This window comes from Schistocerca piceifrons, chromosome 2 (assembly GCF_021461385.2).
Source record: "Schistocerca piceifrons isolate TAMUIC-IGC-003096 chromosome 2, iqSchPice1.1, whole genome shotgun sequence".
Lineage (NCBI taxonomy): Eukaryota > Metazoa > Arthropoda > Insecta > Orthoptera > Acrididae > Schistocerca > Schistocerca piceifrons.
Genome location: NC_060139.1, coordinates 1,115,471,066 through 1,115,603,856, shown reverse-complemented (window position 1 = coordinate 1,115,603,856; position 132,791 = coordinate 1,115,471,066). Strand labels below are relative to the sequence as shown.

The following is a 132,791-nucleotide window of genomic DNA, read 5'->3' as shown; positions in this document are numbered from 1 at the left end:
AAATTTGTGCAGATTTTTTTCAGGCAATAATTCATTATAGACAACTCTATCATCCAGGAAAAGTATGAGGCTCCTTATAATATCGTCTTCCAGAACATTAAGGTACAACATTAATGTAATGGTATAAATTACTATAAATGTATAAATAAGTTTATAAGTGTGTAAAATACATTGAACTATTTGTTACAACAAAACATTGTACTGGTATACTCAGCAAGATGTTAAATCAGCAGATAGCTACATTTTATGTTCAACATTTTGTGTACAGCATATATGCTGGAAAGGATTTATACCCAAATTAAATAAATCTGAAGAAATGGTAGGGTGTCTCTGGAAAAAAAATCCATAAAAACTCATACAGTCCAATTTGCTATTATGTCACTGTTACTGAAATATAATACAAAGTAACTGAATTTGATGAACATTCTCAGAGTGCAATATGCCTGAGAGTGAAATGCACAGTAATGTCAACATTATTTTTCAAGGCTATGTTTGTGAAAATGGATGAAAGCAAACCACACATTTTGTTCTCAATCTGCGGAAGCATTATGCACTGTGAAACACTGTACTGCTGTTCTACATAAAAGCTGTCTCATTGCCAACATCTTTCCCCTGGTGGCTGTTCTACACTTCTCATCACTGATTCAACATGTTGTAAGATATTTTATGCTGTATGACACCACAGTCCAATCTGGTTAGGATAGCATAAAAATAATATATGAATTTCAGTATTGAAACTGGAACAGCAGAACAGCTCTCATCACACTGGATATCAAATCGAGGTTGGATTACAGCCATGGGTACATCATTTCATGCTACTCAACTGTATGTCATATGTCAGAGTTCATCAACTGTAGTGGCTGGCGACTGGTGGCTGGCGACTGGTGGCATAGCCATCTCTTGGCATCCAGTGAACAGACGTTCTACACAGGTGACAGATTTGAAGAAAATGCTGGATACGGCAACAGTGGAACACTCTCTGTATCGAGGTAGCTCAGTACAGCTCAGGTGATGTGTAGTCTTGCATTATCTTGTTAAAAGATAACATCACGGAGCCCTTGAGAATAGGGCACAGCGATAGGCCTTAACAAAACACAAGTGCAATGGCTGCTGTCCAAATTACTGGCTATGTGAACCAGAGGTTGTGACATGTATCCAGTTGCACCCCATACCATAACATCACATGCTGGACCCGCATGTGAATGACAGGTACAATCTGGCCAGGTCTGTTGGCATCAGAGCCTCCACACACAAGTACATCATTTGTGACGATGTTGCAGAACCGAGACTCATCTGATACGATGACACAGTGCCATTCCTGTGTCTGGCATTGTTGTCAGTTGCACCGCTGTCAGTTCACCTCTCTCTAGAGCTGCATTAAGGGCTTGACAGTCTGTGCTGCTCCAGATGCCATCACATTGTCTGTGTGGATACTTGTCTCACTGTATACAAGCCCACTTCCTACCTAAATGTACACAACTTCACTGCAGGATCACGTATGCATGAGTGAACACTTGTCTGCCCTCTCAGGTGCTAGTTTGGTGGCACTACTGAGGCCCTGCAAGGCATTTAGCATGGCCCTCCTGAACCTACCAATTCTATGTTCGCGCAAAATGAGATTCTGAGCAATGCAAGCAGCAATATAATGAAACAATAAACCAGAGCCTCAGCAGACCATGAGCCTGCCACTGCCAAATCTGGAATGCTGATAAACATTTCTCCTTCTTCCATTATGCTTAACACGGACTTCGTGTAAACAACCAACACTGAAATAGAATTTCTGAATGAGAAATCTGCTCCATAAGCTTTTTCTTGCATACAGAATATGCATGGGAGTGCTGAAAAGTAATGCCTCTGAATTATTTATTCTGTTCTCAATATCAGTCGAGGTATGACACGTCACGCATATTACTTGGTCAACTTTCCCACTTCACTGACTCATGGCACACCCCCCTCCCGCAAACAGATGGAGTCGCAATAGGCAGCCAACTCTGACCAGAGATTGTGAATATGTTTACGGTGCACTTCGAGGAAGAGGCACTGATGTCATCCAAATGGAAATCCATCTTCTTCTTCTTCTTCTTCTTCTTCTTCTGTTATGTGGATAACACACTTGTCATCTGGCCTCATGGAAGAGACAAACTTCTTGACTTCTTTGTACATCTGAACTCCACACGCCACAAAATCAAATTCACTATGGAGACCAAAGAAGAAGGAAGACTACCATTCCTGGACATCATAGTCAGGAGAATAATGGACAGCACCCTGTGCCACAGCATGTATCTGACTCTATAAAACACATAAACTCAGTTCTCCCTATGGCACTGTGAATAATTTCAATAACAAAAAGTGAGATGAATGTTGCAGCGTACATTTAATTTCCACTTTGGCTTTGCATTCAAGATCAGTCTTACCTGAGAGTGCAACATTACATCTTTGGTTAGTTTAATTATATGTTCATTAGATTTTGGTTATAAGGCATGTTTTGCTGCCTAATGTTTCATCTCCAAATGCTGGAAACAATCCATGGAGGAAGAGGAGTATGTAAGACATTGGTGGACCAGGTTGGAAGAATCTGTGAATTTCAATACTCTGTAGAAGAGCTCAATCATTTGAAAATAACTTTCAGACCTTGTGGCTATTCTAACAGATATACATAGGGCACTACATTCTAAAATATTTGCATCTTTCACTGAAAAACAAGCAACTAGAGGAAAAGTTCTCTTGCCATTTGTAAAAACAGTCGCAGATCGCGACCTCCGAGTGCTATGAAGAGAAGGTATTGACGCAGTGCTTAAACCAAACTGAAGACCACAACAACAGCCATACTCAAGCAAATTGTTATGCAGTAGTTTCAGTGAATTTGACAATGATGTGGCTGCTTTCATGGTGGCCCAGTCATATTGTGGGGTAGGGAATGCCAGTGACAGGGCTGGAATTGTAGGTGACAGATGGATTTTTGGCAAAGCCTTGTGTCAATACCTCTTTAATTATTGAGCTGAAAAACTGTAAAAAACATTCATACAGCTAAATCACACAAAAAAATTTCCTATTTCTGCAGGTATTGTGCCTTCTGTTTCTTTTTCATTACAAAAACATATTGATTCAAGTTTATAAAGTCACAACTATGTCACTGTGATTTGTGTAACACACATTCTGGAACATGTTCCAGGAATGTCATGAAACAGACAGCTTTAAATACTTACTCTAGCTCATCTTTCAAGACTTGCATGCCAACAAAAACACCATCTATCCAATCTGTTTTTATTTCACTTTCATGTAAAGATTTCTCCACAAAGGATATCATCTGCCATGTAGGCAATGCAAGAGGAATTCCACACTCATATTTGGGTAATCAAGTGGATTCTGTGTCTTGTCAGAACCAAGCACAATCAACCCAATTTCATCTTTACCACTGGTAAATATCTGGAAACATATTAAATGGTAAAAATAAGTTTTGTTTATAACAAGTTGTATACCAATAAAAACATCACACACAGATACTCTTTATAAAATTATTTAATTGGATAGATAAAAAATCAACTCACCAAGCAGTGGCAGAACACACACATAAAAGACTGTTGTGATAGGCAAGCGTTTGGAGCCAGTGACTCCTTCTTCAGGCTGAAGGGTTGCAGGGGAAGCAAGAAGGGTGAAGGAAAAGGACTGGAGAGATCTAAGAAAAGGAGTAGATTTTGGGAAAGTTACCCAGAACCGTGGGTCATGGGTGACTTACCGTACAGGATAAGGAAAGACTAATTGTTGGGGACTGCATTGGGCAAGATTCAGAAACCTGAGAGCTTAAAGGTGGAAGACAGGGTAATATGCAAGACAGATATTACTACTAAAACTGTACATGAGTTAATAAGAGTGAGAAGCTAAGTGTATTGTATGCAACAGCTGTGGGAGGGGGCAGTGAAAATAGACGGGAAAGACAATGAAAGATGTAGAAAGCTAAAACGGAGTGAAGCAAAGAGTAATTACAGTGAAGAAATGCTGAGACAGGAGAAATTAACGTAAATTAAGGCGAGGTGGGTGGTGAGAACCAAGGACACGTTGTAGTGCTAGTTCCCACCTGCGGAGTTCTGAGAAACTGGTGTCTGGCGGAAGAATCCAGGTGGCATGTGTGGTGAAACAAGTGCCGAGGTCATGTATGCCATGTTGTAGAGCAAATAACAGAAAAGAAGACAAAAAAGCTCTACAAACTCTTTATCAAATCTCAGTCAAAATGGGACTACAAATCTCACATGAAAAAAACTTATACATTGACACAATGTAAAGAGACAGACACCCACTGGTAACAAAGTATGGAAAGATATCACATGTCGGAAGTTTCCAGTGCCTGGAAGAGATTACGCAGAAAATGGGACTGAACTCAACATCCAATGAAAAAAGAATCACAAAACTACATAAGGTATTCAGACTTATATCGAACAATTATAACAAAAGAAGTTTTTCCATCAATGCCAAATTAAGACACTGTAGTACAGTAGTTACCACAGGCCTTGTACACCTCAGAACAACAGCAATGAAGGGAATAACAAAAATCAAAGAGATGGAAAAACAGAAGGAAAGATCTACAGGCCAGTTCAGAGAGAGAGGATCTGAATAAACATATTGACAAAAGAACTGTACAAATACAAACAGAGGATTAAAAACAACACCAGGTAAAGAAGGACAAGGTTCTAGAGACACATACAAATTATGCACAAAAACAGACTTACCAAGAATATTTTTTATATCCTTATGACTAATAAAGGGAAAACCAACTGGGTATACGAAACCATGGAGGACCTCAAGAAACTAAACATCTCCACAGAAGACATCACAGACAGGAAAAAATACAGAGTAAAAAACTGGAAAACAGAAATTTCAGCAGATATTGAAAGAGAAGAAAATGGGGAAGAACGGTACAGAAGAGAGGAAGAAGAATCACAATGAATATATGAGAAGTTTTTGAAAGACAAAATTGATGGTGCTTTACTGCTCTCCTTAAGGGGGTATTAATTAACAATAATTCAATATAATAATAATAATAATAATAACAATAACAATAATAATAATGACACTATCTCTGTCTCAAGAAACTGATCTTCAAAGATCAGCTGAAGTTATCTCCCATGTCTTACTCTGCCTCTGTCCATGTGAATAACAGTAAAATTTAGGCTTATTTGGGAAAACAGCATCAAAGAAATTGTTTATTACAAATGGAACAACAGTATTATAGATTGCACATGACAAAGATTTATTGTCACAAATTGATGTTATCACCACTCTTGATAAATCCTGTTAATACAGTAGAATAAAAAATAATAACACCCGATAAATCTCTGTACACACGCCACATTACCACAAGTGAAAACTACATGGAGTGGAAACAGAGGGAGATACTACAACGCAAAATTGTTTCCATCTTATGACCTTTTTGTTGTTGCTGTGGTAGTCTGAAGATTGGTTTGCTGCAGCTCTCAATACTAATCTATCCTGTGCAAGCCTCATCACCTCCGCCTCCACATATCTATTACAACACCCACCCATTTAAACCTGCTAGTTGTCGTGAAGTCTTGATCTATTTCTACAGTTTTTATACCCCTTCCCTTCCACACACACACACACACACACACACACACACACACACACACACACACACACACACACTAGCCACCAAGGAAGAGCCTACAGCTTTGATTCAACCCCCCCCCCCCCCCTCCCCAGTCATACCCTCATACCTCCCTAACTATGCTTTGTTCAATACTCCATCTTCCACAATCGCAACGAATTCCTCCATCCTCCATGAGATATATACATCCTAAACACCAATCCTGTAAAACTGTTGTCAACCTTTCTGCCACAACTCTTAGCCCTGCAGAAGTCTTGGTACTTTCTAAAGGCCTCACCTTTAGCCCAAAACCTAAATTCAAGTGTGCTGGACTTGTAAAGGACCTTCTTTCCTTACCTAATCTCTGCAGTGGAAATTTCTTCAATGTGCATTAGGGAGGTATGAGGGTATGACTGAAAGGGGGGGAGGGGGTGTTGAATCAAAGCTGTAGGCCCTTCCTTGGTGGCTAATGTGTGTGTGTGTTGGAAGGGAAGGGGTATAAAAACTGTAGAAATAGATCAAGACTACGCTCCAGGCTGAACGCTGAAAGGCATAATCAGTCTTAAATGATGATGATGATGCATCCCACTAATAACAGCCAACAAAAACCTCACATAGAACCTTGCTTAAAACAGTTCCAGCCTCCCTCCCACCCTGAACCTCCCCTTCCAGCCAGTCATCTCTTGGTTATCTTTCAGGAATTCGTCACTTCTAACCCGACCTTACTTTCCTTTCCTAAATCCTCCCTAATGAGACCAACATCACTCCTATGTAACACACAGCTACCCATATCCTGTAAATTAATCCGTGCCTTATCATCTTTCCACAGATAAAAGCTTCATCACAGTGTTCATGAATCATAGTGACTATGTGGCTGAGAGTCTTCACCAACTTTCTAACACCTCTGCATACAAACCTTACAACCATGATCACATCCTAGAATTCCAAGACTCCAGCAGCTCTCCAAGACCTTAAGTCCATCCCATAAAAACTACACAAACCCAACTACACAGGTCTCTCCACTTGTCCAACTGTGGCTGGGTACAATCCTCCCACTGAACATCACATGCAAACCATTGTCTGTAACCTCCCATCCTACAGTGAAGACAATGCTCACTTCCTTCACCGCCTTTCTGCAGTTCCTGTTTTGCTACCACATGACTCCTTGCTGGTTACTATGGATGCAACATCCCCCATGCCCATGGCCTCACTTTCCAAACATCCTCCTGATACCAAACCCATCACCTCTTTCCTAATCCCCTTACCCAATCACATCCTGACCCACAATTATTTCACTTTTGAAGACCAAGTCACAGGGTGAAATGCCTAAAGCTCGCACCACAAGTATGAAGTGCTATTGATTTGCGGCTTTGACAGAATGGATTGGTAGTCAGGGACTCATTATTGTTACCCAATCATCAGATTGTAAAAATCCTTTCATGTGCAGATGTACACTTTTTAAATGAAACTGTGCTTACTGACATTAACAAACTAAAAATATGGTAAATCAGAATGTCAGTGGGGTTTGTTGCAGGATTCTAGTACAAGTTGTCAATGAGATACAGTATTTTTAAAAGTTTCCACACCAATACTAGTTTGTGCCACTCAATCTGGGTAGTTACTAGGTATGATGTTGTTTGCTTACAGTGTGTTTGTGTGTGTGGGTAGTTGCTAGGTATGATGTTGTTTGCTTACAGTGTGTTTGTGTGTGTGGGTAGTTGCTAGGTATGATGTTGTTTCCTTGCAGTGTGTTTGCGTGTGTGTTCCTCGAGTTCATTGTGACTTGCAAGTCAGTAAGTGCGTGACAGTCCAATCAGTAGGTCGTGAGTGGACGATGGGATTTACCAACGCAGAAAAAGGTGACATGCTCATGGTGTATGGAGAGTGTACGAAGAATGCAGTTCATTCTTCTACAGTATATGCGGCAATAAATACCAATAAATGTCAAGCATCTCGGCAATCATTTATCAACCTCTTCAACCAGTTATATGGAAGTCATAGCCTAAATCTTAGCAACATAACAGATGAAACAAGTAGTTGATCCACATGTTACCTCTTGCACAATCGCATGTGGAAATGGCATTAATCGGGCAAGTGTCCTATGCATTCTCCATTGACATAGGTTTATCCCTTTCTATAAAGAGCTGCATGGAATTGATCAAGAGAATTGTGTTAAATTCCATACATGGGCATTAAGACAGGATACTCCAGATGTATCATGTATCTTGTTTAGTGGTGAAGGAAATTTTAACAATCGTGGCCTGGTAAAGTGCTGAAATAAGCACAATTGGTCTGTTAACAATTCTCTTTGGCTGTGGCAGGTGGAATGTCAGCATCCTTGGAGTGTAAACGTGTGGTGTGGGGCAGTGAACCATCAGCTCATAGGCCCATTTTTCTTAGAAAGAACACTGAATGTGCACAAGTATCACAGCCTCCTAACAAATCATCTTCCACGGATGCTAGAAGAGATTCCTCTGCAGACTAGGAGCAACTTGTGGTACCAATACGATGGCTGTACAACCCACAGTGCACGGAGTACAACATGGCTTCACAAACTGTTTACAAATCATTAGATTGGATGCAGAGGACCCATTCACCAAATTTCATGCCTGCAGACTTTTTTTCTATGGGGAAAGCTGAAATACTGTCTACAAGGGCATACCAACTACATCTGATGATATGCAATGATGTATTACTGCAGCCTGTCGGATTGTCCCTGCTGAAATACTGGTATGTGTGCAGCAGTCTTTCCATACCAGAATGGGAGCATATACTGTTGCTGCCAGTGGTCATTTTGAACACAGCCTGTGATGGTCAATTGTCTCATTACTGGTCACAATCCACATAACTAGTGTATGGACTTGGACTGTTCTTTGGTGTGTGCTACCTCAGCTAATGTACAAGTGTTGGCGTGGGAACTTTTCAAAATATGATATCTCGTGAATGGCTCACACTAGACTCCTGCAACAAACACCCCTGATAGACTAATTTACCCTACTTTTAGTTAATACCAATAGGCATAGTTTCATTTAAAAAAGTGTATGTTTGCACAAAAAATGCACTTTCTAATATCACTACAATCTGTTGGTTGGTTACTAGCATAAGCCCCCAACTACCAATCCATCGTGTGAAAACCACACATCAATAGCACTTTCCATTTCTGCAATGTTTGTGGTGCAGGTTTTAAGCAATTATCCCTGTACAAACAAATCTGTAGTACTGCCATGGGTACTTGCATGGTGCCATCCTATACCAACTTTTTTATCGGCCATCAGAAGTCCTTCCTATCCAGTCAACACCTAAAACCCCTTGTCTGATTCAGAGCAATTGAGACATTTTCATGATCTGGACTCATGGTATAGACTGCTTCTTCCATAACCTAAAAACCTACTCCCAAATCATCTTAACCCGATTATTCTCAACTCAATGCGCCATATCACTAGACGTCGATATCCATAAACACATGTCAAGTGGACCAACCACCAACAGTACCTCCCTCCACTTTGACAGCTGTCACCCATTCCATGTCAAAAAGTCTCTTCCATACAGCTTTGTCGCACGTGGACTCACTATCCCCAGTGGAAAGCAGGAGTTGTCTAAATATGGCAATAGCACTACCAGAGCCACAGTATCCTATCCGTCTCATTCATAAATAGATCTCCCGTGCCATCTCCTCATCTCACACCTGTAACCCTGTTAACCAGACAATGGTCAGCACTCATCTAATCACCCAGGCCTTGAAAAGCTCAACCACATTCTTCACTGGGGCTTTGACTATCTCAGATGGGGTATACTGTACTCAAGATACTACCCACTTCCTGCAAAGTAGTGTTCCACTGCCCGCACAATCTAGAGAACATCCTTGTCCGCCCCTAATCCTGTGAGTGACCCAGGTGCAAGACCTGTCCCACAAATCCACCCACCACCTCCTACAGCAGTCCAGTTGCAGGCATCTCCCACCATATAAAAGGCACGATCATGTGCAAAAGCAACCTGTTAAAAATCAGCTATGCTGCAATTACCTTACAATTTTCCATGTAGGGATGACAAGTAACCAACTGTTCACTCACAGTAATGTCTAGCACCAAACTGTGGCAAACCACAGACTTGACATTCCAGTTGCCAAGAGGCTGTACACCACTTCAACAACTGCTTCACTAGACATACCATTTGGATATTCCCTTCCAGTGCAAGTTTCTCTGAACTACACAGGTGGAAATTGTCTCTCCAGCACATCTAGTGCCATCCACCTGACCTAAACCTCTGCTAATTTGTTTCCCACTGTATCACTTTACCTTTTCTCTTCTGTACACACCAATCTTTTCCCATTCAGACCATGTACTGTCTTCTCCAATCACTCTGCCCCCCCCCCCCCCCCCTGCAGCTAGTGCGGGTGTGTACATTTGGGTGTTTGTGTGGTTTCCGAACTAAACCATGTGCATTTTAGATATGTTAGATCCATATGCTTTACCTGAAACTAATTCTCTGAGGTACTGAGACTACTGCTTCCTGGCTCAGGGTTTCTATTTTCAGCTAACACAGAAGTATTGTCTACAAACAAAAGTGTATGGGACAGGATATTTACCAGTGAATCATTCATACTGGACACCAAAAAGACTGTTGTGTGGCATGTAGACAACCCCCGAGATGGTGCACCAAGGCAGTGTGACTGCAGGAGCAGCCAGCAAAAACTCTACACAAAAGATGGTCCAGCACTTCTCAGAGCTTACAGTCAAAAATTATCAGGCAAGGTGTCCATATTATGCAAATTAACGTAGGATTAACAAGTGACAAATGCAGTTACCAAAGCAAATTAGATGATGAGCATGCCATCAGTATTATAGCTCTATAGGAAATGCATTTAGGTGATAATTCCGCAGCTACATGCAAGATTATGCAATATAAAGCAATATCAATACTCCTCTCAATTGTTAGATGCATCCACAATAAATGAAAAAAGAAACAGCTCTTGGATTATGCTGGCTTAAGCTGTCAGAAAATTAGTGATGTAGAAGTTATTAGGATAAAACTCAAAGGCCTGGTTATTACATCAGTCCACAAATCACCTAACGGAAAGTGTCTGACACTAGTCTTACACACAGCAACTAGACAGCACGTATATGTTTAAGATTTTAATTCCAAAACACAACCCGGAGATACATAAATAGAGACAAAAATAGAGAACCATTGTTCGAATGGATCAACACACAAGAAATTATCTAAGTTTGATGCCAAGGAATTTAAAACGTTTTGGGCAGGCAGATGGAAACTGATACAAAACCTGACCCATCCATCTTTTCCACTGATGAGAACAAATTACCACTGAATCACTCAATAGTAGTACTGAAACATTTTTCAAGGAGTGTACATTGGCTCACAAAAGTTATCATTGGTGCTGAAATATCAGTTACAAAATACATTGATAAACCCACATGGATATTTGAAAAAACTAACTCGATACAATACACCCAGGAAGTGGAGAGCAACCCGCACTGGACACCTCAAAAGGCAGAACATTGGGAATTATTGTAGATGTAGCTAAATGGAATATCTGAATGGAAGTAACAAAATAATGTGTACTAGGATGGGACAAACCTGCCCAAGTCCTCTACAAAGGATACCAAGGGTCTAAATAATGTTTTGATAACATTTTGTATTTAAAAATATTTGTGTGTATAAATTGTTCATGTTGATGTAAATTTGACAATTTAAGAAATGGTCATGCTTAGGACCAATGTAAGAAATAGGTGTTATGTAAAAGCCAGTGTGCTTTTGTTTGAAACGAAAATGGTTGTGGGGAGTGGAAAAGGTGCGAAAGGTGAATTGGCGTGCTACCTTGAGCAAGTGCGGGAAGTAAGTCACACAGTTTGTAGGCAGCAGTGATTGATGTAACTCCTTTGTGGAGCAGAAGCTTTGCCTGTAAATTTCCATAAAAATGCCTCGGTTGAAGACTGCAAACAGCTTACAGCATAGCTGTGAGTTGTTGAGCTACTGTATGTAAAACTGAATGAAGCCAAGAAGAGAAATTGAGCCCATACAGCAAGAAACTTGCAGGCCGTAGTGTGGGTAGTGTAGCCGTCATAGCTGTTCGCCACACCCAAGCCTACAGCCACCAGATAAGATTTTTTTCTATTTTTACCTTTGTACAGCATGAACCATTAATTTAAACTGTGTTTTAATAATCATTCTTGAACTTTACGGAAACTAGCTCACCCTGTTATTTCATCCTAATCATACATCTGTATAGGGTTCCTTCCTGGTGTTTGATTAATCCGAGTGTCCTGTTTTACAGACTTTTGAAGTGCCAAGTTAATATAAAGAGGCACCATTTAAATTGCTTTAGTGTAAATATTAAAAATTTTTTCATAACTATTGCAAAGTGTTATAGTTTGCTTACATAAAATGTAATCAGAGTGAAGCCAAGTTACTAGAACCTGTTAGATGGCTATACAGAATTAGTTCAAAGAATAATAGCTTTTGAAAGTAAATTCCACCAAGAAAGAGGTTTTCTTTAAGTGAAATGTTCAGTTAAAAAGTGTGTGCTTTAGTGTCTAAGTATTTAAGTTTCTTGATTATGGAAAGTGCTTTTCTAAGGGTTGTCCCCCCCACCCCGGCTAATTTTTTTTACCTTCCTTGAAGTTATCTACTGGGCTTTTTCTTTTTTAAAAACATAATGTATAAAGATGTAGCCCAAAATTGTTTAAGTGGTGTAATTTATTTGAAGAGCCAAACCAAACAGTAGCAAGAAAGTAGGCAAAATTCAAATTTCTGCTTCTCCAATACTTCACTATTTCATTGCCAGGATAGGTTGGTGACCATTAAGTACATGTTTTAAACCACTAAATGAACTTGGAAATGAGTTGTCCTAGCTTCAGTATATATTCAGTATATATTCATACTGTGTTTCTATCTAGCCACTGGGTAAGATCTTAGGAAAAGGAGTGAATAGTCCAATTTACTTATCCATTAGACGCAACACACGGTAAATCCTGTAAGAAGGATAACTCTATTGATTATCTTTTCCTATAAACAGGACTATGCTTCCATAGTGTATTTTATTTGGAAACTAAACTAAATTTTAGTAAGAGGGTTATATGTGGCAACATAGAGACAGGGTTTCTGTTATTTACGTAAAAGCATACTAATATCATAATGGTAGTGTTATAAGGTCCTATTAATGTGTGGTCATGACATTTGTTAAATGTCTCACCACATTCCTATTGAAACTATTTACTCTTCTTGTAAATAACACCTATGACAATTTTATACAAATGTCCACTAAGACTTTGCTCGTCAATCAGTACTGTTAAGAAATACTGACTAGCTTTATTTTCAAGAATCTCAAGTTTAAGTTATACGTATTGTTATCCTCCAATAAGAATCATTGGCCGATTCTTCATCTTTGACAGGTTCATTATGCCTGCAATGCAAAAAATTATCTTTTGTATTAACATATGAAATCCAACTTCTTAAATTTAATAAATGCTTATACAAACATAAATGATTAATGGAAAATCTCATATAAGATGTGAAACAAATACTAACAAAGAGATAGAGGGGCTGGCCAGTACTTACCTCAGCTCAGTACAGCCGATAGATACACATAAAACAGAACTGAAAATTTACATTCCTAGCTTTCAGAACTTTGTTCCTTCATCAGGGAGGAGAGAGGGGAAAAAAGGGAAGAAGGGAAAGTGGATTCAGTTACTCACAACCCAGGTTATGAAGCAACAGGGAAAGGGCTAAAGAACAGACTCGCGAAATTACAGACCAATTCCCGTAACATCAGTTTGCTGCAGAATTCATGAACATATTCTGGGTTTGAATCTAATCAGTTTCATAGAGACCAATAAGTTTATGTCCACAAATCAGTACAAAGCATCGCTCATGGGCAACTCAGCATGCCCTTTTGTCATATGACGTCTGTTCAAAAAATTCCAGAACTTAGTCCACAAAATTTTCTATGCTTATCTTTTAGTTACTGTGGATTGTCTCCTTTGAAATACTCTCCTCCACAATTGATACACTGCTCCCAATATCATTTCCACTTCCAGGAGCAGTCTTGACACACCTCTTGCTGGGTTGCATAAACTGCCGTCTGCGAATTTTCTTTTATCTCATCTACCATTGCAAAACTTCATCCTTTTAAACTTTGGAAATAAAAAGAAGTCTGCAGGGGTCATACTATTCTCGCAAGGAACATCTCATTCTCATTTGTGAGATCCAAAAAGTTTTTTTGGTCTTGACTCATGAGCCGTGGAATGAACTTGGCGGCAACACAATGCATTCCAAGATGCTGTGTCATTTCATAACATGATCCAATTGAAATGTTACATTCTTCTACAATCTCTCGGACAGTGAATCTTTGACTGGAACACACAATTTCTTTGACGTTCCTGACACAAGCGTCATCAGGGGACATCTAAGAGCGTCCTGAACAAGGATCATTTTTGACTTTTGTAAAGCCATTTTTAAAACGTGTGAATAATATGTAACACCAAGTATGGCTTAAGCACTCATCGCTATAGGGTCCCTGCATCATTTGGTGTGTCTCTGTAAAGGTTTTCTTGAGTTTCACGCAAAATTTAATGCAGATGCATTGCTCCTCTAACTTTGCCATCACAAAATTCACAAACCCAGATTCCATATTTCTTGATTTCCGAGAAGCATTTGACATAGTGCCTCACTGCAGACTCTTAACAAAGGTACAAGCACATGGAATAGGTTCCCAGACATGTGAGTGGCTCAAAGACTTCTGAAGTAATAGAACCCACTACATTATCCTGACGGTGAGTGTCCATCAGTGACTAGGGTATCATTAGGATCATTCCAGAGATGTGTGATAGGAGCGCTATTACTCATATTTTCTATGTGCATAACTGATCTGATGGACAAAGTGGACAGTAATCTGTGGTTGTTTGCTGATGATGTTGTGGTGTATGGAAGGTGTCATTGTTGAGTGATTTAGGAGGATAAAAGATGATTTGGACAAAGTTCCCAGTTGGTGTGATAAATGACAGCTAACCCTAAATGTTGAAAAATATAAGTTACTGCAGATGAGTTGGAAAAACTAATCCATAATGCCAGAATCCAGCATTAGTAGTGTCATGAATGAAGAAGTCATATTGTTTCAATATCTGGACATAACGTTGCAATGTGATATGAAATGGAACAAACTTGTGAGGGTCATGGTAGGGAAGGCGAATAATCATCTTTCGTTTGTTGGGTGGATTTTACTGCAGTGTGGCTCAGCTGTGATGGACATCACATATAGGATGCTAGTGTGATCTCTTCTTGAGTACAGTTTGAGTGTCTGGGATCCGCAAGGGGTCGAATTAAAGCAGACATTGAGGTAATTCAGAGGCAGGATACTAGATTTGTTAACAGTAGGTTGAAACAACAACATACAAGTATTATGGAGATGTTTCTGGAACTCAAATGGGAATCCCTGGAGGGATTTTGAGGAACACTGTGCTGACTGCAGAACAATTCTGCTTGCACCAACATACATTATGCATAAGGACCACGAAGATAAGAGACAACAAATTAGGACTCATAGAGAGGCATATAGACATTCACTTTTTCCTCACTCGATTGGCAGATGGAACGGGAAAGGAACTGACTACAGTCGAATTAAAATTACTTGATAGTTGGCACTTCAAACGCCAATAAGAGTAGTCAGCGTCACACTTGAACTGTCTGCTGTTGCCAAACTCCACCAAAATTGGCCAGTCACTTCCAATTCCTGGTTCAGCATTCTTTCTTGATGTATTTGTATCCCGAATTATGAGCCCGACACTTTTATTATGTATTTCATGACACGCGATAACTACACCAAAAACAACACACATTAACAATGCTAATGAAAACACACATTTCATTCATAGGTACAGAAAGCTGGCTTAAGCCAGAGATAAATTCTGCCGAAATTTTTACAAAGGTACAGACGGTGTTTAGAAAGGATAGATTGCATGCAACCGGTGGTGGAGTGTTCGTCACTGTTAGTAGTAGTTTATCCTGTAGTGAAGTAGAAGTGGATAGTTCCTGTGAATTATTATGGGTGGAGGTTACACTAAACAACCGAACTAGGTTAATAATTGGCTCCTTTTACCGACCTCCCGACTCAGCAGCATTAGTGGCAGAACAACTGAGAGAAAATTTGGAATACATTTCACATAAATTTTCTCAGCATGTTATAGTCTTAGGTGGAGATTTCAATTTACCAGATATAGACTGGGACACTCAGATGTTTAGGACGGGTGGTAGGGACAGAGCATCGAGTGACATTATACTGAGTGCACTATCCGAAAATTACCTCGAGCAATTAAACAGAGAACCGACTCGTGGAGATAACATCTTGGACCTACTGATAACAAACAGACCCGAACTTTTCGACTCTGTATGTACAGAACAGGGAATCAGTGATCATAAGGCCGTTGCAGCATCCCTGAATATGGAAGTTAATAGGAATATAAAAAAAGGGAGGAAGGTTTATCTGTTTAGCAAGAGTAATAGAAGGCAGATTTCAGACTACCTAACAGATCAAAACGAAAATTTCTGTTCCGACACTGACAATCTTGAGTGTTTATGGAAAAAGTTCAAGGCAATCGTAAAATGCGTTTTAGACAGGTACGTGCCAAGTAAAACTGTGAGGGACGGGAAAAACCCACCGTGGTACAACAACAAAGTTAGGAAACTACTGCGAAAGCAAAGAGAGCTTCACTGCAAGTTTAAACGCAGCCAAAACCTCTCGGACAAACAGAAGCTAAACGATGTCAAAGTTAGCGTAAGGAGGGCTATGCGTGAAGCGTTCAGTGAATTCGAAAGTAAAATTCTATGTACCGACTTGACAGAAAATCGTAGGAAGTTCTGGTCTTATGTTAAATCAGTAAGTGGCTCGAAACAGCATATCCAGACACTCTGGGATGATGATGGCATTGAAACAGAGGATGACACGCGTAAAGCTGAAATACTAAACACCTTTTTCCAAAGCTGTTTCACAGAGGAAGACCGCACTGCAGTTCCTTCTCTAAATCCTCGCACAAACGAAAAAATGGCTGACATCGAAATAAGTGTCCAAGGAATAGAAAAGCAACTGGAATCACTCAATAGAGGAAAGTCCACTGGACCTGACGGGATACCAATTCGATTCTACACAGAGTACGCGAAAGAACTTGCCCCCCTTCTAACAGCCGTGTACCGCAAGTCTCTAGAGGAACGGAAGGTTCCAAATGATTGGAAAAGAGCACAGATAGTCCCAGTCTTCAAGAAGGGTCGTCGAGCAGATGCGCAAAACTATAGACCTATATCTCTTACGTCGATCTCTTGTAGAATTTTAGAACATGTTTTTTGCTCGCGTATCATGTCATTTCTGGAAACCCAGAATCTACTATGTAGGAATCAACATGGATTCCGGAAACAGCGATCGTGTGAGACCCAACTCGCCTTATTTGTTCATGAGACCCAGAAAATATTAGATACAGGCTCCCAGGTAGATGCTATTTTTCTTGACTTCCGGAAGGCGTTCGATACAGTTCCGCACTGTCGCCTGATAAACAAAGTAAGAGCCTACGGAATATCAGACCAGCTGTGTGGCTGGATTGAAGAGTTTTTAGCAAACAGAACACAGCATGTTGTTATCAATGGAGAGACGTCTACAGACGTTAAAGTAACCTCTGGCGTGCCACAGGGGAGTGTTATGGGACCATTGCTTTTCACAATATATATAAATGACTTAGTAGATAGTGTCGGAAGTTCCATGCGGCTTTTCGCGGATGATGCTGTAGTATACAGAGAAGTTGCTGCATTAGAAAATTGTAGCGAAATACAGGAAGATCTGCAGCGGATAGGCACTTGGTGCAGGGAGTGGCAACTGACCCTTAACATAGACAAATGTAATGTATTGCGAATACATAGAAAGAAGGATCCTTTATTGTATGATTATATGATAGCGGAACAAACACTGGTAGCAGTTACTTCTGTAAAATATCTGGGAGTATGCGTACGGAACGATTTGAAGTGGAATGATCATATAAAATTAATTGTTGGTAAGGCGGGTACCAGGTTGAGATTCATTGGGAGAGTGCTTAGAAAATGTAGTCCATCAACAAGGGAGGTGGCTTACAAAACGCTCGTTCGACCTATACTTGAGTATTGCTCATCGGTGTGGGATCCGTACCAGGTCGGGTTGACGGAGGAGATAGAAAAGATCCAAAGAAGAGCGGCGCGTTTCGTCACCGGGTTATTTGGTAACCGTGATAGCGTTACGGAGATGTTTAATAAACTCAAGTGGCAGACTCTGCAAGAGAGGCGCTCTGCATCGCGGTGTAGCTTGCTGTCCAGGTTTCGAGAGGGTGCGTTTCTGGATGAGGTATCGAATATATTGCTTCCCCCTACTTATACCTCCCGAGGAGATCACGAATGTAAAATTAGAGAGATTAGAGCGCGCACGGAGGCTTTCAGACAGTCGTTCTTCCCGCGAACCATACGCGACTGGAACAGGAAAGGGAGGTAATGACAGTGGCACGTAAAGTGCCCTCCGCCACACACCGTTGGGTGGCTTGCGGAGTATCAATGTAGATGTAGATGTAGATGTAGCACTAACCAAACACTACCGAATAACTCAGCACAAGGTGTAATTCAGTATCATACATATAGTTATCATATTCACAGAGATCGTCTTACATTAGATAAGCTTTTCACTACACTGCGTGAAACTGAAATTTTTAAGGTTGCAATTCATAGTTGCAACTGGGTCACTACATTCACATATATAAATACTTCATGCAGTGCTGTGGCATAGCACAATGGTTGGCAGATTAATCTAATGTGTAGCATGTCATAGGTTTGAATCTCATCAATGTAGCAAAATTTTTATTTCTAAATCTAACCAAAAGAAAGTGATTATTATTTTCATTCAATTAATTGGTTTAAATGTATTTTTTTTTATTTTTAATACTTTGCTGCATCATTTTTCATCATTGTTTTGACTGTTCTATTTGGTCTTATTTTTCTTCCTGTCATTATTTCTTCATTTGGAATCTGCCTCAGTCATCTATAATCCACGAACAAGTGCCCACACGGGCTGTTCACTGGTTTCTAACATGTCAGCATGTGCAGCTAGTGTAAGGATAGTTACAGGTAACAAATGACATGGAGAAATTTCAATTTGCTTTCAGCCCTGAAATTGAGTTTTTGTTGTCTTGAGTTTACCCTTAAGGGTTAGCTTTAATTGCCATGAACAAAGCGATCATGATATTAGTACTGCTGCAGACTGTTGACCACAATTTTCTCGGCTGGGTTAGGACACAAGTTTACAGTCAGGGATACAAAACGGGTCGTCTGCCCCAGTTCAGTCACTGGTCACTTTAAATCAATAGTCGACAGAGTATCCAACATTTCTGACATACCTTGCACCATCCACTAGAAAAATTGCTCTGTGTTAAACATTTAACATAATTTGTGAAGTGAGCCGCTTGTTTGTTGTCACCTGTAACCAAACGGTAGCTGGTAGCCAATGTGGCAACATTGTTGCAGCAAGTGATTGATGTCAACTATCAAGTAATTTTATTCAGACTATTGTAGTGAGACAGGGTACCTTCTGCCATGCACCATATGGTGGCTAGTGGAGTATGTATGTAGATGTGGAATCAGTCTTTCCTTCTCATCCCATCTGGAAAGCCTCCCCTGATCTGCAGTTCTGGGTAACTTTCTCAAAATCTACCCTTTTTCCTAGACCTATCCTTCACCCCTCTTCCTTCCACTTCAACCCTTCTGCCTCAAGAATGAGCTACTGGCTCTGAAAGCTCGCCTAATTATAATCTTCTTTTATGTGTGTGTTCTGCCACCACTTAGCGAGTATATTGTTTATCTATCCAATTCAATTATCATGTAATCAAAAGCTGCATTTAACACACCAAGTCTCTTTTACCAATCATTTTTCATATGTCCTACAGAATGTACTGTCTATCCTGTCCTTTTTTGAGATTACTGTTTTGTTGTACTTTTCTACAGGCATCATCTTACTTATTAGGAGTCAGTTCCTTCATGTTGTTGTTGTTGTAGTCTTCAGTCCTGAGACTGGTTTGATGCAGCTCTCCATGCTACTCTATCCTGTGCAAGCTTCTTCATCTCCCAGTACCTACTGCAACCTACATCCTTCTGAATCTGCTTAGTGTATTCATCTCTTGGTCTCCCTCTACGATTTTTACCCTCCACGCTGCCCTCCAATGCTAAATTTGTGATCCCTTGAAGCCTCAAAACATGTCCTACCAACCGATCTCTTCTTCTAGTCAAGTTGTGGAGCTGCATGTACTCGGGAAAAATTATGGCTGTAGTTTCCCCTTGCTTTCAGCCGTTCGCAGTACCAGCACAGCAAGGCCATTTTGGTTAATGTTACAAGGCCAGATCAGTCAATCATCCAGACTGTTGCCCCTGCAACTACTGAAAAGGCTGCTGCCCCTCTTCAGGAAAAACTTGTTTGTCTGGCCTCTCAACAGATACCCCTCCGTTGTGGTTGCACCTACGGTACGGCCATCTGTATCGCTGAGGCACGCAAGCCTCCCCACCAACGGCAAGGTCCATGGTTCGTGGGGGGAGTTCCTTCATAGTCAACAGTTAAGGAATGGGTGGCTGAATTCATATGTGGCATAAGTCTCTGTAAGATGACTCATGAACAACTTCCTAGAATTACAATCAAATATGAAAATGCTGAGAAAGAACACAGTGTGATATTGCAAGATCAGTAATTAAAAAGATGTGCAAAACAGTTGATGCCGTGGCCGTACCAGAAAGTGAGTGGCATGTCTGTTGAAGCCTGACTACAACCTAATGTGAAAAACAATTTGGGACAATCTGACACACAACTGATTCTATGCACCAATCTGTTCCCGTGGATGAGAGATGACTGAAATGAAACAGCAGTTGCACAAAAATAGCCAAGGTGACTTCATCGGAGAGAAAGAGTGGTCATTGTTTTCTAGGATGCAAAAGGGATTTGTATTTTAGATTAGCTTGCAAGACTGAAACAATACCTCACAAATACTATGCAAGTATTCTGACACAACTGGATGAAAAAATATGGAGCCAAGACCCAGGGGGGGAAAAAAAGGTTTATCGTCAGTGAAATGCATATGGTCACAAAGGCACTTTCACAATAGGAAAACTGGGAGTTTCAAGTGTGAAGTCTTCAAATATCTATTCCATTCTCCAATTTTTTCACATTCTGACTTTAGCTTCTTCTTCTTTTCTTTTTGTATGAATGATTCACTTAAGACTACATGCGTCACACCTCAAAACCGTTTTGTGAGTCAACAACTGGATATGTTTTCACTGCTCTGTCTCTTGTAACTCCGTTGGACATGGAGGTAGCAAATGAGGATGTAGGATGTCCATGACATTCTGCTGTGCTGTCAGAGTGACCTGAAGTCATATCCGATGCTGCCCCACACGCCCTCTCCCTATGTCGTTGTCATACTCACTGACAACTGTCATCGTGGGTCTTGCAGAATGTGACTCACTGCTGATCACATGACAGGTGCAGGTGTCAAAGGGTTACAATGTGCTTGGCGTACATTACAGCAATTCTCCCATGGGCTCGTCAGACACGGTCAACCGGAAGCTTGCTGACAAGCACGCTGCCCTTACGTTCCCAAGCAGTCCAACATGGGGCCACTACCACATCTGAATGTCTCACAAATCTGCATATTGCATAATTCAATCAGCCTGGCAAATGGAGACACACAATTAGGCCCCTTCAAATTTTGTTACGTGCTGATAATGCTGACTCACAGAAGTACAGGGCATCTGTGCCCTTCACAGGGATCACTCAACATCTTACACTCTTCACATCTCTTATAGCTCCTACCATTCATGGTAACAATCTGAGACACAAACAAAGCTAATGCAATCTGGTGGCCTTTGTATCCATTTCAGAGAGTTGCGACTCTCATAATTTACCACTGGTATGCACACTCGTGAAACTATGTTGCTTCAGGGAGCTTCCCTTTTTTTTTCTTCAAGCAGTTTAGTTCTTTGAATCCATTTTTCTTGTAGCTCAGAATAATTATTTTATTGTGTAGCAAACTTACAGACTAGCATTCTGGTCTGAGCTGTCAGAGTTGGCGGTCATGTGTGTGTGAGGTGTGCTTGCTTGTGTGAATGAATGGTGTGTATTTCTATTTCTTTTTCTGATGAAGGTTGTGGCCAAAAGCTTATGTGTAAGTGTCTTAACTGTGCCTGTCTGCATTTTAACGTGCCATCTTTATGGTAATTAGCTTCTTCTTCTTTTCCTACACTGCTGATATTCCAACCTGGAGTTTCCATTGTTTGAACTTACGGTCTACTGTTTTACGTTGCAGTGCACTTCTACAAGTGTAATACACAAATGTTGCCTTAGGAAAGAGTCACAACAACATCCATGTCTACCGTTTGCTATTTTTTATGAAATAGCATGTCACACTCGAAATTTAACTTAGCCAATGAAATAAGTTTGAAGATTTATTGTGTGTAAAAGACACGAGGGCCCACTGTGTGGGAAATGTGTGAAGTTCTGTGCAGAGACGGAGTTATCCACAGACGCGGTAAGTCTGGGGAGCTATACGGGTGTTAAAACATCGCCACCTGCTGGGATGAGGGGCCACTTACTCTGTGGTGGCACTGTGCCAGCAACGAACTCAACCCATTGATTAGCACCACAGATGACAATGAGCAACCAGCTGCTTGTCTGTGCAGAGATATAAAATTTATCGATTTTGGACGTCGGGTGACAATCTGTCACATGGAGAACAATGTTTACTCTGGCAATTTTAACACTAATCTAGTGTTCTGCAACATATTAATGTGAAATGTTGTCTATGATGTTGAAGAGTGTAAGTTAAACTGATATCTGAGAATTTGTTGTTTTTGTGGCATTATCTGGAAAATGGCCTCTCTTGCAGCTCCAAGCATAAATGTCAAGTGAAGAAGAATAATTAGCACAGCACACTGGAACCAAGTAGGGATCCGGTTTACTGCTCGGCCACTAAATTAGCATATTGTGTGTACACCAGAAGAGACGCTGTACACACTTGCATATACTACACACACAAGTACAAGCATCGATCAAGCTACTGTGAAACTGCACTCTGTGTGACTCATCACTACATCAGAATACTGTAAATGTGGTGATTCCAATTTCTTAAGGTCTCTTCCTGTTTGTTTTCATCAGTTGGATCTTATTTTTCAAGTATGTGGGAATCCAATGAGCTGCCTGTTTGGATACATTCTTTCTGTATGTCCCACAAGTTGGATTCTTTGGAGACACATTGTAACAAGAGTTTTTAGGATTTTGCCTGGAGATTTCACACTGGGTTCTGTGTGATGTATTCCATCTTTTATTCTTGGACCTAAGATTTTTACTACAATTTTACATTCTTGCTGTTTTCATGTCTTGTGTTGGACAAAGAGTCTCTCTCATGCATAAAGAAATTCTAATTTGATCACTGTTGTACAATGTTAGATTTTAGAGTTCCAGGAAAAATACTTTTAGTTAAGTGAGAGACAGTTTGTATTTTCTGAAGTCTGGATTCTATGGCCTTCTTTTCATTATGATGTTCAGTGGTCTTTTTCACCTAACTATTTAAACTCTTTAACACCGAATACTATGTCATTGCCTATATAAGTTCACCCAGTGCCATTTTGGTATCAGCCAAGAATTTTTTCTCCATATGAAATTAGTAGTCTAATTTTCCTAGCTTGCTCCCTTAATATTTCAAATTGCTTTAGCACATCAGTGATGTTTTTGTCAATTAGTATTATGTCATCGGTGTAGGTTACACAATATAATTCTATCTTTAAGTTTACGTTCTAGTCAGTGTAATAGTGCACCTGCTCTTCTCCATTATCATACAATTTTCTTAGGGGTATAGTTGAATAGCAATGTGATATGCCATCCCATTTTCATATTCTTATGTCTGTCTTAAATTACACTGCTTGAAAAAAAGTGAGACACTCAGAAGGTGGGGAGAAAACAAATTGAAACATAGCGAATTTAGAGCGTATGTAATGTTATTTCAGTCATAACAGAACAGAGTCAAATTTACACAGAACTTATCAGTTTGAGCCCACTTATCAATACAGCAATGCACCCTGTCTGGTCTGGACAGTGCGGGAGGATGTCGTAAAGCTGCTGCATACCCTCCTCAGAAAGGTGATCCACAACTGTTGTAACTGGACATTGCAATCGTGGATACAGGCAGTGGGATGGAGTTGACGTCCATGTTGGTCCCATAATGTTCTATCGGGGACAGATATGGGGATTTTGCTGGCCACAGGAGTATATCAACATCACGCAGACAATTTAAAGAGACACATACTACATGTGGACAAGCACTGGCCTGTTGAAAAATAGCACCACAATACTATTACACACTGCTGTACCATCAGAGTTCCCTCGGCCATTACAAGCCGTGACCTGAAGTCATACCCAATGGCTCCCCACACCATGGGACTGCTTTCTGACCCCCCCCCCCCCCCCCCCCCAAAATGACGATAGTCATTTGGAGCAGTGCAGGACTGGGAGACTCATTAGTGAACATAATGTGACGCCATTCATTAGCAGTCCGTACTTCTCGATCGTGGCACCACTTCACATGCAGTCATTTGCTTGGGTGTTAATGGCAGCCTATGCACAGGACGGCAATTCCATAGTCTGGCTGCTCCTAGCTGTATGACACAGCATGTTGCAAGGAGTCTATTACAGTGAACTCCTGTTTATCCGAAATTATCGGGACGGTGGCCGGTTCCAATAACGAAAATTTCAGATAAATCAAAGTCCCCCTTTTTTCACATGTGAACACTCCAAATTGCATCAATATTGCGAAATACAATCGTAAAACGTGCGTAGGGTATGTAAAACGTTACTGATACGGTTGCAAATAACCCTGCACTTTTTTACTGAAAAAATTGTGTTGACATGTTAAAAAGGCACCAAACTATGATTGAAAACTCAAAGTTTTTAAATGTTGTATAACAAAGCTCGTTTATTTTGCATTCTTACAGAAAAAATCTCCCTTATTTGGCAGTAGGAAAAACAGGAGTTTTAATTTTATTACCTACTCTTTTGAATAAAAAATAAACTACTGAACAAAATTATGAAACAAATCTAGAGATAACTCAAAGGAACGAAAAGTCTGTTTAGAGGAACTTTCAAGAAAAGTAAAAAAAAAAAACATTTTAAGTTATGGACATAGAAGTTCTAGGATGCTTCATTAGAGTTTATTTTTTGGTAACGAAGTCACAAATGTCTTTTTTTTTTGTTTTTTTGCTTGAGAAACTATTTTTGCAACAATACATCTCCAACGTTGAAATCAAACTATTTCAGGATAAATCGTCTCCTCCTATTGGCTGATGTACTCCAGGGCAGTTTGGATCACTTCGTAACAGAATGTGTGAGGAATATTTTTCTCTGATTCATCATCAGAAACATAGTCTTCTGACACTTTATGATCGGTCACAATTTGGACGATTTCATCCTCAGGCACATGAAAAAATGCCATTTTCCATCCACTCTTCAATGTCTTCGAAGTGTGTGTCTTTACAACCAGCTTCTCCAGTAAATTCACCAAAATTATGTCAGCTTGAGTTTCGGTGTTGCCTCCTCCTTCCCACCACTTAGGTTGCCTTACGATCTAAGAGTTCTTTCCAAGACCTAACAAGAGGAAGTGGAGGAATTAGACTCCAAGCTTCAGCAATCAATGAATGACACTTAAAACATCGATTTTTTAAGAACTTCCACAAAATCATCTGCAGCATCAATCACACCTATTAAGTATTCCAGCATCTTGCGTCTGTAATGTTTTTCCATCGCCTCAAGAATACCTTGGTCCATCGGTTGACATAGAGATGTGACATTTTGTGGGAGAAATACAACTTTGATATCCCCATCTTGCAGATCACCTGGGTGATAAGGAGCATTGTCCACAAGAAGTAGCGCTTTTCAAGGCAGTCCATTTCCTGCCATGTAATTTACTACAGCTGGAACAAACTCTGCCTGGAACCACTCTCTGATGATGGCACTGTTCATACGTGCCTTAAGACTGATTCGTGTACCTCAGTGGCAAAGCTGGTTGGTTGGTGTCTAAATGCTCTTGGTGTTTTGGATTTGCCAATTAAAGTAAGACACAGTTTATGATTGCCAGTGGCATTACTGCAAGCGAGGACAGTATATCTTTCTTTGATATTTTTGTATCCGGAAGCCATTTCTTCTTCTTTAGAGGCAAGGGTTTTCGTAGGCAGCATTTTGTAATTCAACCCAGTTGCATCACATTTGTAAAGTTGATTGCCAGTATAACATCCTTTGTCAATGATTGCGTGCAGTTTCTTCTTAAAATCAGCATAGCAGCTTCATCCCCAGATAATGATTTGGCACTGATGGCAATTTCATGAATGCCATGCCGCTTCTTGAAACGATCCTGCCGGCCATTATTTCCAAGGAATTCTTGCTTCTTTCCTTCAATCAGCTCATCAGCTCATTTTGACAAAGTAGAGGACCTGAAACTGACACACCTTTGGCTCTTATTTATTCGTGCCACAAAAATAATGCCTCTTCTAACTGAGGATGTGCACCTTTTCTCACTGTTTTTCAAGATTTCACTGCACTGCCCAATGCTTGGATGGAACAAAATTTTTCAATTCCTGATCGATTTGTCTCCCGATCAGTAATTGTACTCCTACTCTGCAGCAGCTTTTGTGGGTGGCTCACCAGCATCAATTCTCTGCAAAGTGTGAAGCTCTTTTTCCAACAAGATCACATTCGTTTTATGTTTCGTGCCCGTAGTCACGTTCAGTGTTCTTTTTACAGACACTCGACTGAGTCCTTTATGGTTTTTGGCCCCTTTTATCTCTGGACACTTTAAGGCACATAGTGGGAGCACAAAACCTCAAATCAGAAACACACAGATGCACAACTTGACAACACTCGAGATGCACTAGACAAACTTTTGACTTTTGAAACCAGGCTGTGGCAGCCATCAAATGAAAGCATTCGATACATCTATGCCATTTCCTCTGTTCTACTCAAGCCCACGTGGCAACACAACAGGGTGTTGTACGTTCACTGTTAAACACTCAGCTTTGATGTACTGACAACAAGTGGAAAGTGTTAGGCGGCGCACTCTAATTGTCAGTTTCGACAGGACTACGTTGCGCTGCATAGAACAATACTGTATGTACTGTACTTACAAGGAGTTCCAATAGATGGCAGTGGCATGAAACCATGCAATACGAATAAGAAACACACTAGAGCTTCAACCAACACACGCACGAATTGACAATACTTGGACTTTTGACACGCACCAGTGCACTGATTAGCAGTAGATTGCCAAAAAAACACCAGCAAATGCTTGGCTCCAGGTGCACGCAAATTGAAACTTGTCAAGTGTCAATCTAGCTAGCCAAAAGTGTAGCTGCACGAGAGTTTACTGTACTTGTTCTCAGATGGCAGTCACAGACGTGAACAGGTTACAATGTACTCAGTACACTACACAGTGATGCTCCCTTGTAGTGGTCTGATGTAGTCAACTGGAACACTGATTATGAGTATGCCCTTACTTTCCAACATCAGGCCACTGTCATATCCAAATACTCAAAAAATACAAATGTTGCAAGGTTTAACCAGGCGGCCAAATGGACATCCACAATGAGGTTTCTTTCAAACTCTCATCAGATAATGCTGTCTACACCAATATGCAGCACCTTCATATCCTCCAGAGTGATATTCAACATCTGACGCTATTCACATCCCTTATATACCACACGATGCTTGCTAAACAGCAATAAAAACAAAGAACACTAATGAATAATGAAGGAAAAGACAGCCTGTTACTTACCATAAAGAAGATACCTTAGGCTGCAGATGGGCAGAATTAAAAGACACTTACATAAAGCTTTCAGCCACAGCCTTCATCAGTAAGTAGTAATCTGTCTTTTCCAACATTGTTGATATTCCTACTGGAGTTTCCATTGTTTCAAGGACACTGATGCTTTTCTGTGAGTGTTTCCTTTATGATGTTTTCTGCATTTTAGCTTTTTTTAAAAAAAGAAAAAAAAAGAAAGAAAGAAAGAAAAAAAAAAGATTTGTTGCTGGAAAACTTCTGAAGTCCAATAAAGGAGTTACAACAGCCATATATGGTTATCTGGTGGACCTTGCAGAACCAAATTCTAGGGCTGAAATGTACTGTTGACCAATGGGCATTAATCAGAATGAATACTAAATAAAAAATTAAATCCAATTTTACACAAAAAACACAGGTTCTATCACTGTTGTTTTTCATTCTATTTCGCTCTTATGTTTGCTATGACTTGTTAAGCAGAAATTTTCTTTCTATCTATAGAGTTACATTTGCTGTAATGTATCTTACCTGCATGTTGTTTCTTCTTTCTTCTCACTGCTGCCCCAATCATGGCAAGCAAGTCATCCTCACTGCATTTGCTTCGTATTGCATCTCTGAAACAACAGTTAAAACACCCGTTAAACAGTACCAGGCAATTACCACACAGTGAAATGTTGGTACACTAAAAAGGAAGAAAAACTTTGCAGAAATCTTCAACAGTAATCCTGTAGTTTGCAGTAGGCAACAGCAGGATAACAAACCCACTGGACAAGAATGGGAAAGTCATGATAGAAGTTACTTTTATTTTTATAAATAAACAGGTATCTTACACAAATGCTCAAGAGTATACATAGGATCTCGGGCTGAAGAGGTGGAGCAGAAACTGACATTAGTTTTGTTGAAGAGGGAGTAGTGGAACATAGCACAATTTCTTGCAAAATGACGCCAAATTTATTGATAAACTGTTAATTAATTGCCAAGCTCACTAATGTGACCATTTTACAACAGGTACTTACTGCTTGGAGTATATGTGAATTTTCAGGCTTGCCTGATAGATCTGTTGCAAAAACACTTTGGGTTCCCCACCAGATAACATTATGCAAGTCCCTCCCTCAATATTTCAGTGACACAACATTTTGGCATCTTCTGGTGGTGGTGATTTCCACTATCACTGCTGCAAGATGCAACTGGCAATTTCCACGTGACAGCTTTGAAATTTATCATGTGGATGACTATGACCATCATATTTAGAATTCAGAGGATTTCATAGAATACCTGAAGATGCTTAAACTAGAACTTTCAGATCTTTTAGTTAGCTCAAATGTTATATCATTACTTACAAAAGTGCCCCTGCAGCCCTCATTAGAGATTATTAGCAGCAAGTTTGAGAAAGAAATTGTGGTGCTGTTTAAACATGTGCATACCTCATCCTATTTCTTATGTAACACCAACTACTTTGATCAAGTGGACAGTGCTCCCATGGGAGATCCTCTATTTCCCTTAGTAAATATCCAACATTCCTCCTTCTGGCAGAATGCTGAAGAGACATTTGTGGTGTGGCCCACATAATACAGACACTACCTATGTTCCTGCAGCATTTGCACTCGCTCCATCTGAATATTCAGTTCACTGTGGAAGTACAATAAGATAGCAGCTTACCATTCCTGGATGTCACGGTTAGAAGAAAAGCTGACAGAACACTGGGGCATAGTCTCTACTGCAAACTGATACACGCAGAGTTATATTTGCGGTCCAAAAGTTGCCGTCACCCTGCACAATGTGGTAGTGTCTTACACTCCCTGGCACATAGAGCACACGTGATCTCAGATACCGACAGTCTGCCTGGTGAACAGTAACACCTAAGAACAGTGTTCCAGCAGAATGTTTATTCTTGTAAACAGATTTGCAATGTGTTCTGAGCAAAGCAAGTTCAGTGTAGGGATGTAAATGAAGATACTTAGACAAGCACTGCAAATGGCTTTTTTGCCATATTTCAGTGGCATGTTTTCAAAAATAGAAAGAATCGCTAAGAGAAACAGAATCAAGTGTGTTTTTCGTCTACCAGCAAAACTAAGGAATTGTTTGGGTTCAGTTAAAGACAATCTTGACCTTAGAAAACACAGATCATATATAAGATCTGATGCCATTATGGGAAATCTTATATAGGGCAGACACCTCACATTGTGCAAGAACACTGTGTTCAACAGCGCTGACAAAAATGCCACCCAGTAAATTAGTGGTAGCAGAGCACTGCCTGAATACAGGGCACCACACGTTTCCCAAGAGGACTGAAATTTTATCCTCAGCATCATCACTCTAGGATTGTGTTTTTAAGAATGAGGCATGTATCCATACGGTGGGCAATCTTACCAACAGGAATATGGAATTTTGACTAAGGACTGCCCAGAATCCAGCACTGACTGCTATGAAATTAACACAGTAGAAACCAGATCCTCCGATGTATGACCTGATGCAGCACCTTGCAGAGAGTTAATTCAGCTTTTAACCACACGAGTGTCCAGAAGCGCAGTCATTGCCCACAACACATAAGCAGAAGGCTACTATGAATGGCATTTCCATCCAACTGGGAGTGCCTGTCCACACATTCGTACTCCTGCTTCTAGCCTGACAAATTTCAATTCTGCTGTGCGAATAACACCAGTCACATCTTGCAGCAGTGATGACAGGACCCACCACTACCTGAAGATGACGAACAGTTGTGTTGGTGAAATATTGTGAGGCTTGCACAAAGTTATTCAGTGGCAAATCTGAGAAGATTTGTATACATTATTTTTCTGTGACACAGGTAATGTGCAGCAAAATGTGATAACTTTCTGCATTTGCCTTTTTGTACATTTCAAAATACCCCAAAAATTGGTGAGAAACACTGAACATATGACGTAACCAGATGACATACCCCACAGCATGTGCAGCAGTTGGGGCTGAGTGTAAAGGAATGATTCAGCAGTGCAATACTTTCATTTGAGCAAACAGAGCAAATTTCGAAAACATTTTGTAAATATGATCTGTTGTAAATGTAGATGTTACAAAATTATTGTCCCTGCTGTAATCAAGCAAAAGCAGTTCTGATTTTGTGTTTTTTGTTTCTGTCCCTTCTCTTTTTGTTTACAGACATTAGTTAGTAAAGAAAACATAGGTCATTTAATGGCAATGATGCTATTCTGAAGTTTATACTCATCTACTTGTTATGCAATATGGTAGGTTTTCATTGTACTGTACTTTGCAAGAAATCAAGGAAACTGCAAGGCCGGTAAATAAAATAATAAACTTCAATATAAATACATAATTGTTTAACACAATGAAAGAATACTGCCTGCTAGATGCAAGACTCAAATCCTGAATGCCATCACTAAAGTCGCACACGTGTGTCCGTAGCCACAATGATATGAATACTTGACTTGGGTTGGGATGATCAAGTGTGACAGGCCGAGAGGCTCAACCACTGCAAGCATGGCAAGGTACATCATCTGGTGACATTTGTCATTCGCTTTTGACACATTTCCCAACATTTGTATCGTATCCAACATTTGTGATCCCATGTGTCTTGTATTAAATTACTTGTCTCAGGGTCATCTACAGTGCTTTGGAGGTTTTTAAATGATAATACGCATCACCCTATCTGTGTGTGTGTGTGTGTGTGTGTGTGTGTGTGTGTGTGTGTGTGTGTGTGTGTGTGTGTGTGTTTATATATATGAAACAAATACTAACAAAGAGATAGAGGGCCTGGCCAGTACTTACCTCAGCTCAGTACAGCCGATAGATACACAAAACAGAACAGAAAATTGACGTATCCTAGCTTTCGGAACTTCGTTCCTTCATCAGGGAGGAGAGAGGGGAAAAAAGGGGAAGAAGGGAAAGTGGATTCAGTTATTCACAATCCAGGTTATGAAGCAACAGGTGAAAGGTAAACAGGGAGGGTAGCAAAGATGGAGGCATGGATGTCAGAGGGAAGCCAAAGATATTCTACTGTAATTACTGTGCCATCTTCAAACCAAGGAGGATGAATACAGAAGTAAAGAGGTACATAGTATAAAGATAAACGCAACTATGTTGGATGAAAAGATGCATGAATGGCTAAAGAGGAAAGGGAAAGAGGAGAAGACTAAAGAGCAAAATGGGAGTGAGGTTGGTTAACGTAGGTTCAGTCTAGGGGGACGGCGGGATGAAAGGATGTGTTGGAGTGCAAGTTCCCATCTCCGCAGTTCCGAGGTACTGGTGTTGGGTGGGAGAAGCCAAATGGCACATATGGTGTAGCAGGTTCCTAGGTCCCTAGAATTATGCTGGAGGGCATGCTCCGCTACTGGGTATTGGACATCTCCTAGGCGGACAGTTCGTCTGTGCCCATTCATGCGCTCAGCCAGTTTAGTTGTCGTCATACCAATGTAAAAGGCTGTGCAGTGCAGGCATGTCAGCTGATAAATGACGTGTTGTCTCACATGTGGGCCTGCCTTGAGTTGTGTATGTTTTACCAGTAGCGGGGCTGGAGTAGTTGGTTGTGGGGTGATGCAAGGGGCAGGTTTTGCATCGGGGTCGGTTACAGGGGTAGGAACCGCTGGGTAGAGAAGGTGGTCTGGGAATATTGTAGGGTTTGACAAGGAAGTTACAGAGGTTAGGGGGTCGGCAAAAGGCAACTCTGTGTGGAGTGGGGAGAATATTGTCAAGGGATGATCTCATTTCAGGGCTTGACTTGAAAATTCATATCCGTGGCGGAGTAATTAGTTGATGTATTTGGGCCAGGATAATATTGGGTGACAAGGGGGATGCTTCTGTGTGGTCTGGGGGTAGTAACATTGTTGTTGGGTGGGGAGGAATGTATTGCTTGGGAGATCTGTTTGTGGACAAGGTCTGCAGGATAGTTGTGGGAGAGGAAAGCACTGATATATAATATAATATAGGGAAGCATTCCAAATGGGAAAAACATATCTAAAAACAAAGATGATGTAACATACACAACGAAAGCATTGGTATGTTGATAGACACACAAACAAACACACACACAAAATTCAAGCTTTCGCAACCCACAGTTGCGTCATCAGGAAAGAGGGAAGGAGAGGGAAAGACGAAAGGATGTGGGTTTTAAGAGAGAGGTTAAGGAGTCATTCCAAACCTGGGGGTGGAAAGACTTACCTTAGGGGGGGGGGGGGGGGGGGGGGGGGGAAGGACAGGTATACACTCGCACACACACAAACACACACACACACACACACACACACACACACACACACACACACACACACACATATATCCATCCATCCGCACATATACAGACACAAGCAGGGTATATGTGCGGATGGATATGTGTGTGTGTGTGTGTGTGTGTGTGTGTGTGTGTGTGTGTGTGTGTGTGTGTGTGTGTGTGTGTGTGTGGCATACTGATCTGAACTAAGCAGCCTTCAAATGGAAGTTTTTTGATCACTCCTTATTTTGCACCCTGCCACCTTGGCAATATGTACCGCAAATCATCAGACAGACGACCTTCCTGCATGCTTCGAGCATCCCCTGGTGCTGTTCCGAACCAATGCTAATCTATGTAACTGGGACGAGCAGTGTGCAGATTGCATCTTTGTATCCCACAAAGAGGTGACAGTTCCCAGTGGCATGAATGGTTACTGTTTATTGACTGTCACTGAGTTGGTGAGTCATTTGCTACATTGTGGCCCACCTGTTCACTGCTAAAGCCATGCTAGTCAGTGGTAACCCCTGTCAATGATATCCTGTTGCCCATAGCAGTTCACTCTGCTGACTGTGGTAGTATTTTCCTTGAATAAATCTGCTTACAGTACACCTTTGACACTGTGGTACAAGAAAGCCCAATGACTACACACCCTTATAGAATAAGTGTCTCGAGCCATGGGTACCCACGATATGGCAGTGATAAAATCACCCTGTGATCAACTGTCACACTGCAGCTGTAAGCTGCACCTCCTTTTTCAGAATATTCAGGTTTATTAACTTGAAGTAAATCAGATCTTTTGAAGGAAGATTTAACAAAAAGGGCACATCCAGGAAAGGATGAAACCATGTCTAATTAACTGGCACACAAAATTAATAATTAGTGGTGACAAAGATCCTCTGCAATAAAAAGTAATGTCCACTGACTTCATGTATTAGTCTTCAAGTGACAGAATATATGTAACTGTGTCCTTCTTATTTACACTGATTAAACAATGGAAATTCCAGGTAGGAATATCAACAGTGCAGGGAAAGATAGATCACTCTTTACCGTAAAGAAAACAAAGTTGCACACAGGCACAACACACAAGCAAGCACACCGCGTGTGCACGCATGCACGCACACACACACAGAGAAAAAAAAACTGCCAAGTCCAGCAGCTAGGGGCAAGCTGCTGGAGTTGGCAGTCATATGTGTGTGACATGTGCTTGCCTGTGTGTATGAATGTGTGTGTTTCTCTGTATCTCTTTTGCTGATAAAGGCTGTGGCCGAAACCTTTGTGTAAGTGCCTTTTTAATTGTGCCTGTCTACAATGTAACATGTCTCCTCTACAGTAAGCAGCACTCTACCTTTTCCTATATTTTTCATTTACACAGATGTAATTAACAAATCAGAGTCTATTTATTCCAGAGAAGTGACAGTTTGTTCATGACAGTTCAGCACAAATCTGATTTTTTATATACAGCAAGGCTACCTATAAATTATTCTGTGTGCCAGTGTTCATGCTGACTATAGGGATTCACACTGATCATGTGTAATTTGACATCTGGTCCTGTAAACTTACTTCTGCTCAACGTGAAAAATTCTCCACTCCACATTTTGTAATTAACCTTAACATATCAAATAATGCACCCTTCGATATAACTGCTTATTGTCCACTTCCCATCACTCTATTCCCAATGTCAACCCAGCTGACCTCTACTTCTAATCCAAAAACCATGGTTGACTCAATGTTTGCTATTGCAAGCTATTGCAACACAAAAGTGCCAGAGGCACCAGTAATGATATATAATTAAAAATACTAGAAAGTAAGGCTCACCGGTTAGTTCATGCTAAGACAAACACTACAAGTGTCTAAGACACTGCGCTCTCACACAAGTACGAGGTCTGAATACATTCCAGTTACGATACACTAAACTATTTCATTCACGGTGGCAATATACATACTCTCTCCCCAATAAACAGAATAGTTATAACTCAATTGTTCACAAGTGTATATTATGACTCTTGCCACAGCTATGCAGTCAGTATGCCACAGGCGTGCCATAGAAAGGGATCAGGTTCAATTCCTTGTAGAGCCGGGAAATTCTGCTCGGTGGACAGACTGGAATAGGGTACACTCTGCTTGTAGTTCCAGCTGAGGAGCTACTCAAGTGAGAAGTAGTGTCTTCAACTTCTGGAAGTTGATAACAGCCTGGAGAGTTGTATACTGACCCCTAAACTCTCCATAGATATATAGTAGAGAACATCTCTCGAAGAGCATTGCGTGGTCTTCTGGGCCCAATGCAGAGTTCCTTTATCAATGTATATTGTATATCACCACTTGTACACACTCATCAGCACAGTACCATATTGTCTCTTCACGTGGCAAATTTTTATTCCCTTGTTTCCAGATCAACATTTTTCCTCTTCTTCTTCTTCTTCTTCTTCTTCTTTTTTTCTTACTATCATTACTTGTACCACACATATTCCACACAGTTTTTGCTCACTCCTTCAATGATACTGCCCATCCTTCTCTAGTGTGCGAGTTGTCCCTGCTTTCCTGCGTGTTTGTTGGTTTAAACACCCTTGTTTCAGAAGAGAGTGACAGCTTAGATACAGTCTTGTCAACATTTTGTATTTTTATTTAGCAATTATTGTTTGAGCCTTATAGGCGAATGTCACAAGATATTGTCAACCACTGCATTCACTAGATTGGAATGGGGTTCATGGTAACTTATCAATTCATTTTTTAAGTTGCTGTTATCTTTTTCATCCTATCTTGGACTAGCTTTTCCATACTCCCACTCTATTTTACGTAGTCAAACAGTTATCTGCCCTTGCAAACTTGCTCCTTTACTACCAAGTTAACTAATACTGGGCAGCCTAACAGAAGTTCCAATATCCAGTCTTTCACCACAATTCACCTACACACACTTTTCACTCACTGATTTTCTTTTTTCAATGTCATAAATATTTTGCTTTCACAGACTGCTCTGCTTTGAACATAAAATTGTAGGAACATCTGCCTCACATGTCAGTTTTTTTTTTTTTTTATTTATTAAAGAATATGTTCCTTGCTTATTCCTATCTGCTTCTGATACATTTCCATTCTCACTTTTATTTTGTTTTGATCCATTTCTTTTTTCTTTGATAGACAAGTCAAACAACAATGGCAATATGTTGCAGCCCCCTGTGTTTCACCCTACTTACTACGAACTTACTTTTCTTAGCTTTCAATTTTATTAGTCATTTGGTTTTTAAGATACTTAATTGTTTGACCCTGTATTTTTATATCTTATTTTACCTTGGGTTGATAAAGGATTTCTGTTATGCTCACAAAGAGAGAGCTGATTCTTCTCACCCCCCCACCCCTCGTACCTTGTCCTGAAACAAACTTATCGCCAAAGTATCTTGCAGTTTTTTTCCTATTATTAATCTCTTAGTCTAGTCATCAATTTAAAAGTGTCAGTTGTTGGTCCCATTGTCTAATAATTTGTACATTTATACACAGGAAGTTCCAATTTTTATTTGGAACGTATAGACTCTGATAATCATGAATCACAGTTCAAATGGCTCTGGGCACTATGGGACTTAACATCTGAGCCAAGGCAGGATTCAAACCTGCGACCGTAGCAGTCGCGCGGTTCTGGACTGAAGCGCCTAGAACCGCTTGGCAACGGTGGCTAGCGAATCATAGTTACCATCACATGGACAGAAATACTGTGTTAACTTTATTACAACCTAGGGACATAGCTAAAAATGTCTTTACATAATTTCCAGTTCTGATTACTTTCCTTTAATTTAATCTCACAAATAGGTTAGTGTAACATGATGTTGACAGAGGCAAATTATATATACTCACAAATTATTTAGCTAGAGGTATCTGGTTTGTATGTCTGGGAGGGAGGAGGGTGCAAGCTGAAAACTTCAAGAAAAGATTACTCATTTCATACCTGCTGGATTTAACTGCAGTTTATCTCTTCCATATACCAACCACATACCTAATGTGCATGGCAAACAGTTTAAAAGTATTATTCTATACTCAGCATTTGGAACTATCAGTTTCTTCATGAGAGAGGAAAGAGGGATAAGTTTCTGAAGGTCTGAAAGGTCACTCGGACTCCACGACTAATGTGAGGACAAGAGGAACGAATGTGTCTATAAGAAGTTTTGGAATTTCACCTCCTGAAGGTAAAATACTGATCAGTCTGTCAGTCTTCTAGAAATTTTATGGTTTCCTCACATGAATTTTCACTTGGACACGATTATTCTATCTTTCATCACTCACCTGAGAGATATCTCTGAATTCCCAAAGAGACACACCTCCAAATTGCCATCAGCTGTTATCCGTAAACGGTTGCACGTGCCACAGAAGTGTTCACTCATTGAGGTAATAAATCCCACACATCCCTTGAAGCCCGGGACATGGTATGCCGGCAAAAAGAAATTGTAAGAAAATAGCTACTGCTGTTGTGAAAATACTATAAATGTGTCGCTCACCAAGTGGAGGAAGGAGAAAACGTGCATTAAGGGGAGTTTGAACGCCCTATCCTGACAATGTTAAATTTAGTGACTTAACTTCCCGTATTTCAGGAACAACTGTAGCCATTGACAAGAAACTTTTACAGCACATTAAACTATATGTTCTGAGTCTTACAATAATTGCATTTCTGCCACTGCTTTTGGAAATACAATTTTTTAATTACACAGTTAAAATTTTGTGTACTTTTTTGTATGTTATTCTAAATCATTTTATTTATACATAACATTATGTTTTTCTTTTAGTTAAGAAGACTCAGGATACGTATGTTATTACTCCCTGAAAATTTGAATTCGCTACTCGAAGTAGTTTCTGAGATTTAGGGAAAAATGCAAGAGAAAATGTAAATTTTCAGGAAGAGTTTTTAAAGTTTTAATAGACTGTAACTCAATATATGCTTAACATTTTATTTTTAGTCACTCAGAAGCACCCTGCACCATACTGTATATCATCCTCTTGATCTTTTTTAAGTTTTTTCTTGTTTTCTTCTTTCTGGACTCCGTAGTGGCCAACTGTGCTGCATACTTTGCTTTACCAATGCAAACCTTGTCCATCCATTCAAATTCTCTGATGCAGTTTGCTCCAGAATTAATTCCCATATGTTGTAGCACTTTCACGCTACCAATGTTGCCATCATTAAAAGCAATAACAGCATAACTGACCCCCACTTTAGTGTCTTCATTACGAGAAAAACATTTTTTGGTCTACATCTACATCTACATCCATACTCCTCAAGCCACCTGACGGTGTAGGGTACCTTGAGTACCTCTATTGGTTCTCCCTTCTATTCCAGTCTCGTATTGTTCGTGGAAAGAAGGATTGTCGGTATGCCTCTGTGCAGGCTCTAATCTCTCTCATTTTATCCTCATGGTCTCTTCGTGAGATATACGTAGGAGGGAGCAATATACTGCTTGACTCCTCGGTGAAGGTATGTTTTCGAAACTTCAACAAAAACCCGTACCGAGCTACTGAGTGTCTCTCCTGCAGAGTCTTCCACTGGAGTTTACCTAACATCTCCGTAACACTTTCACGATTACTAAATGATCCTATAACGAAGCATGCTGCTCTCTGTTGGATCTTCTCTACCTCTTCTATCAACCCTATCTGGTATGGATCCCACACTGCTGAGCAGTATTCAAACAGTGGGCGAACAAGTGTACTGTAACCTAATTCCTTTGTTTTCGGATTGCATTTCCTTAGGATTCTTCCACTGAATCTCAGTCTGGCATCTGATTTACCGACGATCAACTTTATATGATCATTCCATTTTAAATCACTCCTAATGCATACTCCCAGATAATTTATGGAATTAACTGCTTCCAATTGCTGACCTGCTATATTGTAGCTAAACAATATGGGATCTTTCTTTCTATGTATTCGCAGCACATTACACTTGTCTACATTGAGATTCAATTGCCATTCCCTGCACCATTCATCAATTCGCTGCAGATCATCCTGCATTTCAGTACAATTTTTCACTGTTGCAACATCTCAATATACCACAGCATCATCCGCAAAAAGCCTCAGTGAACTTCCGATGTCATTCATAAGGTCATTTATGTATATTGTGAATAGCAACGGTCCTACGACAATCCCCCGCAGCACACCTGAAATCACTCTTACTTCGGAAGACTTCTCTCCCTTGAGAATGACATGATGCGTTCTGTTATCTAGCAACTCTTCAATCCAATCACATAATTGGTCTGATAGTCCATATGCTCTTACTTTGTTCATTAAACGATTGCGGGGAACTGTATCGAACGCCTTGTGGAAGTCAAGAAACACAGCATCTACCTGGGAACCCGTGTCTATGGCCCTCTGAGTCGCGTGGACGAATAGCACGAGCTGGGTTTCACCCGATCGTCTTTTTCGAAACCCTTGCTGATTCCTACATAGTAGATTTCTAGTTTACAGAAAAGTCATAATACTCGAACATAATACATGTTCTAAAATTCTACAACTGATCGACGTTAGAGATATAGGTCTATAGTTCTGCACATCTGTTCGACGTCCCTTCTTGAAAACGGGGATGACCTGTGCCCTTTTCCAATTCTTTGGAACGCTACACTCTTGTAGAGACCTACGGTACAGCTGCAAGAAGAGGGGCAAGTTCCTTCGCATACTCTGTGTAAAATTGAACTGGTATCCCATCAGGTCCAGCGGCCTTTCCTCTTTTGAGTGATTTTCATTGTTTCTCTATCCCTCTGTCATCTATTTCAATATCTACCATTTTGTCATCTGTGCGACAATCTAGAGAAGGAACTACAGTGCAGTCTTCCTCTGTGAAACAGCTTTGGAAAAAGACATTTAGTATTTCGGCCTTTAGTCCATCATCCTCTGTTTCAGTACCTTTTTGGTCACAGAGTGTCTGGACATTTTGTTTTGATCCACCTACCGCTTTGACATAAGAGCAAAATTTCTTAGGATTTTCTGCCAAGTCAGTACATAGAACTTTACTTTCGAATTCATTTAACACCTCTCGCATGGCCCTCCTCACATTACATTTCGCTTCGCGTAATTTTTGTTTGTCTGCAAGGTGTTGGCTATGTTTATGTTTGCTGTGAAGTTCCCTTTGCTTCCGCAGCAGTTTTCTAACTCGGTTGTTGTACCACGCTGGCTCTTTTCCATCTCTTACGATCTTGCTTGGCACATACTCATCTAACGCATATTGTACGATGATTTTGAACTTTGTCCACTGATCCTCAACACCATCTGTACTTAAAACAAAACTTTTGTGTTGAGCCATCAGGTTTGCTAACCAGAAAAATCTTCGTACCTTTTTTAATATTTCTATTTACGGCTGAAATCATCGATGCAGTAACTGCTTTATGATCGCTGATTCCCTGTTCTGCATTAACTGTTTCAAATAGTTCAGGTCTGTTTGTCACTAGAAGGTCTAATATGTTATCGCCACGAGTCGGTTCTCTGTTTAACTGCTCAAGGTAGTTTTCAGATAAAGCTCTTAAAAAATTTCACTGGATTCTTTGCCCCTGCCACCCGTTATGAAAGTTTGAGTCTCCCAGTCTATATCCGGCAAATTAAAATCTCCACCCAGAACTATAACATAATGGGCAAATCTACTCGAAATATTTTCCAAATTATCCTTCAGGTGCTCAGCCACATCAGCTGCTGAGCCAGGGGGCCTATAGAGACATCCAATTACCATGTCTGAGCCTGCTTTAACCGTGACCTTCACCCAAATTATTTCACATTTCGGATCTCCGTCAATTTCCTTCGATACTATTGCATTTCTTATCGCTTTAAACATGCCTCCCCCTTCACTGTCCAGCCTGTCTCTGCGGTATACATTCCAATCTGAGTTTAGAATTTCATTACTGTTTACATTTGGTTTCAGCCAACTTTCTGTCCCTAGTACTATGTGGGCATTGTGACCGTTTATTAATCAGAGCAGTTCTGGGACCTTTCTATAGACGCTCCTGCAGTTTACTATTAGCACATTAATATTGTTATTCCCTGTTGCATTTTGTCTACTTCTACCTTTCCGCATCTCAGGAGGTGTCTTTTCGGGCCTAGGGAGGGAATTCTCTAACCTAAAAAACCCACATGTGCACTCCACACATACTCCGCTACACTTGTAGCTGCTTCCTGCATGTAGTGCACACGTGACCTATTCAGGGGGACCCTACATTTCTCCACCCGATAGCGGAGGTCGAGAAATTTGCACCCCAGATCTCCGCAGAGTGGTCTGAGCCCTTGGTTTAAGCCTTCCACTTGGCTCCAAACCAGAGGACCACTATCGTTTCTGGGAACGATACTACAAATAGTTAGCTCAGATTCCACCCCGCGAGGCTTTCCGCCTTCACCAACTCTGCTAACTGCCTGTACGAACTGAGGATGACCTCTGAATCCAGACGGCAGGAGTCATTGGTGCCGACATGAGCAACAATTTGCAGTCGGGTGCACCCAGTGTTCTCTATCACTGCCGGCACGGCCTCCTCCACATCTCGGATGAGACCCCCAGCAAGCAGACAGAGTGAACACCGACCTTCTTCCCCGACCTTTCCGCTATTTCCCTAAGGGGCTCCATCACCCGCCTAACGTTGGAGCTCCCAATAACTAATAAACCCCTCCCCCCATGTGCCTGCTCGGACCTTGCTGAAGGAGTGGCCACATGTCCACTCACAGGCAGAACGGACGATGCCACACGGCCAGCCTCCACACTGACCCTCCGCCTCGTGCGCCGCAAACGCCGCTGAACCCGCCACGCCCCTTGCGAACAGAGTGGCCCAACCGCGCCCGGTACCCGCAAAGATGTGTCAACAGAAGGGTCAGCAAGTGAAGCATGTAACACCTGGGGTGTACCATGCAACGCACCAGACTCCCCACTGCCACTACACTCCGAGGCAGCAGCCAGAAGACGGCTAACCACGGCCATCAACACGTTCAGCTGTTCGCGAACAGTGGCCAGCTCCTCCTGTGTCCGTACACAGCAGTCTCACATCCTATCCATCCTAAGAAATCAATTTACTGTAGAGAGTTAATCAACTTATAACTAGTCTGCTAATTCACTAAAGGCGGCTGATAGTTGACTAAATTGTAGTTACTAGATACTTCCTGTAGAAAACAATGAAAATAGCACTACCTGTCTCTGGACTGTATTCAAAACAAACACTAGCACTACTGGCACTATGGCTGACTAAACGGACTCTCTCTGACTGTATTCAAAACAAACACAAAATCTATGGAACACTATTACTAGCACTCGACAATTAAAGCTTCCTAAAAGCAAAAACACACAGAAGAAGAAGTGACAAGTAAGAAAAATAGAGTTAATACTTAAACTAGCGTAGCTCGCTGCACAGCAGACGTGACGCAGATGGCAGTTACGATGACACTGACACTATAAGATTATTGAACGACTCATTGGGATTTTGAGTCTGACAATGCAGACACTTCTTCAATAATTCAGGATTGGCAGGTCTCTGTAAACAGGTTTTGTGATATCCACAACTGCTGCTGGGATAGAATGTTTATGGCTGTATGACCTGTTTGAGTACTGGGCATTGCGGTAATTGCACCATGAATGAGATCCAGGAGGGCAAAGATGGTGTACTGGTTTATCATCAGCTGACAGTCTCTGGAAGAAGGTAGTCCATACTGCCTGCTTCATTTTCAACAAATCCTCAGTATTATTTCTAATGGCAATCTCATAATACTGTTGTAGTTCATCAATCATGTTGTCTGTCAGCCTGCTTCTTATGGTCTTACCACCTGAAAGTTTCTTGTCTCTCAAACTTTGTTTCAATTTCCTCAATCTGGTACCCATCCTCTTCTGGACATGACCAACACATTCCATTTCTGTGATAAGCTTCTCACCATAAGGCTGAGTGGCTACTACACTGTTATATTTATTTGAGTCTGTCTAACCTAAGAACTTAGTGTAACACACTCCCCTTTAGTTTACAGATCGATTATAAATTTCAACAGCTGCACAGGCCTCCATACGACTAGTTGTCCTTCATAATTTCTGTCACAGATATGCCCTTCTTCATTCCCTGGTTTATACTTATAACAATATTTGGTTAAAATTTGGAAATCTATTAGCTTTCCAGTATCCACACTGGTCACTGTAGCAACAGAATTCTTAGAACTGCAGCTGCACTTCTACCAAGTGCCCCAAAAGCTACTGATATGTCAATCATACCATCGTTTATTTCAGCAGCTTCATTTGCAGCACCCTTAATTGACTCACATGCAGCTGATTTCACAGCAGCTCCAATAAATCCTGCATACTTGTCCATTTTACAAAGTGGGCGTGGCATATACATCACGACACACATTGTTTCTGCTGCAGTGTGTCCTTTGCCAATAGCTCTCAATCCATAAGACCACCTAATATTTATTTTAAAATAATTATCTTTACACTTATCAGAACTCCAAAATGAATGAGTATATTTACAACTGGCAGAATTAATGATAAGTTTCCTGGCTAGTCCATTTGATACCTCAATGTCTTCATGTAAACTAACTGGCCCTCCACATACATACAGCACACACATTCACATAACATCCCTATTAGGATGTGTAAATGTATCAGAATATAACCTAACCTACTGTTTACATGAGGTTTGTTTTGAGATAACTGTGTTATCACTATGTTTTATTTTAATCTTCGAAGCACTAATGGGTGTTTCTCTAGATACTCATGAGTTTGCCAGTATTTCATTGTCTGTAACTTCACACACCACATGCTGAATACAATGTTTCTCTTTATTCAAAATTTTATTACCATGAAACCCACATTTCTTAAAAACACTTCATTTTGGAGTCATACTTTTTGAGAGATTTACCAGTCTATTCGTCACTTTTCCTCGGAAAAACGTTAGCACTTCGATATACAAAGCATGTTTATACTATGAAAAGATACGATACTATTTTTGACAGTGTTACCAATACAAACACATAATTTAACTTTTATAACACAGCAATCCACAGCTTTCTACAGGGTGGTCCATTGATAGTGACCGGGCCAAATATCTCACGAAATAAGCATCAAATGAAAAAACTACAAAGAACAAAATTCGTCTAGCTTGAAGGGAGAAACCAGATGGCGCTATGGTTGGCCTGCTAGATGGCGCTGCCATAGGTCAAACTCATATCAACTGCATTTTTTAAAAATAGGAATCCCCATTTTTTATTACATATTCATGTAGTACGTAAAGAAATATGAATGTTTTAGCTGGACCACTTTTTTCGCTTTGTGATAGATGGGGCTGTAATAGTCAAAAATGGTTCAAATGGCTCTGAGCACTATGGGACTTAACTTCTGAGGTCATCAGTCCCCTAGAACTTAGAAATACTTAAACCTAACTAACCTAAGGACATCACACACATCCATGCCCGAGGCAGGATTCGAACCTGCGACCGTAGCGGTCGCGCGTTTCCAGACTGTAGTGCCTAGCACTGCTCGGCCACTCTGGCCAGCTGCTGTAATAGTCACAAACATATAAGTATGTGGTATCACATAACATTCCGCCAGTGCGGACAGTATTTGCTTCGTGATACATTACCCGTGTTAAAATGGACCGTTTACCAATTGCGGAAAAGGTCGATATCGTGTTGATGTATGGTTATTGTGATCAAAATCCCAAGGGGCGTGTGCTATGTATGCTGCTCGGTATCCTGGACGACATCATCAAAGTGTCCGGACCATTCGCCGGATAGTTACATTATTTAAGGAAACAGGAAGTGTCCAGCCACATGTGAAACATCAACCACGACCTGCAACAAAAGATGATGATGCCCTAGTAGGTGTTTTAGCTGCTGGGGCAGCTAATCCACACATCAGTAGCAGACAAATTGCGCGAGAATTGGGAATCTCAAAAACGTCGGTGTTGAGAATGCTACATCAACATCGATTGCACCCGTACCATATTTCTATGCACCAGGAATTGCATGGCGATGACATTGAACGTCATGTACAGTTCTGCCACAGGGCACAAGAGAAATTACAGGATGATGAAAGATTTTTTGCATGCGTTCTATTTAGCAATGAAGCATCATTCACCAACAGCGGTAACCTAAACTGCCATAATATGCACTATTGGCCAACGGAAAATCTACGATGGCAGTGACAAGTGGAACAGCAGCGACCTTGGCAGGTTAATGTATGGTGTGGCATTAAGGGAGGAAGGATAATTGGCCCCCATTTTATCGATGGCAATCTAAATGGTGCAATGTATGCTGATTGCCTGCGTAATGTTCTACCAATGTTACTACAAGATGTTTCACTGCATGACAGTATGGCGATGTACTTCCAACATGATGGATGTCCGGCACATAGATTGCGTCCGGTTGAAGCAGTATTGATAGCATATTTCATGACAGGTGGATTGGTCATCAAAGCACCATACCATGGCCCGCATGTTCACCGGATCTGACGTCCCCAGATTTCTTTCTGTGGGGAAAGTTGAAGGATATTTGCTATTGTGATCCACCGACAATGCCTGACAACATGCGTCAGTGCATTGTCAATGCATGTGCGAACATTACGGAAGGCGAACTACTCACTGTTGAGAGGAATGTCATTACTCGTATTGCCAAAGGCATTGAGGTTGACAGACATCATTTTGAGCATTGATTGCATTAATGTGGTATTCACAGGTAATCACGCCGTAACAGCATGCGTTCTTAGAAATGATAAGTTCACAAAGGTACATGTATCACATTGGAACAACCGAAATAAAATGTTCAAATGTACCTACGTTCTGTATTTTAATTTAAAAAACCTACCTGTTACCAACTGTTCGTCTAAAATTATGAGCCATATGTTTCTGACTATTACAGCGCCATCTATCACAAAGCGAAAAAAGTGGTCCAACTAAAACATTCCTATTTCTTTACGTATTACACGAATATATAATAAAAAATGGGGTTCCTATTTTAAAAAACACAGTTGATATCAGTTTGAGCTATGGCAGTGCCTTAGAGCAGGCCAACCATCGCGCCAGCTGGTTTCTCCCTTCCAGCTAGACAAATTTCGTTCTTTGTAGTTTTTTCGTTTGACACTTATTTCGTGAGATATTTGGCCCGGTCATGATCAATGGACTACCCTGTATATAAAAAATTACCGATTTTATTAGGTCTTGAAATAATGCATGTAAAAATTTTAACATTTTCAACTGGTGTAGATTATATTTTAGAAAATAAAATAAAATACTTCCCACGCAAGTTTATAAGTAATATACATATCATTTTATTTGGAAAATTGCAAATTTTATAATCAGATAAAAACCCGAAAAAGTGAAAAAGAATGTTTTCCCCTTCTAACTCCCCTTAAAGTTACGGAAATGTGCAAGCTTTCGGAGCCAGTGGCTTCTTCTTCTGGCAGAAACAATGAAGGGGAAGGAAAAGGGAAGAAAGAAAAGGTTTGTCAAGGTTTAGGAAATGGGGAGAGTTGCAGAAAAGCTACAGAGAAACCCAGGCCAGGACAGACTTACTGAATGATATGAGAAATATATAACTAAACCAGTCCATCTCTCATACCACCAGCAGATATGAAGTATTCTTGTGATTGGTAGTAAGTCATAAACATTAAATTATTTTCAGTGTATGTTCATATGTAATACTTCACGTACCTTTGAGGTATCATTGGGCCCATTGGGAAGAGGATCGAAATTAGGCCACTGCTTTCTAATTATTTGGAGCATTTCACTAAATGAGACCATCTTCCCATCATTCCATTTGTTGCCGCTGAAAGGCATGTACTCGATAAATCTTACGTCAACGTTACTCTCTTTTGTTAACTACACAAAACTGCACACTTCATCTTCATTAAAACCTTGCATTACAACACAATTTATCTGTGGAAGAAAGACACCATTAAAAACTTGGTATCAGATAAAGACTCTATAGATGAATATCTTAACAGTGGCTGTTAGGCCAGCTTAAATAAGAATGTCTGTTAGATTTCAGTTCTGAGAGCACTTTGTCATAACAGTCAAAATTATGTACTTTTTGTTTGATAAATTTATTAATAGTGCATAACAATGTTTGAGTCTGACAGCGTATCAATTCTGAAAATATTAGCTGTTCCAGTTTGTATAGTATTCACCTAGTTTGACAATCTCCTGACAAACGATCAGGGTATTCAAATGTTTTATATTTTTTATGTTATACTTTCTGGCATGTTACTCACCCATGAGAATCATCTCATGTTTTGGGTCTTGGAACAAAAGCTGAATCTAATCTAATCTAACCTACAAAATAATGGTTCTACAAGTCTGTTGTTATATTTGTATACCTCACTGATTCTGTTAAATTAATCTTTTTCTCTTTTTTTAGAGAATGTCTGAATTTATCTTAGCATGCCAAGCTGTTAACCTTCTTAACAATTTACAAAAATTAAACTGCATACATCTCCAATCTTTTTCCCCACTCCAACGCACACATCTTTTGCTGAAGGTATTATTTTAACTATTACATTAAATTAAGAAGCTTTCTTGAAACTGTGCTGCCATTTGTGAAACAAAGTTAAAAGTGTTCTCAAGATAAAAGGTCTTCACAAAAGGAGCATTTAGTATCTGTGCAGGTGGTTAACGCTGACAGCCTTCATATAAACAAGCCCAAATGGTAGAACATCCTGCTTTACACATACATGCAATGGCAGGAAAAAGGAAAAGAGCACACCTTTCATTCAAGCATTGAATATATAAACTGATGAGACAAAACACTATGACCTCCTGTTTGATAATGTGTTTGACCACTGTTGGAACACAATACAGCAGTGATTTTGTGTGGGACAAGACTCTATAGATGAATATCTTAACAGTGGCTGTTAGGCCAGCTTAAATAAGAATGTCTGTTAGATTTCAGTTCTGAGAGCACTTTGTCATAACAGTCAAAATTATGTACTTTTTGTTTGATAAATTTATTAATAGTGCATAACAATGTTTGAGTCTGACAGCGTATCAATTCTGAAAATATTAGCTGTTCCAGTTTGTATAGTATTCACCTAGTTTGACAATCTCCTGACAAACGATCAGGGTATTCAAATGTTTTATATTTTTTATGTTATACTTTCTGGCATGTTACTCACCCATGAGAATCATCTCATGTTTTGGGTCTTGGAACAAAAGCTGAATCTAATCTAATCTAACCTACAAAATAATGGTTCTACAAGTCTGTTGTTATATTTGTATACCTCACTGATTCTGTTAAATTAATCTTTTTCTCTTTTTTTAGAGAATGTCTGAATTTATCTTAGCATGCCAAGCTGTTAACCTTCTTAACAATTTACAAAAATTAAACTGCATACATCTCCAATCTTTTTCCCCACTCCAACGCACACATCTTTTGCTGAAGGTATTATTTTAACTATTACATTAAATTAAGAAGCTTTCTTGAAACTGTGCTGCCATTTGTGAAACAAAGTTAAAAGTGTTCTCAAGATAAAAGGTCTTCACAAAAGGAGCATTTAGTATCTGTGCAGGTGGTTAACGCTGACAGCCTTCATATAAACAAGCCCAAATGGTAGAACATCCTGCTTTACACATACATGCAATGGCAGGAAAAAGGAAAAGAGCACACCTTTCATTCAAGCATTGAATATATAAACTGATGAGACAAAACACTATGACCTCCTGTTTGATAATGTGTTTGACCACTGTTGGAACACAATACAGCAGTGATTTTGTGTGGGACAAGTTCAACAAATTTCAGGTATGTTCCCAGCATTATGTGAGGTATGTTCCCAGCATTATGCAGCACCGCATGTCTAAGCACAGGTCATGTAATTCCCATAAATTGGAGATCAGTGGTTTCTGGGTGCAGAACTGGTATCTGATAGCATCGCAGATGTATTCCATCAGATTCAGAAGGGGTGAATTTGATTCTGGCCTCGTAACACTGAAAGTCATATTGTTGAAACATGTCACCTTCATTAGGGACAGGGTGCGGACAGTGCACAATAATGTTCACACAGAACAAAGCTGTTATGGAGCCTTCAGTTACTACCACAGGACCCACAGAAGACCAGGTGAATGTCCTCCATAGCATAATATTGCTCCCACTGGCCTACGTCTGTAGCAAAGTGCACCTTTCAAGCACCAATTCACTCTGTTGACAGTGTATGTGCACAAAACCGCCAAGCAGGTGTAATGCGAAACATGAATGATTCAACCAGATGACACATTTCTATTGATTCACTGCCCAATCTCAATGCTCCTGAGCCACAGAAATTGTAATTCAACAGTGTTGTCAACATGGGAACATACAGGGGTTGTCTGCAGCAGAGCCCTATGTTTAACAATGTGCAATGAATGGTGTGCTCTGAAATACTCGTGCTTCCACCAGCACTGTGTCATCAGACGTGCCACAGAAATTAGCTTTCTCAGCCAAATGTCATCTTTTTTAAAGGAACCATCCCAGAATTTGTCTTAAATCATTTAGGGAAATCGAGGAAAAGCCAAATTTTGGTGGCCCGATGGGACTCGGGTCCGTTGTCCTCTCGAAGGCAAGTCCACTGTCTGACCACTGTGGTGGCATGACCTAGTCTTAATTAAGCCAGAAAATCCTGGGAAATGCTGACATACTTATTGATTTAAGATATAACAATTTAAAACAATCCTTTCATGAATTTCACTACAATTTTCTGCTCTTTTGAAAAAAAATTTCTTTTGACTGTTTTGATATTGTTTAGTATGTTTGAATAATGATGGCAGTCTCTATAAAAGGGCAGTTTGACTTTTAAGTTTAGTTATACTGTTTTAAACTACATCCTTCATCTATTTGTCCACACAGAAGTGCTATAGGATATAACTTGAAGACTATGGTGAGGTGGTGGGGGACAGTCATGTGTTGAGAAGGTGGTGCTGCCAGAAATGAAGTGTGACACTGCATACAGGGAGAATAAAAATACTCTATTCCATATTCATTTACAATCTAATTCTGGCTCCCATATGGTTTTACTTTTCTCCAATAAGAAAAAAGAAATTGTCAGTAACTGTCTTTATAAGGTCTTAAAAGGAAACAAACAATAGAAAATCTAGGCTGGAATAATGACCATATTATAAAAAAGATACATTGCTATTCACAGTATACAGGAGATGTTAGGTCACAGACAAGCACAACAAAAAGACTACTAAACACGTAAGCTTTCGATCAGAAAGTCTTCTTCCAAAGTGGACAAAACACACACACACACACACACACACACATGACCGTTGTTTCTCCCATGATGCGCAGTTGCTCCCAGTCTGGCCCTAGCAGCCAGAGACAGTGGTCATGTATGTGTGATTTGCATTTGCGCGCATGTGTGTGTGTGTGTGTGTGTGTGTGTGTGTGTATGTGTGTATGTGCATTACTTCTGCAAACCTTTCAGAAAGGACACGGTATGCATTTCATTCAGCAAGATGAGTAATAAACAATGTTAGCAATACTGCATCAAACTTGTTCACTTTCATCTTGGGATTAAACATTCGATTTCAGAGAGTACAGAATTTGGCAGAATCAAATTTTGGGGATATGTGGAACTGGGACAGTGGCCTATTTTTCACCCATTCAACAAACTAAGCACTGCTGATTGCTACTTTTATTGTGTCTGCTGCTGCAATGCATATATGAAACTGTAAGTGCAGCATCTATGATGGAATAAAATGTTATACAAATGAAACAAACTCTCGTTCAGAACATTTTCTCTCATACACAGTCTATTATTTGGTTCTTGTTGATCATTATCAAAGAAAGCAGCAGTGTAAGTAACAAGAAATAGTAGTCTCTTGCCATTGTTTCGCTAATGAGACGATTTCTCTCTCTTTTCTTCTTTCACAAAGAAAAAGGAGCCACAATTGCACTTTGTGTGCCAGTTACTTTCCAATACATTGGCACCAGCTGACCTTATTTAAGAATACTCAACTTTCGTAGCCATACAGCACATCCTTTGCTTCCTGGCCTAAATCCAAGTTAACTCCCAGCCCCCCTGCCTCCCCCCCCCCCCCCACACACACACGCCACTCCCCCCCCTCTCCCCCCCCCCCAAATCAGCTAGTTGTGTGCTGTTATCTCACGTCACACCCTAGTCTATGAGTGCCCAGCTGTCTGTCGCCTGACCCCTCTGCCTGCACCCCTAGCTAGCCCACAGATGGCTCCCCACTCTCCCACGAGCCACTAAATGCTTCCCTCCAAACCCCTCCCATCTCTCTCCATCTCTCACATTGCCTCAACCCACCCCATCCTACCCCACTCTAAAGCCCCACCTCACTCCAGAACACTCACCGTGGGCCAGTAAAGAGCTGGCAGTTGAGCGACCACAGCATAAGGAGACATGCATGCGCATGTGAGAATTTGTGTGTGTGTGTGTGTGTGTGTGTGTGTGTGTGTGTGTGTGTGTGTGTGTGAGTGAGCGCGCACGCGTGCGCGCGCGCGCATGTTTTCCCTACAGCTAGAAAAAGAAAGTGCATTCTGGAAGCTCGCCAAGCAACGTACCTTTGTTTGGAAGGTAGAAGGCGAGGTACTGGTGGAAGTAAAGCTGTGAGGACGGGTCGTGAGTCGTGCATGGATAGCTCAGATGGTAGAGCACTTGCCCACGAACGGCAAAGGTCCCAAGTTCGACTCTTGGTCCGGCACACGGTGTTTATCTGCCAGGAAGTTTCATATCAGTGCACACTCCACTGCACAGTGAAAATCTCATTCTACATACCTTTTGTTCGTGTGGCTATCGATGAGACAGTGCTTCTGCCTTTTGGTGAGCCATCTCCTTTATTCCTAAATAATTTGTAATTTTCAACAGAAACCTTCCATACGTTATTATTGCATCCTACATTACAGTATGCAATTTCCACAATATGTGGTCATCTCTGAATATAATGGGGGTAACAACTGTAGGAGACCAAAAACTGACTGCAGTAAGCAAGTTCAAGTTACTGTACGCTGCAGTAGTTATGCAGAGGTGAAGAGGGTCACACAGGATAGGCTAGCATGGGCAACTCCATGAAACCAATCTTCAGATGGAAGATCACAACAATAAAAACATTTGATTCAGCATACACTAGACTCCAAACAGCGTACACAACCTGTATGCTCAGAAACACAGAAAATCATATTGGTTCCATCAGCAGGAAACTTCAGCCAGTAATTGATACGGAACACTGTGTCGATTTTGTTCATTAATAAAACCCAAAACTGGGGAGTAATAAGAGAGTATTGTTGTAACTTCTTATCAACCTGGTTACCAAAATACATATTAAGAAGACTGGTAAAGTGTTATTTTAAAGGGGTCACTCCAAAGCACCACGAAAGTATTTGAGCAATGTATAACATTAGAGAATCAGTGCGCAATATTGAAAGCCTATCTACATTATCTATATCTGCATGACTAGTCTGTAATTCACAATTAAATGCTGGCAGAGGGTTCAGAGAACCACCCTCAACCTATTTATCTACCATTCCACTCCCCTACAGCATTTGAGGAAAACCAAACACTTCAATATTTCCGTACAAGCTCTGATTTCTCTTATTTTATTACAAGATCATTTCTCTCTATATAAGAGGGCTCTAACAAAATATTTTCACATTCGGAGGAGAAAGTTGATGATTGAAATTTTAAGAACATGCTCCAGCAAAATGCTTTTGCTTTAATGACTGCTTTATGACACTGAGGAGAGCTACTACTAAGTTACTCACAGTTGCAGTTGTTCTTGATTTGAATACTGCAATATTTACTTTGTTGTCTTTGGTGAAGAAATTTCAGAAATCCGTGTTTAGTAACCCTGCTTTAGTAGCACTGTCATCAGTAACATTACCACAGCTATTGCGCAGTGAAGGTATTGGTTGCGTCTTGCCATTGGTGTACTACACATGCAACCAGAACCTCTTTGGATTTTCTTCCAGATTTCAAAACGAAGTTTCACTATGGGAACTATTAAACAAATCTTGCACTGAAACCCACCCTAAGTTTCGAGCTTCAGTAAAACATCGCTAATCTTGGAGATTTTGCATTCTTTTAAACTTTTACATGCTTTTTTTCATTGCTTCTGCAGCTGAGTTTTGACATATTTTGTGCACCATCCTTTTAATTTATTTGGTATCCTTTCAATTTATTTGGTATATATCTCTTAATTGATGTCGATACTATTTCTCTGAATTTAAACCATGTCTGGTCTACTCTTACATAGTCAGACTTGAAGGAGTAGAGACTTAGTAGAGACCGTCTCCTTGGAAGGCATCAAGTTAATTTTTATCTGCTTTCTCATTAAATGCCCTATTGTGTAGGGCTGAAAATTAATAGAGATAAGGCAAACAGAATGTGCAAAGTAAGTGGAAATTACTCATCTCTTCCCGGATTACAGTGCAATAGAAGATACTACAAGATGTTGACAGATTTCCATATCTCGGTAGCTTTATATGTAATAATGAGGTCACAGATGCAGAAATCACCAGCAGAACTGGAAAATCAGTCCATATGGCAATTAGGTCTGTAATATGTCAACAAATCTTTGACTGTACTCCTTTATCGTTTATATGTGTGAGACTTGGAAAATGTCAGTAAAATCAGCACACAGTCTCCATATTTTTCACCAACAATGCTAGAGATGAATTCTGAAGATGTTAACCCAACCAAGTTACAAACGATGAAGTGCTGAGAATACAACGTCTAGACAGCCTGCACAAAATTATTGTTGAAAGAAGACTGAAGATTGCAGGTTATGTTCTACGCATGTAAGGTGGAAGACTCCCAAAATCAACACTGTTGTGGAAATCAATGGACAGATACAGATGTACAGGAAGTCCTTCTAACACCTGGAACTTTTGCAATGAATCTTCAATGCATGGACTTGGAGGAAGGTGAGAACTTGGCAGCTGATCGAGTGAACTAGTGGAAACCAGTTCCTTGTATGGTACACAGCAAATCTGAGTAGGTTAGTAAGTAAGTAATTAAGTAAAGTAAGTACAACTGGGGATTTTGCAAAATTGTTGGATGATCGATATTATTGTCTAGATTTGACACTGTTGGACTTCTACCTTTTCCTTGATGTGTATTCTTCAAATTGTGAGTTTTATGAGAAAGCTGATAGGTACTTACCAATCAACATTCCCTCACACGAACTGACATTGTCTCTTTGTAAATTCTACTGTGCTAACAATTATCTACTGAGAATCCTCGACTAGGTCTCCGCAGCTCAAATGAGCCAGTTTCTTTTAAATTTCTGTCTTTGGCTATAATTGTCTTCCAAGTATGGTGACACAACATCCTGTCATGAAACTTTTGCCTTTACACTTGTTTACTTTTCTGGAAACTGCCTTTTTCTACACTGTGCACTAAATACATTATGTGAGTAATGCCCAATCTCCAACAACCAATCGTGAACTGTAAACAGTTGTAAACTCTATCAGGGCACATAACAAACAATTAACATTTGTGTTTTAGTGTTCTAAGCTGTGAGGTCATCAGCGGACAAATAATTTTAGTACCTATTCCTGGACAGCCGGAGTGGCCGTGCGGTTCTAGGTGCTACAGTCTGGAACCGAGTGACCGCTACGTTCACAGGTTCAAATCCTGCCTCCGGCATGGATGTGTGTGATGTCCTTAGGTTAGTTAGGTTTAATTAGTTCTAAGTTCTAGGCGACTGATGACCTCAGAAGTTAAGTCGCATAGTGCTCAGAGCCATTTGAACCTATTCCTGACGTGCTGTTGTTTGGAACAACAACTGACATGATCCAAAATATTACTTTCTTTTATTATAGCTTCACTTTTATTTTGTCTAATGATTACTACTTTCAGTATCAAATTCCATCATCAAGCCACTATATGATCAGAAAGCATAGTGTTTCGTTAAAATATTGTTTAATAAACAGATTACCATTATATCATCATTCCTTAAAGTAATGTCCAAAGTGGAAGGACAGATGATTAATTTTGAGTGTATACAAAAGTCAGAGTGCTGAACTGGATATGAAAGAAGGAAAACCAGAAGGGCAGTGAGAGACGGGTGCCTTCTATCACCTTACTTCCATAATATATTCATCAAGGAAGTAATAACAACAACAAAGAAAAGATGACAAGAATCAAAAGGTAATTTCTGGAATACTCCAAGGAAATGTGATAAGACCATTACACTTACAATGTATATAAATGATCCAGTAGAAATTGTCAGAGGCTCCTTAATATTGTTCACAGATACTACACTTGTCCATCAGAAAGTAGCAACAACAGAACACAGTATCAATTTGCACAATGACCTGCAGAGGATTGGTGAATGATGCAGGCTCTGGCAGTTGACCCTGCACATAAATAAATGTAACATATCACACACACACAGACAGGAAAAGAAATCCAATACTGTACAACTACACTATTAATGACAAATTGCTGGAAACAGAATCTACCATAAAATATCTAGAAGTAACTATCCAGAGCAACCTTAAAGTGGAATGACCACATAAAACAGCAATAGAAAAGCAGATGCCAGACTAAGATTCACAGGAAGAATCTTAAGTGAATGTAAATTACCCCTGTGTCCTTACCCAGTAGGACTGACAGAAGAGAGAAAGAAGATCCAACGAAGTCTGGAGTGTTTTGTCACAGGATCATTTAGTCACTGTGAGATCATTACAGAGATGCTCAGCAACTCCAGTGGTAGATGCCATAAGAGAGCAGTTGTGCATCACGGAAAGATTTACTACCCAAATTTCGAGAGAGTAGTTTCCGAGAAGAGTCTGACAACATAATAGTTTCTCTCATATACAATTCACGAAATGATCACGAAAAGAAAATTTGAGAAGTTAAGAGATAATACAGAAGTGGAACAAGGCAGAGGGGATCAGTTGGTGGCATGAGACGTACCCCCTGCCGCACACAGTTAGGTGGTTTTTGGAGCATGATGTCGATATGGAAACTTAATTGCATGCATATACACTGCAGATTGACAACATCGCAATAGTAAATCAGAGTAGGAACTAAATAAAATGTTTCAGGCCTTAAATCAAGAAGTGGTAAAACTAAAGCTAAAAATGAATACAAAGAAGACAAAAGTTATGGCTACAGACAAGAAAGGAGGTGGAGGTAGGACTGACACAAGAACAGACAATGAGCAACTCAAGAAAGGAACTGAAATTCACTATCTCAGTAGCATTTTGCAAGAAAACAATCAATATTTCAAGGCATTCAAGAAAAGAAAAGCACAGGTGAAGAGTTCCTTCCAAAATAAGAAGAAGCTGCAACTGAATAAACATATCAGCTTCCACATTAAGAAAATATTTGTAAAGACCTTTGTGTGGAGTGTTCTGACACACAGATGCAAAATCTGTACATTAGAAAAGCCAAAGAAAGCTCGCCTCAAACCTGCTGAAATGTGGTTCTGGAGGAGAAGTACAAGAACTAGCTGCATTGACAGAAAAGTTAAAGGAAATAGGAGACAAGAAAGAACCACTGAAAGTTATAGGCCAGGGCAAAGCAAAATACACTGGACACTTAACTGGAGACAATAATCTTTTAAAAAACATTTCTGAAGGCAAGATCGTAGGTAAGAAAACAAGGGGATGACTGAGAACATCCTACTTAAACAATATGATCAATGAATGGGATTTTCTTCACACATGGAGATGAAGACAACTGCTGAAGAGAGAAAGCTGTGGCTGCAGAGACAAGGTTTAACCTTTTGGAAGAGTAAGGACAAACTAATACAAAATATGAGTCTGCATGGTAGCTACATATGGAATAAATGACAACTTCTTGTGTGCAGTCATCAAGTCACTTACCCCTGTAGGTGTCTTATCTACTAAAAGTAAAGGTCACTGTTGTGCTTTCAATAGATGTGAACTGCACCCTGAAAATGGTATGTCTAGTTTGCAGTTGTACAGAAGCTTTTTATTTTGCAAAATGGTTCAAATGGCTCTACGCAGTATGGGACTTAACGTCTGAGGTCATCAGTCCCCCAGACTTAGAACTACTTAAACCTAACTAACCTAAGGACATCCCTGCCTGAGACAGGATTCGAACCCGCGACCGTAGCAGCAGCACGGTTCCGGACTGAAGTGCCTAGAACCGCTTGGCCACAGTGGTCAGCTTTTATTCTGCAAAGAAATTTTTGATAATAAGATGAACTGATGCTGGTACTTGCTACTGAAACCAGTAGTACTTAGACACAACAAAAGTGTGACTACAGAATTAAGAATAATTTTTCCAAACAATCGAGTATTTTTTCAAAACAACACCACAATAGAGGAAACTTATTTTAAACTAAAGACACAAAAGAAAAAAAGAGAAACTGTAAAGATCTTGAGTCTCATAAGACTCTCTTGGGAGGAAAATATAAGATATTTAATTGGTAAACTTGCAAGGCATACTTTTTTATGTTGTATAAACTATGAAACTGTTAGCATCGTCAGCTAAAATTTACTTCTTCTATCTTAATATACCTTCCTTCACTTACAGCTGCAGTGTGGAGACAGGGGTGAGGGTGGGAGCGGTGATGGGGGCGAGGGTGAGGGCGTACTGCTTTAAAATGGTGATTCTTGTATTGATATTCTTAACAACAGATTTATATCTTTTGCTTATGAAAGTCTGCATGCGATGACAGCTGCACTAGTAATACCTTCACAGGGTCGTATTCAAGTTGCAAGGCTAGATCTATGCCAGCCATGACACGCTCCCAGCCTTTCCTCCTCGTGATCTGGTTGTAGCGTTGGGACTGCAGGGTGTCTAAGCTGATGTTCAGACCGTCAAGCCATGCCCTCTGCAAGGCAACCAGCTGTCTTGTCAACATGAGGCCATCGGTTGTCATTAAGACACTTTTGAGATCTTTTATTTTCTTCAAGGCACCTGTGAAACAGCAAATTATTCTAAAGAAACTGAAACAAATAATTTGTAACATTGCTGCTGCATATGAAACAAACCTCCAGTTGATAAATTGAAAATACAAATTCCTTAAAAGTTAACTGTACATTTGCCCTAATACAAAGAGATAAGAAGGGTTAATAAACTGAATTGAAGAATGCAAGTTAAGATAGCAATGAAAAAATAATTAGAGGCATGAGATCACCTACTGCAACAGGGAAATGGGAATCAATATGAACCATTACCCAGCTACTGTCAACTGATTCCATGTCTCCATGCACACTGTATAAACCACTGTGGGTTGTACGACAAAGTACATTGTTGTACCACACATTATGGTTTTTCCCCATTCAATGTCCATGTGGAGTGTGGGAAGAATGATGCTTTAAATGGTTCTGTGCATGCTGTAATTAATCTTGCCTTCATGGTCCCTATAGGAGTGATACATATGCGGTTATTGTATAATCCCTAAATACCTCACTTAATACAGGTTCCTGAAATTTCATAAGTTGGGTTTTGTCATATATTTGGCGTCTATCTTCACTTGTCTGGCATTTCCAATTTTTAGTAGCTTCTTGATGCTCTCCCATGCATCAAATAAATCTATGATCAATCATGCTACACTATTCTGTATACATTCAATGTCTGCCATTAGCCTTATTTGTTATGGGTCATACTTAAGCAATATTCTAGAATGGGCCACACAAGTATTTTGTAAGCAATGTCCTCTATAGACTGATTACATTTTCCAGTATCTTACCAATGAATTGAAGTCTGCATTCTGCTTTGCCTACAAGTGAGTCTATGTCACCATTTCATTTCATCCAGATATTTGTATGAGTTGACCAATTAAAACTGTGATTATTTGATAATGTAGTCATACAATACTGTCTTTTATTTGTTTTGTGATGTGCTCCAATTTACATTTCTGAAAACTTAAACTCAGTTGCCTATCTTTGGACCAATTTGGAATGTTATGATCTGACTCAAATTTGTGCAGATTTTTTTCAGGCAATAATTCATTATAGACAACTCTATCATCCAGGAAAAGTATGAGGCTCCTTATAATATCGTCTTCCAGAACATTAAGGTACAACATTAATGTAATGGTATAAATTACTATAAATGTATAAATAAGTTTATAAGTGTGTAAAATACATTGAACTATTTGTTACAACAAAACATTGTACTGGTATACTCAGCAAGATGTTAAATCAGCAGATAGCTACATTTTATGTTCAACATTTTGTGTACAGCATATATGCTGGAAAGGATTTATACCCAAATTAAATAAATCTGAAGAAATGGTAGGGTGTCTCTGGAAAAAAAATCCATAAAAACTCATACAGTCCAATTTGCTATTATGTCACTGTTACTGAAATATAATACAAAGTAACTGAATTCGATGAACATTCTCAGAGTGCAATATGCCTCAGAGTGAATGCACAGTAATGTCAACATTATTTTTCAAGGCTATGTTTGTGAAAATGGATGAAAGCAAACCACACATTTTGTTCTCAATCTGCGGAAGCATTATGCACTGTGAAACACTGTACTGCTGTTCTACATAAAAGCTGTCTCATTGCCAACATCTTTCCCCTGCTGGCTGTTCTACACTTCTCATCACTGATTCAACATGTTGTAAGATATTTTATGCTGTATGACACCACAGTCCAATCTGGTTAGGATAGCATAAAAATAATATATGAATTTCAGTATTGAAACTGGAACAGCAGAACAGCTCTCACCACACTGGATATCAAATCGAGGTTGGATTACAGCCATGGGTACATCATTTCATGCTACTCAACTGTATGTCATATGTCAGAGTTCATCAACTGTAGTGGCTGGTGACTGGTGGCTGGCGACTGGTGGCATAGCCATCTCTTGGCATCCAGTGAACAGACGTTCTACACAGGTGACAGATTTGAAGAAAATGCTGGATACGGCAACAGTGGAACACTCTCTGTATCGAGGTAGCTCAGTACAGCTCAGGTGATGTGTAGTCTTGCATTATCTTGTTAAAAGATAACATCACGGAGCCCTTGAGAATAGGGCACAGCGATAGGCCTTAACAAAACACAAATGCAATGGCTGCTGTCCAAATTACTGGCTATGTGAACCAGAGGTTGTGACATGTATCCAGTTGCACCCCATACCATAACATCACATGCTGGACCCGCATGTGAATGACAGGTACAATCTGGCCAGGTCTGTTGGCATCAATTGTGACAATGTTGCAGAACCGAGACTCATCTGATACGATGACACAGTGCCATTCCTGTGTCTGGCATTGTTGTCAGTTGCACCGCTGTCAGTTCACCTCTCTCTAGAGCTGCATTAAGGGCTAGACAGTCTGTGCTGCTCCAGATGCCATCACATTGTCTGTGTGGATACTTGTCTCACTGTATACAAGCCCACTTCCTGACTAAATGTACACAACTTCACTGCAGGATCACGTATGCATGAGTGAACACTTGTCTGCCCTCTCAGGTGCTAGTTTGGTGGCACTACTGAGGCCCTGCAAGGCATTTAGCATGGCCCTCCTGAACCTACCAATTCTATGTTCGCACAAAATGAGATTCTGAGCAATGCAAGCAGCAATATAGTGAAACAATAAACCAGAGCCTCAGCAGACCATGAGCCTGCCACTGCCAAATCTGGAATGCTGATAAACATTTCTCCTTCTTCCATTATGCTTAACACGGACTTCGAGTAAACAACCAACACTGAAATAGAATTTCTGAATGAGAAACCTGCTCCATAAGCTTTTTCTTGCATACAGAATATGCATGGGAGTGCTGAAAAGTAATGCCTCTGAATTTTTTATTCTGTTCTCAATATCGGTCGAGGTATGACACGTCACGCATATTACTTGGTCAACTTTCCCACTTCACTGACTCGTGGCACACCCCCCTCCTGCAAACAGATGGAGTCGCAATAGGCAGCCCACTCTGACCAGAGATTGTGAATATGTTTACGGTGCACTTCGAGGAAGAGGCCCTGATGTCATCCAAATGGAAATCCATCTTCTTCTTCTTCTTCTTCTTCTTCTTCTTCTTCTTCTTCTTCTGTTATGTGGATAACACACTTGTCATCTGGCCTCATGGAAGAGACAAACTTCTTGACTTCTTTGTACATCTGAACTCCACACGCCACAAAATCAAATTCACTATGGAGACCAAAGAAGAAGGAAGACTACCATTCCTGCACATCATAGTCAGGAGAATAATGGACAGCACCCTGTGCCACAGTGTGTATCTGACTCTATAAAACACATAAACTCAGTTCTCCCTATGGCACTGTGAATAATTTCAATAACAAAAAGTGAGATGAATGTTGCAGCGTACATTTAATTTCCACTTTGGCTTTGCATTCAAGATCAGTCTTACCTGAGAGTGCAACATTACATCTTTGGTTAATTTAATTATATGTTCATTAGATTTTGGTTATAAGGCACGTTTTGCTGCCTAATGTTTCATCTCCAAATACTGGAAACAATCCATGGAGGAAGAGGAGTATGTAAGACATTGGTGGACCAGGTTGGAAGAATCTGTGAATTTCAATACTCTGTAGAAGACCTCAATCATTTGAAAATAACTTTCAGACCTTGTGGCTATTCTAACAGATATACATAAGGCACTACATTCTAAAATATTTGCATCTTTCACTGAAAAACAAGCAACTAGAGGAAAAGTTCTCTTGCCATTTGTAAAAACAGTCGCAGATCGCGACCTCCGAGTGCTATGAAGAGAAGGTATTGACGCAGTGCTTAAACCAAACTCAAGACCACAACAGCAGCCATACTCAAGTAAATTGCTATGCAGTAGTTTCAGTGAATTTGACAATGATGTGGCTGCTTTCATGGTGGCCCAGTCATATTGTGGGGTAGGGAATGCCAGTGACAGGGCTGGAATTGTAGGTGACAGATGGATTTTTGGCAAAGCCTTGTATCAATACCTCCTTAATTATTGAGCTGAAAAACTGTAAAAAACATTCATACAGCAAAATCACACAAAGAAATTTCCTATTTCTGCAGGTATTGTGCCTTCTGTTTCTTTTTCATTACAAAAACATATTGATTCAAGTTTATAAAGTCACAACTATGTCACTGTGATTTGTGTAACACACATTCTGGAACATGTTCCAGGAATGTCATGAAACAGACAGCTTTAAATACTTACTCCTGCTCATCTTTCAAGACTTGCATGCCAACAACAACACCATCTATCCAATCTGTTTTTATTTCACTTTCATGTAAAGATTTCTCCACAAAGGATATCATCTGCCATGTAGGCAGTGCAAGAGGAAATTCCACACTCACATTTGGGTAATCAAGTGGATTCTGTGTCTTGTCAGAACCAAGTACAATCAACCCAATTTCATCTTTACCACTGGTAAATATCTGGAAACATATTAAATGGTAAAAATAAGTTTTGTTTATAACAAGTTGTATACCAATAAAAACATCACACACAGATACTCTTTATAAAATTATTTAATTGGATAGATAAAAAATCTACTCACCAAGCAGTGGCAGAACACACACATAAAAGACTGTTGTGATAGGCAAGCGTTTGGAGCCAGTGACTCCTTCTTCAGGCTGAAGGGTTGCAGGGGAAGCAAGAAGGGTGAAGGAAAAGGACTGGAGAGGTCTAAGAAAAGGGGTAGATTTTGAGAAAGTTACCCACAACCGTGGGTCATGGGTGACTTACCGTACAGGATGAGAAGGAAAGACTAATTGTTGGGGACTGCATCGGGCAAGATTCGGAAACCTGAGAGCTTAAAGGTGGAAGACAGGGTAATATGCAAGACAGAGATTACTACTAAAACTGTACATGAGTTAATAAGAGTGAGAAGCTAAGTGTATTGTATGCAACAGCTGTGGGAGGGGGCAGTGAAAATAGACGGGAAAGACAATGAAAGATGTAGAAAGCTAAAACGGAGTGAAGCAAAGAGTAATTACAGTGAAGGAAAGCTGAGACAGGAGAAATTAACGTAAATTAAGGCAAGGTGGGTGGTGAGAACCAAGGACACGTTGTAGTGCTAGTTCCCACCTGCGGAGTTCTGAGAAACTGGTGTCTGGCGGAAGAATCCAGGTGGCATGTGTGGTGAAACAAGTGCCGAGGTCACGTATGCCATGTTGTAGAGCATGCTCTGCAACAGGATATTGCGAGTTTCCAGTATATACACTATGCCTATGCCCATTTATCCTAACTGATAATTTGGTGGTAGTCATGCAGATGTAGAAAGCTGAACAGTGTTTACATAATAGCTGGTATATGACATGTGTCGTTTCTATTTTTCACCTGATCCGCAGTTCTGGGTGACTTTCCCAAAATCTACACCTTTTCCTGGAACTCTCCAGGCCTTTTCCTTTACCCTTCTTCCTTCCCCTTCAACGCTTCTGTCTGGAGGAGCCACAGGCTCCGAAAGCTTGCCAATCACAACAGTCTTTTATGTGTATGTTCTGCTGCCGCTTGGTGAGTAGATTTTTTATCTATTCAATTAAATAATTTTATCAATAATTTATTGTTTATGTTGTTATAGTTACTCTTTATAACCTACTTAAAATACATCACGTACCCTCCTCTCCACAATTCTTCGAACACATAGTTTTGCCTTTTGTAAAAAATCACTGCGTTTCTGTATAACATACTTGGAGTCAAAGTGTCCAACATCTATTACAATTATAAACAGAAGAAAGAAAGTCATTGTATTTATTGGCAGTATTACGCAATCAAATATTTTGAAAGAGTTCCAGTGGTATAAATTTACAATATCTTACAAATAAATATATACGTTTATTCTTTAAATCAATTCTTAGCAATAACATAATAGTATAAATTGCAGAATCAATATAGCGAATTTTAATGTAATGACTGCAATACAAATACAAAATAACAGCGGTAAGTTATAACAAATGAGAGAGAGAGAGAGGCATTTAGACAATGTTTCATTCCAGTGTGAAACTTATTAGAATTAAAATGAAGCCGTAGTGAATTATTACATTCCAAAAATAATAATTATTGTGTTCTTTCACCCCAAAATAATACTTTCATTAGGTAATATATATTTTTAATTTCAGAAATTTTTACAACAGCTCTGGACTTCACTGCCTCGATGAATTTATTACATGTGTCAATGAATGAGGGTTGATAACACTGCTTTAGTCATTCAATTGTTCGTCATGTGATATTCGCAATGTTCTTAATAACTTCTTATGTAAAGTTCCATCATCAAAAAGATAATCTATGTAAGTTTTAAAAGTCGCGAATCTTTAAACAACAACTTGAAAATGGGTATATCAGTATTTTGTATACTTTCTAGCATTGCTAGATTTACTTTTAAATTTTAAAGTATATGGGCAGATTGAGCGACTTTCCATCCAGAAAATTTGCTGTTGGCAAGGCCTCACTACAAAGATAAATGGTCTTTCCGGAGTCAAATGCAAAAAAAATTCATAAATACCAGCATTGTAAGTGATACAAACAGGTATTAAGCAACGGGCATAAATATCGTTCTGCTTGACGAGAAAAAAAAGTAGGTAGATGAAAGAGTAAATTGGGTGCAAGGATTGAACATAAACTCACCCAAATTGCAAAGGTTTAAAAAAAAAAAAAAACAAAAAAAAAAAAAAGAAACAAGAGGGTCACTGCTCAAGAATTGAGAACTGCCCCCCCCCCCCCCCCCCCCCCCCCCCCCCCGCCTTTCTTTTACAGGCTTGCTTTCACTTTTCAGATGAGACCATGTCCCGCATATGTGAAGAAAATAGCCAATATGTAAAGAGAATTACAGATAAAGAGTTTTCTAGAATGAGATTTTCACTCTGCAGCATAGTGTGCACTGATATGAAACTTCCTGGCAGATTAAAACTGTGTGCTGGACCAAGACTCAAACTTGGTGATCGTAACCCCAGACCTGTGTTGCCGTTTTGGGAGGTAGATCTCGTATCTGGAAAGAGGAGATGACAGTTAGGGTACTATGGGCGAGCAGCTGCCATCAATTTTTGATGGTGCAGAACCCACAATAGTGGAACTGCTGCCTAGTCCAAAGGCACCTGTTACCAGTCTTACCCCACAATAGTGTATCGAATCCAGACGTAATGTCGAAGCTGATAAAAAGTCATATGAGAGATTCCTGTAATCTAGGTGTGACTGCACCAATGCTGCATACAGCCATATCAAAGTAGAGTGGACCACACCGCGGTCGGTGTCGCTGAAGCATAGAAGAGCATTCAGGTGCGACCTACATGTCTGCTTTAGTTGACAAAAATGGGGAAGCCATGTCAACTAGGCATCAAAGACCGGTCCTAAAAAACACAATGACAGAAATGCATAACGTAGGTCATGGCAGCCAAAAAATGGATGCTATGAGTGAAAGCCCAGGATTGTGCTTGGTGTATTGCTCCCTGCATTCTGCCTCCAGCAATAGCCGTCGCGGACGAACAAAAAAGATGGGGACACCATATGTCATGCAGCTGCCACCAGATCATTGATAGCCACAGAAAGGAGAGCGACACTCAAAACAGATCCTTGTGCAAGCCCATTCTCCTGAGGGGGGGATGCTACAGGAGGCACCAACCTGTACCCAAAAAGTGTGACATGGAAGAAAGTTCTGGATAAAAATCAGGAGTGGGCCATGGAGGCCCCACTCCTTTAAGGTGGCAAGGACGTTATGGCACCATGTGGTATCATAAGATGTATACGCAGATCAATGAAAACTGCAACAAGGAACTGATGTTGAGCAAAAGCTGTTCAGATAGCACACTTCAAGTGGACTAAATTATCTTCAGTAGAGCGCCCTTGGCGAAAAGCACCCTGGATCGAAGCCAAAGATCCGGGGATTCAAGGACACAATACAGCCTTCGACTAACCATATGTTCAAGTAACTTGCAGGACACTGAGTAAACAATCTGGACGACAGCTGTCCGTTTGAAGAGGCAATTTATCTGATTTCAAAATTGGAATAACGGCATTTTCTCGCTACTGGGAAGAGAATTCTGCATTGCACCAGGGATGGTTAAAGAAAGGCCAGGTACATTGACAGAAAAATTTGCAACACCAAAAAATAATTAATGTAGAGTAATGAAATACCAGGAATATATTTGTTGAGACAACGTATGTAAAGTGATTAATGTTGCAAGATCAGAGATCAATGTGAGTGTGAGATAAGCCACTGCAAATGTAAATGTAAATGCTGGTACGCTGTTGTACACGCGTCATGTGTCAGTTTGTGGGATGGAGTTCCATGCCTGTTGCACTTGTTTGGCCAATATAAGGACAGTTAATGATGTTTGTGGATGGGTTGAAGCTGTCATCAGATGATGTCCAATATGTGCTCGATTGGAGGTAGAGCTGGTTATCGAGCAAGCCAAGGCAATATGTTGACACACTATAGCATGTTGGCTTACAACAGCAGTATGTGAGCGAGTGTTATCCTGTAGGAAAACACCTCCTGGAATGCTGTTTGTGAATGGCAGCACAACAGGTCAAATAACCAGACGGACATACAAATTTGCAGTCAGCGTTCGTGGGATTCAGACAGACAGTTTTGTCAGTGGAAAAGCGAAAGCCATTGTCGATGCTCCAGGAGTAAGACAATCAAGACATTGCTGAAGATGCCACTAAGTGAGACAGGTTCATAGAGAACTGCAATAGAAGGCAAAATCGTCAAAAAAAGGGAGCCGGAGATGTCCAGTGGGAGACAGGCCATTATAGGGTTAATGGCGATAGCAAAGAGAATGACACTCAGAATGGAACCCTGAGACACACGATTTTCCTGGATAAAGGTGTCCGACAAGGCAGACCCTCCATGCACCTCGAAAACTCGGTCTTTTAAAAATGTCTGAAGGAAACAGGGTAGGTGGCCACGGAAGCCCCACATGTGAAGAGTATGGAGGGTACTAGCTCTCTAGCAGGTGGCATAGGCCTTCTCCAAATCGAAAAACACGGCAACAGTCTGGGATTTCTGCAGAAAACCATTCTTGACATGGGTGGGCAAAATAATGAGACGGTCAACTGCAGAATGCCGTGTTGAAAGCCACACTGTGCATCCATCAAAAATTGTGAGGCTCGAGCCACCATATCATCCGGGCATAAATCATATGTCCCATCACCTTGCGAACACACTGGTAAGAGAGATGGAGTGGTAGCTAGAAGGAAGAGTGCGTGTGTGTGTGTGTGTGTGTGTGTGTGTGTGTGTGTGTGTGTGTGTGTGTGTGTGTGTGTTTTTGTGTGTGTGTGTGTGTGTGTGTGTGTGTGTGTGTGTGTGTGTGTGTGGGTGTCAGAGAGAGAGAGAGAGAGAGAGAGAGAGACAGAGAGAGAGAGAGAGAGCTAATTTCGGCAAGAGCTGGATTTCCATCAATAAACTGAGTTGAAGTCCGCTGTTGTGGTCTTCATCCAACTACTCCTTTGGTGCATCTCACCAGCCTATTCCAGCCTTTGTAAGCCTCTTCATCTCTGCATAGTATTTCAACCTAAATCCACTTAGAATGGTGAACCACCATTCAGAGAATAACTTTTTAACAACACAGTTTGACTTCTGTAAAGGCTTCTATACTGAGAATCCAACATAATATCTCACAAATTCAATTCCAGTAGAATTAAATAGTGGAAATTATCCCCTCTGTCGTCTTGCCAAAGCCTTTGACTGTTTAGATTAAAAAATTCTGTGAGGGGGAGCTAAAATAGTATGGCATTAAAAGTCTTCCCCTTGCATGGATTGAGTTGTACTTTAACTATAGAAAATGGAAGGTCACATTAACAAATGATAAGACAGGAATAAGATTAAACTCAAAAAGGGAGAACATAAAATATGGTGTGGCACACAGTGTTTGCTGCCAAGTCCACAAAAATGATTTACTTGGGGCACTGGAGGGCTTTGGAAAAACTCTAATGTTTTGCAGTGTTACAAACTTATTGATGCAAGATCTAAACTCATCCATACCAGAAACATCCAGGAGAATAACAGAACAGGCTTGTACTGATCCACAGGTACCAGCTTAATGCCTAAAAACTTGTATTGTGCAGTTCTAAAGAAATAAAAGTGACTTACAGATACGAATATCAAAAGTAGGGATAAATGGGCAGTTAAGCTCCCGTGTTCTAAGTTCCTGGGTATGCAGATACCACTCACGTGTGAGACCAGCATGTGAGTCAGCTAACCGAGAAGCTCAGTTCCGCCCATTTTGTGCTTAGAAATCTCTTACTGTATCAAACTGGACAAAGGATTGCTAACACACTTTCACTCAGTTTACTCATATGGCATAATCTTCTGAGGTACTTCAGCTAAGCCGAAAAAAATATTTATTCTACATGTTGAAAAAGCTTCTTCAGGGACCCATGGATTCTCACACTTACATGCCTATAGAAGTTATATTCCCTAATGGTATTTGTGATTAATAACAAGAGTTAGTTTAAGATAAACTCAGCAATTCAGAACTGCAATACTAGAAGCAAAAATAATTTCCATATATAAAAACCTAAAATCAGGGTTGCCACAAGTTTCTCCAAGTGAAATTCCCTGATATTTCTCTGATTCCACAGACACGTTTTAGAATTTTTCCCCGACAAATTTTGAGGTCTCAAGGGGAGGTAAAGACATAAGTCGACAAAAGAATGTAAGGGCTTTGTATTTCTCCCCCATTTTGTTTTAGGGCGCAAAAACACCTAGGGTCATATGTGTCCATGCCAAAACTGTGAAACACAAAGATGAAGAGAGGAGTTAAAAATGATTACATGTCAACGTTTAATGACAGAAGAGAGGACAGCTACAAACAGGGACGTGGAGAAAGGTCTATGAAGTACGCAATAGGGAAATGGAGGCCCAGAACTAAAAATTAAATGGCCTTCACCATATTGCCACAACTGATAAAAAGTAAAACACGGTCGACAGCCCACGTATTGTTCACTAAAACGGCCAATAACTCAGATGGCAAACCCAAACGGGAATGTAAACGGTAAAAAAAAAAGGGCATCCCCTCAGGAAACGGCAGACAGTTAAAAGTTGGGTGCAATGTGCACAAAGTAGTAGGGGAGCACCACTTAACAAATGGTGATGACTATAAAGGCAGTGCCCAATATGCAACCTAGTTAAAATGACCTCCTCGCCACAGGAGGACTGAGAGGTGGTTGTCCAAGCCACTGGGAGAGGCTTAATAACCCAGAGCTTATTCCTATGAATGGAGGACCAGTGGCGATGCCAAAGTGACATCACCTCCTGACAGAAAGCAACAAGAGATCATCAGAGGGAATGCAAGAATTATTGGGCTGAAGTACGAGGAATGCAGCTTTGGCAGCAGTATCAGCAACCTCTTGGACCGATATGACCTGGAACCCACATAAACATCACAGTGGCTCCATAAAAAGTGAGCAAGTGGAAGATTTCCTGGAACCGGTGCACTAAGGGATGGACAGTCTACAGTGCACAGAGGCTTTGAAGGGTGCCAAGAGAGTCTGAGCAGTGACACAGTTGAAAAGAGTATGTCACCAGATGTACTCCATGATCTGATACAGGGTGAAGAGCTCTGCTGTAAATACTGAGCAATGTGCTGGAAGTCAGTACCAAAAAATGTTGGTTGACGTTGAAGGCACACCCGACACCATGGTCAGTCCAAGAGCCACCAGTGTACACAAAGATACTATTGCAAAATTCCATGCATAGGTCATGAAACTGAAGGCAATAGACCGAGCCTGGTGCAGTGCCTTTAGAAAGTGAATGAAGGTCAAGGTGAAGATGGGCTGCCGCACAAAGCCAAGATTGTGAAGGGTTCACACCCATCGAAAAAGCTGCAGGGAGCATGAAGTGGGAGGACCAAGATAGTTTTGTATAAAGCAGGAGCCTCAGGAATTTTGTAGTGTCAATGAATGGAAGAGCAACAGGCCCAAGATGTAAAAATGGTGGGAGAAACCAGCTGTGCTGCCAGAAATTCATACAAATGTTTTTGTCAGTAGAAAAACGAAAGTCACTGTCGATGCTCCGTGAGTAAAGACGATCGAGACATTGCTGAAGACACCACTCAATGAGACAGGTTCATGGAGAGCAGCAGTAGATAGCAAAATTGTCAACAAAAAGAGAGCTGGAGATGCCCGGCAGGAGACAGGCCATTGTAGGGATAATGGCGACAGCAAAGACGACGACACTCAGGACAGAACCCTGAGGTACACCATTTTCCTGGCTAAAGGTGTCCGAGGAGGCAGACCCCATACGTACTTCGAAAACTCGTCTTTTAAAAATTCCTCAAGGAGATGGGGCAGTTGGCCCCATGTGTAGAGAGTACAAATGATACTAGTCCTCCAACAAATGTTGTAGGCTTTCTCCAAATTGAAAAACACAGCCAGTCTGGGATTTCCACAGAAAACCATTCATGACATGGGTAAACAAAGTGGGTGATAGCCAGAAGGAAGTTGTTTGTCCTTACCGGGCTTAGGTGTGGGTATGACAGTGGCTTCACGACAGTGGCAGGAAAACATGCCCTCCGCCCAGGTCCGGTTGTACGTATTAAGCAAAAAGTGCTTGCCCACAAGAGAAATGTGCTGCAACATTTGAAAGTTAACAGTGTCTGGTCCAGGGCAGAGGATTGAGATGAAGTGAGAGCGTGACCTAGCTTCCTCATAGTGAAGGCAGCACAGTAACACTCACGATTCTGAGAAATCCAGCTCTTGCCGAAATTAGCTCTGTCTCTCTCTCTCTCTCTCTCTCTCTCTCTCTCTCTCTCTCTGACACCCACACATACACACACACACACAAAAACACACACACACACACGCACACACACACACACACACACTCTTCCTTCTAGCTACCACTCCATCTCTCTTACCAGTGTGTTCGTAAGGTGATGGGACATATGATTCATGCCCAGATGATATGGTGGCTCGAGTCTCACAATTTTTGATGGATGCACAGTGTGGCTTTCAACACGGCATTCTGCAGTTGACCGTCTCATTATTTTGCCCACCCATGTCAAGAATGGTTTTCTGCAGAAATCCCAGACTGTCGCCGTGTTTTTCGATTTGGAGAAGGCCTATGACACCTGCTAGAGAGCTAGTACCCTCCATACTCTTCACATGTGGGGCTTCCATGGCCACCTACCCTGTTTCCTTCAGACATTTTTAAAAGACCGAGTTTTCGAGGTGCATGAAGGGTCTGCCTTGTCGGACACCTTTATCCAGGAAAATCGTGTGTCTCAGGGTTCCATTCTGAGTGTCATTCTCTTTGCTATCGCCAATAACCCTATAATGGCCTGTCTCCCACTGGGCATCTCCGGCTCCCTTTTTTTGACGATTTTGCCTTCTATTGCAGTTCTCTATGAACCTGTCTCACTTAGTGGCATCTTCAGCAATGTCTTGATTGTCTTTACTCCTGGAGCATCGACAATGGCTTTCGCTTTTCCACTGACAAAACTGTCTGTCTGAATCCCACGAACGCTGACTGCAAATTTGTATGTCCGTCTGGTTATTTGACCTGTTGTGCTGCCATTCACAAACAGCATTCCAGGAGGTGTTTTCCTACAGGATAACACTTGCTCACATACTGCTGTTGTAAGCCAACATGCTATAGTGTATCAACATATTGCCTTGGCTTGCTCGATAACCAGCTCTACCTCCAATCGAGCACATATTGGACATCATCTGATGACAGCTTCAACCCATCCACAAACATCATTAACTGTCCTTATATTGGCCAACCAAGTGCAACAGGCATGGAACTCCATCCCACAAACTGACACATGACACGTGTACAACAGCGTACCAGCATTTACATTTACATTTGCAGTGGCTTATCTCACACTCACATTGATCTCTGATCTTGCAACATTAATCACTTTACATACGTTGTCTCAACAAATATATTCCTGGTATTTCATTACTCTACATTAATTATTTTTTGGTGTTGCAAATTTTTCTGTCAATGTACCTGGCCTTTCTTTAACCATCCCTGGTGCAATGCAGAATTCTCTTCCCAGTAGCGAGAAAATGCCGTTATTCCAATTTTGAAATCAGATAAATTGCCTCTTCAAACGGACAGCTGTCGTCCAGATTGTTTACTCAGTGTCCTGCAAGTTACTTGAACATATGGTTAGTCGAAGGCTGTATTGTGTCCTTGAATCCCCGGATCTTTGGCTTCGATCCAGGGTGCTTTTCGCCAAGGGCGCTCTACTGAAGATAATTTAGTCCACTTGAAGTGTGCTATCTGAACAGCTTTTGCTCAACAGCAGTTCTTTGTTGCAGTTTTCATTGATCTGCGTATACATCTTATGATACCACATGGTGCCATAACGTCCTTGCCACCTTAAAGGAGTGGGGCCTCCATGGCCCACTCCTGATTTTTATCCAGAACTTTCTTCCATGTCACACTTTTTGGGTACAGTTTGGTGCCTCCTGTAGCATCCCCCCCTGCAGGAGAAGGGGCTTGCACAAGGTTCTGTTTTGAGTGTCGCTCTCCTTTCTGTGGCTATCAGTGATCTGGCTGCAGCTGCATGACATATGGTGTCCCCATCTTTTTTGTTCGTCCGCGACGGCTATTGCTGGAAGCAGAATGCAGGGAGCAATACACCAAGCACAATCCTGGGCTTTCACTCATAGCATCCATTTTTTGGCTGCCATGACCTACATTATGCATTTCTGTCATTGTGTTTTTTAGGACCGGTCTTTGATGCCTAGCTGACATGGCTTCCCCGTCTTTGTCAACTAAAGCAGACATGTAGGTCGCACCTGAATGCTCTTCTATGCCTCAGCGACACCGACCGCGGTGTGGTCCACTCTACTTTGATATGGCTGTATGCAGCATTGGTGCAGTCACACCTAGATTACAGGAATCTCTCATATGACTTTTTATCAGCTTCGACATTACGTCTGGATTCGATACACTATTGTGGGGTAAGACTGGTAACAGGTGCCTTTGGACTAGGCAGCAGTTCCACTATTGTGGGTTCTGCACCATCAAAAATTGATGGCAGCTGCTCGCCCATAGTACCCTAACTGTCATCTCCTCTTTCCAGATACGAGATCTACCTCCCAAAACGGCAACACAGGTCTGGGGTTACGATCACCAAGTTTGAGTCTTGGTCCAGCACACAGTTTTAATCTGCCAGGAAGTTTCATATCAGTGCACACTACGCTGCAGAGTGAAAATCTCATTCTAGAAAACTTTTTATCTGTAATTCTCTTTACATACTGGCTATTTTCTTCACATATGGGGGACATGATCTCAACTGAAAAGTGAACACCCAATTTACTCTTTCATGTACCTAGTTTTCTTCTCGTCAAGCAGAATGATATTTATGCCCGTTGCTTAATACCTGTTTGTATCACTTACAATGCTGGTATTTATGTATTTTTTAGCATTTGACTCCGGAAAGACCATTTTTCTTCGTAGTGAGGTCTTGCCAACAGCAAATTTTCTGGATGGAAAGTCGCTCAATCTGCTCATATACTTTAAAATTTAAAAGTAAATCTAGCAATGCTAGAATCTACAAAATACTGATATACCCATTTTCAAGTTGTTGTTTAAAGATTTGTGAGTTTTAAAACTTACGTAGATTATCTTTTTGATGATAGAACTTTACATAAGAAGTTATTAAGAACATTGCGAATATCACATGACGAACAATTGAATGACTGAAGCAGTGTTATCAACCCTCATTCATTGACACATGTAATAAATTCTTCGAAGCAGTGAAGTTCAGAGCTGTTGTAAAAATTTCTGAAATTAAAAGTATATATTACCTAATGAAAGTATTATTTTGGGGTGAAAGAACACAATAATTATTATTTTTGGAATGTAATAATTCACTATGGCTTCATTTTAATTCTAATAAGTTTCACACTGTAATGAAACATTGTCTAAATGCCTCTCTCTCTCTCTCTCTCTCTCTCTCTCTCTCTCTCTCTCTCTCTCTCATTTGTTATAACTTACCGCTGTTATTTTGTATTTGTATTGCAGTCATTACATTAAAATTGGCTATATTGATTCTGCAATTTATACTATTATGTTATTGCTAAGAACTGATTTAAAGAATAAACGTATATATTTATTTGTAAGATATTGTAAATTTATACCACTGGAACTCTTTCAAAATATTTGATTGCTTAATACTGCCAATAAATACAATGACTTTCTTTCTTCTGTTTATAATTCACTATGGCTTCATTTTAATTCTAATAAGTTTCACACTGTAATGAAACATTGTCTAAATGCCTCTCTCTCTCTCTCTCTCTCTCTCTCTCTCTCTCTCTCTCTCATTTGTTATAACTTACCGCTGTTATTTTGTATTTGTATTGCAGTCATTACATTAAAATTGGCTATATTGATTCTGCAATTTATACTATTATGTTATTGCTAAGAACTGATTTAAAGAATAAACGTATATATTTATTTGTAAGATATTGTAAATTTATACCACTGGAACTCTTTCAAAATATTTGATTGCTTAATACTGCCAATAAATACAATGACTTTCTTTCTTCTGTTTATAATTGTAATAGATGTTGGACACTTTGACTCCAAGTATGTTATACAGAAACGCAGTGATTTTTTACAAAAGGCAAAACTATGTGTTCGAAGAATTGTGGAGAGGAGGGTACGTGATGTATTTTAAGTAGGTTATAAAGAGTAACTATAACAACATAAACAATAAATTATTGATAAAATTATTTAATTGAATAGATAAAAAATCTACTCACCAAGCGGCAGCAGAACATACACATAAAAGACTGTTGTGATTGGCAAGCTTTCGGAGCCTGTGGCTCCTCCAGACAGAAGCGTTGAAGGGGAAGGAAGAAGGGTAAAGGAAAAGGCCTGGAGAGTTCCAGGAAAAGGTGTAGATTTTGGGAAAGTCACCCAGAACTGCGGATCAGGTGAAAAATAGAAACGACACATGTCATATACCAGCTATTATGTAAACACTGTTCAGCTTTCTACATCTGCATGACTACCACCAAATTATCAGTTAGGATAAATGGGCACAGGCATAGTGTATATACTGGAAACTCGCAATATCCTGTTGCAGAGCATGCTCTACAACATGGCATACGTGACCTCGGCACTTGTCTCACCACACATGCCACCTGGATTCTTCCGCCAGACACCAGTTTCTCAGAACTCCGCAGGTGGGAACTAGCACTACAACGTGTCCATGGTTCTCACCACCCACCTTGCCTTAATTTACGTTAATTTCTCCTGTCTCAGCTTTTCTTCACTGTAATTACTCTTTGCTTCACTCCGTTTTAGCTTTCTACATCTTTCATTGTCTTTTCCATCTATTTTCACTGCCCCCTCCCACAGCTGTTGCATACAATACACTTAGCTTCTCACTCTTATTAACTCATGTACAGTTTTAGTAGTAATCTCTGTCTTGCATATTACCCTGTCTTCCACCTTTAAGCTCTCAGGTTTCCGAATCTTGCCCGATGCAGTCCCCAACAATTAGTCTTTCCTTCTCATCCTGTACGGTAAGTCACCCATGACCCACGGTTGTGGGTAACTTTCTCAAAATCTACCGCTTTTCTTAGACCTCTCCAGCCCTTTTCCTTCACCCTTCTTGCTTCCCCTGCAACCCTTCAGCCTGAAGAAGGAGTCACTGGCTCCAAACGCTTGCCTATCACAACAGTCTTTTATGTGTGTGTTCTGCCACTGCTTGGTGAGTAGATTTTTTATCTATCCAATTAAATAATTTTATAAAGAGTATCTCTGTGTGATGTTTTTATTGGTATACAACTTGTTATAAACAAAACTTATTTTTACCATTTAATATGTTTCCAGATATTTACCAGTGGTAAAGATGAAATTGGGTTGATTGTACTTGGTTCTGACAAGACACAGAATCCACTTGATTACCCAAATGTGAGTGTGGAATTTCCTCTTGCACTGCCTACATGGCAGATGATATCCTTTGTGGAGAAATCTTTACATGAAAGTGAAATAAAAACAGATTGGATAGATGGTGTTGTTGTTGGCATGCAAGTCTTGAAAGATGAGCTAGAGTAAGTATTTAAAGCTGTCTGTTTCATGGCATTCCTGGAACATGTTCCAGAATGTGTGTTACACAAATCACAGTGACATAGTTGTGACTTTATAAACTTGAATCAATATGTTTTTGTAATGAAAAAGAAACAGAAGGCACAATACCTGCAGAAATAGGAAATTTTTTTGTGTGATTTTGCTGTATGAATGTTTTTTACAGTTTTTCAGCTCAATAATTAAGGAGGTATTGATACAAGGCTTTGCCAAAAATCCATCTGTCACCTACAATTCCAGCCCTGTCACTAGCATTCCCTACCCCACAATATGACTGGGCCACCATGAAAGCAGCCACATCATTGTCAAATTCACTGAAACTACTGCATAGCAATTTACTTGAGTATGGCTGCTGTTGTGGTCTTGAGTTTGGTTTAAGCACTGCGGCAATACCTTCTCTTCATAGCTCTCGGAGGTCGCGATCTGCGACTGTTTTTACAAATGGCAAGAGAACTTTTCCTCTAGTTGCTTGTTTTTCAGTGAAAGATGCAAATATTTTAGAATGTAGTGCCTTATGTATATCTGTTAGAATAGCCACAAGGTCTGAAAGTTATTTTCAAATGATTGAGGTCTTCTACAGAGTATTGAAATTCACAGATTCTTCCAACCTGGTCCACCAATGTCTTACATACTCCTCTTCCTCCATGGATTGTTTCCAGTATTTGGAGATGAAACATTAGGCAGCAAAACGTGCCTTATAACCAAAATCTAATGAACATATAATTAAATTAACCAAAGATGTAATGTTGCACTCTCAGGTAAGACTGATCTTGAATGCAAAGCCAAAGTGGAAATTAAATGTACGCTGCAACATTCATCTCACTTTTTGTTATTGAAATTATTCACAATGCCATAGGGAGAACTGAGTTTATGTGTTTTATAGAGTCAGATGCACGCTGTGGCACAGGGTGCTGTCCATTATTCTCCTGACTATGATGTCCAGGAATGGTAGTCTTCCTTCTTCTTTGGTCTCCATAGTGAATTTGATTTTGTGGCGTGTGGAGTTCAGATGTACAAAGAAGTCAAGAAGTTTGTCTCTTCCATGAGGCCAGATGACAAGTGTGTTATCCACATAACAGAAGAAGAAGAAGAAGAAGAAGAAGAAGAAGAAGAAGATGGATTTCCATTTGGATGACATCACCTGAGCTGTACTGAGCTACCTCGATACAGAGAGTGTTCCACTGTTGCCGTAACCAGCATTTTCTTCAAATCTGTCACCTGTGGAGAACGTCTGTTCACTGGATGACAAGAGATGGCTATGCCACCAGTCGCCAGCCACTACAGTTGATGAACTCTGACATATGACATACAGTTGAGTAGCATGAAATGATGTACCCATGGCTGTAATCCAACCTCGATTTGATATCCAGTGTGATGAGAGCTGTTCTGCTGTTCCAGTTTCAATACTGAAATTCATATATTATTTTTATGCTATCCTAACCAGATTGGACTGTGGTGTCATACAGCATAAAATATCTTACAACATGTTGAATCAGTGATGAGAAGTGTAGAACAGCCAGCAGGGGAAAGATGTTGGCAATGAGACAGCTTTTATGTAGAACAGCAGTACAGTGTTTCACAGTGCATAATGCTTCCGCAGATTGAGAACAAAATGTGTGGTTTGCTTTCATCCATTTTCACAAACATAGCCTTGAAAAATAATGTTGACATTACTGTGCATTTCACTCTCAGGCATATTGCACTCTGAGAATGTTCATCGAATTCAGTTACTTTGTATTATATTTCAGTAACAGTGACATAATAGCAAATTGGACTGTATGAGTTTTTATGGATTTTTTTCCCAGAAACACCCGACCATTTCTTCATATTTATTTAATTTGGGTATAAATCCTTTCCAGCATATATGCTGTACACAAAATGTTGAACATAAAATGTAGCTATCTGCTGATTTAACATCTTGCTGAGTATACCAGTACAATGTTTTGTTGTAACAAGTAGTTCAATGTATTTTACACACTTATAAAATTATTTATACAGTTATAGTAATTTATACCATTATATTAATGTTGTACCTTAATGTTCTGGAAGACGATATTATAAGGAGCCTCATACTTTTCCTGGATGATAGAGTTGTCTATAATGAATTATTGCCTGAAAAAAATCTGCACAAATTTGAGTCAGATCATAACATTTCAAATTGGTCCAAAGATAGGCAACTGAGTTTAAGTTTTCAGAAATGTAAATTGGAGCACATCACAAAACAAATAAAAGACAGTATTGTATGACTACATTATCAAATAATCACAGTTTTAATTGGTCAACTCATACAAATATCTGGATGAAATGAAATGGTGACATAGACTCACTTGTAGGCAAAGCAGAATGCAGACTTCAATTCATTGGTAAGATACTGGAAAATGTAATCAGTCTATAGAGGACATTGCTTACAAAATACTTGTGTGGCCCATTCTAGAATATTGCTTAAGTATGACCCATAACAAATAAGGCTAATGGCAGACATTGAATGTATACAAAATAGTGTAGCATGATTGATCATAGATTTATTTGATGCATGGGAGAGCATCAAGAAGCTACTAAAAATTGGAAACGCCAGACAAGTGAAGATAGACGCCAAATATATGACAAAACCCAACTTATGAAATTTCAGGAACCTGTATTAAGTGAGGTATTTAGGGATTATACAATAACCGCATATGTATCACTCCTATAGGGACCATGAAGGCAAGATTAATTACAGCATGCACAGAACCATTTAAAGAATCATTCTTCCCACACTCCACATGAGCATTGAATGGGGAAAAACCATAATGTGTGGTACAACAATGTACTTTGTCGTACAACCCACAGTGGTTTATACAGTGTGCATGGAGACATGGAATCAGTTGACAGTAGCTGGGTAATGGTTCATATTGATTCCCATTTCCCTGTTGCAGTAGGTGATCTCATGCCTCTAATTATTTTTTCATTGCTATCTTAACTTGCATTCTTCAATTCAGTTTATTAACCCTTCTTATCTCTTTGTATTAGGGCAAATGTACAGTTAACTTTTAAGGAATTTGTATTTTCAATTTATCAACTGGAGGTTTGTTTCATATGCAGCAGCAATGTTACAAATTATTTGTTTCAGTTTCTTTAGAATAATTTGCTGTTTCACAGGTGCCTTGAAGAAAATAAAAGATCTCGAAAGTGTCTTAATGACAACCGATGGCCTCATGTTGACAAGACAGCTGGTTGCCTTGCAGAGGGCAGGGCTTGACGGTCTGAACATCAGCTTAGACACCCTGCAGTCCCAACGCTACAACCAGATCACGAGGAGGAAAGGCTGGGAGCGTGTCATGGCTGGCATAGATCTAGCCTTGCAACTTGAATACGACCCTGTGAAGGTATTACTAGTGCAGCTGTCATCGCATGCAGACTTTCATAAGCAAAAGATATAAATCTGTTGTTAAGAATATCAATACAAGAATCACCATTTTAAAGCAGTACGCCCTCACCCTCGCCCCCATCACCGCTCCCACCCTCACCCCTGTCTCCACACTGCAGCTGTAAGTGAAGGAAGGTATATTAAGACAGAAGAAGTAAATTTTAGCTGACGATGCTAACAGTTTCATAGTTTATACAACATAAAAAAGTATGCCTTGCAAGTTTACCAATTAAATATCTTATATTTTCCTCCCAAGAGAGTCTTATGAGACTCAAGATCTTTACAGTTTCTCTTTTTTTCTTTTGTGTCTTTAGTTTAAAATAAATTTCCTCTATTGTGGTGTTGTTTTGAAAAAATACTCGATTGTTTGGAAAAATTATTCTTAATTCTGTAGTCACACTTTTGTTGTGTCTAAGTACTACTGGTTTCAGTAGCAAGTACCAGCATCAGTTCATCTTATTATCAAAAATTTCTTTGCAGAATAAAAGCTGACCACTGTGGCCAAGCGGTTCTAGGCACTTCAGTCCGGAACCGTGCTGCTGCTACGGTCGCGGGTTCGAATCCTGTCTCAGGCAGGGATGACCTTAGGTTAGTTAGGTTTAAGTAGTTCTAAGTCTGGGGGACTGATGACCTCAGACGTTAAGTCCCATACTGCTTAGAGCCATTTGAACCATTTTGCAAAATAAAAAGCTTCTGTACAACTGCAAACTAGACATACCATTTTCAGGGTGTAGTTCACATCTATTGAAAGCACAACAGTGACCTTTACTTTTAGTAGATAAGACACCTACAGGGGTAAGTGACTTGATGACTGCACACAAGAAGTTGTCATTTATTCCATACGTAGCTACCATGCAGACTCATATTTTGTATTAGTTTGTCCTTACTCTTCCAAAAGGTTAAACCTTGTCTCTGCAGCCACAGCTTCCTCTCTTCAGCAGTTGTCTTCATCTCCATGTGTGAAGAAAATCCCATTCATTGATCATATTGTTTAAGTAGGATGTTCTCAGTCATCCCCTTGTTTTCTTACCTACGATCTTGCCTTCAGAAATGTTTTTTAAAAGATTATCGTCTCCAGTTAAGTGTCCAGTGTATTTTGCTTTGCCCTGGCCTATAACTTTCAGTGTTTCTTTCTTCTCTCCTATTTCCTTTAATATTTCTGTCAATGCAGCTAGTTCTTGTACTTCTCCTCCAGAACCACATTTCAGCAGGTTTGAGGTGAGCTTCCTTTGGCTTTTCTAATGTACAGATTTTGCATCTGTGTGTCAGAACACTCCACACAAAGGTCTTTACAAATATTTTCTTAATGTGAAAGCTGATATGTTTATTCAGTTGCAGCTTCTTCTTATTTTGGAAGGAACTCTTCACCTGTGCTTTTCTTTTCTTGAATGCCTTGAAATATTGATTGTTTTCTTGCAAAATGCTACTGAGATAGTGAATTTCAGTTCCTTTCTTGAGTTACTCATTGCCTGTTCTTGTGTCAGTCCTACCTCCACCTCCTTTCTTGTCTGTAGCCATAACTTTTGTCTTCTTTGTATTCATTTTTAGCTTTAGTTTTACCACTTCTTGATTTAAGGCCTGAAACATTTTATTTAGTTCCTACTCTGATTTACTATTGTGATGTCGTCAATCTGCAGTGTATATGCATGCAATTAAGTTCCCATATCGACATCATACTCCAAAAACCACTTAACTGTGTGTGGCAGGGGGTACGTCTCATGCCACCAACTGATCCCCTCTGCCTTGTTCCACTTGTCAACAGTGCTTGGGAAGAATGACTGTCAGTACGCTTCTGTATTATCTCTTAACTTCTCAAATTTTCTTCTCGTGATCATTTCGTGAATTGTATATGAAAGAAACTATTATGTTGTCAGACTCTTCTCGGAAACTACTCTCTCGAAATTTGGGTAGTAAATCTTTCCGTGATGCACAACTGCTCTCTTATGGCATCTACCACTGGAGTTGCTGAGCATATCTGTAATGATGTCACAGCGAATAAATGATCCTGTGACAAAACACTCCGCACTTCATTGGATCTTCTTTCTCTCTTCTGTCAGTCCTACTGGGTAAGGACACAGAGGTAATTTACATTCACTTAAGATTCTTCCTGTGAATCTTAGTCTGGCATCTGCTTTTCTATTGCTGTTTTATGTGGTCATTCCTCTTTAAGGTTGCTCTGGATAGTTACTTCTAGATATTTTATGGTAGATTCTGTTTCCAGCAATTTGTCATTAATGGTGTAGTTGTACAGTATTGACAGTATTGGATTTCTTTTCCTGTGTGTGTGTGTGTGTGTGTGTGTGTGTGTGTGTGTGATATGTTACATTTATTTATGTGCAGGGTCAACTGCCAGAGCCTGCATCATTCACCAATCCTCTGCAGGTCATTGTGCAAATTGATACTGTCTTCTGTTGTTGCTACTTTCTGATGGACAAGTGTAGTACCTGTGAACAATATTAAGGAGCCTCTGACACTTTCTACTGGGTCATTTATATACATTGTAAATGTAATGGTCCTATCACATTTCCTTGGAGTATTCCAGAAATTACCTTTTGATTCTTGTCATCTTTTCTTTGTTGTTGTTATTACTTCCTTGATGAACATATTAAGGAAGTAAGGTGATAGAAGGCACCCGTCTCTCACTGCCCTTCTGGTTTTCCTTCTTTCATATCCGGTTCAGTACTCTGACTTTTGTATATACTCAAAATTAATCATCTGGCCTTCCACTTTGGACATTACTTTAAGGAATATTGATATAATGGTAATCTGTTTATTAAACAATATTTTAACGATACTCTATGCTTTCTGATCATATAGTGGCTTGATGATGGAATTTGATACTGAAATTAGTAATCATTAGACAAAATAAAAGTGAAGCTATAATAAAAGAAAGTAATATTTTGGATCATGTCAGTTGTTGTTCCAAACAACAGCACGTCAGGAATAGGTTCAAATGGCTCTGAGCACTATGCGACTTAACATCTGAGGTCATCAGTCGCCTAGAACTTAGAAGTAATTAAACCTAACTAACCTAAGGACATCACACACATCCATGCCCGAGGCAGGATTCGAACCTGTGAACGTAGCGGTCATTCGGTTCCAGACTGTAGCGCCTAGAACCGCACGGCCACTCCGGCTGTCCAGGAATAGGTACTAAATTATTTGTCCGCTGATGACCTCACAGCTTAGAACACTAAAACACAAATGTTAATTGTTTGTTATGTGCCCTGGTAGAGTTTACAACTGTTTACAGTTCACGATTGGCTGTTGGAGATTGGGCGTTAATCACATAGTGTATTTAGTGCACAGTGCAGAAAAAGGCAGAGTCCAGAAAAGTAAACAAGTGTAAAGGCAAAAGTTTCATGACAGGATGTTGTGTCACCATACTTGGAAGACAATTATAGCCAAAGACAGAAATTTAAAAGAAACTGGCTCATTTGAGCTGCGGAGACCTAGTCGAGGATTCTCAGTAGGTAATTGTTAGCACAGTAGAATTTACAAAGAGACAATGTCAGTTCGTGTGAGGGAATGCTGATTGGTAAGTACCTATCACCTTTCTCATAAAACTCACAATTTGAAGAATACACATCAAGGAAAAGGTTGAAGTCCAAGAGTGTCAAATATAGACAATAATATGGATCATCCAACAGTTTTGCAAAATCCCCAGTTGTACTTACTTTACTTACTTACTTACTAACTTACTGAGATTTGCTGTGTACCATACAAGGAACTGGTTTCCACTAGTTCACTCGATCAGCTGCCACGTTCTCATCTTCCTCCAAGTTTGTGTCCATGCATTGACGATTCATTGCAAAAGTTCCAAGTGTTAAAAGGTCTTCCTGTACATCTGTATCTGTCCATTGATTTCCACAACAGTGTTGATTTTGGGATTCTTCCACCTTACATGTGTAGAACATAACCTGCAATCTTCAGTCTTCTTTCAACAATAATTTTGTGCAGGCTGTCTAGACGTTGTATTCTCAGCACTTCATCGTTTGTAACTTGGTTGGGTTAACATCTTCAGAATTCATCTCTAGCATTGTTGGTGAAAAATATGGAGACTGTGTGCTGATTTTACTGACATTTTCCAAGTCTCACACATATAAACGATAAAGGAGTACAGTCAAAGATTTGTTGACATATTACAGACCTAATTGCCATATGGACTGATTTTCCAGTTCTGCTGGTGATTTCTGCATCTGTGACCTCATTATTACATATAAAGCTACCGAGATATGGAAATCTGTCAACATCTTGTAGTATCTTCTATTGCACTGTAATCGGGGAAGAGACGAGTAATTACCACTTACTTTGCACATTCTGTTTGCCTTATCTCTATTAATTTTCAGCCCTACACAATAGGGCATTTAATGAGAAAGCAGATAAAAATTAACTTGATGCCTTCCAAGGAGACGGTCTCTACTAAGTCTCTACTCCTTCAAGTCTGACTATGTAAGTGTAGACCAGACATGGTTTAAATTCAGAGAAATAGTATCGACATCAATTAAGAGATATATACCAAATAAATTGGAAGGATACCAAATAAATTAAAAGGGTGGTGCACAAAATATGTCAAAACTCAGCTGCAGAAGAAATGAAAAAAAGCATGTCAAAGTTTAAAAGAATGCAAAATCTCCAAGATTAGCGATGTTTTACTGAAGCTCGAAACTTAGGGTGGGTTTCAGTGCAAGATGTGTTTAATAGTTCCCATAGTGAAACTTCGTTTTGAAATCTGGAAGAAAATCCAAAGAGGTTCTGGTTGCATGTGTAGTACACCAATGGCAAGACACAACCAATACCTTCACTGCGCAATAGCTGTGGTAATGTTACTGATGACAGTGCTACTAAAGCAGGGTTACTAAACACGGATTTCTGAAATTTCTTCACCAAAGACAACAAAGTATATATTGCAGTATTCAAATCAAGAACAACTGCAACTGTGAGTAACTTAGTAGTAGCTCTCCTCAGTGTCATAAAGCAGTTATGTTTCTTTCAGAGAATGCTGATACAATAGCTCCATTAGGAATCATATATAGCCACTCATTTGATAAAGATCCATACCTAGAGACTGAAAAGTTGCTCAGGTCACACCAATGCTCAAGAAAGAAAAGAGGAGTAATCTACTAAATAACAGACTCATATCACTAATGTTGATTTGCATTAGGATTTTGGAACATATATTGTGTTTGAATATTATGAATTATCTCAAAGATAATGATTCATTGATAAATAGCCAAGATAGATTCAGAAATATCGACCTTTTAAAACACAGCTAGCTCTTTAGTCACACAAAGTAATAAGTGCTGTCGACTGAGGATCTCAAATTGATTCCATATTTGTAGATTTCCAGAAGACTTTTTGAAACAGTTCCTCACAAGCATTTTCTAATCATATTGTGTGCCTAGGGAGTATTGTCTCAGTTGTGCAACTGGATGTGTGGTTTCCTGTCAGAAAAATTGATGGAAAATCGTCAAGTAAAACAGAAGTGATATCTGACATTCCTCAAGGAAGTGTTACAGACCACCTGCTGTTGCCGATCTACATTAACAATTTAAGAGAGAATCTGAGCAGTCCTCTTAGATGATGCTATCATTTACAGTCTTGCAAATCATTTACTGTCTTGTAAAGTGATCAGATGATCAAAATGAACTGCAAAATGATTTAGGCTACCTATCCATATGATGCAAAAAGTGGTAACTGACCTTAAATAATAAAAATTGTTATGTCATCCGCTTGAGTAGTAAAAGGCATCTACTAAATTTTGGTTACATGATTATTCACGCAGATCTAAAGGCTGTGAAGTCTACTGAATACTTAGGAATTACATTTACAAATAACTTAAATTGGAATGCTCACATAGATAATGCGGTGGGAAAGCAAACAAAAGACTGTGATTTAATAGCAAAACATTTAGAAGATTAGGATTACTAAAGAGACTATCTACAACTATACTTGTCTGTCCTCTTTTGGAGTATTCTGCATGGTGTGGGATCCTTACCAGATAGGACTGACAGAGGACATCATTTAAAAGTTCAAAGAAGGGCAGCTCATTTTGTTTTATTGGGAAACAGGAACGTGCATGCCACAGATATCGCATGTGAATTGGGGTGGCAGTCATTAAAGCAAAAGCATTTTGCTGGAGCAGGTTCTTAAAATTTCAATCATCAACTTTCTCCTCCGAATGTGAAAATATTTTGTTAGAGCCCTCTTACATAGGGAGAAATGATCATTGTAATAAAATAAGAGGAATCAGAGCTTGTACGGAAATATTGAAGTGTTTGGTTTTCCTCAAATGCTGTAGGGGGGTGGAATGGTAGATAAATAGGTTGAGGGTGGTTCTCTGAACCCTCTGCCAGCATTTAATTGTGAATTACAGACTAGTCATGCAGATATAGATAGTGTATATAGGCTTTCAATATTGTGCACTGATTCTCTAATTTTATACATTGCTCAAATACTTTGGTGGCGCTTTGGAGTGACCCCTTTAAAATAACACTTTACCAGTCTTCTTAATATGTATTTCGGTAACCAGGTTGATAAGAAGTTACAACAATACTCTCTTATTACTCCCCAGTTTTGGGTTATATTAATGAACAAGATCGCCGCAGTGTTCCATAACAATTACGGGCTGAAGTTTGCTGCTGATGGAACCAATATGATTTTCTGTGTTTCTGAGCATACAGGTTGTGTACGCTGTTTGGAGTCTGGTGTATGCTGAATCAAATGTTTTTATTGTTGTGATCTTCCATCTGAAGATTGGTTTCATGGAGTTGCCCATGCTAGCTTATCCTGTGTGAACCTCTTCACCTCTGCGTAACTACTGCAGTGTACAATAACTTGAACTTGCTTACTGCAGTCAGTTTTTGGTCACCTACAGTTGTTACCCCCATTATATTCACAGATGACCACATATTGTGGAAATTGCATATTGTAATGTAGGATGCAATAATAACGTACGGAAAGTTTCTGTTGAAAATTACGAATTGTTTAGGAATAAAGGAGATGGCTCACCAAAAGGCAGAAGCACTGTCTCATCGATAGGCACAAGAACAAAAGGTATGTAGAATGAGATTTTCACCGTGCAGTGGAGTGTGCACTGATATGAAACTTCCTGGCAGATTAAAACTGTGTGCCGGACCAAGAGTCAAACTTGGGACCTTTGCCTTTTGTGGGCAAGTGCTCTACCATCTGAGCTATCCATGCACGACTCACGACCCGTCCTCACAGCTTTACTTCCACCAGTACCTCGCCTTCTACCTTCCAAACTAAAAGGTACGTTGCTTGGCGAGCTTCCAGAATGCACTTTCTTTTTCTAGCTGTAGGGAAAACATGCGCGCGCGCACACGCACACACACACGCACACACACACACACACACACACACACACACACACACACTCACATGCGCATGTCTCCTTATGCTGTGGTCGCTCAACTGCCAGCTCTTTACTGGCCCACGGTGAGTGTTCTGGAGTGAGGTGGGGCTTTAGAGTAGGGTAGGATGGGGTGGGTTGAGGCAATGTGAGAGATGGAGAGAGATGGGAGGGGTTTGGAGGGAAGCATTTGGTGGCTCGTGGGAGAGTGGGGAGCCATCTGTGGGCTAGCTAGGGGTGCAGGTAGAGGGGTCAGGCGACAGACAGCTGGGCACTCATAGACTAGGGTGTGACGTGAGATAACAGCACACAACTAGCTGATTTGGGTGGGGGCGAGAGGGGGGGGAGCGGCGTGTGTGTGTGTGTGGGGGAGGGGGGGGGGGGCAGGGGGGCTGGGAGTTAACTTGGATTTAGGCCAGGAAGCAAAGGATGTGCTGTAAGTATGGCTACGAAAGTTGAGTATTCTTAAATAAGATCAGCTGGTGCCAATGTATTGGAAAGTAACTGGCACACAAAGTGCAATTGTGGCTTCTTTTTCTTTATGAATTTTGAATAGTCTGCAGAGAAAATTGAATTAGGAGGATCAGGCATTTGTGTGGGTCTAGGAAAGTAAATTGTAGAGCCAGATAAAAGGCACGCAAGACAGGAGGGGTACTACTACTCATCACTGCTGTATCGTGCTACTAGTACGTGTCAGCGTGAGTGCACCGAGAGTGGTGTTGCCGTACATGCGTCTTTAAATTGGTCACCGACTGATCATTGCAGGCTGGCTGCTGGATTCCGTCTCTGGGAGCCAAGCGTGCGGCGCGGTCCCTGCCGTGCCATCTGCTGAAGACTCACACATATATAAGTGTGGAACAGTGCTGACTGACTCTCTGTGTGATTCTAGTTTGTAATGTGCACATCAGTGTTCTGTGTCTTGTTGAGTCCTTAGAGGCATATTGTTTGGAGGTTATTATTAAAGCCATATTTGTGCGACTTGGATCACACTTCAGTATTTATTTATTTATTTATTTAATTATTTATTTATTTCTTGTTCCATAGATCCAGTTAGTGAGTCAATCACAAGGATATAGAACGTGTCAAATTGTACAGGTTTCAATTTAAACTTACAATAAATACAAGGGCAATTCAATGGCAAATTGTACATAGTTTAAGTAAGACATACTATAAATACAGTAACAGATACACTGTCAGCTAGACAACATAACAACCGTTTGACAGAAAAAGGAGTTTCAAATAAAGGTTAAAGATAAGAGCACAAAGTTAAATCAGATATTAGGCCTACAAGAGTAAATACATGTACAGCCAATCTGTTGTTGCAAAAAGTGTGCTAATGCCCAAATGCACAATAAAATCAATTGAACTACTTCTAGACACAATAAGTTTAGTGATGGTATACATTTTATTTCAGGTATTCATCCACAGTATAATAAGATTTCTCTGTCAGGTAATCTTTGAGAACTAGTTTAAATTTTGGCAGTTCTGTATGAACACATTTGATATGTAGTGATAGAGCATTGAACAACTTAGTGCTGGAGTAGTAAACTCCTTTTTGTACCAGAGTGAGACGTTTCATTTCTAAATGTAGATTGTTTTTGTTTCTGGTGTTATAACCATGGAATTTACTGTTGTCTTGGTAGATGGAATAATTTTTGCACACAAAGGTCAGCAAGGAAAAAATAAACTGTGAGGCAGTTGTTAGGATACCTATCTTCTGAAACAAGTGCCTGCAAGAGTGTCTTTGATGGACCCTACACATTATTCTGATTGCTTTTTTTTGGATGGTGAAAACTTTTTTTGCAAGTGGTTGGTTCCCCCAGAATATGATAGCATATGACATCAATGAGTGGAAGTTGCCAAAGTAGGCAACCTTAATAGAGTCAGCTTCAGCCACTGAAGAAATTACCCATAATGAAAATGTTGCCGAGCTAAGTTTTTTACATAGATGAAGAATGTGAACTGACCAATTACATTTACTGTCTATGTAAGCACCCAGGAATTTTGTGTCTTCAACTTTCTGTATTGGTTGATCTCTACATTTTATGTCAATTTCATCGGGATTACTTTGTGATGTATGGAACCTCATATAATGAGTTTTATCTGCATTGAGTGAGAGACCATTTGAGGAGAACCAATTTAAGATGTCATTAAAAACAGTATTTGTAGTTTTTTCAAGATCATCATCAATCAAATCGTCAATTAGAATTGTGGTATCATCGGCAAACAGGGTAAATTTGCTGTTTGTCTCAGAACAAAGAGGAAGATCATTAATAAAGATGAGGAAAAGCAGTGGGCCCAAAACGGAGCCTTGAGGCACACCACACGTTATCGTGCCCCATTCAGACGAGGCAGGTTCTCCAGAAGAGCCATCTAGCATTACAGTCTGCTTCCAATCCTGTAGATATGATTGTAGCCACAAGCCAACAGTACCACCTAAACCATAGTATTCTGCCTTTTTCCAAAGAATTTGGTGGTTTACACAGTCAAAGGCTTTCATAAGATCGCAAAAAATACCCACTGGAGACATTTTTTTGTTAATGGCTTCCAGAACTTGGTTGCTGAAAGAGAATATTGCCTGTTCAGTACAAAGACCGGCACAAAAACCAAACTGATTTTTGCTTAAGATACTATGGTAGTTGAGATGGTCTACAATCCTCCTGTGCATGAGTTTTTCTAGAATTTTCGAGAAGGTAGTTAATAGGGATATTGGGCGATAGTTTGTAACAATGCTTTTATCCCCTTTTTTAAAGAGAGGAATCACTACAGCCAACTTAAGTCTGTCAGGGACAATCCCATCTTGTAGGGATGCATTGTATATGTTGCATAAGACGGGACTAACAAATTTATAACAGTGTTTCAGTATTTTACTAGAAATATTGTCCACACCAGCAGAATTTTTATTTTTTAATGATCTAATTACTCTTATGACTTCGCTTACAGTAACTGGAGATAAGGATAACTGTGGGATTCTGTTGCTAATAGCTTTCTGTAGGAGGGACAATGATTCTTCCATGGAACCATTACAGCCTGTCTTCTCTGCTGCTCTCAAAAAGTGGTTATTAAATATTTCTGCAACCAACTCAGGTTTCTTAATGATACTGTCCCCTGTTTTAATCTCTACCTGAGACATGTTCCCTGTTGTCCTGCCAGTTTCCCTCTTTATTACATTCCATATAGTTTTAATTTTGTTTTCTGAGCTTTCAATTTCTGATTTTATGCACATATTTTCAGATTTATTTATAACCTTCTTGAGAATGCTACAGTAAAGTTTGTAGTGTTGTCGTTTCTTTGGATCATTACAAGTCCTGAGAGAACTTTATAACATCCTCTTTGTTCTACAAGATGTTGTTATCCCTGTAGTGATCCAAGACTTCTTGGCATTGCCTATATGACTATTTCTAACTACTTTTTTGGGAAAGATGGACTCAAATACAGACATGAATTCATTTAAAAATGAATTGTACTTTTTGTTTATATCTGTTTCCCTATAAACTCGGCTCCAGTCTATCTATTTTAGGCTATCATTGAATTTTTTAAGGCCCTGTTCATTTATTATCCTAAAAGATTTCCAAGAATGCTCGGAACTGTTGCACACACTGATGTAATTGAGCCTAAGCAATTGACCACCATGATCAGAAAGGCCAAGGATTGGATTTACAGTGATCTCATTCCATGTAGACTTATCTATAAATATATTATCTATCAGACTTTTACTGTTAACAGTAACCCGAGTTGGGAAATCTACTATTGCCATCAGATTATAAGACTCCATTAAATGTACTAAATCAGCTTTACTATTGCTCTCATTTAGGAAATCAACATTAAAGTCACCAGAAATTATCAAGTTCTTGGACTTTGAGTACAGTATGGATAATGAAGAATCTAAGTGCTTAAGAAATACATTCAAATTCCCTGAGGGAGATCTATACAGTGCTAACACTACAGCCGTGAAGTCATTTACAGTAATCTCAACACCACATACTTCAATTTGTTGCTCTATACAATGGCTCTTTAAATCTAATGCATTGTAAGATACGTTGTTTTTTACATAAATTACCACTCCACATTCTTCCATGATGGTTCTTGAGTAATGCGCTGCCTGACACACAGTATTACTTGGTTAGTACATCACCACAAACATATGCACCGGGAATGTACATCCTTTGACAGTTTGCTATGTCTCTCTCTTCTAGGACTGACATGGTAGCTGCCTTGCATTTCTTAATGACTCTGACCTTGTCAACCACAAACCGAATCTTAGTACAGTCATGATTTCCCTGAAGAGATTACATGACAGCAGAGACTTGTAAAATTGTGTTACCCATTTCTCTAGCCAGTGAAGATTCATTCTATACCTTCAGATACAGTGTCATGTAGGAGTAGAACAGCAAGAAATACGGAGCTCCTCTAACAGTAATGACAGTTTATCACCTCCCAACACTACATGTGCCAATGTTTCAGTGCATTTTTGAATATGTTTGTTAACAGATTCATCAACACAACAAAAATTTACGATCTCAGTAGCATCTTATTTCTTAACTCATACTTTACTATTCATCAGAATCTTCATTGCTGCTCTTTGATTCGTCAGAGCTCCCTGCTGTACTTTGTTTTATTTCATAGTTAGAATTAGTTGAAATACCACCTACCGTATTTACTCAAATCTAAGCCGCACTCAAACCTGAAAAATGAGACTCGAAATAAAGGAAGGAAAAAAAAAATTCCTGAATCTAAGCTGCACCTGAAATTTGAGACTCGAAGTTCAAGGGGAGAGAAAAGTTTTAGGCCGCACCTCCAAATCGAAACAAAGTCGGTCCATTGTAATATGAGACACAACTTAGGTCGAATGATTGACGATACAGCTACAGTAGTTTGGTTCGAGTCGTAAGCTTAGCAGTTAAGCTTTACCAGGTAGCCTTTGCTATGCGTCGGGCGCTCCGTCCGTATTTATACTGGTACCCTTCCTTTTTCACATGCATCGTCTGGTTTGAATCGATTGCTTATTTTGCTTTGATCTGATAAGTGCCGTTTTCCTTGTTATAGGCGTTTATGTCACTCTAAGCTGAAAATGCATTACTGTACTGTGTCATGCATTGTTTGTCGCATTCTGATAGTGCGTGTTTGCGGACTGTCATTGCTCGCGGCATGGCTTGCCTTTGTGCACGCTACCGCCGCCTACAATTAAAAAAAAAAAAAAAAAAAAAAAAAAAAAAAAAAAAAAAAAAAAAAAAAAAAAAAAAAAAAAAAAAAAAAAAAAAGAGAGAGAGAGAGAGAGAGAAATCATCTCATTAGCGGAACAATGGCAAGAGACTACTATTTCTTGTTACTTACACTGCTGCTTTCTTTGATAATGATCAACAAGAACCAAATAATAGACTGCGTATGATAGAACATGTTCTGAACGAGAGTTAGGCGAAAATTTTTCTCCATTTGAAAATCTTTGCGGCCGCTTCTTTAGTACATCAAATTCTGCACAGAAATTAGAGTCATCTTAGATTTAAAAATCTAGTCAGTTGCCGTGCTTCATTTCTGACTGTATCACTATTAGGCATAAGAATAATACGAATATAAACATGACACGATACGTATATTCTTCCGCGTTTGCTGTTGTCTCACTCTAGTTTCGTAGTTTATTAGGCAGACAGGATTTAAATAAGATAGCAGCAAACACGAAAGAATACGTGGCAAAATGTTTATATTCGTATTACTCTTATGATGAAGAGAATACTGCATGTGATTCACATTTCATCAGGTTCCTATTAGCAACCATCTCTTCTCACAGGCAGGAAAAAATTCAGAACGTAGAGTTGGCCATATTGACAAACATCCCAAACAGTCTTGCCAGTCGGATTTTCGTAATACATTGAAGTTCTGCTACATTCGAAGATGAACAATACGGAATTTGTATTTACTTCGTTGGATAATGTATGAAAATTGTCTTCCACCTTTTTTTTAATTTATTTAGTGACGCACAGGTTTTGGCACCAGTATTTATCTTTGTGCCTACGAAGCATGCCTGTGTAGCGCTACATATATTCGACGGCAGAAGTTAGTTGTGGCAGCACCTACCGACATTTTTCAGAACTTCCACTTGCTTTGCACTCGAATCTAAGCCGCAGGTGGTTTTTTGGATTACAAAAACCGGAAAAAAAGTGCGGCTTAGATTTGAATAAATACGGTACATCCTCTCCTTTGGATTCAACTTCCTAAGTATTATCTTTCAAGTCAACACCTGCTAATCTGTGAGACCGAAATGATGAGCCATACTACTCTATTTCACTGTGCCTGTTTGTTTCATTTGTATAACATTTTATTCCATCATAGATGCTGCACTTACAGTTTCATATATGCATTGCAGCAGCAGACACAATAAAAGTAGCAATCAGCAGTGCTTAGTTTGTTGAATGGGTAAAAAATGTGCCATTGTCCCAGTTCCACATATCCCCAAAATTTGATTCTGCCAAATTCTGTACTCTCTGAAATCGAATGTTTAATCCAAAGATGAAAATGAACAAGTTTGATGCAGTATTGCTAATATTGTTTATTACTCATCTTGCTGAATGAAATGCATACCATGTCCTTTCTGAAAGGTTTGCAGAATTAATGCTCATACCAGTTTTCTAAAAACTTACATTGAGATTGTGCTCTCCTCCCTCTTGTACAAATTAGTAGAGCCCTTCGGATTACTCCACAATATGCCTCTTGGCAAGGTGGTAACGACAGTATTATCAAATGATAGATTGGCACTCACTGTATAGTGTAGATGTTGTGTTGCAGGCAGGGGGAAAAAAAAAAAAAAAAAATACACCACCTATTAAACACGTAAGCTTTTGGTGCAACCCCCCCCCCCCCCTTCCCACACACACACACACACACACACACACACACACACACACACACACACACACACACACGCGCGCGCAAATGCAGATCACACGTACATGACCACTGTCTCTGGCTGCTAGGGCCAGACTGGGAGCAACTGCGCATCATGGGAGAAACAACGGTCGTGTGTGTGTGTGTGTGTGTGTGTGTGTGTGTGTGTGTGTGTGTGTGTGTGTGTGTGTGTGTGTGTGTTTGTCCACTTTGGAAGAAGACTTTCTGATCGAAAGCTTATGTGTTTAGTAGTCTTTTTTGTTGTGCTTGTCTGTGACCTAACATCTCCTGTATACAGTGAATAGCAATGTATCTTTTTTATAATATGGTCATTATTCCAGCCTAGATTTTCTATTGTTTGTTTCCTTTTAAGACCTTATAAAGCCAGTTACTGACAATTTCTTTTTTCTTATTGGAGAAAAGTAAAACCATATGGGGGCCAGACGTAGATTGTAAATGAATATGGAATAGAGTATTTTTATTTTCCCTGTATGCAGTGTCAATAACGTCACCTCACACACTTAATTTCTGGCAGCACCTCCTTCTCAACACATGACTGTCCCCCACCACCTCACCATAGTCTTCAAGTAATATCCTATAGCACTTCTGGGTGGACAAATAGATGAAGGATGTAGTTTAAAACAGTATAACTAAACTTAAAAGTCAAACTGCCCTTTTATAGAGACTGCCATCATTATTTAAACATAATAAACAACATCAAAACAGTCAAAAGAATTTTTTTTTCAAAAGAGCAGAAAATTGTAGTGAAATTCATGAAAGGATTGTTTTAAATTGTTATATCTTAAATCAATAAGTATGTCAGCATTTCCCAGGATTTTCTGGCTTAATTAAGACTAGGTCATGCCACCACAGTGGTCAGACAGTGGACTTGCCTTCGAGAGGACAACGGACCCGAGTCCCATCGGGCCATCAAAATTTGGGTTTTCCTTGATTTCCCTAAAGGATTTAAGACAAATGCTGGGATGGTTCCTTTGAAAAAGATGACATTCGGCTGAGGAAGCTAATTTCTGTGGCAAGTCTGATGACACAGTGCTGGTGGAAGCACGAGTATTTCAGAGCACACCATTCATTGCACATTGTTAAACATAGGGCTCTGCTGCTGACAACCCCCGTATGTTCCCATGTTGACAACACTGCTGAATTACAATTTCTGTGGCTCAGGAGCATTGAGATTGGGCAGTGAATCAATAGAAATGTGTCATCTGGTTGAATCATTTGTGTTTCGCATTACACCTGCTTGACGGTTTTGTGCACATACACCGTCAACAGAGTGAATTGGTGCTTGAAAGGTGCACTTTGCTACAGACTTAGGCCAGTGGGAGCAATATTATGTTATGGAGGACATTCACCTGGTCTTCTGTGGGTCCTGTGGTAGTAACTGAAGGCTCCATAACAGCTTTGTTCTGTGTGGACATTATTGTGCACTGTCCACACCCTGTCTCTAATGAAGGTGACATGTTTCAACAATATGACTTTCAGTGTCACGAGGCCAGAATCAAATTCACCCCTTCTGAATCTGATGGAATACATCTGTGATGCTATCACATACCAGTTCTGCACCCAGAAACCACTGATCTCCAATTTATGGGAATTACATGACCTGTGCTTAGACATGCGGTGCTGCATAATGCTGGGAACATACCTCACATAATGCTGGGAACATACCTGAAATTTGTTGAACTTGTCCCACACAAAATCACTGCTGTATTGTGTTCCAACAGTGGACAAACACATTATCAAACAGGAGGTCATAGTGTTTTGTCTCATCAGTTTATATATTCAATGCTTGAATGAAAGGTGTGCTCTTTTCCTTTTTTCTGCCATTGCGTGTGTGTGTAAAGCAGGATGTTCTACCATTTGGGTTTGTTTATATGAAGGCTGTCAGTATTACCACCTGCACAGATACTAAATGCTCCTTTTGTGAAGACCTTTTATCTTGAGAACACTTTTAACTTTGTTTCACAAATGGCAGCACAGTTTCAAGAAAGCTTCTTAATTTAATGTAATAGTTAAAATAATACCTTTAGCAAAAGATGTGTGCGTTGGAGTGGGGAAAAAGATTGGAGATGTATGTAGTTTAATTTTTGTAAATTGTTAAGAAGGTTAACAGCTTGGCATGCTAAGATAAATTCAGACATTCTCCAAAAGGAGAGAAAAAGATTAATTTAACAGAATCAGTGAGGTATACAAATATAACAACAGACTTGTAGAACCATTATTTTGTAGGTTAGATTAGATTAGATTCAGCTTTTGTTCCAAGACCCAAAACATGAGATGATTCTCATGGGTGAGTAACATGCCAGAAAGTATAACATAAAAAATATAAAACATTTGAATACCCTGATCATTTGTCAGGAGATTGTCGAACTAGGTGAATACAATACAAACTGGAACAGCTTTTTTTTTTCAGAATTGATACGCTGTCAGACTGAAATATTGTTATGCACTATTAATAAATTTATCAAACAAAAAGTACATAATTTTGACTGTTATGACAAAGTGCTCTCAGAACTGAAATCTAACAGACATTCTTATTTAAGCTGGCCTAACAGCCACTGTTAAGATATTCATCTATAGAGTAGGATGAGTTGCCTATCAAAAAGTCTTTCAAACTCTGTTTAAACCATGCTTTATCTGATACCAAGTTTTTATGGTGTCTTTCTTCCACAGATAAATTGTGTTGTAATGCGAGGTTTTAATGAAGATGTGTGCAGTTTTGTGGAGTTAACAAAAGAGAAAAATGTTGATGTAAGATTTATTGAGTACATGCCTTTCAGCGGCAACAAATGGAATGATGGGAAGATGGTCTCATTTAATGAAATGCTCCAAATAATTAGAAAGCAGTGGCCTAATTTTGATCCTCTTCCCAATGGGCCCAATGATACCTCAAAGGTACATGCAGTATTACATATGAACATACATTGAAAATAATTTAACGTTTATGACTTACTACCAATCACAAGAATACTTCACATCTGCTGGTGGTATAAGAGATGGACTGGTTTAGTTACATATTTCTCATCCCATTCAGTAAGTCTGTCCTGGCCTGGGTTTCTCTGCAGCTTTTCTGCAACTCTCCCCATTTCCTAAACCTTGACAAGCCTTTTCTTTCTTCCCTTTTCCTTCCCCTTCATTGTTTCTGCCAGAAGAAGAAGCCACTGGCTCCGAAAGCTTGCACATTTCCATAACTTTAAGGGGAGTTAGAAGGGGAAAACATTCTTTTTCACTTTTTTGGGTTTTTATCTGATTATAAAATTTGCAATTTTCCAAATAAAATGATATGTATATTACTTATAAACTTGCGTGGGAAGTATTTTATTTTATTTTCTAAAATATAATCTACACCAGTTGAAAATGTTAAAATTTTTACATGCATTACTTCAAGACCTAATAAAATCGGTAATTTTTTATATACAGGGTAGACCATTGATCGTGACCAGGCCAAATTTCTCACGAAATAAGTGTCAAACGAAAAAACTACAAAGAACGAAATTTGTCTAGCTCGAAGGGGGAAACCAGCTGGCACAATGGTTGGCCTGCTATAAGGCACTGCCATAGCTCAAACTGATATCAACTGTGTTTTTTAAAATAGGAACCCCATTTTTTATTACGAATTCGTGTAATACGTAATATCTTAGAAGAAAGAGTAAGAAAAGGCAAACCTACGTTTCTAGCATTTGTAGACTTAGAGAAAGCTTTTGACAATGTTGACTGGAATACTTTCTTTCAAATTCTAAAGGTGGCAGGGGTAAAATACAGGGAGCGAAAGGCTATTTACAATTTGTACAGAAACCAGATAGCAGTTATAAGAGTCGAGGGACATGAAAGGGAAGCAGTGGTTGGGAAGGGAGTAAGACAGGGTTGTAGCCTCTCCCCGATGTTGTTCAATCTGTATATTGAGCAAGCAGTAAAGGAAACAAAAGAAAAATTCAGAGTAGGTATTAAAATTCATGGAGAAGAAATAAAAACTTTGAGGTTCGTCGATGACATTGTAATTCTGTCAGAGACAGCAAAGGACTTGGAAGAGCAGTTGAATGGAATGGACAGTGTCTTGAAAGGAGGATATAAGATGAACATCAACAAAAGCAAAACAAGGATAATGGAATGTAGTCTAATTAAGTCGGGTGATGCTGAGGGAATTAGATTAGGAAATGAGGCACTTAAAGTAGTAAAGGAGTTTTGCTATTTGGGAGCAAAATAACTGATGATGGTCGAAGTAGAGAGGATATAAAATGTAGGCTGGCAATGGCAAGGAAAGCGTTTCTGAAGAAGAGAAATTTGTTAACATCCAGTATTGATTTAAGTGTCAGGAAGTCATTTCTGAAAGTATTCGTATGGAGTGTAGCCATGTATGGAAGTGAAACATGGACGATAAATAGTTTGGACAAGAAGAGAATAGAAGCTTTCGAAATGTGGTGCTACAGAAGAATGCAGAAGATTAGATGGGTAGATCACATAACTAATGAGGAAGTATTGAATAGGATTGGGGGGAAAAGAAGTTTGTGGCACAACTTGACCAGAAGAAGGGATCGGTTGGTAGGACATGTTCTGAGGCATCAAGGGATCACCAATTTAGTATTGGAGGGCAGTGTGGAGGGTAAAAATCATAGAGGGAGACCAAGAGATGAATACACTAAGCAGATTCAGAAGGATGTAGGTTGCAGTAGGTACTGGGAGATGAAAAAGCTTGCACAGGATAGAGTAGCATGGAGAGCTGCATCAAACCAGTCTCAGGACTGAAGACCACAACAACAACAACGTAAAGAAATATGAATGTTTTAGTTGGACCACTTTTTTCGCTTTGTGATAGATGGCGCTGTAATAGTCACAAACATATGTCTCATAATTTTAGACGAACAGTTGGTAACAGGTAGGTTTTTTAAATTAAAATACAGAACGTAGGTACATTTGAACATTTTATTTCGGTTGTTCCAATGTGATACATGTACCTTTGTGAACTTATCATTTCTGAGAGTGCATGTTGTTACGGTGTGATTACCTGTGAATACCACATTAATGCAATAAATGCTCAAAATGATGTCTGTCAACCTCAATGCCTTTGGCAATACGTGTAACAACATTCCTCTCAACAGTGAGTAGTTCGCCTTCCGTAATGTTCGCACATGCATTGACAATGCACTGACGCATGTTGACAGGCATTGTCGGTGGATCACGATAGCAAACATCCTTCAACTTTCCGCACAGAAAGAAATCCGGGGACGTCAGATCCGGTGAACGTGCGGGCCATGGTATGGTGCTTTGACGACCAATCCACCTGTCATGAAATATGCTATTCAATACTGCTTCAACCGCACACAAACTATGTGCTGGACATCCATCATTTTGGAGGTACATCGCCATTCTGTCATGCAGTGAAACATCTAGTAGTAACATTGGTAGAACATTACGCAGGAAATCAGCATACATTGCACCATTTAAATTTCCATCGATAAAATGGGGGCCAATTATCCTTCCTCCCTTAATGCCACACCATACATTAACCTGCCAAGGTCGCTGCTGTTCCACTTGTCACTGCCATCGTAGATTTTCCGTTGCCCAATAGTGAATATTATGGCGGTTTAGGTTACCGCTGTTGGTGAATGATGCTTCATTGCTAAATAGAACGCATGCAAAAAATCTTTCATCGTGCCGTAATTTCTCTTATGCCCAGTGGCAGAACTGTACATGACATCCAAAGTCATCGCCATGCAATTCCTGGTGCATAGAAATATGGTACGGGTGCAATCGATGTTGATGTAGCATTCTCAACACCGACGTTTTTGAGATTCCCAATTCTCGCGCAATTTGTCTGCTACTGATGTGTGGATAAGCTGCCCCAGCAGCTAAAACACCTACTAGGGCATCATCATTTGTTGCAGGTCGTGGTTGATGTTTCACATGTGGCTGGACACTTCCTGTTTCCTTAAATAATGTAACTATCCAGCAAATGGTCCGGACACTTCGATGATGTCGTCCAGGATACAGAGCAGCATACATAGCACACGCCCCTTAGGCATTTTGATCACAATAGCCATACATCAACACAATATCAATCTTTTCCGCAATTGGTAAACGGTACATTTTAACATGGGTAATGTATCACGAAGCAAATACCGTCCCCACTGGCGGAATGTTATGTGATACCACATACTTATATGTTTGTGACTATTTCAGCAGCTGGCCGGAGTGGCCGAACGATGCTAGGCGCTACAGTCTGGAAACGCGCGACCGCTACGGTCGCAGGTTCGAATCCTGCCTCGGGCATGGATGTGTGTGATGTCCTTAGGTTAGTTAGGTTTAAGTAGTTCTAAGTTCAAGGGACTGATGACCTCAGAAGTTAAGTCCCATAGTGCTCAGAGCCATTTGAACCATTTTTGACTATTACAGCCCCATCTATCACAAAGCGAAAAAAGTGGTCCAGCTAAAACATTCATATTTCTTTACGTACTACATGAATATGTAATAAAAAATGGGGGTTCCTATTTTTAAAAAATGCAGTTGATATGAGTTTGACCTATGGCAGCGCTATCTAGCAGGCCAACCATAGCACTATCTGGTTTCTCCCTTCAAGCTAGACGAATTTCGTTCTTTGTAGTTTTTTCATTTGATGCTTATTTCGTGAGATATTTGGCCCGGTCACTATCAATGGACCACCCTGTGGAAAGCTGTGGATTGCTGTGTTATAAAAGTTAAATTATGTGTTTGTATTGGTAACACTGTCAAAAATAGTATCGTATCTTTTCATAGTATAAACATGCTTTGTATATCGAAGTGCTAACGTTTTTCCGAGGAAAAGTGACGAATAGACTGGTAAATCTCTCAAAAAGTATGACTCCAAAATGAAGTGTTTTTAAGAAATGTGGGTTTCATGGTAATAAATTTTTGAATAAAGAGAAACATTGTGTTCAGCATGTGGTGTGTGAAGTTACAGACAATGAAATACTGGCAAACTCATGAGTATCTAGAGAAACACCCATTAGTGCTTCGAAGATTAAAATGAAACATAGTGATAACACAGTTATCTCAAAACAAAACTCATGTAAACGGTAGGTTAGGTTATATTCTGCTACATTTACACATCCTAACAGGGGTGTTATGTGAATGTGTGTGCTGTATGTATGTGGAGGGCCAGTTCGTTTACATGAAGACATTGAGGTATCAAATGGACTAGCCAGGAAACTTATCATTAATTCTGCCAGTTGTAAATATACTCATTCATTTTGGAGTTCTGATAAGTGTAAAGATAATTATTTTAAAATAAATATTAGGTGGTTTTATGGATTGAGAGCTATTGGCAAAGGACACACTGCAGCAGAAACAATGTGTGTCGTGATGTATATGCCACGCCCACTTTGTAAAATGGACAAGTATGCAGGATTTATTGGAGCTGCTGTGAAATCTGCTGCATGTGAGTCAATTAAGGGTGCTGCAAATGAAGCTGCTGAAATAAACGATGGTATGATTGACATATCAGTAGCTTTTGGGGCACTTGGTAGAAGCGCAGCTGCAGTTCTAAGAATTCTGTTGCTACAGTGACCAGTGTGGATACTGGAAAGCTAATAGATTTCCAGATTTTAACCAAACATTGTTATAAGTATAAACCAGGGAATGAAGAAGGGCATATCTGTGACAGAAATTATGAAGGACAACTAGTCGTACGGAGGCCCGTGCAGCTGTTGAAATTTATAATCGATCTGTAAACTAAAGGGGAGTGTGTTACACTAAGTTCTTAAGTTATGCAGACTCAAATGCATATAACAGTGTAGTAGCCACTCAGCCTTATGGTGAGAAGCTTGTCACAGAAATGGAATGTGTTGGTCATGCCCAGAAGAGGATGGGTACCAGATTGAGGAAGTTGAAACAAAGTTTGAGAGACAAGACACTTTCAGGTGGTAAGACCATATGAAGCAGGCTGACGGACAACATGATTGATGAACTACAACAGTATTATGAGATTGCCATTAGAAATAATACTGAGGATTTGTTGAAAATGAAGCAGGCAGTATGGGCTACCTTCTTCCAGAGACTGTCAGCTGATGATAAACCAGTACACCATCTTTGCCCTCCTGGATCTGGTTCATGGTGCAATTACCGCAATGCCCAGTACTCAAACAGGTCATACAGCCATAAACATTCTATCCCAGCAGCAGTTGTGGATATCATAAAACCTGTTTACAGAGACCTGCCAATCCTGAATTATTGAAGAAGTGTCTGCATTGTCAGACTCAGAATCCCAATGAGTCGTTCTATAATCTTATAGTGTCAGTGTCATCATAACTGCCGTCTGCGTCACATCTGCTGTGCAGCGAGCTACGCTAATTTAAGTATTAACTCTATTTTTCTTACTTCTCACTTCTTCTTCCGTGTGTTTTTGCTTTTAGGAAGCTTTAATTGTCGAGTGCTAGTAATAGTGTTCCATAGATTTTGTGTTTGTTTTGAATACAGTCAGAGAGAGTCCGTTTAGTCAGCCATAGTGCCAGTAGTGCTAGTGTTTGTTTTGAATACAGTCCAGAGACAGGTAGCGCTATTTTCATTGTTTTCTACAGGAAGTGTCTAGTAACCACAGTTTAGTCAACTATCAGCCGCCTTTAGTGAATTAGCAGACTAGTTATAAGTTGATTAACTCTCTACAGTAAATTGATTTCTTAGGATGGATAGGCTGTGAGACTGCTGTGTACGGACACAGGAGGAGCTGGCCACTGTTCGCGAACAGCTGAACGTGTTGATGGCCGCGGTTAGCCGTCTTCAAGCAGTGGTGAGTCTGGTGCATTGCATGGTACACCCCAGGTGTTACATGCTTCACCCACTGACCCTGCTGTCGACACATCTTTGCGGGTACCAGGCGCGATTGGGCCACCCTCTTCCCAAGGGGAGTGGCGGGTTCAGCGGCGTTCGCGGCGCACGAGGCGGAGGGTCAGTGTGGAGGCTGGCCGTGTGGCATCGCCCGTTCTGCCTGTGAGTGGACATGTGGCCACTCCTTCAGCAAGGTCCGAGCAGGCACATGGGGGGAGGGGTTTATTAGTTATTGGGAGCTCCAACGTTAGGCGGGTGATGGAGCCCCTTAGGGAAATAGTGAAAAGGTCGGGGAAGAAGGACAGTGTTCACTCTGTCTGCTTGCCGGGGGTCTCATCTGAGATGTGGAGGAGGCCGTGCCGGCAGTGATAGAGAGCACTGGGTGCACCCGACTGCTAATTGTTGCTCATGTCGGCACCAATGACTCCTGCCGTCTGGGTTCAGAGGTCATCCTCAGTTCGTACAGGCGGTTAGCGGAGTTGTTGAAGGCGGAAAGCCTCGCGGGGTGGAATCTGAGCTAGCTATTTGTAGTATCATTCCCAGAACCGATAGTGGTGGTCCTCTGGTTTGGAGCCGAGTGGAAGGCTTGAACCAGGGACTCAGACGATTCTGCGGAGATCTGGGGTGCAAATTTCTCGACCTCCGCTATCGGGTGGCGAAATGTAGGGTCCCCCTGAATAGGTCACGCGTGCACTACATGCAGGAAGCGGCTACAAGGGTAGCAGAGTATATGTGGAGTGCACATGTGGGTTTTTAGGTTAGAGAATTTCCTCCCTAGGCCCGACAAGACACCTCCTGAGATGCGGCAAGGTAGGAGTAGACAAAATGCAACAGGGAATAACAATACTAATGTGCTAATAGTAAACTGCAGGAGCGTCTATAGAAAGGTCCCAGAACTGCTCTCATTAATAAGCGGTCACAATGCCCACAGGGACAGAAAGTTGGCTGAAACCAGATGTAAACAGTATGAAATTCTAAACTCAGATTGGAATGTATACCGGAGAGACAGGCTGGACAGTGAAGGGGGAGGCATGTTTAAAGTGATAAGAAGTGCAATAGTATCGAAGGAAATTGACGGAGATCCAAAATGTGAAATAATTTGGGTGAAGGTCACGGTTAAAGCAGGCTCAGACATGGTAATTGGATGTCTCTATAGGCCCCCTGGCTCAGCAGCTGTTGTGGCTGAGCACCTGAAGGATAATTTGGAAAATATTTCGAGTAGATTTGCCCAACATGTTATAGTTCTGGGTGGAAATTTTAATTTGCCGGATATAGACTGGGAGACTCAAACTTTCATAACGGGTGGCAGGGACAAAGAATCCAGTGAAATTTTTTAAGAGCTTTATCTGAAAACTACCTTGAGCAGTTAAACAGACAACCGACTCATGGCGATAACATATTAGACCTTCTAGTGACAAACAGACCCGAACTATTTGAAACAGTTAACGCAGAACAGGGAATCAGTGGTCATAAAGCGGTTACTGCATCGATGATTTCAGCCGTAAATAGAAATATTAAAAAAGGTACGAAGATTTTTCTGGTTAGCAAAAGTGACAAAAATCAGATTTCAGAGTACCTGATGGCTCAACACAAAAGTTTTGTTTTAAGTACAGATGGTGTAGAGGATCAGTGGACAAAGTTCAAAACCATCGTACAATATGCGTTAGATGAGTATGTGCCAAGCAAGATCGTAAGAGATGGAAAGAAGCCAGCGTGGTACAACAACCGAGTTAGAAAACTGCTGCGGAAGCAAAGGGAACTTCACAGCAAACATAAACATAGCCAACACCTTGCAGACAAACAAAAATTACGCGAAGCGAAATGTAATGTGAGGAGGGCCATGCGAGAGGCGTTAAATGAATTCGAAAGTAAAGTTCTATGTACTGACTTGGCAGAAAATCCTAAGAAATTTTGCTCTTATGTCAAAGCGGTAGGTGGATCAAAACAAAATGTCCAGACACTCTGTGACCAAAAAGGTACTGAAACAGAGGATGATGGACTAAAGGCCGAAATACTAAATGTCTTTTTCCAAAGCTGTTTCACAGAGGAAGACTGCACTGTAGTTCCTTCTCTAGATTGTCGCACAGATGCCAAAATGGTAGATATTGAAATAGATGACCGAGGGATAGATAAACAATTAAAATCACTCAAAAGAGGAAAGGCCGTTGGACCTGATGGGATACCAGTTCAATTTTACACAGACTATGTGAAGGAACTTGCCCCCATTCTTGCAGCAGTGTACCGTAGGTCTCTACAAGAGCGTAGCGTTCCAAAGAATTGGAAAAGGGCACAGGTCATCCCTGTTTTCAAGAAGGGACGTCGAACAGATGTGCAGAACTATAGACCTATATCTCTAACGTCGATCAGTAGTAGAATTTTAGAACATGTATTATGTTCGAGTATTATGACTTTTCTGTAAACTAGAAATCTACTCTGTAGGAATCAGCATGGGTTTCGAAAAAGATGATCATGTGAAACCCAGCTCGCGTTATTCGTCCACGAGACTCAGAGGGCCATAGACACGGGTTCCCACGTAGATGCTGTGTTTCTTGACTTCCGCAAGGCGTTCGATACAGTTCCCCGCAATCGTTTAATGAACAAAGTAAGAGCATATGGACTATCAGACCAATTATGTGATTGGATTGAAGAGTTGCTAGTTAACAGAACGCAGCATGTCATTCTCAATGGAGAGAAGTCTTCCGAAGTAAGAGTGATTTCAGGTGTGCTGCAGGGGAGTGTCGTAGGACCGTTGCTACTCACAATATACATAAATGACCTTGTGAATGACATCGGAAGTTCACTGAGGCTTTTTGCGGATGATGCTGTGGTATATCGAGAGGTTGCAACAATGGAAAATTGTACTGATATGCAGGATGATCTGCACCGAATTGATGCATGGTGCAGGGAATGGCAATTGAATCTCAATGTAGACAAGTGTAATGTGCTGCGAATACATAGAAAGAAAGATCCCATATCATTTAGCTACAATATAGCAGGTCAGCAATTGGAAGCAGTTAATTCCATAAATTATCTGGGAGTATGCATTAGGAGTGATTTAAAATGGAATGATCATATAAAGTTGATCGTCGGTAAATCAGATGTCAGACTGAGATTCATTGAAAGAATCCTAAGGAAATGCAATCCGAAAACAAAGGAATTAAGTTACAGTACACTTGTTCGCCCACTGTTTGAATACTGCTCAGCAGTGTGGGGTCCGTATCAGATAGGGTTGATAGAAGAGATAGAGAAGATCCAACAGAGAGCAGCATGCTTCGTTATAGGATCATTTAGTAATCACGAAAGCATTACGGAGATGTTAGATAAACTCCAGTGGAAGACTCTGCGGGAGAGACGCTCAGTAGCTCGGTACGGGCTTTTGTTGAAGTTTCGAGAACATACCTTCACCGAGGAGTCAAGCAGTATATTGCTCCCTCCTACGTATATCTCGCGAAGAGACCATGAGGATAAAATGAGAGAGATTAGAGCCCGCACAGAGGCATACCGACAATCCTTCTTTCCACGAACAATACGAGACTGGAATAGAAGGGAGAACCAATAGAGGTACTCAAGGTACCCTACACCGTCAGGTGGCTTGAGGAGTATGGATGTAGATGTAGATGTAGACCAAAAAATGATTTTCTTGTAATGAAGACACTAAAGTGGGGGTCAGTCATGCTGTTATTGCTTTTAATGATGGCAACATTGGTAGCATGAAAGTGCTACAACATATGGGAATTAATTCTGGAGCAAACTGCATCAGAGAATTTGAATGGATGGACAAGGTTTGCACTGGTAAAGCAGAGTATGCAGCACAGTTGGCCACTACGGAGTCCAGAAAGAAGAAAACAAGAAAAAACTTAAAAAAGATCAAGAGGATGATATACAGTATGGTGCAGGGTGCTTCTGAGTGACTAAAAATAAAATGTTAAGCATATATTGAGTTACAGTCTATTAAAACTTTAAAAACTCTTCCTGAAAATTTACATTTTCTCTTGCACTTTTCCCTAAATCTTAGAAACTACTTCGAGTAGCGAATTCAAATTTTCAGGGAGTAATAACATACGTATCCTGAGTCTTCTGAACTAAAAGAAGAACATAATGTTATGTATAAATAAAATGATTTAGAATAACATACAAAAAAGTACACAAAATTTTAACTGTGTAATTAAAAAATTGTATTTCCAAAAGCAGTGGCTGAAATGCAATTATTGTAAGACTCAGAACATATAGTTTAATGTCCTGTAAAAGTTTCTTGTCAATGGCTACAGTTGTTCCTGAAATACGGGGAAGTTAAGTCACTAAATTTAACATTGTCAGGATAGGGTGTTCAAACTCCCCTTAATCCACGTTTTCTCCTTCCTCCACTTGGTGAGCAACACATTTATAGTATTTTCACAACAGCAGTAGCTATTTTCTTACAATTTCTTTTTGCAGGCATACCATGTCCCGGGCTACAAGGGATGCGTAGGATTTATTACCTCAATGAGTGAACACTTCTGTGGCACATGCAACCATTTACGGATAACAGCTGATGGCAATTTGGAGGTGTGTCTCTTTAAGAATTCAGAGATATCTCTCAGGTGAGTGATGAAACATTAGAATAATCATGTCCAAGTGAAAATTCATGCGAGGAAACCATAAAATTACTAGAAGACTGACAGACTGATCAGTATTTCACCTTCAGGAGGTGAAATTCCAAAACTTCTTATAGACACATTCGTTCCTCTTGTCCTCACATTAGTCGTGGAGTCCGAGTGACCTTTCAGACCTTCAGGAACTTATCCCTCTTTCCTCTCTCATGAAGGAACTGATAGTTCCAAATGCTGAGTATAGAATAATACTTTCAAACTGTTTGCCATGCACATTAGGTATGTGGTTGGTATATGGAAGAGATAAACTGCAGTTAAATCCAGCAGGTATGAAATGAGTTATCTTTTCTTGAAGTTTTCAGCTTGCACCCTCCTCCCTCCCAGACATACAAACCAGATACCTCTAACTAAATAATTTGTGAGTATATATAATTTGCCTCTGTCAACATCATGTTACACTAACCTATTTGTGAGATTAAATTAAAGGAAAGTAATCAGAACTGGAAATTATGTAAAGACATTTTTAGCTATGTCCCTAGGTTTTAATAAAGTTAACACAGTATTTCTGTCCATGTGATGATAACTATGATTTGCCAGCCACCGTTGCCGAGCGGTTCTAGGCACTTCAGTCCAGAACCGCGCGACTGCTACGGTCACAGGTTTGAATCCTGCCTTGGCTCAGATGTTAAGTCCCATAGTGCCCAGAGCCATTTGAACTGTGATTCATGATTATCAGAGTCTATATGTTCCAAATAAAAATTGGAACTTCATGTGTATAAATGTACAAATTATTAGACAATGGGACCAACAACTGACACTTTTAAATTGATGACTAGACTAAGAGATTAATAATAGGTAAAATACTGCAAGATACTTGGCGATAAGTTTGTTTCAGGACAAGGTAAGGGGGGTGGGGGGCGGGAAGAATCAGCTCTCTCTTTGTGAGCATACCAGAAATCCTTTATCAACCCAAGGTAAAATAAGATATAAAAATACAGGGTCAAACAACTAATTTAAGTATCTTAAAAACCAAATGACTAATGAAATTGGAAGCTAAGAACAGTAAGTTCATAGTAAGTAGGGTGAAACACAGGGGGCTGCAACATATTGCCATTGTTGTTTGACTTGTCTATCAAAGAAAAAAGAAATGGATCAAAACAAAATAAAAGTGAGAATGGAAATGTATCAGAAGCAGATAGGAATAAGCAAGGAACATATTCTTTAATAAATAATTAAAAAAAAGAAACTGACATGTGAGGCAGATGTTCCTACAATTTTATGTTCAAAGCACAGCAGTCTGTGAAAGCAAAATATTTATGACATTGAAAAAAGAAAATCAGTGAGTGAAAAGTGTGTGTAGGTGAATTGTGGTGAAAGACTGGATATTGGAACTTCTGTTAGGCTGCCCAGTATTAGTTAACTTGGTAGTAAAGGAGCAAGTTTGCAAGGGCAGATAACTGTTTGACTACGTAAAATAGAGTGGGAGTATGGAAAAGCTAGTCCAAGATAGGATGAAAAAGATAACAGCAACTTAAAAAATGAATTGATAAGTTACCATAAACCCCATTCCGATCTAGTGAATGCAGTGGTTGACAATATCTTGTGACATTCGCCTATAAGGCTCAAACAATAATTGCTAAATAAAAATACAAAATGTTGACAAGACTGTATCTAAGCTGTCACTCTCTTTTGAAACAAGGGTGTTTAAACCAACAAACACGCAGGAAAGCAGGGACAACTCGCACACTAGAGAAGGATGGGCAGTATCATTGAAGGAGTGAGCATAAACCGTGTGGAATATGTGTGGTACAAGAAATGATAGTAAGAAAAAAATAAGAAGAAGAGGAAAAATGTTGATCTGGAAACAAGGGAATAAAAATTTGCCACGTGAAGAGACAAAATGGTACTGTGCTGATGAGTGTGTACAAGTGGTGATATACAATATACATTGATAAAGGAACTCTGCATTGGGCCCAGAAGACCACGCAATGCTCTTCGAGAGATGTCCTCTACTATATATCTATGGAGAGTTGGGGGATCAGTACACAACTCTCCAGGCTGTTATCAACTTCCAGAAGTTGAAGACACTACTTCTCACTTGAGTAGCTCCTCAGCTGGAACTACAAGCAGAGTGTACCCTATTCCAGTCTGTCCACCGAGCAGAATTTCCCAGCTCTACAAGGAATTGAACCTGATCCCTTTCTATGGCACGCCTGTGGCATACTGACTGCATAGCTGTGGCAAGAGTCATAATATACACTTGTGAACAATTGAGTTATAACTATTCTGTTTATTGGGGAGAGAGTATGTATATTTCCAACATGAATGAAATAGTTTAGTGTATCGTAACTGGAATGTATTCAGACCTCGTACTTGTTGTGTGAGAGCGCAGTGTCTTAGACACTTGTAGTGTTTGTCTTAGCATGAACTAACCGGTGAGCCTTACTTTCTAGTATTTTTAATTATATATCATTACTGGTGCCTCTGGCACTTATGTGTTGCAATAGCAATAGCTTGCAATAGCAAACATTGAGTCAACCATGGTTTTTGGATTAGAAGTAGAGGTCAGCTGGGTTGACAGTGGGAATAGAGTGATGGGAAGTGGACAATAAGCAGTTATATCGAAGGGTGCATTATTTGATATGTTAAGGTTAATTACAAAACGTGGATTGGAGAATTTTTCACGTTGAGCAGAAGTAAGTTTACAGGACCAGATGTCAAATTACACATGATCAGTGTGAATCCCTATAGTCAGCATGAACACTGGCACACAGAATAATTTATAGGTAGTCTTGCTGTATATAAAAAATCAGATTTGTGCTGAACTGTCATGAACAAACTGTCACTTCTCTGGAATAAATAGACTCTGATTTGTTAATTACATCTGTGTAAATGAAAAATATAGGAAAACATAGATTGCTGCTTACTGTAAAGGAGACATGTTACATTGTAGACAAGCACAATTAAAGAGGCACTTACATAAAGCTTTCGGCCACAGCCTTCATCAGCAAAAGAGATACAGAGAAACACACACATTCATACACACAGGCAAGCACATGTCACACACATATGACTGTCAACTCCAGCAGCTTGCCCCTAGCTGCTGGACTTGGCAGTTTTTTTTTTTCTCTGTGTGTGTGTGCGTGCATGCGTGCGCGCGCGGTAGGCTTGCTTGTGTGTTGTGCCTGTGTGCAACTTTGTTTTCTTTACGGTAAATAGTGATCTATCTTTCCCTGCACTGTTGATATTCCTACCTGGAATTTCCATTGTTTAATCAGTGTAAATAAGAAGGACACAGTTACATATATTCTGTCACTTGAAGACTAATACATGAAGTCAGTGGACATTATTTTTTATTGCAGAGGATCTTTGTCACCACTAATTATTAATTTTGTGTTCCAGTTAATTAGACATGCTTTCATCCTTACCTGGATGTGCTCTTTTTGTTAAATCTTCCTTCAAAAGATCTGATTTACTTCAAATTAATAAACCTGAGTATTCTGAAAAAGGAGGTGCAGCTTACAGCTGCAGTGTGACAGTTGATCACAGGGTGATTTTATCACTGCCATATCGTGGGTACCCATGGCTCGAGACACTTATTCTATAAGGGTGTGTAGTCATTGGGCTTTCTTGTACCACAGTGTCAAAGGTGTACTGTAAGCAGATTTATTCAAGGAAAATACTACCACAGTCAGCAGAGTGAACTGCTATGGGCAACAGGATATCATTGACAGGGGTTACCACTGACTAGCATGGCTTTAGCAGCGAACAGGTGGGCCACAATGTAGCAAATGACTCACCAACTCAGTGACAGTCAATAAACAGTAACCATTCATGCCACTGGGAACTGTCACCTCTTTGTGGGATACAAACATGCAATCTGCACACTGCTCGTCACACTTACAAAGATTAGCATTGGTTCGGAACAGCACCAGGGGATGCTCGAAGCATGCAGGAAGGTCGTCTGTCTGATGATTTGCGGTACATATTGCCAAGGTGGCAGGGAGCAAAATAAGGAGTGATCAAAAAAACTTCCATTTGAAGGCTGCATAGTTCAGATCAGTATGCCACACACACACACACACACACACACACACACACACACATACACACATATCCATCCGCACATATACCCTGCTTGTGTCTGTATATGTGCGGATGGATATATGTGTGTGTGTGTGTGTGTGTGTGTGTGTGTGTGTGTGTGTGCGAGTGTATACCTGTCCTTTTTCCCCCCTAAGGTAAATCTTTCCACTCCCAGGATTGGAATGACTCCTTACCCTCTCCCTTAAAACCCACATCCTTTCGTCTTTCCCTCTCCTTCCCTCTTTCCTGATGAAGCAACTGTGGGTTGCGAAAGCTTGAATTTTGTGTGTGTGTTTGTTTGTGTATCTATCAACATACCAACGCTTTCGTTTGGTAAGTTACATCATCTTTGTTTTTAGATATATTTTTCCCATTTGGAATGTTTCCCTGTATTTTATTATATATCAGTGCTTTCCTCTCCCACTACTATCCTGCAGACCTTGTCCACAAACAGATCTCCAAACCAATACATTCCTCCCCACCCAACAACAATGTTACTACCCCCAGACCACACAGAAGCATCCCCCTTGTCACCCAATATTATCCTGGCCTCGAATACATCAACTAATTACTCCGCCACGGATATGAATTTCTCAAGTCAAGCCCTGAAATGAGATCATCCCTTGACAATATTCTCCCCACACCACCCAGAGTTGCCTTTTGCCGACCCCCTAACCTCCGTAACATCCTTGTCAAACCCTACAATATTCCCAGACCACCTTCTCTACCCAGCGGTTCCTACCCCTGTAACCGACCACGATGCAAAACCTGCCCCATGCATCCCCCCACAACCAACTACTCCAGCCCCGCTACTGGTAAAACATACACAACTCAAGGCAGGGCCACATGTGAGACAACACGACATTTATCAACTGACATGCCTGCACTGCACAGCCTTTTTCATTGGTATGACGACAACTAAACTGGCTGAGCGCATGAATGGGCACAGACGAACTGTCCGCCTAGGAGATGTCCAATACCCAGTAGCGGAGCATGCTCTCCAGCATAATTCTAGGGACCTAGGAACCTGCTACACCATATGTGCCATTTGGCTTCTCCCGCCCAACACCAGTACCTCGGAACTGCGGAGATGGGAACTTGCACTCCAACACATCCTTTCATCCCGCCATCCCCCTGGACTGAACCTACGTTAACCAACCTCACTCCCATTTACTCTTTAGTCTTCTCCTCTTTCCCTTTCCTCTTTAGCCATTCATGCATCTTTTCATCCTACATAGTTGCGTTTATCTTTATACTATGTGCCTCTTTACTTCTGTATTCATCCTCCTTGGTTTGAAGCTGGCACAGTAATTACAGTAGAATATCTTTGGCTTCCCTCTGACATCCATGCCTCCATCTTTGCTACCCTCCCTGTTTACCTTTCCCCTGTTGCTTCATAACCTGGGTTGTGAATAACTGAATCCACTTTCCCTTCTTCCCCTTTTTTCCCCTCTCTCCTCCCTGATGAAGGAACGAAGTTCCGAAAGCTAGGATATGTCAATTTTCTGTTCTGTTTTGTGTATCTATCGGCTGTACTGAGCTGAGGTAAGTACTGGTCAGGCCCTCTATCTCTTTGTTAGTATTTGTTTCGTATATATAAACACACACACACACAGACAGGGTGATGCGTATTAACATTTAAAAACCTCCAAAGCACTGTAGATGACCCTGAGACAAGTAATTTAATACAAGACACATGGGATCACAAATGTTGGATACGATACAAATGTTGGGAAATGTGTCAAAAGCGAATGACAAATGTCACCAGATGATGTACCTTGCCATGCTTGCAGTGGTTGAGCCTCTCGGTCTGTCACACTTGATCATCCCAACCCAAGTCAAGTATTCATATCATTGTGGCTACGGACACACGTGTGCGACTTTAGTGATGGTGTTCAGGATTTGAGTCTTGCATCTGGCAGGCAGTATTTTTTCATTGTGTTAAACAATTATGTATTTATATTGAAGTTTATTATTTTATTTACCGGTCTTGCAGTTTCCTTGATTTCTTGCAAAGTACAGTACAATGAAAACCTACCATATTGCATAACAAGTAGATGAGTATAAACTTCAGAATAGCCTCATCGCCATTAAATGACCTATGTTTTCTTTACTAACTAATGTAACATCTACATTTACAACAGATCATATTTACAAAATGTTTTCGAAATTTGCTCTGTTTGCTCAAATGAAAGTATTGCACTGCTCAATCATTCCTTTACACTCAACCCCAACTGCTGCACATGCTGTGGGGTATGTCATCTGGTTATGTCATATGTTCAGTGTTTCTCACCAATTTTTGGGGTATTTTGAAAAGTACAAAAAGGCAAATGCAGAAAGTTATCACATTTTGCTGCACATTACCTCCGTCACAGAAAAATAAAGTATACAAATCTTCTCAGATTTGCCACTGAATAATTTTGTGCAAGCCTCACAATATTTCACCAACACAACTGTTCATCATCTTCAGGTAGTGGTGGGTCCTGTCATCACTGCTGCAAGATGTGGCTGGTGATATTCGCACAGCAGAATTGAAATTTGTCAGGCTAGAAGCAGGAGTACGAATGTGTGGACAGGCACTCCCAGTTGGATGGAAATTCCATTCATAGTAGCCTTCTGCTTATGTGTTGTGGGCAATGACTGCACTTCTGGACACTCGTGTGGTTAAAAGCTGAATTAACTCTCTGCAAGGTGCTGCATCAGGTCATACATCGGAGGATCTGGTTTCTACTGTTTTAATTTCATGGCAGTCAGTGCTGGATTCTGGGCAGTGCTTAGTCAAAATTCCATATTCCTGTTGGTAAGATTGCCCATTGTATGGATACATGCCTCATTCTTAAAAACACAATCCTAGAGTGATGATGCTGAGGATAAAATTTCAGTCCTCTTGGGAAACGTGTGGTGCCCTGTATTCAGGCAGTGCTCTGCTACCACTAATTTACTGGGTGGCATTTTTGTCAGCGCTGTTGAACGCAGTGTTCTTGCACAATGTGAGGTGTCTGCCCTATATAAGATTTCCCATAATGGCATCAGATCTTATATATGATCTGTGTTTTCTAAGGTCAAGATTGTCTTTAACTGAACACAAACAATTCCTTAGTTTTGCTGGTAGACGAAAAACACACTTGATTCTGTTTCTCTTAGCGATTCTTCCTATTTTTGAAAACATGCCACTGAAATATGGCAAAAAAGCCATTTGCAGTGCTTGTCTAAGTATCTTCATTTACATCCCTACACTGAACTTGCTTTGCTCAGAACACATTTCAAATCTGTTTACAAGAATAAACATTCTGCTGGAACACTGTTCTTAGGTGTTACAGTTCACCAGGCAGACTGTCGGTATCTTAGATCACGTGTGCTCTATGTGCCAGGGACTGTAAGACACTACCACATTGTGCAGGGTGACGGCAACTTTTGGACCGCAAATATAACTCTGCGTGTATCAGTTTTCAGTAGAGACTATGCCCCAGTGTTCTGTCAGCTTTTCTTCTAACCGTGACATCCAGGAATGGTAAGCTGCTATCTTTTTGTACTTCCACAGTGAACTGAATATTCAGATGGAGCGAGTGCAAATGCTGCAGGAACATAGGTAGTGTCTGTATTATGTGGGGCACACCACAAATGTCTCTTCAGCATTCTGCCAGAAGGAGGAATGTTGGATATTTACTAAGGGAAATAGAGGATCTCCCATGGGAACACTGTCCACTTGATCAAAGTAGTTGGTGTTACATAAGAAATAGGATGAGGTATGCACATGTTTAAACAGCACCACAATTTCTTTCTCAAACTTGCTGCTAATAACCTCTAATGAGGGCTGCAGGGGCACTTTTGTAAGTAATGATATAACATTTGAGCTAACTAAAAGATCTGAAAGTTCTAGTTTAAGCATCTTCAGGTATTCTATGAAATCCTCTGAATTCTAAATATGATGGTCATAGTCATCCACATGATAAATTTCAAAGCTGTCACGTGGAAATTGCCAGTTGCATCTTGCAGCAGTGATGGTGGAAATCACCACCACCTGAAGATGCCAAAACATTGTGTCACTGAAATATTGAGGGAGGGACTTGCATAATGTTATCTGGTGGGGAACCCAAAGTGTTTTTGCAACAGATCTATCAGGCAAGCCTGAAAATTCACATATACTCCAAGCAGTAAGTACCTGTTGTAAAATGGTCACATTAGTGAGCTTGGCAATTAATTAACAGTTTATCAATAAATTTGGCTTCATTTTGCAAGAAATTGTGCTGTGTTCCACTACTCCCTCTTCAACAAAACTAATGTCACTTTCTGCTCCACCTCTTCAGCCCGAGATCTTATGTATACTCTTGAGCATTTGTGTAAGATACCTGTTTATTTATAAAAATAAAAGTAACTTCTATCATGACTTTCCCATTTTGTCCAGTGGGTTTGTTATGCTGCTGTTGCCTACTGCAGACTACAAGATTACTGTTGAAGATATTTGCAAAGTTTTTCTTCCTTTTTAGTGTACCAACATTTCACTGTGTGGTAATTGCCTGGTACTGTTTAACGGGTGTTTTAACTGTTGTTTCAGAGATGCAATACGAAGCAAATGCAGTGAGGATGACTTGCTTGCCATGATTGGGGCAGCAGTGAGAAGAAAGAAGAAACAACATGCAGGTAAGATACATCACAGCAAATGTAACTCTATAGATAGAAAGAAAATTTCTGCTTAACAAGTCATAGCAAACATAAGAGCAAAATAGAATGAAAAACAACAGTGATAGAACCTGTGTTTTTTGTGTAAAATTGGATTTAATTTTTTATTTAGTATTCATTCTGATTAATGCCCATTGGTCAACAGTACATTTCAGCCCTAGAATTTGGTTCTGCAAGGTCCACCAGATAACCATATATGGCTGTTGTAACTCCTTTATTGGACTTCAGAAGTTTTCCAGCAACAAATCTTTTTTTCTTTCTTTCTTTCTTTCTTTCTTTTTTTTCTTTTTTAAAAAAAAGCTAAAATGCAGAAAACATCATAAAGGAAACACTCACAGAAAAGCATCAGTGTCCTTGAAACAATGGAAACTCCAGTAGGAATATCAACAATGTTGGAAAAGACAGATTACTACTTACTGATGAAGGCTGTGACTGAAAGCTTTATGTAAGTGTCTTTTAATTCTGCCCATCTGCAGCCTAAGGTATCTTCTTTATGGTAAGTAACAGGCTGTCTTTTCCTTCATTATTCATTAGTGTTCTTTGTTTTTATTGCTGTTTAGCAAGCATTGTGTGGTATATAAGGGATGCGAATAGCGTCAGATGTTGAATCATCACTCTGGAGGATATGAAGGTGCTGCATATTGGTGTGAGACAGCATTATCCGATGAGAGTTTGAAAGAAACCTCATTGTGGATGTCCATTTGGTCGCCTGGTTAAACCTTGCAACATCTGTATTTTTGGAGTATTTGGATCTGACAGTGGCCTGATGTTGGAAAGTAAGGGCATACTCATCATTAATGTTCCAGTTGACTACATCAGACCACTACAAGGGAGCATCACTGTGTAGTGTACTGAGTACATTGTAACCTGTTCACGTCTGTGATTGCCATCTGAGAACAAGTACAGTAAACTCTCGTGCAGCTACACTTTTGGCTAGTTAGATTGACACTTGACAAGTTTTAATTTGCGTGCACCTGGAGCCAAGTATTTGCTGGTGTTTTTTGGCAATCTACTGCTAATCAGTGCACTGGTGCATGTCAAAAGTCCAAGTATCGTCAATTCGTGCGTGTGTTGGTTGAAGCTCTAGTGTGTTTCTTATTCGTATTGCATGGTTTCATGCCACTGCCATCTATTGGAACTCCTTGTAAGTACAGTACATACAGTATTGTTCTATGCAGCGCAACATAGCCCTGTCGAAACCGACAATTAGAGTGTGCCGCCTAACACTTTCCACTTGTTGTCGGTACATCAAAGCTGAGTGTTTAACAGTGAACGTACAACACCCTGTTGTGTTGCCACATGGGCTTGGGTAGAACAGAGGAAATGGCATAGATGTATTGAATGCTTTCATTTGATGGCTGCCACAGCCTGGTTTCAAAAGTCAAAAGTTTGTCTAGTGCATCTCGAGTGTTGTCAAGTTGTGCATCTGTGTGTTTCTGATTTGAGGTTTTGTGCTCCCACTATGTGCCTTAAAGTGTCCAGAGATAAAAGGGGCCAAAAACCATAAAGGACTCAGTCGAGTGTCTGTAAAAAGAACACTGAACGTGACTATGGGCATGAAACATAAAACGAATGTGATCTTGTTGGAAAAAGAGCTTCACTCTTTGCAGAGAATTGATGCTGGTGAGCCACCCACAGAAGTGGCTGCAGAGTAGGAGTACAATTACTGATCGGAAGACAAATCGATCAGGAATTGAAAAATTTTGTTCCATCCAAACACTGGGCAGCGCAGTGAAATCTTGAAAAACAATGAGAAAAGGTGCACATCCTCAGTTAGAAGAGGCATTATTTTTGTGGCACGAATAAATAAGAGCCAAAGGTGTGTCAGTTTCAGGTCCTCTACTTTGTCAAAATGAGCTGATGAGCTGATTGAAGGAAAGGAGCAAGAATTTCTCGGAAGTAATGGCCGGCAGGATCGTTTCAAGAAGCGGCATGGCATCCATGAAATTGCCATCAGTGCCAAATCATTATCTGGGGATGAAGCTGCTATGCTGATTTTAAGAAGAAACTGCACACAATCATTGACAAAGGATGTTATACTGGCAATCAACTTTACAAATGTGATGAAACTGGGTTGAATTACAAAATCCTGCTAACGAAAACCCTTGCCTCTAAAGAAGAAGAAATGGCTTCCGGATCCAAAAAAATCAAAGATGTATTTACTGTCCTTGCTTGCAGTAATGCCACTGGCAATCATAAACTGTGTCTTACTTTAATTGGCAAATCCAAAACACCAAGAGCATTTAGACACCAACCAACCAGCTTTGCCACTGAGGTACACGAATCAGTCTTAAGGTATGTATGAACAGTGCCATCTTCAGAGAGTGGTTCCAGGCAGAGTTTGTTCCAGCTGTAGTAAATTACATGGCAGGAAATGGACTTCCTTGAAAAGCGCTACTTCTTGTGGACAATGCTCCTTCTCACCCAGGTGATCTGCAAGATGGGGATATCAAAGTTGTATTTCTCCCACAAAATGTCACATCTCTATGTCAACCGATGGACCAAGGTATTCTTGAGGCGATGGAAAAACATTACAGACGCAAGATGCTGGAATACTTAATAGATGTGATTGATGCTGCAGATGATTTTGTGGAAGCTCTTAAAAAATCGATGTTTTAAGTGTCATTCATTGATTGCTGAAGCTTGGAGTCTAATTCCTCCACTTCCTCTTGTTAGGTCTTGGAAAAAACTCTTAGATCGTAAGGCAACCTAAGTGGTGGGAAGGAGGAGGCAACACCGAAACTCAAGCTGACATAATTTTGGTGAATTTACTGGAGAAGCTGGTTGTAAAGACACACACTTCGGAGACATTGAAGAGTGGATGGAAAATGGCATTTTTTCATGTGACTGAGGATAAAATCGTCCAAATTGTGACTGATCATAAAGCGTCAGAAGACTATGTTTCTGATGATGAATCAGAGAAAAATATTCCTCACACATTCTGTTACAAAGTGATCCAAACTGCCCTGGAGTACATCAGCCAACAGGAGGAGACGATTTATCCTGAAATAGTTTGATTTCAACATTGGAGATGTATTGTTGCAGCAATAGTTTCTCAAGCAAAAAAACAAAAACAAAAAAAAAAATTTGTGACTTCGTTACCAAAAAATAAACTCTAATGAAGCATCCTAGAACTTCTATGTCCATAACTTAAAAAGTTTTTTTTTTTACTTTTCTTGAAAGTTCCTCTAGACAGACTTTTCGTTCCTTTGAGTAATCTCTAGATTTGTTTCATAATTTTGTTCAGTAGTTTATTTTTTATTAAAAAGAGTAGGTAATAAAATTAAAACTCCTGTTTTTTCCTGCTGCCAAATAAGGGAGATTTTTTCTGTAAGAATGCAAAATAAACGAGCTTTGTTATACAGCATTTAAAAACTTTGAGTTTTCAATCACAGTTTGGTGCCTTTTTAACATGTCAACACAATTTTTTCAGTAAAAAAGTGCAGGGTTAATTGCAACCGTATCAGTAACGTTTTACATACCCTACGCACGTGTTACGATCGTATTTCACAATATTGACGCAATTTGGAGTGTTCACATATGAAAACAGGGGGACTTTGATTTATCTGAAATTTTCGTTATCAGAACCGGCCACCGTCCCAATCATTTCGGATAAACAGCAGTTCACTGTAACAGACTCCTTGCAACATGCTGTGTCATGCAGCTAGGAGCAGCCAGACTATGGAATTGCCGTCCTGTGCATAGGCTGCCGTTAACACCCAAGCAAATGACTGCATGTGAAGTGGTACCATGATCGAGAAGTACGGACTGCTAATGAATGGCGTCACATTATGTTCACTAATGAGTCCCAGTCCTGCACTGCTCCAAATGACTATCGTGGAGAAGTTTGACAGTGACCCGGGGAGATGGGGAGAGGTCCCATTCTTCCACATTTTGGGGGGGGGGGGTCACAAAGGAGTCCCATGGTGTGGGGAGCCATTGGGTATGACTTCAGGTCACGGCTTGTAATGGCCGAGGGAACTCTGATGGTACAGCAGTGTGTAATAGTATTGTGGTGCTATTTTTCAACAGGCCAGTGCTTGTCCACATGTAGTATGTGTCTCTTTAAATTGTCTGCGTGATGTTGATATACTCCTGTGGCCAGCAAAATCCCCATATCTGTCCCCGATAGAACATTATGGGACCAACATGGACGTCAACTCCATCCCACTGCCTGTATCCATGATTGCAATGTCCAGTTACAACAGTTGTGGATCACCTTTCTCAGGAGGGTATGCAGCAGCTTTACGACATCCTCCCGCACCGTCCAGGCCAGACAGGGTGCATTGCTGTATTGATAAGTGGGCTCAAACTGATAAGTTCTGTGGAAATTTGACTCTGTTTTGTTATCACTGAAATAACATCACATACCCTCTAAATTCGCTATGTTTCAATTTGTTTTCTCCCCACCTTCTGAGTGTCTCACTTTTTTTCAAGCAGTGTAATTTAAGACAGACATAAGAATATGAAAATGGGATGGCATATCACATTGCTATTCAACTATACCCCTAAGAAAATTGTAAAATAATGGAGAAGAGGAGGTGCACTATTACACTGACTAGAACGTAAACTTAAAGATAGAATTATATTGTGTAACCTATACCGATGACATAATACTAATTGACAAAAACATCACTGATGTGCTAAAGCAATTTGAAATATTAAGGGAGCAAGCTAGGAAAATTGGACTACTAATTTCACCTGGAGAAAAAATTCTTGGCTGATACCAAAATGGCACTGGGTGAACTTATATAGGAAATGACATAGTATTCGGTGTTAAAGAGTTTAAATAGTTAGGTGAAAAAGACCACTGAACATCATAATGAAAAGAAGGCCATAGAATCCAGACTTCAGAAAATACAAACTGTCTCTCAGTTAACTAAAAGTATTTTTCCTGGAACTCTAAAATCTAACATTGTACAACAGTGATCAAATTAGAATTTCTTTATGCATGAGAGAGACTCTTTGTCCAACACAAGACATGAAAACAGCAAGAATGTAAAATTGTAGTAAAAATCTTAGGTCCAAGAATAAAAGATGGAATACATCACACAGAACCCAGTGTGAAATCTCCAGGCAAAATCCTAAAAACTCTTGTTACAATGTGTCTCCAAAGAATCCAACTTGTGGGACATACAGAAAGAATGTATCCAAACAGCCAGCTCATTGGACTCCCACATACTTGAAAAATAAGATCCAACTGATGAAAACAAACAGGAAGAGACCTTAAGAAATTGGAATCACCACATTTACAGTATTCTGATGTAGTGATGAGTCACACAGAGTGCAGTTTCACAGTAGCTTGATCGATGCTTGTACTTGTGTGTGTAGTATATGCAAGTGTGTACAGCATCTCTTCAGGTGCACTCACGATATGCTAATTTAGTGGCCGAGCAGTAAACCGGATCCCTACTTGGTTCCAGTGTGCTGTGCTAATTATTCTTCTTCACTTGACATTTATGCTTGGAGCTGCAAGAGAGGCCATTTTCCAGATAATGCCACAAAAACAACAAATTCTCAGATATCAATTTAACTTACACTCTTCAACATCATAGACAACATTTCAAATTTAATATGTTGCAGAACACTTATTTCATTGGCTAAGTTAAATTTCGAGTGTGACATGCTATTTCGTAAAAAATAGCAAACGGTAGACATGGATGTTGTTGTGACTCTTTCCTAAGGCAACATTTGTGTATTACACTTGTAGAAGTGCACTGCAACATAAAACAGTAGACCGTAAGTTCAAACAATGGAAACTCCAGGTTGGAATATCAGTAGTGTAGGAAACGATAGAGTGCTAATTAGCATAAAGATGGCACGTTAAAATGCAGACAGGCACAGTTAAGACACTTACACATAAGCTTTTGGCCACAACCTTTATCAGAAAAAGAAATAGAAATACACACCATTCATTCACACAAGCAAACACACCTCACACACACATGACCGCCAACTCTGACAGCTCAGACCAGAATGCTAGTCTGTAAGTTTGCTACACAATAAAATAATTATTCTGAGCTACAAGAAAAATGGATTCAAAGAACTAAACTGCTTGAAGAAAAAAAAGGGAAGCTCCCTAAAGCAACGTAGTTTCACGAGTGTTCATACCAGAGGTAAATTATGAGAGTTGCAACTCTCTGAAATGGATACAAAGGCCACCAGATTGCATTAGCTTTGTTTGTGTCTCGGATTGTTACCATGAATGGTAGGAGCTATAAGAGATGTGAAGAGTGTAAGATGTTGAGTGATCCCTGTGAAGGACACAGATGCCCTGTACTTCTGTGAGTCAGCATTATCAGTGCGTAACAAAATTTGAAGGGGCCTAATTGTGTGTCTCCATTTGCCAGGCTGATTGAATTATGCAATATGCAGATTTGTGAGACATTCAGATGTGGTAGTGTCCCCATGTTGGACTGCTTGGGAACGTAAGGGCAGCATGCTTGTCAGCAAGCTTCCGGTTGACCGTGTCTGACGAGCCCATGGGAGAATTGCTGTAATGTACGCCGAGCACATTGTAACCCTTTCACACCTGCACCTGTCATGTGATCAGCAGTGAGTCACATTCTGCAAGACCCACGATGACAGTTGTCAGTGAGTATGACAACGACATAGGGACAGGGCATGTGGGGCAGCATTGGATATGACTTTAGGTCACTCTGACAGCACAGCAGTATGTCATGGACATCCTGCATCCTCATTTGCTACCTCCATGTCCAACGGAGTTACAAGAGACAGAGCAGTGAAAACATATCCAGTTGTTGACTCACAAAACGGTTTTGAGCTGTGACGCATGTAGTCTTCAATGAATCATTCATACAAAAAGAAAAGAAGAAGAAGCTAAAGTCAGAATGTGAAAAAATTGGAGAATAAAATAGATATTTGAAGACTTCACACTTGAAACTCCCAGTTTTCCTATTGTGAAAGTGCCTTTGTGACCATATGCATTTCACTGACGATAAACTTTTTTTTTCCCCTCTGGGTCTTGGCTCCATATATTTTCATCCAGTTGAGTCAGAATACTTGCATAGTATTTGTGAGGTATTGTTTCAGTCTTGCAAGCTAATCTAAAATACAAATCCCTTTTGCATCCTAGAAAACAATGACCACTCTTTCTCTCCGATGAAGTCACCTTGGCTATTTTTGTGCGACTGCTATTTCATTTCGGTCGTCTCTCTTCCAAGGGAACAGATTGGTGCATAGAATCAATTGTGTGTCAGATTGTCCCAAATTGTTTTTCACATTAGGTTGTAGTCAGGCTTCAACAGACATGCCACTCGCTTTCTGGTACGGCCACGGCATCAACTGTTTTGCACATCTTTTTAATTACTGATCTTGCAATATCACACTGTGTTCTTTCTCAGCATTTTCATATTTGATTGTAATTCTAGGAAGTTGTTCATGAGTCATCTTACAGAGACATATGCCACATATCAATTCAGCCACCCATTCCTTAACTGTTGACTACGAAGGAACTCCCCCCATGAACCATGGACCTTGCCATTGGTGGGGAAGCTTGCGTGCCTCAGAGATACAGATGGCCGTACCATAGGTGCAACCACAACGGAGGGGTATCTGTTGAGAGGCCAGACAAACATGTGGTTCCTGAAGAGGGGCAGCAGCCTTTTCAGTAGTTGCAGGGGCAACAGTCTGGATGATTGACTGATCTGGCCTTGTAACATTAACCAAAATGGCCTTGCTGTGCTGGTACTGCGAACGGCTGAAAGCAAGGGTTTCACAGCCGTAATTTTTCCAGAGGACATGCAGCTCTACAACTTGACTAGAAGAAGAGATCGGTTGCTAGGACATGTTTTGAGGCATCAAGGGATCACAAATTTACCATTGGAGGGCAGCATGGAGGGTAAAAATCGTAGAGGGAGACCAAGCAGATTCAGAAGGATGTAGGTTGCAGTAGGTACTGGGAGATGAAGAAGCTTGCACAGGATAGAGTAGCATGGAGAGCTGCATCAAACCAGTCTCAGGACTGAAGACCACAACAACAACAACAACATGAAGGAACTGACTCCTAATAAGTAAGATGATGCCTGTAGAAAAGTACAACAAAACAGTAATCTCAAAAAAGTTCAGGATAGACAGTACATTCTGTAGGACATATTAAAAATTATTGGTAAAAGAGACTTGGTGTATTAAATGCAGCTTTTGATTACATGATAATTGAATTGGATAGATAAACAATCTACTTGCTAAGTGGCAGCAGAACACACACATAAAAGAAGATTATAATTAAGCAAGCTTTCAGAGCGAGTAGCTCATTCTTCAGGCAGAAGGGTTGAAGTGGAAGGAAGAGGGGTGAAGGATAGGTCTAGGAAAAAGGGTAGATTTTGAGAAAGTTACCCAGAACCGAAGATCAGGGGAGACTTTCCAGATGGGATGAGAAGGAAAGACTGATTCCACATCTACATACATACTCCACTAGCCACCATATGGTGCATGGCAGAAGGTACCCCGTCTCACTACAATAGTCTGAATAAAATTACTTGATAGTTGACATCAATCACTTGCTGCAACAATGTTGCCACATTGGCTACCAGCTACCGTTTGGTTACAGGTGACAACAAACAAGCGGTTCACTTCACAAATTATGTTAAATGTTTAACACAGAGCAATTTTTCTAGTGGCTGGTGCAAGGTATGTCAGAAATGTTGGATACTCTGTCGACTATTGATTTAAAGTGACCAGTGACTGAACTGGGGCAGACGACCCGTTTTGTATCCCTGACTGTAAACTTGTGTCCTAACCCAGCCGAGAAAATTGTGGTCAACAGTCTGCAGCAGTACTAATATCATGATCGCTTTGTTCATGGCGATTAAAGCTAACCCTTAAGGGTAAACTCAAGACAACAAAAACTCAATTTCAGGGCTGAAAGCAAATTGAAATTTCTCCATGTCATTTGTTACCTGTAACTATCCTTACACTAGCTGCACATGCTGACATGTTAGAAACCAGTGAACAGCCCGTGTGGGCACTTGTTCGTGGATTATAGATGACTGAGACAGATTCCAAATGAAGAAATAAAGACAGGAAGACAAATAAGACAAAATAGAACAGTCAAAACAATGATGAAAAATGATGCAGCAAAGTATTAAAAATAAAAAAATACATTTAAACCAATTAATTGAATGAAAATAATAATCACACTCTTTTGGTTAGATTAGAAATAAAAATTTTGCTACATTGATGAGATTCAAACCTATGACATGCTACACATTAGATTAATCTGCCAACCATTGTGCTATGCCACAGCACTGCATGAAGTATTTATATATGTGAATATAGTGACCCAGTTGCAACTATGAATTGTAACCTTAAAAATTTCAGTTTCACGCAGTGTAGTGAAAAGCTTATCTAATGTAAGATGATCTCTGTGAATATGATAACTATATGTATGATACTGAATTACACCTTGTGCTGAGTTATTCGGTAGTGTTTGGTTAGTGCTATGAATGAAATGTGTGTCTTTCATTAGCATTGTTAATGTGTGTTGTTTTTGGTGTAGTTATCATGTATCATGAAATACATAATAAAAGTGTCGGGCTTGTAATTCGGGATACAAATACATCAAGAAAGAATGCTGAACCAGGAATTGGAAGTGACTGGCCAATTTTGGTGGAGTTTGGCAACAGCAGACAGTTCAAGTGTGACACTGACTACTCTTATTGGCGTTTGAAGTGCCAACTATCAAGTAATTTTAATTCGACTGTAGTCAGTTCCTTTCCCGTTCCATCTGCCAATCGAGTGAGGAGAAAGTGAATGTCTATATGCCTCTCTATGAGTCCTAATTTGTCGTCTCTTATCTTCGTGGTCCTTATGCGTAATGTATGTTGGTGCAAGCAGAATTGTTCTGCAGTCAGCACAGTGTTCCTCAAAATCCCTCCAGGGATTCCCATTTGAGTTCCAGAAACATCTCCATAATACTTGTATGTTGTGGTTTCAACCTACTGTTAACAAATCTAGTATCCTGCCTCTGAATTACCTCAAAGTCTGCTTTAATTCGACCCCTTGCGGATCCCAGACACTCAAACTGTACTCAAGAAGAGATCACACTAGCACCCTATATGTGATGTCCATCAGAGCTGAGCCACACTGTTGTAAAATCCACCCAACAAACGAAAGATGATTTTTCGCCTTCCCTACCATGACCCTCACAAGTTTGTTCCATTTCATATCACATTGCAACATTATGTCCCGATATTGAAACAATGTGACTTCTTCATTCATGACACTACTAATGCTGGATTCTGGCATTATGGATTAGTTTTTCCAACTCATCTGCAGTAACTTATATTTTTCAACATTTAGGGTTAGCTGTCATTTATCACACCAACTGGGAACTTTGTCCAAGTCATCTTTTATCCTCCTAAATCACTCAACGATGACACCTTCCATACACCACAACATCATCAGCAAACAACCACAGATTACTGTCCACTTCGTCCATCAGATCAGTTATGCACATAGAAAATATGAGTAATAGCGCTCCTATCACGCATCTCTGGAACGATCCTAATGATACCCTAGTCACTGATGGACACTCACCGTCAGGATAATGTAGTGGGTTCTATTACTTCAGAAGTCTTTGAGTCACTCACATGTCTGGGAACCTATTCCATGTGCTTGTACCTTTGTTAAGAGTCTGCAGTGAGGCACTATGTCAAATGCTTCTCGGAAATCAAGAAATATGGAATCTGGGTTTGTGAATTTTGTGATGGCAAAGTTAGAGGAGCAATGCATCTGCATTAAATTTTGTGTGAAACTCAAGAAAACCTTTACAGAGACACACCAAATGATGCAGGGAGCCTATAGCGATGAGTGCTTAAGCCATACTCGGTGTTACGTATTATTCACACGTTTTAAAAATGGCTTTACAAAAGTCAAAAATGATCCTTGTTCAGGACGCTCTTAGATGTCCCCTGATGACGCTTGTGTCAGGAACGTCAACGAAATTGTGTGTGCCAGTCAAAGATTCACTGTCCGAGAGATTGCTGGTGCAAGGTATGTCAGAAATGTTGGATACTCTGTCGACTATTGATTTAAAGTGACCAGTGACTGAACTGGGGCAGACGACCCGTTTTGTATCCCTGACTGTAAACTTGTGTCCTAACCCAGCCGAGAAAATTGTGGTCAACAGTCTGCAGCAGTGCTAATATCATGATCGCTTTGTTCATGGCGATTAAAGCTAACCCTTAAGGGTAAACTCAAGACAACAAGAACTCAATTTCAGGGCTGAAAGCAAATTGAAATTTCTCCATGTCATTTGTTACCTGTAACTATCCTTACACTAGCTGCACATGCTGACATGTTAGAAACCAGTGAACAGCCCGTGTGGGCACTTGTTCGTGGATTATAGATGACTGAGACAGATTCCAAATGAAGAAATAAAGACAGGAAGACAAATAAGACAAAATAGAACAGTCAAAACAATGATGAAAAATGATGCAGCAAAGTATTAAAAATAAAAAAATACATTTAAACCAATTAATTGAATGAAAATAATAATCACACTCTTTTGGTTAGATTAGAAATAAAAATTTTGCTACATTGATGAGATTCAAACCTATGACATGCTACACATTAGATTAATCTGCCAACCACTGTGCTATGCCACAGCACTGCATGAAGTATTTATATATGTGAATATAGTGACCCAGTTGCAACTATGAATTGTAACCTTAAAAATTTCAGTTTCACGCAGTGTAGTGAAAAGCTTATCTAATGTAAGATGATCTCTGTGAATATGATAACTATATGTATGATACTGAATTACACCTTGTGCTGAGTTATTCGGTAGTGTTTGGTTAGTGCTATGAATGAAATGTGTGTCTTTCATTAGCATTGTTAATGTGTGTTGTTTTTGGTGTAGTTATCATGTATCATGAAATACATAATAAAAGTGTCGGGCTTGTAATTCGGGATACAAATACATCAAGAAAGAATGCTGAACCAGGAATTGGAAGTGACTGGCCAATTTTGGTGGAGTTTGGCAACAGCAGACAGTTCAAGTGTGACGCTGACTACTCTTATTGGCGTTTGAAGTGCCAACTATCAAGTAATTTTAATTCGACTGTAGTCAGTTCCGTTCCCGTTCCATCTGCCAATCGAGTGAGGAGAAAGTGAATATCTATATGCCTCTCTATGAGTCCTAATTTGTCGTCTCTTATCTTCGTGGTCCTTATGCGTAATGTATGTTGGTGCAAGCAGAATTGTTCTGCAGTCAGCACAGTGTTCCTCAAAATCCCTCCAGGGATTCCCATTTGAGTTCCAGAAACATCTCCATAATACTTGTATGTTGTGGTTTCAACCTACTGTTAACAAATCTAGTATCCTGCCTCTGAATTACCTCAAAGTCTGCTTCAATTCGACCCCTTGCGGATCCCAGACACTCAAACTGTACTCAAGAAGAGATCACACTAGCACCCTATATGTGATGTCCATCACAGCTGAGCCACACTGTTGTAAAATCCACCCAACAAACGAAAGATGATTATTCGCCTTCCCTACCATGACCCTCACAAGTTTGTTCCATTTCATATCACATTGCAACATTATGTCCCGATATTGAAACAATGTGACTTCTTCATTCATGACACTACTAATGCTGGATTCTGGCATTATGGATTAGTTTTTCCAACTCATCTGCAGTAACTTATATTTTTCTACATTTAGGGTTAGCTGTCATTTATCACACCAACTGGGAACTTTGTCCAAGTCATCTTTTATCCTCCTAAATCACTCAACGATGACACCTTCCATACACCACAACATCATCAGCAAACAACCACAGATTACTGTCCACTTCGTCCATCAGATCAGTTATGCACATAGAAAATATGAGTAATAGTGCTCCTATCACGCATCTCTGGAACGATCCTAATGATACCCTAGTCACTGATGGACACTCACCGTCAGGATAATGTAGTGGGTTCTATTACTTCAGAAGTCTTTGAGTCACTCACATGTCTGGGAACCTATTCCATGTGCTTGTACCTTTGTTAAGAGTCTGCAGTGAGGCACTATGTCAAATGCTTCTCGGAAATCAAGAAATATGGAATCTGGGTTTGTGAATTTTGTGATGGCAAAGTTAGAGGAGCAATGCATCTGCATTAAATTTTGTGTGAAACTCAAGAAAACCTTTACAGAGACACACCAAATGATGCAGGGAGCCTATAGCGATGAGTGCTTAAGCCATACTCGGTGTTACGTATTATTCACACGTTTTAAAAATGGCTTTACAAAAGTCAAAATGATCCTTGTTCAGGACGCTATTAGATGTCCCCTGATGACGCTTGTGTCAGGAACGTCAACGAAATTGTGTGTGCCAGTCGAAGATTCACTGTCCGAGAGATTGTAGAAGAATGTAACATTTCAATTGGATCATGTTATGAAATGACACAGCATCTTGGAATGCATTGTGTTGCCGCCAAGTTCATTCCACGGCTCATGAGTCAAGACCAAAAAAACTTTTTGGATCTCACAAATGAGAATGAGATGTTCCTTGCGAGAATAGTATGACCCCTGCAGACTTCTTTTTATTTCCAAAGTTGAAAAGGATGAAGTTTTGCAATGGTAGATGAGATAAAAGAAAATTCGCAGACGGCACTTTATGCGACCCAGCAAGAGGTGTGTCAAGACTGCTCCTGGAAGTGGAAATGATATTGGGAGCAGTGTATCAATTGTGGAGGAGAGTATTTCAAAGGAGACAATCCATAGTAACTAAAATATAAGCATAGAAAATTTTGTGGACAAAGTTCTGGAATTTTTTGAACAGACGTCATATGACAAAAGAGCATGCTGAGTTGCCCATGAGCGGTGCTTTGTTCTGATTTGTGGACATAAACTTATTGGTCTCTATGAAACTGATTAGATTCAAACCCAGAATATGTTCAAGAATTCTGCAGCAAACTGATGTTACGGGTATTGGTCTGTAATTTCGCGGGTCTGTTCTTTCGCCCTTCGTATATACAGGAGACGCCTCTGTATTTTTTTCCCGTTGCTTAGGTCTTTCTGCTGGGTGAGAGATTCACAATAAATACAAGCTAAGTAAGGGTCCAGTGCCATATAGCACTCTTTGTAAAACCAAATTGAGATTCCATCTGCAACTGGCGACTTATTTGTTTTTAATTATTTCAGGTGTCAGGGATGCTTACGAGGGTGGTTTGAAAAGTTCTTGAAACAGAATAGAAAAAAAGTACTTATGTCACTGAAACTTTTTTGTTTTTCAATGTACCCTGCTTGTAGATTAATTCACTTGGTCCAACAGTGTTCCAATACCTTGATCCCATCTCGACAATGATTTTCCTCCAGGCCTACAAAATAGTTGTCAACTCAGGCTATCAATTCTTCATTTAAGTGAATCTTCATCCACAAAGAAAAATTTTCAGTTTATGGAAGAGGCACGTGTGGCAACATTTCATACCTTAGTTTGTGTAAGTTTACCATGGCGTTGGCACATGCGTGCGAGCGTGCATTGGCTTGATGCTAGATGACGTTCTTCCTTATTAAACCTGGCCTTTTTTGCATATCTTTTGTTGCAATTTGTCCAGAAGGTTAGCATAGTATTCTCCACTAATTGTTTGCCCAGTGGGGAGATAATGTACAAACAGAATCCCCTTCTCATCCCAGAACACTGATGCCATGATCTTCCCCGCTGAAGGAATTTGGTGGTGCATCCCAGAACACTGATGCCATGTCCTTCCCCGCTGAAGGAGTTTGGCGGCAGAGATTCAGCATGTTTCCACTGCTTTGATTGTTGCTTTGTCTCTGGGGTATAGTAGTAAACCAAAGTTTCCTCGTGGTCACAAACCAGCACAAAAGATCTTGTTTGTTTCTCCTAAAACAGGCCAAACATTGTTGTGATATGTCCATTCTCATGCGTTTTTGACCCAGTGTCAAGAGTTGCGGCACCCATCTTGTGAATACCTTTCAGATGACATCTGGCAAGCGAGAGCAATTTCATGCACTCTAAATTGGTGATCGTCCTTGATCATTATGCGCACTTTTGCAATGATTTCTAGAGTAGTGACACATCTTGGCTGACCTATTCATGGATGATCATCATCTAAGCTCTCCTGACCAAATTTAAATTCATTTACCCACTTGGCAACAGTTGAAGACAAAGGAGCAGAGTCCCCTGGTGTATTCTGGAAATCGGCATGAATATCCTTCGCTTTCATACCTTTCTTTATGAAGTACTTAATCACTGCTTGAATCTCGACCCGACCCCCCCCCCCCCCCCCCTCGTCTTTGCAGATCACTACACAGGAACAACAACAGAGCCGTGTCACTGCCACAGCTCTCTTCCAAGAACACTGACATGGCACGTGTTTACAGGCAACAGTCCAACGAATATCATGTGAACAACTTGCGCTAGCATTGGCCTCTTGTGGTGATTGTTGTTAGGTGTCTTTGACGGTATGTTTATATGATTCTCTTGCATGAATGATTTCTTAAATGCAAAATTTAAAACATTTATCTCCTACTGCCACACCAGACTGGTCAAGTGACTTGATGGAAACCTTTGACTCACTTAGTGATTTTACATAGGACAATAATTTCCCCTGCTTCTCAGCCAGATCTTTTGCTGAGGTATGACAGTGGTAGTAACCTTTCCTTGTTGCCATTTGGCATTCTCTTTTGAACCAAGAGTGCAGTAGCTTTTCCTTCCTCAGTATTTTCCGAATTTCATTGTTAAACCACAGTGGCTCTTTTGCATCCTTAATTCGTTTACTAGGTACAGACTTGTTGAGAGTGCAATTCACGATCTGTTTAAGCTTTGACCATAATCTCTCTACGTCCATCTTAATGGAACTAAGCGATGTCAGTTCTGTCTAAGTGAGATGCTAACATCTGCTTATCTGCTCTTTCTGGCATGAACATTTTCCTAGCCTTCTTGACTGATTTATTAATTTTTGTAACCTTAGTTGTTATGATGTTATCATGATTATTAATCCCCATCTCTATGCTGAAGTCATTGATGATATCTGGCCTGTTTGTAACTACAAGGTCTAAGATATTTCCATTGCATGTGGCATGCCAAACTAGGTGCTCAAGACAATTTTCGAAAACCACATTCAAAAGTGCTTCACAAGATTGACTGCACCCCCTGCAATGAAGCCATAGGCTACCATCTATACTCAGTAGGCTAAATTCACCTCCAACTAGTATTGCAAGATCTAGGTATTTACGTGCTACTGTCTGTAGACTTTCTTTGAATGGCTCCAAAACTGTCATAGCAGAACCGGGTGGCTGATTAAAACGTCCATTAATTAACGTGATTTCACGTAGACTTGTTATACGCAACCAGATAACTTCATTGTCACAATCAGCTTTGACCTCAATAGAGACAATGGACACTCCCTCTCCTACAGTGTCTAACCTGCCTTTCCGATATATATTCCATTAATCACTAAATATGTCAGAGATTTCTACTCTGGGTTTCAGCCAGCTCTAAGTCTCTGAGAATAATTTGAGTGCGAGACTTTCCTGGATGGCAGTAAATTCGGAAACTGTGTTACAAGTACTTTGACAACTGATAAAATTTTGACAATCTACACTGGAGTGAATTCAAAAGATGAACCTCAACCAACATTGAATGTATCTTGGTGATAAAGAGCCCAAATAAATAAATTGATGATTTTATTCCATTTCATCTGATTGAATGAAACACACACAGCATAACTACTCAGAAAACAACTATAGTGCTGATTACATTTACTATCACACATGTAGCACTCTGAGAACATTTCACCTTGTCATAGTAGTCCTGTGATTTGGAACTAGGCAGTGCTTCATTTCACAAAGCGAAAGGAATGGCTTCTGTAAAAAAAAAAAAAAAAAAAAAAAGAAGAGGAAATAGTGGTTGCTGGTGTTTTTAACACTATCATTCAATTTAGTTCTTACTGTGAACTTTGCAGCTAGGATATGTAAATGCTCTGAGACTGCTATTGATAATATCTTTATGAACAAATCTAGGGGAAAAAAGTCATATCACAAAACCAATAGTAAATGGACTATCTGATCACGACGTGCAGCATCTTGTGTTAAATGTTGAAACTTATCAGGATAAAAAAATATTAAATCTGAGTACAGGAGGATAATAAATAAGCCAGAAATTGAGGAATTCAGGAAATTTCTCAAAGACATGAACTGGAGAGATGTTTACCTGACTCAAATGGAAAATACAAAGCATTTATTAATAAAGTTACCTCCTCATTCGAAAATTGTTTTCCTCTAAAGGTAACTCAAATCACACAGAAGTCAAAAGATAAACCATGGATTACACAAGGAATAAAGATATCATGTGGGGCAAAAAGGAGACTGTATCTACTATCTAGGAACATTTCTGATATTAGCATTGTAATGCATTACAAAGAATACTGCAAAATATTGAAGCAAGTAATCCAGAAATCGAAGTAGCTTTGTTAAGAGAAAAAGATAATTGTATCGGGCAA

At 40.0% G+C, this 132,791-nt stretch overlaps 1 protein-coding gene and 1 pseudogene across 1 annotated transcript; one reads left to right on the top strand and one right to left on the bottom strand.

The window, feature by feature from the left end:
• Positions 1–12,963: 12,963 nt before the first annotated feature.
• Positions 12,964–72,845, bottom strand: LOC124776173 (annotated as a pseudogene).
• Positions 72,846–73,932: 1,087 nt separating this feature from the next.
• On the top strand, positions 73,933–129,512 carry LOC124776172 (molybdenum cofactor biosynthesis protein 1-like). The gene is made up of 7 exons (XM_047251009.1): positions 73,933–74,061; positions 75,243–75,463; positions 75,672–75,687; positions 95,846–96,067; positions 106,403–106,548; positions 115,199–115,284; positions 129,472–129,512. Exons 1-7 carry the CDS (start codon positions 73,933–73,935, stop codon positions 129,510–129,512), a joined length of 861 nt encoding a protein of 286 aa, XP_047106965.1.
• The last annotated feature ends 3,279 nt before the right edge of the window (positions 129,513–132,791 follow it).

Excerpts from the sequence above, each read along its gene's own strand:
- LOC124776172 (XM_047251009.1), top strand. The coding sequence starts at position 73,933 with ATGACTTTCTTTCTTCTGTTTATAATTGTAATAGATGTTGGACACTTT. Across the intron at positions 96,068-106,402 it reads GGCCCAATGATACCTCAAAG|GCATACCATGTCCCGGGCTA; the intron begins GTACATGCAGTA and ends TTCTTTTTGCAG. Across the intron at positions 115,285-129,471 it reads AAAGAAGAAACAACATGCAG|GTGTCAGGGATGCTTACGAG; the intron begins GTAAGATACATC and ends TAATTATTTCAG.